The sequence below is a fragment of the Canis aureus genome, chromosome 13, assembly GCF_053574225.1.
Source record: "Canis aureus isolate CA01 chromosome 13, VMU_Caureus_v.1.0, whole genome shotgun sequence".
In the NCBI taxonomy this organism is placed as follows: domain Eukaryota; kingdom Metazoa; phylum Chordata; class Mammalia; order Carnivora; family Canidae; genus Canis; species Canis aureus.
This window is the reverse complement of record NC_135623.1, coordinates 59,328,052-59,472,230: the sequence shown is the minus strand read 5'-3', so window position 1 is coordinate 59,472,230 and position 144,179 is coordinate 59,328,052. Positions and strand designations below refer to the sequence as shown.

Genomic DNA, 144,179 nt, shown 5'->3' with positions numbered 1-144,179 from the left:
AGGTCTCCTGAGAGTGAGTTCCTCAGTTACAAGGTCTACCAAAGAACAGAGTCATATGAGAACTGAAAGGGTTAATACTCATCCCCACTGGCTCTTTGAAGCTATAGGTGGCTTAAACAGTGAGGAAATCTGAACATTTGAATTATAACTGTGCAAACAGATTTTATTAGTACGAGTATTAAAAGTTCAGTGGAGGGTCCTCTTGGTGGCTCATTTGGTTAAGCATCTGACTCTTGATTTCAGCTTAGGTCACGATCTTAGAGTCCTGGTATTGAACCTGGCTTTGGCCTCCATGTTCAGTGGACAGTCTGCTTGAAGAACTCTCTCTTTCCTTTTCCTTTGCCCCTCCCCTTGCTCTCTCTCAAATAAATAACTCAATCTTTAAAAAAGGAAGTTCAGTGGATCCTTACTTATCTGAAGATAATATTTTACCTTGGCTTTCTCATTGCCACCAAGAATTCAGGGCAGGGACTAGTGGTCAGCCTGGCATGGGGTTTCAGAAATCCTTCCAGGAATATGTCTCATATCTTTGATGAAATATCGTATTTTCTATAAATCATAGTGCCTCCCTTTCAAATTTGAGGCAATGGCTTGTCAGCAAAATCTCAAATTTATGAGTATGCATGCAAAACAAAAAGGGGAGACTCGGTGTACTCCTTTTGAGTGGGAAATAAGTCAATGGGCATTTATGAAATGACTGTAGAAGAGCAATTAACCATTTGGGAAATGTGGATTGAGGTTACTTAGCCAAGACTTATCATTACAGCTAATGCAATATCCCTGTGGCTTTGTTCACCCAAAAATATATCTAATACAGCCCAATGTGGTCAAGGGTTTACTTACTGCGCTTCCCTTAATAATGAATTTCAAATGACTTGCAGGCCCTGTACCTCTCAATCCTGATATGCACCCCTAATGGGAATTCACACAGCTTAATCACTATTCACCTTACTGAAAATGCAATGCCATGGATCCTAGTGGTGAAACCAGCCTCAGTCACAAATAATCTGACTGCTGCTGCCTGAGGTAAGTAGAGGTTGCAACAGGTGACCCTGTAATGTTTCTATGTACAAGAAAAGGAGCGTCTGCTCACAGTAGCATTCTGTGGGTAGTACACAGTTCTCTGAATGACTTGGAGTTTACTTACCTCTTAGTCTTTAAAAATGTACTAAAATTGATATTTTCCAAGTAAAGTGACCTGGGAGGAATTTGTTGTTTTGTTAAGCTTAAAATTACGAATATACATTATTGAGTGAATACTTTATGTTCTCTTGCTTTACATAGTTGACAGAGTGAGGGCTGAAAAATCTCCTCATTGAAAATAAACCAATATTGTAAAACTATATTAGAGATGAAACATAGTATTTTTTTCTGGTGATATATAACTTTACTATTCATTCATCTATAATATAAAACTAAACTTTTCTACTTTTTTCCACCTTATATAGGGATAATGAATAAAATCTATTAACACTAATGGTTTTCTGGATTTTATTTCATTTATAGTCTAAATATTCTATCATAGAAATAGATGTACAGAATAAAGATATATTCTAACACAAACAAAACTCAGAACATTTATTTTTGCCAAGAAGGATGTATGCATCTTTTGAAAATAGTATGTCCCTCAAACATGTACCTATAAAGCAAATTATTTTGAGTTAATTTGGTGTACCTCACAAGTGGAAGTCTTTTCAAAATAAACATAAATCTACCTAGGCTGAAGGGAGAAACAAAAGCAGTAAATAAGCAAGTTGGTAAAAATCACAATTCAGAGCAGTTAAGAGCATGTGCTTTAGAGTTGGATCTGTCTGGCTTACATAACAGCTGTGTAACTTTGGAGAATTTACTTAACATCTTGAAGACGCAGTGACTTCGGGACGCGTGGGTGGTTCGGCGGTTGAACGTCTGCCTTTGGCTCAGGGCCTGATCCTGGAGTCCCAGGATGGAGTCCCTCATTGGGCTTCCTGCAGGGAGCCTGCTTCTCCCTCTGCCTGTGTCTCTGCTTCTCTGTGTGTGTGTGTGTGTGTGTCTAATAAATTAATATAATATATATATTATATAAATTAATATATATAAATTAATATATAATATATAATGTCTTCACGTGCATAGACATTTTCCCAAAGACATACAAATGGCCAACAGACACATGAAAAGATGCTCAACATCCCTGTATCGAGGGATGTATCGAGGAAATACAAATTTGTATCGAGGAAAATACAAATTTGTATCGAGGAAATACAAATCAAAACTACAGTGAGATATCACCCCACAACTGTCAGAGTGGCTAAAATTAAAAAAAAAAAGAAAAGAAAAGAAAAGAAAACACAAGGATCAACATGTGTTGGTGAAGATGTGGAGAAAGGGGAATCCCTCTTACATTATTGGTGGGAATGCAAACTGGTACAGCTACTCTGGAAATCAGTATAAAGGTTCCTCGAAAAGTTGAAAATAGAACTACCCAGCAATTGCACTACTAGGTATTTATCCAAAGAATACAAAAATACTAATTCAAAGGGATACATACACCCTGATGTTTATTGCATTATTATCTACAATAGCCCAATTGTAGATAATAGCATTATCTACAATTTGGAAACAGCCCAAGTGCCCATCAACTGACGAATGGATAAAGAAGATGTGAGATATATATATATATATATATATATATATATATATATATATATATATATATATAATGAACTATTATTAAGCCATAAAAAAGAATGAAATCTTTCCATTTACAATGACATGGATGGAGCTAGAAAGTATTATTCTAAGTGAAATAAGTCAGTCAGAGAAAGACAAATACCATATGATTTCACTCATATCTGGAATTTAGGAAACAAAACAAACAAGCAAAGGGAGGAAAAAACAGAAAAAGAGGCAAACCAAGAAACAGATTTTTAACTATAGAGAATAAACTAATGGTTACCAGAGAAGAGATGGGTAGGGGGATGGATGAAATAGGTGATGGGGATTAAAAAGTGCACTTATGATGACCACTGGGTGTTCTCTGAAGTGTTGAATCACTGAAACTAATATCACACTGCCTTTGGCTCAGGTCGTGATCCTGGGGTCCTGAGATCAAGTCTCACATTGGGCTCCCTGCATAGAGCTTGCTTCTCCTTATGCCTGTGTCTCTGCCTCTCTCTCTCTCTGTCTCTCATAAATAAATAAATAAAATATTTTAAAAAAAGAATTTTACATAGTATATTTTTAATAATTAGAACTCATTACATTTACTCAGTCAAAATTCATTTGACATCTACTTTTTGAAGTGTATTGTGCACTAGACAATATGCACTAACTATTTAAACTGATGAGCAAAAGCAAGCATGTATTAAAAAAAAGAAGGTTGGGGTGCCTGGGTGGTTCACTTAGTTAAGCATCTGCCTTCAGCCTAGGTCATGACCTCAGGGTCCTGGGATGCAGTCTGCATTGGGCTCCCAGAAGCCTGCTTCTCCCTCTCTCTCTGCCTGCTGCCCCCCATGCTCATGTGTGCAGGTTCTCTCTCTCTCTCTCAAATAAATAAAGCCTATTTTTTTAAAAGGCAAATTTAGTGTTAACCCTCTTAGAGTTTAACAGCTTAACAGCAGGTATAATCAATCAAATAATCCCACAAATAAATTTGGAATTATGACTGTGAAAACTACAGGGCACTGTAGAAGCATATAACAGGGAAGATTAATTAGTTAAAGAACAGGGACACTTTCCTGGAAAAAGTGATGATTCAATTGAAATATAAAGAAAAAGGTAGGAACACAATAAGGAAAGCAAGAGGAGGATTTTCTAGGCAGCATTTGTGATGCCCAGCTGGATGAAGGCACACTGTTCCTTAAAAGAACTGAGAAAAGCCATTGTTCTAGAACTGCTAAGAGGAGGCAGGAACAAGGAGCTGAGGTGGCGCTGCCCTAGGAAGGGTTGTTCCTACCCCCAAATGTCTTGGAGAGTTTTAAACGGAGCAGTAACATGAACAAACCTGCATTTAAAAAGATGATGCTGGCTGCAACGCTAAGAATGCCTTGGTGAGGAGCAAGAGTGGGTGTGTATGAGCCAATTAGGAAGCCGACATAGTAGTTTAGGCAAGAGGCAGTGGTGGTTTGGACTGGGGCCGTAGTGGAATGGAGAGAAATGGATGTGGATGGACTTGGGAATGATTTATTAGTTAAACTTGTCAGGACTGGGAATTGAAATGGATATCAATTTTATTGCTGAAGGCCTATAATATTATAAATCACCTCTCATCCATTTGGTCTTCTTTTCTAGATGTCTATCTCTAAATTTTCCTTTATTTTCACCCCCACCATAACTACTCTACCATCCCCATTCTCAACTCACATCCTTGTTCCTGAGACACTAAGGAAATGGAAACAATTAGAAGATAAGCTCTGCAGTCCCCACACTGTACTTCCCTACCCACCTACCAGCATCGGCACCCATATATTCTGTCCCCCTGCCGTTAGCCTCGTTATACCATCCAAGCTCTGCCTCAGGCTGGTCCATCCACATATGTACCTGATTCCATCTGCTCTCAACTTCTTCAGTTACTCTCCTCTGTTTCCCATTATCTCTCTCTTGTTTGGGATCATTCTCATTAGTGTGCAAAGATACTCTTCTCTCACGTTTAGAAAAAAATCTCTTGACTCTGTTTTGCCCCATAGCTACTACTCAATTTTTCTTTCTTTTCTTTTCTTTCTTTCTTTCTTTCTTTCTTTTTCTTTCTTCTTTCTTTCTTTTTCTTTCTTTCTTTCTTTCTTTCTTTCTTTCTTTCTTTCTTTCTTTCTTCTCTTCTTCTTTTTTGCTTAAACAAAATTCCTCAAAAGAGTTATTCGTATTTTTTTCCTCCAATTTCTCTACTATTGTCTTTTTAAACTCTATCCAATTAGACCTGCACCATCTCTCCAAAACTATAAGTTACCATAACCAACAAGGTTTTGTCACACACAGTTCTGTATGGTAGGCCTAGGAAACACAAGAGCGGTTTAGAAGAAATGTAAACCTTTAGTCACAAAAGCATCATCTCATTACATAGATGTTATTAAAACTAGTTACCTAAACCTTTCATGCAAATTAATCTTGATTGAATTTCTATCTGAGATATTTGTGGATATATGTATTATGAACCAGAACTAGTATACACATTTATAATCCATGCCCCTTCTCTGTTGGCTTACTTTGGGTCTTTCTATGATTCACAGCTATCTCAAAAAATTTAATTGATTGATTTTTTCAATTGTATTTCATTTGTGAAATAACCATACATGTTATTGTTTTTATTGGATCATTGCAAATATGAAAAGTAGAAAATATGTCATTATTGACTACCAGAACAGCAGAATTTAGAGCACATCATAGGGTTCAGTGGGCCGGGTGGCGTGGGGAAGAGAGAGAGAGAAACTTCAAAATTATTTCCTGAAACTTTTTTTCTCAATCAGTTTCTCTCATACTGAAACAGATGAAGGCAGAAAACAGTACAGTACATGAAGCAAAATGAACAAAAATGTATTAAAATGGGTAGGTTTTAAGATCAGAGTGACAAAATGTCACATAAGTAAATAGGTTGAAAAATGTACTTTGTCTGGAAAATAATGAATTTAATAAAATAAACTGTAAGACATCTTACATTTCTGCCATTATAGACTCACTCAGCATTTTCATTTAGCTTTTACATTAGGCATTTGAATTCTTATTTATACATCTGGAACAAATCAAAACTGATGCATTTGTAAAAGAGTTTTTGATTGCTGTTGCTTTTTGAGCAGATGAGTTGACTCATAATATCTTACAACTTGCTTCTGATGGACAACAACCAATATTGTTATTTTGGTATTGAATGGTAATAAGGATCTCAACATGGAGAAACTGAAGATGTTTATGTATTATTCAAAAAAATATTTTAACAGAGCAACTAAGATAGACTTAAAGGAAGTACCAAAATATATGTGCTTGAAAATGTTCTATTGATCAAATTTTTATCTCAACTATGTACTGTGAACATTCCAAATTTAGAATTGGAATTCTAATTCTAGAATTTAGAATACTGTGACTTTTGGGTTATTTCTATGCTCTGATCAAATGCACACTTAGAAAATACTAAGAATAATAATAAAAAGTCTGAAAGATACAAGCTTTTCACTGCTTGTAAGATGAAGTCCAGTAACATTAATGTTAAAATATACATATCATAATTATTATGTGCGAGATAGTCAAAACTTGAGGAGTTTTTTAAGATCTTATTTATGTATTTGACAAAGAGAGAGAGAGAGAGCACAAAAAGAGACAGCGGCAGGCAGAGGGAGAGGGAGAAGCAGTCTCTGCCCTGAGCAAGGAGCCTGATGTGGGACTTGATCCCAGAAACCTGGGATCATGACCCGAGCCGAAGGCAGAAGCTTAACCCACTGAGCCACTCGGGTGCCCCAAGACCTATAATTTAAAAAAAAAAAAAAAAAGAATAAAAAATACTTCACTGAGGATTTCTAGTACTCTTCTTAGAATGAAGAGAGCAGGAAAGAACATCACTCCCATCTTTATTTAAAAATTACCTAGAATAACTTCAAATTCATGACTCTTTTATAATATATTGTAGAATTGAGGTTCCAGAGCAACCACCTGTCCAAACACTAAGGACTGACTAGCATCTTCAAGGAGAGATGAGACACAAACATGTACTTACCAGATTACTAGACACTTCACAGCTTGGTGAAGGCCCAGGGCAGACTTGCAGAGAGTATAGGACCCATGGAATATTAGAAATTAAAGGAGTACACACTCTCTTATAAGATTTTCTCCATGCATCCCAACATTTGATCACAAAAAGATCAGAGAGCCCAAAAACATATTGGGTTTGGTGCAGACCCCTGGAGAAGGGAAGAACACCTCTATAGGAAGGCCAGGGAGCTCCACTGATCCTTTCCCCCATCTTCTCAGAAGAAACATAGCTCTGCAGGAGGAAGAGAAACAAACGCTTTCACCCTTAAAATACTGGTGAGTGAAGGGGACAGAAAAACCAAACTCCTAGAAAGAAGCAGGGGCCCCCATAGCCAGACAGAACTGAGAAGGCCACACCTCTGACACCCAGGGATTAGGTTCCTGCCTAAGGCTGAGGCTTAGTTAGAACAGAGAAGAGCCACCACCATTCATCACCAGCAAGTAAACTAACTTCAAGTGCCAATAGTGTGCAAGATACCTTTTCTTGAGATGCAGTGACAAGGGATACCTCAAGCTTAAAGCCACATGGATATGAGTGTAATGAATCGATTATCATTCTAAACACAAGGTATCACTATAGCAATTCAAAATGTGATTTGAATTTAAGTGGAGCAACAGAAAGCCTCCAATCTAACCCAATGTCTAACTCAAACCCATATATTAGAGACCTGGCAGATGGAAATGTATATCCATTTCAAGGCCAAATAAATATATATGAAAAAAAATTCATGCTCAAGAAACAAAGAAATCATCAGAACCAAACTCAGATATAACAGATGTTGGAACTATGTGACAGGGAATTTAGAATAATTATGATTAACTTTTATGGCTTTAATGAAAATGGTAGACAAAATACAAAAGCAAGTAGTTAATTTCGGCAGAGAGATAGAACATTAAGAAATGATTAAATGGAAATATTATAAATGAGAAAAATAGCAATAAAGATAAAGAATACCTTTCATGTGCTTATGAATACACTCAACACATCCAAGGAAGACATTAGCAAACTTGAAGATAGGGAAATAGAAATTACCCAAACAAAGAGAAAAATGAGCAAAATAAAAATAGAACAGAGCATCCATGCACTAGGACAACATCAAACAGTGTAATATACGCATAGTTAGAATCCCAGAAGGAAAAAAGAGAACTTGGCAGGAGAAATATTTTTTAAAATAAGGGCCAAAATTTTCTATAATTGACATCTGCCAAACAGCAGATCCAAAGTCTCAGAGAACTACAAGCAGGAAAATACCAAAAGACAAAAAACAAACAAAACAAAATATAACCACATACATACACATATCATATTCAAACAAGTGAAAACAAAAGTCTGAGTGAAAATTTTGGTGACAGAGATAAAAGCCACATCAGATACAAGGAACAAAGTTGAAAATTGCAGCTGAATTTTTATGAGAAACCATGAAACAGTACAATGATATCTTTTGTGTTACTGAAGAATAAAACAAGACTATCAAACCAAGATTCTACAGTCAGTAAAAATACCTTTCAAAAAGAAAGGAGATTTTATATATATAAATTATATATATATGTAAAATTAAAATATTATATATATATATATATATATGTAAAACTTAGAGAATTCATTGCCAGCAGACATACACTATAAGAAATGTTTAACAAAGTCTTCCAAGGAGAAGGAACATGCTGAGACAGGAAGTCAGACCTACAAGAGAAATGTAGAGGACTGGTCTAGAATAAAGGTAAATTACACTTTTATTTGTTAGGTTAAACAAATCTACAAAATAACAGATGGTATAAAGCAGAAATAATAGCAATGTAGTTTGTACTTGCAGCACATATTAAAGTAAAATAAATTATCTTAACATTGCAAAGAATGGCAGAGAAGATTCAGAAATATACTGTTTTGAGATCTTCATGCTATATGCAAAGTGGTATAATATTGTAATTTCTCTGATTATTTAAGGAATAATATTGTAAATTCTAGGACAAATAATAAATCAATGCTAAAGATAAAATGAAATCATAAAATAATTTCAATGAACAAAAGTAAGACAAAGGGACTAGAATAAGGGAATAAAGGATGAAAGGACAAGTAGGAAGATGGCTCTCAGCAATTCCAGGCACCAGTCCTTGCGTCAACACAACTAAAGGCCCAGACATTACAGAACAGAGACCGAACACACTCTTTGTGTGTCTTGTTCAAACTTCTCACCAAAAGAATTATGAGATGCAATAATACCATATTGTTATTTTATGCCATTATGTTTTGGAGTGGGTTATTACATAGTAGTAAATAGTACAAACAGTTGGGAATTATAAAATTAGAAGAGATGAAAATCTATCCAAATTAACCCAAATAAAAGTATATTTATGATTAGGATGTAAGGGTATCTCAAACACTTAATTTTAAGGAACATTTCTGTCTTGCACATCCCCCAAAGTGTTCAGTAGGCAACCGGCCTTGTACCTCTGTCTGGACCACAGGGACCCTCCATACACTTGGTTGGGGTCAATTGACTGGCCTGTCAGCCACATTGCCATTGCCACTGACTGCTTTGTGGATAGTAAGTATGAAAAGATAGTAAATCTATTGATCTCTGTGAGGAACAGGGAAGAGTGACTCAAGGATATTAGTTCAGCATGGCCATTATATGACCAGAGGCTTAGGGATAAGCCAAAGTGATTCAAATTGCAGCCTGTGAAGCAAATTTCTTAACATGGCCAATCTTACTCTTCATATAATTATTTGGAAGAAGAGCAATTTATAGATATACTTTAAGGTTCAAATAAAATGATATTAATAATGCCCTGGTCCACATATAAGCTATATGAGATATAATAGGTAAAAGTTGTCAATGGAATTCAGAGATGGATCCAACTTCTAGGGAGTTGGTTCACTGGATGCATAAGGAAACACAATAATAAGAAAAAGGCAAAATATACAATCCCTTGATTATTGCTATCTGTAATAGTTAAAACAAAAGTGAAAGAGAGTGCTGGATTGGGCCTTCATGCTAAATAAAGTAAGATTTGGGTCATTCTGAGCTTTGGCCATCAACCTCAAAGCTTCCTAGAAAGGTCAAATTGTACGGGGGCCTCTAAGACCCCTGGTCACCAAGAAGATAATAAATGTGGGGGAAGGGCAAAATCAAGAAACTGTTGAAATCAGGGGATATAGTATAAATTAGTTGCTTCATTTTGTGGATCAGTATCACCAGGTTCCCGAGAAACCTTTACTGAGATCAACTATCAGAGTGACTAATTTGGGAGGGGTGTCTTATTTTGAATGCTACAGAGTAAGAGCATATTTGGGTTGATGGAGAACATACAGCTCACTATGAAATGATCATAAATGACTATATGTGCTCCTGAGGGAACAGTTAGCCTGATGGACTGGATAAAAGCCACTATAGGGTCTGTTTAGCTCGAGAAGGGGAACTACACTTCATGAATGTCAAATGGAACACTCCAAGTGAAATAACTGATATGCTTTGTATGCAAGCCTTATGGGACTGGCTCTATAATGATCAGGATATTCACCCTCAGATTATGGCTCATCACCCAGGCCGTGGTAAATGCTATGGTTAAGGAAGCTCCTTTTACAAGGAAACCCCATATAACTTTATTATTGCAAAGCCAGAAAATAGTTCTGGGAACTTCATGGAATTTGCTGTCTCAGTGTCCTCTCATGGGTTTTACGAATGCTAACATAAACATCCAATTAATTAATAAGAGAATGGGAAGAGTCAGAGGGGAGAGTTAAGGGACTTGTCCAAAAAAGGTGGAAATTTTTAAAGGGTTATTAAGAAATAAAGAAAGAGGAAACAAAGAAAGAAGAGTCATGGGACTCTTCCCAGCAAGGCAGAAATCTTTAGATGTTTATTAAGAAGTGGAATGAATAAAATGAACATTGATGGGATTAAAACAAAGGCATTAATATAGCACAACCTAAAGTTGGGTAGGCCAAAGGGATCCCTTTTATTCCCCCAATATTAAATAGCCTTAGCAGATCCACTTGCCTACTCCTGTTTGGAGAAACTTAAAAAGTCAGAAAGTAGACATTTAAATGAAAAACTTGACCAACAATATCTTTGTGGCAGCAGTTAGGCAGATTAACCAAAGATTGACAAAAGAGCCAGCATCTCTTGGTTCCATCCTTTACTGGGGACCCAAAGCCTTTTGCACAAATGTGGGTAAAATGGTCACTGGGTGGAGAAGTTTCCTTGATGCTTTGATATGGGAATCCCATGAAGTGGTACCAAAATCCATTGGTGAAGTCCTAACTTGGGCTTCAATTAAATTGAAAGAAAAAAAAAAAGTAATGGTTGATAGCATTATAAAGTGAAATGTTTAAGCAGGTATTATGTAAAGAGGTTGTGTCTCCTTAACCTAAATGTTTTATGAGAATGGGTATTTTCTGGCCCCAGGGAACACTTCCCCTTACCTAGTATTATAAAACCAAAACCTGTTGATGAAGTTCAAAGAAAGCTACAGTTAGGAATGTAATGGCTAATAAAATCAAAGTTAAATTAAGATTTGTTTGAACAGATTTTATGTGAAATGGTTGCTTTTTTTTTTAACCTAATTGTATTTGGGGGATAGACATTGTGTCTGACTGGAGAACGTTTCCCCTATCTAGTATTGTAAAACAGAAGGCATGTAAATCTGCCTTTCATGCAATACTAATGGAACATGTTAAATGGGAATCAGTAAGATTTTCTGAGCCCACATGATCTAAAATAGAATCTAGAATTCTGGTAGAAAAAAAAAAAAAATAGAATTCTGGTAGAGACAAATTCTCTGTGCAATAGCCCTAAATGGAGTATTTACTGGAACTTATAGCAAGAGTTATATCTTTTATAATAAACCAGTAATCTAGTAAGTAAAATGTTTCCCTGAGCTCTGTGAGCCACTCTAGCAAATTAATGGAACTCAAGGGGGGGGTCATGGGAACCTTTAATTTATAGCCAGCAGTCCAGAAGTGCAGGGAATAACCTGGGCTTGCGACTGGCATCTGAAAGGGGTTGTCGGGGCAATCTTATAAAAATGAGCCTTCAACCTGTGGAATCTGAAGCTATATCCAGGTAAATAATCAGAATTGAGTTGAATTATAGGATACCCAGCTGGTGTCAAAGAATGCTTCTTGGTGTGGGTAACCTACCACTACACCACCGCTTGCTTTGCAATTGGTACTAAAACCTATTTTGTATTGTCAAACATTTGTAAAAATTATTATTCAGGAGATGTGTGGAGATGGATCTCATTTGTAATCTGGCACTGGAGTTCAGCAAATTAGGGCAATGAAGTGGTAAAAGCATCCTGATGATTATGCAAATCACCGGTACACTGTGCTTCACCCCCCTTCCCCAGGGTGGTCACCTCCAAAGTCTAACCGGCTTATCTCAAGTGCCTTTCAGTGTCGGGAGGGGAGTGCTGCTTATCATTGGTATTCGTATTCGGAAGGTGATTCACAGTAATGCTCGGCACAATTGACAATTTGTAGCCAGACAAAACATACATAGGTCACCTTGCTAATGCCTTCTTATAAGTCTTGCAATGATTTGCTGAGATAACAAGCAGGGAAAGGCCTGCAACAGACAGATGGTTGTCCTACTGCATAATATCTGAATAAGGATGACAAACCAGACTTAGAAACTTCCTAATACCATTATTTTTAAAAAGGAAAGTAAAGTATATAGAGCAGACTTCTATTATGAGCAAGAAGGAATTGGTAAAGCTAAGAATTTTGGAGCTGCCAATACAGTGGTACAACATTACCTTCTTGGATCTTATATACACAGTAGCTAGCGATAGAGGGGACAGTCTCTTTCTCTTGACCCCATATCTCCAGAAGTCGAATACCAGGACAAAACTGACACTCTGCTGTTGAGAAGTGGAGTTGAGAGTATAGTTGTTGGAATAGAACAAACCATGTATGCCTAAATTATGAAGCAAGATGGCATATATAAAAAGCACTTCTAACTTGGAATGGTTGGGGGGATTGTGAAGAAATGGATTGAAAAAGATGTTTAAAAGATTCGATAGTGATGAGATCATATAGAGCTATGTATGTCATATTAAGTAATTTGCTTTTGTTGCCTATACTTTTGTGTCATATTCAAGAATTTATTGCCTAGGTCAGTCTTATAAAGCTTTTCCTGCATGTTTTCTTCTAGGAGCTTTATAGTTTCAGGTCTTATAGTTAAGTCTTTAATTCATACAGAGTTTGGGACACCTGGGTGGCTCAGTAGTTGAGCGTCTGCCTTCAGCTCAGGACATGAGCCTGGGGCCCTGGGATCGAGTCCTACGTCGAGGTCCCAGCAAGGAGCCTGCTTCTCCCTCTACCTGTGTCTCTGCCTCTCTCTGTGTGTCTCCAATGAATAAATAAATAAATCTTAAAAAAAAAAAAAAAAAGAGGTGAGATCTATGTCTCCTCCAGTTGAATCTGGGAGAGCATACAACTACTTTAAACAACATAGTGTGTAAGAATAACAATTTGTGACTTCCATGCCCGTGTCATAAAAGATTTCCTGGTACATGCTCTAGAAGCCCTGAGCTGCCTTGTAAGAAATCCTACTACTCTGACACCACCATGTTAGAAAGAAAGAGCAGAAAGGTCACATAACCGTGACTCTGGCTGACAGCCCCCAGCCGAGCATAGGCTTGGAGTCATGCCAACCACCCAGGCCCAGGTACACAAGTGAAGTAGCCTCCAGATAATTCCAGCCTCCAGCTGTTTGGTCTTCCCAAATGAGGTCCCAGCGTCATGGAGCCATTCAGACGGAGTCCTGTTGAAGTCCTGAAATACAGAACCCACTAATATAATAAAATTGTTGTTTTACACTACTAAGTCTTGGGGGGAGTTTGTTATACACAGTGGCTAATCAGAATAGCTCCTTACCACCTTCTGAAGGTGACCAACGAAATTTTAAAATATCATTATGAATTCACGGATTTAAAAATATTTTCTGATTTTAATCAGTGGCAATTATTATGCTTTTTGATACCCAAATTTCCCCGTTTGGTCAAAGGTGCCTCTTCATGGTTGGTTTCTGAGTCTTTCTGAGAATACTCTAGTAGTTTTCAATAGTTTACTCTTATTTGATATGACAAGGTGGTCTAGACTCAAACTGTATCAGGATTCCACCATTCCTCTAAGAAACCTTGTTTTCTTTTAGTGATAAATGGTATTTCAAGCCACAATCTAAGAAATGTTCATTGCTGGGGCACCTGTGGGTAGCTCAGTGGTGGAGCATCTGCCTTCAGCTCAGGGCTTGATCCCAGGGTCCTGGGATTGAGTCACGCATCAGGCTTTCCTCAGGGAGCCCGCTTCTCCCTCTGCCTATGTCTCTGCCTCTGTGTGTGTGTGTGTGTCTCATGAATAAATAAATAAAATCTATTTAAAAAATTCATACAGGGTTTATTTTTGTGTATGATGTAAGAAAACAGTCCAATTCTTTTCTTTTTTTTCCATGTAGATATCCAGTTTTCTCAGCACCATTTGTTGAGGATACCACCTTTTCCCCCTATATTCTTGGCACCCTTGGGAAGGTCAGTTCATTGTACATGCAGGGGTTTATTTCTGGGTCTCTATTCTGTTCTTTTGGTCTATATGTTTGTCTTTATGCCAATAGCATACAGTTTTAATTACTGTACTTTATAATGTATTTTTTTTTAATTTTTATTTATTTATGATAGTCACACACACACAGAGAGAGAGAGAGAGAGAGGCAGAGACACAGGCAGAGGGAGAAGCAGGCTCCATGCACCGGGAACCTGATGTGGGATTCGATCCCGGGTCTCCAGGATCGCGCCCTGGGCCAAAGGCAGGCGCCAAACCGCTGCGCCACCCAGGGATCCCTATAATGTATTTTAAAACCAGAATGTGTGATGCCTCTTTGTTCTTCTTTTTTAAGATTGTTTTCACCAAAGGCACATTTGTCCTTTGTGGTTCCAAGTAAAATTTAGAAATGCTTTTCCTATTTCTGTAAAAAATGCTATTGTTACTTAGATAGGAATTGCATCTGTAGAGTGATTGAATCTGTAGATTGATCACGCTAGTATTATGGATATTTTAGCAACAGTAAGTCTTTCAATTCATGAGCATGAAATATTCTTCTATTCCTTTGTGTCTTTAATTTCATTCATCAATGATTTATAGTTTTCAGTGTACACGTGTTTCAGTTCTTTAGTCAAGTTTATTCCTAAATATTTTATTCTTTTGTGATGTTATTGTAAGTGGGATAGTTTTAAGTTTCTTTTTCAAATAATTAATTGTTAGTGTATAGAAGCACAACTGATTTTTTTGTATGTTGATTTTGTATCTTACAATTTTACTGAATACATTTATCTAACCTAACAGTTTTCTGTGGAGTCTCTAGTATCCAGCAATACCATTCCCGAATATTTATTCAAAAGAATTTAAATCAGGATCTTGAAGAGATATCTGCACTCCTGTATTCATTACAGCAGTGTTCACAGTAGCCAAGATGTGGAAACAACCTAAATGCCCATTGATGGATGAACAGATAAGGAAAACGTGGCACATACAATGAGATACTATTCAGCTTTTAAAAAGAAGGAAATCCTACAATATGTAACATGGATCAAATTAGAAGACATTATGCTAAGTAAAATAAGATGGTAAATAACAAATTCTGTATGATTCTACCTATATGAGGTATCTAAAATAGTCAAACTCATAGAAGAAGAGTGTGGAACTGTAGGGAAAGGGGAATTGGGGAGTTGCTACTCAATGAGTATACAGTTTCAGTTACACAAGGTGAGCAAGTTCTAGAGATCTGATGTACAACATCGTGCCTATAGTTACCAATATTATACTATGCCCTTAAAATTTTGTTAAAAGAACATGTTAAATGTTCTTTCTACAATTGGAAAAAAAGTAGGGCAGAAAAAAATAGGAATATAATTTCATCCTGAAAACAACAGGGAGCAATTGAAAGATTTTAACAGATGGGATGTTCAAAATCGAATTTTATAAGCTATTGTTTAACGGAGTAAATTGTAAAGATCTTACTGGCTTTAATCAGAGACTTGTGAATCAGACAGTATCCAATCTGGCAGGTAGAAAGGAGCTCCAAAGAGCTGTACAAGGCAAGAGATTTTACAGATGGAAAAGAGCAGTAGTAAGGAGGTTACACTATGCTTTTGCCAATTGGTTAAAGCGGTTATTTCCCTTATATGGAGCTAAAGGAAGTCTTGGAGTTGGCTCAGACAACTTGTGTTGAGTGAGCATGTGCTGATCAGTTGACCTAGGTCCTCCTTTTCTGGAAAAGCTGAGCATAGAAACGTAGTTAAGCTTTAGTTTGCTGAATAGGGTTAAATTTGAGTGACTCCATCTTGGTCCTGTTCCTGTCACTTTAACACTATCTTGGCAAAGTATGGAAGATGCATTGGGGTGGGGCAAGGCTGGAAGCAAAGATCCACGTAGGAAGGAGTTTCAGTGCTCCTCACTAAAACCAAAACTGAAGCAGAGATGGTAGTGATGAAGATAGTTGGACTCTAGGAAGGATTTTATTGTAGAGGATGGGAGAAGCCAAGATAACTCCATAGTCTGGGCTAGGGGTTGAATGCCAGTTATTAAACACCATAGTAAATACAACCAAGAGGAAAAGATCTGTGAAGGAAGATAGAGTTTTGAATTTTCTGAGATCAATAACAAAAGGCTGACAAAATTTGGAAATTCTCTCTGCCACCTCGGGGTGTCTTGTACCACTTTGTATCTTTGGTGCCTATTGTAGGCCATTACATGGACCTGATTAGTTATTTCATAATGACGTCTGACAAAAGTGGTTATTTGAAGCTGAATTGTCATTAGTCAGAACCTGATAGAAAAGGTTGACTTTGAAGGCACAATTTCTAGCCATTTCATGTGAGAAAATTTCTTTATATGGTCTAAAAAAAATTATGGATCCAGCTGGAATAAAATTGTGCTTTGGGGAGGTGCTGATAAAATGCCTAATGACAAAATGTTACCCTGAATCTTTAATCAAAACAGAATCTGATGCATTTACAATAGAAGACTGCATTTGTGTATGTAATGCATTTATTATTTCTTCAATCAACAATGATTAGTGTACATACGGAGTCACAGACCTCTTGAAATAACTCCAAGGACCCAAGAGGCCTCAGCACACCATGTGGTCCTTGATTATTTTGGTTTAATTATCACATCATAGAAATTAAAGCAGGAAAATCTTAGGAAGTCAGATAGAAAGTCTGAACCATCTAACTTCTGATGATCGAAATGCTCTATAGATTTCAAAATCCAGTTTCTTTTAAAATTTTTTAATCAATATAATTTTGACATTTTATTGGGAAGGAGGCTGCTCCTTACAAAAATCCATACAAGAAATCCTGATAATCCAGAGTTTTCTTGGCTCCAGGCTAAATCTGTTACAGTGGTTTGCTCTTTGCCCCATATCAGCACTTTATTAATCTCTGACTTTACTTGTTTTCAATGCCTAGCATGGTAAAATGATCTGAATTCAACACCATGCTCAATCTGGGGTGCATATATTTCCATATAATTTTAATTTTCTCTCATTACTATAAGCATAAAGTTTTTAAATAATTGAACTATTTGTGGAAGATTCACTTTCTCATTGGCAAATCTTTATTAATTCTATAAATGAGTGCTGATACCTATTTAGTATGTAAAGTATTCATTCTCTAACTTAACAATTAATGGGAGCTGCCCAAAATGTGTTTCTAGATAATGTCAGAGAAACATTTGGGTCAATAGCAGAATTGAGAATAACCGTGATTTCTAACTCAGCTACTAGGTACACATATTAACTTACCCCTCCCAATGCTATTTAATGTTTGAATTCACTACTGTATAACAAATTCTGAATAAAATCCTTTTTAAAAACTCACCTTATTTGATGGTCTACAGTTCAGGTATCTTTTCCACATGTAGAAGCAAAGCATACATGATTAATGAAGCCAATGGAATTATATAAACAAATTTTTTCTAATGGCTATAATTAGATTAATTTCATCAAAGTAACTAATTTATGTTGCCTCATATACTCTCTAAAAGGAGTCTGATATTTGTAAACATTTCCTCAAATACAAACACTTGCTTTACTAATAGAATTTCTTACAGAATGAAAGTTGCTATAATCTGGATTAGAAAGGTCAATGATATTGTAAGGCTTGAGTTTTTCAGATCATCAAGATACTGTCTTGTTTGAACAGTATTACCAGCAACCTCTTGCCCATGTTAGGATTCTGCTCACCCAGGGAAGCTCTACTGCATCTGCTCCTGCCTTGTTGTGTATTTGGCTAAATAAACTAAATAAACTTATGTAGTATCTATGTATATATGTTTCCTTCCCAAAAATCTATAACCGACTGAAAGCCAAATTATTCCTATACTATTTGTTATAAATTTCATTCCTATCTCTGATTTGAAATCCCATATTTATCAAATGTTAAATGCAATGAGTTCTTTTACTGGACCCTCTACCAGTTCCACTGATCTATCAGGCTATTAATTTGTTAATATTATAATAGTTTTAAATGATACAGCTTCATACAATATTTAATATCTGATGGGAAAAGGTTTTTGTCATTCTTTTTTACAAAATTTCAGGTTATTAATGTTTTGTTTTCCAAATGAATTTAAAATTGTGGTTATTAAGATCCTTCAATCTAACTGGAATTTAAGGGGAATTAATGCCTTTATAGTTTTGAGTATTTTTCCCCAAAATATATCTTTATTTACAAATGCATTCCATTTTGGAATTTAAGAAACAGAATCATAGGGGAAGGGAGGGCAAAATAAAATAATATGAAATCAGAGAGAGAGAGATAAACCATAAGAGACTCTTAACTCTAGGAAACAAACTGAAGGTTGCTAGAAGAAAGATGGGCGGGGATAACTGGGAGACGGGCATTAAGGAGGGCACATGATGTGATGAGCACTGGGTATTATATGCAACTGATGAATCACTGAACTCTTACCTCTGAAACTAATAATACACTATATGTTAATTAATGGAATTAAATAAAATAAAATTTTAAAAAATTTACTCAATTCCTCCTGTAGAATTTTAAAATGATCTTCATACATTTCCTGTATATTTGTCACTTAACAGATTAACAGATTACTTATTTTTTATGCCTTTTTTCTCTTTTCTCTTTTAATTATATACTAGTTACATTATATTTAACAAAACTACTGATTTTTTGTATTAAATCTGTACCAAGTAATTGTCTCTTCTTTTTTTTTAATGTCAAATCTCTGGAGTTTATGAATAGATTGTCTACAAATAAAATTATTTTTGCTCTTCTTTTTCATTGTCTACTTGGTTTTAAATTTTCTTGGTTAATTTCATAGCTAGTACATTTGTTAAAATTAATGTGCTTCCATGTCTTATTCCTAACCATAATGAAAATATTTCTAGCATCATATGGTTAGTCATGATCTTAGAATTTTATTTCAAATAAATATTTTTAATTTTTTTAATGTAAGCATTATAAATCCTGAAATCCATTCAAATCCCACAGTACATTAAAATAATAATGCACCATGACCAAAATACAGTTTTCCAGACATGTTTCCAAATTAGAAAACTTTAATATTAACATTGTAGAACACTAATATCCAAGGAGAATAGCTATGATAATATAGCAGATGCTAGAAAGGTATTAACAAAATTGCACAAATATTCTTCATTTTTAAAAATTTCAAATACTTGTAACCAATATTGTGCTAGCTTTGAAAAAAAGAAAAAATGAAGACTCTTCTTTCATGCTTTGTATCCTAAAGCCTTGTTTGAATTCACTTGTGAAACTATCTGGGGCCTGGGCAGGAATGGGATTCACAAGGAGTAGAGCAAGGGCACTGGTAAATCAGAATAGACACAGGCCTGTCGTCTATGGCTATGGGGATGCCACTGGATAAAAGCTTTTCTTGGTTGGTAGAGGGTAAAGAATGGCTCTCTGTTAACTTCCTCAGATTTTTTTCCCCTTTGGCCTATTGTGTTTAGATCTTCTATCATTATTGAGGTAAATGTTGGCAATGAATATTTGCTAGAGTACAATACAATTCATTTTTTCAAGGTTATTTTCATGTAAAGTATTGCATGAAAAGTATTCTTGGAAAGTTATTTTAAAATTGTATGTGGTTATTTGTCCAACTATTGTTATAATTTTGCTTAGTTGAACTTTACTTTTTTTCTTGATTAGGATATCTATTATGCTTTCTAATTGAGATTTCAGCCAAAGATCCTTTCTTGATACTATCTGTTGTTTTGCTTTTTTTCTATTAATTTAATTCTGTTGTTGTTATTATTACTATTATTATTATTATTATCATCTCCTTCATTCTGGTAACTTAGGGTTTTTTTTCTAATTTCTTGGGTTGAATTCTTAGATTACTTATCTTCATTTGTTCTTTCCTTTTTATTTTCTGTTCCTATGTATATATTTAGAATTTTTAATTTTAGTTAATTCAGAAAAATCTAGAAAGTACACATGACCTAAAAGACTAAACATTCATCAGTTATAGATAGCTTTCTTTAATATCTTGAGGTATACTACCCAGATAATCTTTTTACACTCATCTAAACTTATAAGTAGGTGTGATCATATTATAATACTGTTTTGTAACCAGAAATTTTCCTTAACAATAAAAAAATAAACACTTTATATTCAGACAGGCAACACACACACACACACACACATACAATCATCATTATAATTATTTTTAGTGACTCCAGATAATTGTATTTAACCTACTCTCCTTATGTAAACAAAGAATTACTTTCAAGGTTTTACCTTCATTTAAAAAACTACATGGATCTTTATCATCAAATCATTTTCCTATCTCCTTACTATCTTTTTCTTTTCCCACTCTACTCCCATTAGCTAAGCAATGTTAATAATCTAGTTATATCTTGAATTTGAATGTATTTGTATACATTTGCTTTAGACATCTCTCAATAACACATCATAGAAATTCTTATATTTCATTAGTTATGTATAAAAAACATTATTATTGGGACGCCTGGGTGCTCAGCAGTTGAGCATCTGCCTTCAGCTCAGAGCATGATCCTGGAATCCCGGGATTGAGTCTTACATCAGGCTCCCTGCAGGGAGCCTGTTTCTCCCTCTGCCTATGTCTCTGTCTCTAGATCTCTCTGTGTCTCTCATGAATAAATTAATAAATCTTTAAAAAAGTTTTAATTTAATGGCTGCATAATATACCACGGCTAACTGTATTATTATCCATTTGACCATTTTCCTAATTATGGATACTAGAACTATTTCTAGTTTGGGGCCATTTCAAATATATTTTCATGTAGCCTTCTATAATGCTGCTTTTTTTCCACAGAACAAATTCTCAAAAGCGGGTTGCTGGTTCAAATGTTGTATTTATATTAAATTTTAATAGCAATTGCTAGGCTGCTGTCCAAAATGATTGTAGCAATTGGTATTTCCTTTATCAATGTAACTAGTTTCATCAGTGTGACTAGTTTTCCTAATTTCCCCAACACTGAATGTTGGCAGTTGTAAAACATTTTTACTGTTTGGTGAAGTTTAACCATGTGCACATCCAATCAAGTAACAAAACATTAAAGGCGTTCCAGAAGTCCTCTTGCCTCCTTCCAGTAAACTACCTCACCACCAAGATCACCATTATCTTGACTTCTAACAATATGGATTCATTTTGACTATTTATTAGCTTTGTGTAAAAGTACTTATATGGTATGTAATCCATTGTGTTTGGCTTCTTATGCTACTGTGATGTTTATGAAATTCATTCCTGTTGTTACATGTAGCAAGAATAGGTTCCTTCTGACAGAAGGAAACTTTTAGAAGTGATGGATATGTCTATTACCTTGTAGCATGGTATGTAGCAAGGTATACCTTGCTATGATGGTAGCATAGATGTATGCATATGTCCAAATTAATCAAATTGTATACATTAAATATAAGCAGTTTGTATATCAATAATACCTCAGGAAGCTGAAAAGCTACTCTCTTGTACTTCACTAAATGAATATATAACTATTTAATCCACTGTCAGTGTACACTTAGGTTACATCTCAACTTTCAGCTATTATAAACTGTATATGAATGTTCATGTGTGTGGTGAACATTTACATGCATTTCTTTTGGTATATAAGTAGAAATGGAATTGCTTGCTAATAGAGTAGGACTAGTAAACTATGGTTGACATTGCCAAACAGATTTTTTGAGTGGCTTGACCAATTTACAACCCCAGTGATGCTAGTTGCTCTAAATCCTCCAATTAACATTGGTATCTTCTTTCTTTCACTTTAGCTATTTGGTGATATATGGTGATATGTAGCACATTGTTTAAATTGTATTTCCTTTATCTTTCATGGTGGGGAGTCAACAGATATGCTCTAAAATTGGTTATTCAAGACATAGTGGTATGAAAACACTAGAAGTCTTAAAAACAGAATATAAATCTTAGAAATATAGCACAGGTATTACCACCACTGTCACCATCACTACAACCTCAACCACCATATCAAGGGAAGCTTGGATGATACAGTTATAGTTAAAAAGCAAGTGCATTTTTCCATATAGAAAAATGTATAACATAGCAGAATGAATGAGTTAGCATATCTGCAAATCAATTGATATAAAAGCAATAAACTCAATTAAAAAATGAGACTTATATGGGATTAAAATAAAAACCTAATCATATGCTATACAAAATAAACATGTTTCAAAGAGCAAAATAGAGATATTAAAAGTAAAAAAAAGAGATGAGCAAAGATATAACAAGAAAATACAAATTAAAGGAAAACAAACTTTATAATATTATGACCAATAAAGCAAATTCAAGACAAAAACAGAGATTCAACTGTCATAATGGGGAGAGTTGCACAAAGTAAAGCAATATCAAAATTATTTTGAAAAACCTATAAAATATTCAAGTGATCTAGATAAAAATTAGTCATAAAATATTCACAGGAAAATTTTAATTATCTCAGTGAGATATAAAGTAGGTAAAATAATAAGTCGAAGATGAAAATTAAATATTTCATATTGATTTTTTAAAAAGATTTTTATTAATTATTCATAAGGCAGTGACATAGGCAGAGGGAGAAGCAGCCTCCTGGCAGGGAGCCTAGTGCGAGACTTGATCCCAATACCCCGGGACACAACCAGAGCCGAAGGCAGACACTCAACCACTGAGCCACCTAGGTAATCCATATATTACTTTCTTTTAAATCAGAAATTAGTATTTTGTTTTGTCACATGTTTTATATGTGTCTGTTAAGATGATTTTTTTTAGTTTGTTAATATAGTAAATAACATTTATTGATTATTTAATGTGAAATCAAACAAACTCTGGTAGATCATGATGTATTTTCTTTTAAAATAAATTATTGGGCTCTATTGCTAAAGTTTTGTTTAGAACATTTTCATTTATCCTCATGAGGGATATTAATTTACAGTTTATTTTAAAGGGCTTATCCTTATTCCCACTCTCCATCTTTCCCTCCTACTACCACATTTTGCTTAGCTTATCAAACCTGAATATTATTTTTTAGTGTGACACAAAGACATCACCTACATCCCAATTATACCAAAGATAATTGTTTAAAAGGCATATTCCTGAGCCCAGACCAAAAACCTGAATTAGAATCTTTTCAAATAAGACCTGAGAATAAACATTTTAAAAAGTACCAGAGGGGGATCCCGGGGTGGCTCAGCAGTTTAGCACCTGCCTTCAGCCCAGGGTGTGATCCTGGGGTCCTGAGATCAAGTCCCACATCGGGATCTTCATATAAAGCCTGTTTCTGCCTCTGCCTGTGTCTCTGTCTCTGTCTCTGTCTCTCTCTCTGTGTGTCTCTCATGAATAAATAAATAAAATCTTTTAAAAATAAATAAATAAATATCAATCAGAGACATACACACTAAAATTTGGTCATTTCTATACTATTTTTATTTATATATTTAATTATTATATTTGAAGTTTTATAGGTTTATTTAGCAGTTTTTGAAGGCATCAATTGAAGTACCATTATAATAAAATTAATTAGTGCACTTCCAGTTTCCTCTACCTTACCTTCATATCCTCTCCCAGTTTTTGTATCATAGAATTATTTCTATATTAATAAGAGTTATAACATTTACATTCTGTGTTTTAATCATAACTTTAATATTTTATAGAATTGCTTCTGTATTTAGAATAGTTTGATATCATACAATTAAGTCTTGCTTTTATATCCAATCTGACAATCTCTGCCTTTTAAATTGGAGTGCTTAGGCTGTTTACATTTAACATGATTACTGATGAGGTTGGATCAAAGTTATTCTGCTATTTGTTTTCTATTTTTCCCATATGGTATTGTTTCTGTTTTCTATCTTTGTTTGTAATCTTTTGGATTCTCGAGTATTTTTGAGAGTTGATATTATCTCTTATTGGATTGTTATCTATAACTTTTGAAAAATTTTCAGCCATTACATCAAATATGTCTTCTCTCCTCCATTTCTTTGCTGACACTACTACACATATATCAGGCCACTTTAAGTTGTCCTACTGATTACAGATCTTTGACTCCCTTTACATGTTATAATTTCTTTTCTCTTTTGGGTTTCCTTTTGGGTAATTTATATGGCAATGGCTTCGAGTTCACTCATCTTTTTGTGAACTTTCAATAATGGCATATATCAGTGAAATAGAAACATGAAAACAACCAAAACAATTATCAAAGCCAAAGGTTAGAGTTTTGAAAAGATTAATAAAATTGGTAAACCTTTAACAGAAATAATCAAGGAGTAGAAAGAAAGAAACTTAATCAAGAATTAAAGAAAAGATGTCAATATACATCTAGCAGAAATTAGAAGGTTTAGGGAATATTAAAACTAATTTAATGTAAAATAAAATTCAACAGCTTAGATGAAAGGAACAAATTCCTTGAAAGATATGATATACCAAAATCAATCTAAGAAAAAATTAGTACAGTTCAATATTTACTATAGATATTGAATTTGAAATTTAAAGAAAACTTTCCCATAAGAAAAACTCTAAGCTCAGATGATTCCATTGATGAATTCTATCAAACACTTAAGAAAGAAATATTAATCCCATAGGAATTAGAAGAGAAGAAAACAGTATCCAAAATATCTGATGAGACCACCTTAATACTGATATGCAAACTTGACTGAATTTACAAGAAAATAATTATATATACCAATATTGTTTATAAACATAGATGTAAAAATCTTCAACAAAGTATTAACAAAGTGTTTTAAAGAATACATTAAAAAAAGATAATACATCAAACTCATGTGAGAGTTATACTAAGAATGTAAGGTTGATTTTACATTTAAAACTCAATCAGTGTAACTCATAATAATAACATACAAAGGCAATTCATTGATGCAGAAAAATTATCTGAGAAAATTCAAAACTCATAGATAATTTAAAAAAAAGAATTTTAACAAACAACGAATAGAAGATAATTTCCTTAACCTGATAAAAGTTATCCATAAAAAAACCCTAGGGTTATCATACTTAATTGGCAAATATCAAATGCTCCAAACCCAATCATCCCTACAAGTTGAAAACAAATCAGAGATATTCACTATCAACACATCTATTCACCATTTTATTAGAAGTCCTACCCAGTGCAATAATGGAAGAAAATGAAATAAATAGCAGTAAGATTTAGCAAAAAGAATAAAAACTATCTTCATTCACAAAAGATATAGCTATTTACACAGAAAGCCTTAAGGAATTTGGAAACATTGTTATAATTAGTAAGTGAAGTTTTAAAGTCAAAAAAACAAAAATTATTTGTATACTAGCAATGCCTAGCTGGGACATGACATTAAAAAACGATTCCAATTTTAATGGCATCTAAAAGCATAAAATACTTGATTAATTTAACAAAAGATATGTTAGAAAACTAGGCTGAAAAGAATAAAATACTAAGAGAAATTAAAGTACATAAATAAATGAAGATCAGGGGATCCCTGGGTGGCGCAGTGGTTTAGCGCCTGCTTTTGGCCCAGGGCGCGATCCTGGAGACCTGGGATTGAATCCCACGCAGGCTCCCGGTGCATGGAGCCTGCTTCTCCCTCTGCCTATGTCTCTGCCTCTCTCTCTCTCTCTTTCTCTCTGTGACTATCATAAATAAATTAAAAAATTTAAAAAAATAAATGAAGATCAGGTATTGAAAGACAATGTTGTTAGGTCAGTTCTCCTTAAATTGATCTATATAGTTACTATAATCTCAATCATGCCAGAGTATTTTTCTATAGAAGTCAACAAGCTAGTTCTAAATTTCACATGAAAATACAAAGACCTGAGAATAACCAAACTAATATTGCAAAAAGAACAAATTTGGCAGACATAATTATCAGATTCTTAAGATATCCAGTGATATCCTTATATAAAGAAATTCATATAAGGATAAACAAATAGAGCAAAAGAATAAAATAGCCAGAAATAGTTTCAAACGTAAACAGTCACGGATTTTTAGCAAAAATGCTAGGGTAATTCCCTGTAGCAAAATAAAACCTTTTAAATGACTAGTGTCAGGGGAACTGAATAAATATATTAAAAGTAAATAAATGCAAATTCAACGCAAATTCAAACATTAATTGAGACAAATCATAGATATGAAAATTAAAACTATAGAGTTTCTAGGAAAGCACAGAATATCTTTCTGGCCTAAAGGTAGACAAAGATCTCTCAGGGAGAACACACACACAAAAAAACAACCTTAAAAGAAAAAAATGATAAATTGCACTTAATTAAAATTAAACTTTTTCCCAGCCTGGGAAAAAATATTTGTAATACATGTATCTGGGAGAATATATACAGATTATATTCTATATATATATATATATATATATATATATATATATATATACACAAAATTTATAAAGCCACATTACAACTCAATAAAAAAACAACAGCAGACTATTAAATCCAATTTTACATAATGGGCAATTGATGTAAACAAATACTTCTCTAAAGAAGATCTATGAATGACGAATAAGCATATCAAGAAGCGATCAACATCATTAGTCATCAGAGAAATGCAAATCAAAAGCACAATTGGATTTCCACTGCAATGGAAAAAATTAAAAACAATAACATCATCGAATGTTACAAAGTGTGGAACAACTTGGATCTCTCAAACATTTCAAGTGGGAGAGTAATCATTTGGGAAATGCATTAGCTATTTCTCATAACATTCACTATATATCTACTCTATGACCTAATGATTCAGCTACTTTTTTAGAATTTTTTAAGGAACATAAAAATATATCTCTACAAAAGGACTTAGTAAATAATATTCATAGCAGATATATCCTTAAAGGCTAAGAACTTCAAATAATCCAAACATATATAAAGAGAATGGATAAATAATTTGTAGCAGACTCACACAAATGAATGTGACCCAGCAATAAAATAAGAATGAATTAAAGATACACACACACAAACATAGGTGAATTGCCAAATCATTGTATTATGTAAAGATGCCAGATACAAAACAATGCATAGTTTATGGCTCCAAGTGTACGAAGTTGAAGGAGACAAATTAATCTATGGTGACACAAATCAGCACAATAGTTGCTATCAGGGTGGGGTGGAGATTGGTTGGAAGTGGACATGAAGTGATGAAATGTCTATCTCTTGACGAGGTAAATGATCACATATGTGTATATCTTGTCACAACTCAGAATTATATACCTAAATCTGTGCATATAACTGTACATTTTATTTTAATTAAAATAGAAAATAGTAGGGGTTTAATTCTGAGTGTTAGGGCTGGTTAGGATTTCAGCAATGCTGCAGAAATTCAGGGAATCTTCCAGTGAGTTGGTATCCATTTGATCTACTCAACGCATACAAACAGGAGAATACTAGGGGTCTTTTGCATGACAACAGCAAACACTCACTACAGCGCTCCCTCACATACAACTAATCTCTACCTGGTAAAAAGCAGGAAACAATTATCATAAGAATTTACTATTCAGAGGCTCAATAAACTTATTATGTAATTATTTATTGAATGAACAAACTCCCAGCTATTAAAACAATCAATAATTAAATTAAAATGTTTCCTTCTAGAGAGTTATGAGAGCTTGCAGGTGATTTTAATTAAAAAGAGTCGGTAGACACATAGATCCATGAAGCAGAATAGAGAACTCAGAAATGGACCCTCAACCCTATGATCAATAATATTCTACAAAGCAAGAAAGAATATCCACTGGAAAAAGGACAGTCTCTTCAATAAATGGTGTTGGGAGAATTGGACTCCACGTGCAGAAGAATGAAACTGGACCATTCTCTTACACCATACACAAAGATAAACTCAAAATCATTGAAAGATCTAAATGTGAGACAAGATTCCATCAAAATCATAGAGGAGAACACAGGCAACTTTTTTGAACTTGGCCACAGCAACTTCTTGCAAGATACATCCATGAAGGCAAGAGAAACAAAACAAAAATGAACTATTGAGACTTCATCAGGATAAAAAGCTTCTGCACAGCAAAAGAAACAGTCAACAAAACTAAAAGACAACCTACTAACTAAAAGAATGGGAGAAAATATTTGCAAATGACATATCAGATAAAGGGCTAGTATCCAAGATCTATAAAGAACTCATCAAACTCAACACCCAAGAAACAAAAAAAAATCCAATCATGAAATGAGCAGAAGATATGAACAGACATTTCTCCAAAGAAGACATACTCATGGCCAACAAGCACATGACAAAATGCTCCGCATCACATGCCATCAGGGAAATACAAATCAAAACCACAATGAGATAACACCTCACACCAGTGAGAATGGGGCAAATTAACAAGGCAGGAAACCACAAAAGTTGGAGAGATTGCAGAGAAAAGGGAACCGTCTTACACTGTTGGTGGGAATGTGAACTGGTGCAGCCACTCTGGAAAACTGTGTGGAGGTTCCTCAAAGAGTTAAAAATAGACCTGCCCTACGACCCAGCAATTGCACTGTTGGGGATTTACCCCAAAGATACAGATGCAATGAAACGCCGGGACACCTGCACCCCGATGTTTATAGCAGCAATGTCCACAAGAGTCAAACTGTGGAAGGAGCCACGATGTCCTTTGACAGACGAATGGATAAAGAAGATGTGGTCCATATATACAATGGATACTCAGCCATCAGAAAGGACAAATACCCACCATTTGCTTCAACGTGGATGGAACTGGAGGGTATTATGCTGAGTGAAGTAAGTCAATTGGGGAAGGACAAAAATATGGTTTCACTCATACATGGAATATAAGAAATAGTGAAAGGGATTATAGGGGAAAGGAAGGGAACTGAGTGGGAAAAAATTAGAGAGGTAGACAAACCATGAGAAACTCTGAACTCTGGGAAACAAAGGGTTGTGGAAGGGGATTGGGGGATAGGATAACTGGGTGACAGGCACTGAGGAGGGCACTTGATGGGATGAGCACTGGGTGTTATGCTCTATGTTGGCAAATTGAACTTAAATAGAAAAAAAGGTAAAAAATAAATAAAAGAGTTAGTATTGATCTCCTAAGTATACACAATCCATGTAAAGAGATGCTTATCTAAGATTTTCCACCTTGCTCCAGGACCAGATCCTGCAGCGTTACAGATCCAGTGGTACAGCCATTACTTTGTTCCTGCTTCCCTCTTGTTTCAGCATTCCTGGTTCCTGCTTGATCCAATCCCTGCCCAGATGCTGTCACTTAGTTCTATGACTTCTATGACTCCTTTAAGACACCGCTCCCTTGGACTTGGGTGTTGCTCTGACCTTTCTAGCTTCAGCTCCAAGCCTTGTCTGATGTAGATTCATCTATGGGCCTCTTGTACATTATGGAATATATTACCCATTCCTTGGAACCCACTGGCCTCACTGGTCCTTCCAGCCAGTCTCTGGCAGTGGAAAACAGAAATGGGGAGGAGAATTCTAGGATTATAGGAGAAAGAAACTATGTGAGGGACAAAATAGGACAGAACCTACTATAAGAAATGATATTAATTTGTTTAATACCATGAGTTCTCTGCAAGGATGACATAAATGCACAGTCACGCATCTTTAAGAATGTGTTGGTGGGCAAAGTGTATTTTTTAAAGATACGGTGAATATATCAGTACAAATGATTACCGCTAGTAGCAAAACTGCTCAATGTATATGCTCAACTATGTTTTGCATAAAAGTAGCACCACATCATAATATTGACAGTTCCAAAATTCCATCCATACTCTCTAATTACATCCACTTGGAAAATAGCTGTTGGAACTTGTTTTTTTAAAGTATAATACTCTAGACTCTAATCATCTGTTTCATGCTTAGAATATAATGACAAAAAATACTCATTATTTTTTCCCTTTTCTTGCAAGGATAAAGCAGCATTTTTAAACTTTAATGTGACTCCACATGCCTGTATCATGATCAGCTATGTGATGTTTGGCAAGTGATCTGTTAAAGTGGCAAAACTTGGCAATGATTTAAAAAGGAGACTAGATTCAGCGTTAATCATTTTCATTGACTTCTATTCAGTTACATATTCATGAACTAACAAGAAAGCTGGAGTTACAAATAACATGTGAATTATTTAATCCACAGTCCACCTCTCCTATGGCCTCACCCATATCCTGGACAGGCTGTGAAGTCTGTGAACATCCGACTAGTGTACCACTGCAGAAAACAGGTCAATGACCTAACAGGTATCTTTTATAAATCCTCACAAATCAATCTTTAGTAAGCATTTGTTGAAAAAAATTCCTACCTTTGTTTGATGTCATTAGACATGATCACGAAGATGTTTGCATTCTCTTTATCTTTGTGTTGTTTCTTTAGGGCTCTGTGTTTTCCTACAGAGAAGTGAATCCTTCGTCTTTTGTTGCCATATACATTCATATTTCATCCCTTATTAACTTGAATATGTTAAAGATTATTTTCTCCCTGAGGCATCATTTCCTTTGCTCATCCAAGGAAGTTAATCCATAATTTATATTCTCCTGTGGTTTTTAAATCATTAAGTCTTGATATAATTCTTTCTTCCTCCATTCCAATCAACCTACCATAGGGGGAAGAAAAAGGTCTTTCCTTATATTTTGCTTGTCAGTTCATTTGTGCTAATGGAACAGTTTTAAAGAGTATCTTTAACACATTGGCTTTGAAAACAGAAAATGAAAAAAAAAAAAGATACAGTCAACCTGCATCACCGAAAAACTCTGAAAGACCCAAAAAAGCATTAAGAAGGAGAGAATGAGGTTGAAACTAGAAATTACACCATTTGGGCAATTCTCAAGATTGCCAGATTGTCTGACAGCAATTAGACAACATATTCTCCCCTCCATGCTCTCCCTGTATCTCAGGGGATAGAAACCTAAGAACTACATTCCCCCAAAATCCCTACCAGCAAGGCTAGAGTTATATTCCACAAATGAGAGATACTCACATGAATTTTGGAAAGCAAAAGAGAAGCAAAAGGAATTATTGAGTCTATGGTAGGGGTGGGCAGGATTATGGGCTTAGCAGGAGGCAGTAAGATTTTTTGAACTGAAATATAGTTGACACATACTACATTAGTTTCAGGTGTACAACACAGTGCTTGGACAAGTCTATATGTTATGCTGTGCTCACCATAAGTGTATCTACCATCTGTCACAAAAGAAAAAAATTACAAAATGATGGACCATTGAGCACCTGGGTGGCTCAGTTGGTTAAGTATCTGCCCTTGTCTCAGGTTATGATCCCAGAGTCCTGGGATTGAGTCCCACATTGGGCTTCCTGCTGGTCAGGGAGTCTGCTTCTTCCTCTACCCTTCCCCCATGTTTGTGCTCTCTCTCTCCTGCTATCTCTCATGCTCTCTCTCTCAAATAAATAAATAATCTTAAAAAAAAAAAAAACATTGACCATATTCCCTATACTATACTTTTTAGCCCCTTGACTTATTCCACTCCATAACTGGAAGCCTGCACCTCCCATCCCCTTCACCCATTTTGCCCATCTCCACCACCCTCCCCTCTGGCAACCGTCTGTTCTCTGTATTTCTGGGTCTGCTCTTGCTTTTTATTTGTTTGTTTTATTTGCTAGAGTCCATATAAAAGTAAAATCATATGATATTTGTCTTTCTCTGACATCATAATACCCATCCATGTTGGGTCCATCCATATCGTCACAAATGGCAAAATTTCATTATTTTTTATGGCTGAGTAATATTCCATTGTGTGTGTGTGTGTCCATTAATATATCAATAGACATTAGGAGGTAATAACATTTTAATATATAAATCTGTACTCTTTCCTGTGCATTGTCCACTCTCTGTTGTAGGCATTAGTAGTGGTTTCATTTAATTTTGCACTTCCCAGTTTCTTCAATGTCAGCTTCTTCAATTTCCTCACCTTCACTTCTCTAGCTCTTCAAGTGGTTTTGCAAAATTTTAATTTTTTGTATTAAATGACTTTTTGCTGGAAATACCTAGCATGGCTTCTTTTTAGCTATCTGAATCATAACTCTTTTTAGTATAGTTCACTGACCCTTCCATGCTTCCTTTATGCAAGGTTCTAGATAATTTTGAGGAAACCTTAAATGGAGCATATGTACAGAGCCCTTTCCAATTATGCAAGTGTCTATACTTAATGGCCTTCAAAAAAAAAAAAAAAAACCTAATCCTGAAAACATATGCATCTTCACTCCATCCTGCATGGCTAAAACCTTTGTTTCCTACAAATTGTATAACAAAACTGGTAAAAGCTTATGATTTACAGTCTTACAGATCTATCTTCAAATACTGGCTTTAAGATATATTTGACTCATCGACTCAGGTTCTTTGAGGGATATTTACTGATCACTGATTGGTGCTAGAACCTGCAAGTACCTGCGGTACCACAATGATTAAACGGTCCCTGTCCCCTGCCCTCATATGCTTAAAACCTAGCAGCAAAGATTATAGAAAAATAATTTGCAGGGGATAAAACATATAAATAGAATCAGGTACTAAACAGCTTTCCAAGTCATAAAAAGATTTTGACTTCATCATTAAAATGATGAAGACATAGAAGAGTTTTCATCAAAAGTTGATTTGATAAAATTTGGGTTTTTAAAAATCACTCTGGCTAGTGGGTAAAAATTGGATAGGAAGATCACCGGATATAGAGAGACCAATTAGGAAGCTGCAACATTAAACCAGATGAGAGATAATACCACTCTGGGAAGATAATCACAACCTGAACTATGGTGGGGAGCACAGGGATGAAGAAAAATGAATTGATTCAAGCAACATCTAGGAATTACAACAAAATGTGGGAATTGATTGGACCTGTGTGATAAAGAAACCTAAGAGTCAAGGGTGACTCCAAAATGTAAGGCTTTGGGGAACTAGATGGATAGCAGCATTATGATTAGGAAAGAAATACCAGTGGAGAGGAAGTGAGGTGCGGATCAAAATAGCAGGTTCTGTTATAGACATGCTGGATTTAACCCTCTGATGAGACACCCATGTGGATATGTCAAGTCAGCTGATTGAAGGGTTTGAAGTCTGGAAGAAAGTCTGGTCTTAGATTCAAACACTGTCAAAATAGGGACTATAATTGCAGCCGTAAGAGTGAACCCATTGACTCACGTTCATGCACAGGAAGAAAAGAGAGCTAAATTGTCTAGGACTCACCACTATTTTCCTTTTGTTGGTTGTGTCAAAAGCTTACTATTTCATCTTGTACAGAAACTCTGATATAAAATATCACACATGGGGTGTCTGTGTGGCTCAGTTTGTTAAGCTTCTTCCTTCGGCTCCAGTCATGATCCCAAGGTTTGGGAATCGAGCCTTCCATCAGGGTCCCTGCTCAGCAGAGAGCCTGCTTCTCCATCTCCCTCTGCTGCTCCCCCCTTTTGTGTCTCTCTCTGTCAAATAAGTAAGTACAGTCTTTTTAAAAATACAAATAAAATAAAAATCATACAATTTCTCTAATTTCCCAAAGTCTTTTATTTCAACAGATGAAAATCACTACATAAAAAGATATTTTGTTAATGAGTTAACAGAATTAATTAGATCACATATATTAATTGGATCATTAATTAGATTCTAATAATTTACTACTACAACTAGTGATACAATACATACACATTACCTACAAGGTAAGAATTCTCCCAGAGGGGGAAAAAAAAACCTTTAACCACAGTTATCTATTAGCATCTTAAGCAAAGTAACTCCTATTTAGAGGACAAAAAGCTTCTTCTTGAACAGTTATGTCAAGTCCAACAGAAAAATCAATTCCTCCATTCACGATATTTACGTGTATATTATTTTTTGTTTTCTTCTTAATTAGTCTTCCACTGTTTCCATTCTTTTTCAGTATTCCAAGAGGGCATTGGAAATAATTCAGCAAGAGCCATGGTATGAATTTTAAATATATCCATAAAATGAAACTCTCCAGTTCATAAAGTTAGTGTTTGTAACTAAATGTAATATTTATATTGAAGCTTTTTTAAAATTTAAGAAATTTTTCACAAAATCAGCCATACTGACAAAATATGATTATAATGAAACTTCTTTAACAGCCTCCAAACGAGTACAAATATTTTAACATCTCAATGAGTTTTCATAAATGTACTAGGGTTTTAACATCTGTGGCTGGGTACTATTGAAATAAAAATAATAGTCACAAAAATCATTCAATGAAAAACACTGTAGCATCTACACGCCACTATTTATCAGTAAAAATTTATTATGTATATATTCATAAGTTAACCAAAATACATAACTAATTATTTTGAGAGGAGGATAATTTATGTTGAAATTGGTTCTCAATAGAACGTTTGCAAAGTGGAACGAATACAACGTTTTTAATATTTCTTACCTGATGGGTTGCATTTTGATGAAATTATATTGTTTTACTAATTCTGAATGGGTCCATGGAAGATGAATTTCAAAAAACAACACTACACTGTTCTGTAAACACATTAGAGCTATGTATGTATCTATACAAAAACCATTTACAAATAACCACAAAATGTTGCAAAATGCCACAAAAATATTATCTCCCAATCTGTATTAATTTTTAGTGAAGACAGATTGAGTCCCAACACAGGAAAGCACATGTTCAAAGAAAAAAAAAAAAGAACAATTAGCAGTGATTAAAGGTTTTGAGTATACAACTCTTCTGCTATGTAAATAGTATATAGTATCTATAGAAAGCAGTCACAACTTGAAATGAGAAACTAAGTGACAGTTTGCATTTCTACAATTCTGAGAATTTCCACCTTCAATTCTAAATTGAAGCAAGTTTTCACTAAACGTGCACTTGGTTTCAAGAACAACTGGCTAGCGGAGTGTTAAAGATTTCCCCCATCACTGGTCAAAACACTGATTATCTAGCAAATTTCAGCTTATTTCCTGAAAGTCATTCAAATAATTGGTAATGCTCTCTGAAGGATTAGTCCATAGGAAGAATAATTTTATTAAAAAATACAACAAACAGCCCTCAGTTTCCTAGGGAAATTGATCTTGGGTAGTCCTTTCATCAGATGAGGGGGGCAGTGAACAGCACATCACCCCCGGTCGAAGCCCTGATAAGATTTGAAGGGCAACCTATCTAGCCACCGCTTTTTAGCAATGCTGATAATGCCAATTCCTCATTCAGGCTTCCTTCATTCTGGAAAATAGCCAAAGTGTTTCTCTCTGCTTTTACTCTTACTTTGACCTACCAACCAAGCAACTGGAGGCAAACTGTTCACTGTATCTTTGAATATGAGTATTTTTACCTAGCCTCTGCCAACCAGTTTTCCACAGATTACACTGCAGATGCTTCCACTTCGATCTTCTGTTTCTTCCTTTAAATGGGAAATCAGGATGCCCCTGGGAGCCCTCCTCAACCAGATTGACGGCTCTGGTCAGAATTCATCTACCAAGCTTCACACCAGAGTTTCCTTAGACGTTGGTAGCTTCTGAGAAAGAGTCATTGGGGCCATGGTTCTTTTTGACTTCCAGGTTCTTTTTAGACTTGAATGTCACAGACACCTCGGAGTGAATGGCATCCAACCTCTGCTCACAGCGGAAGGCTGCGAGGAAGGCCTTTCTATAGTTGCTGTTCATCCAGCCATAGAGGAGGGGGTTGGCAAAGGTGGAGCACATGGCGATAATGTGGAACACGGTGAAGATGAGTTTGTATTCCTTCAGGTCTAGGACTTGGTTGTCAATGTCGACAGCAAGCTGGAAGGCATGGAGAGGCAACCAGCTGACCGCAAACACCACCACCACACACACCAGCATTTTGGTGGTTTTCTGCCTTCGCTGATGGTAGTGATCACTGGCAGCTCCAGGGCTCACGTGGTTCTTAAGTTTACTCCAGATACGAGTGTAGGAAAAAGATATGATGCCCAGAGGCAAAACATACAGGATTAACAAGGAAGAAAGACTGTAGATGGTGCCATAGATGTTCTTCTCCTCACCAGGCCACTTCTCTGTACAGACCACTATCTCAAAGTCAGGAATAATCTCAATGAGAGAATACTCGCGGAAGATGGCCAGGGGGCTTGCTAGCAGAGCACTGATGCCCCAGGCCAAGCCAATAATCAGGAAGCTGATTCTCTTGGAGATCTTGCTCTCCAGGTGGTAGACGATACAACGGTGCCGGTCCAGGGCAATTACTGTCAAGGTGATGGTGGACACTTGTACTGCCAGGCCCTGGGCATAGGGTACCAGGTGGCATAGGACAAGACCCATTTTCCACTCCCCCATTAAGGTGTAGGTAAGAGTGAATGGCAAGCACAGGGTGTTCACCAGAAGATCTGCCACAGCCAGATTGGCAATGAAAAAGTTGGTTACTGTGCGCATGCTCTTGAATTTGATCACCACATGAATCACCAAAGAGTTTCCAATTACCCCAAGCAAGATGATGGAGCAATAGGCTAAAATGAGGATAATTCGTACCTCAATCAGCATGGTGCTGTCTATAAGCTCTGGCTCAGGGTCAGGGGCCAGCTCACCTCTAGGAGTGGTTTGCCGTGGATGATACTTCTCCACCTTCATTTCTTCCACTGTCTGGTTCTCATCAGCTTTTGCACCTACTGGACCCATTTTCAGCAACTAGAACAAGAACCTATAATTAAAAAAAGAAGAATAAGAAATATGGAACAAGGAAAACACAAGAGTGACACAAAGGAATGTCACAAATGGAATGGTTTCATTTTGATTAGGACTCAAAATATCTATCCCCTGATCCCTAAAATTGCACGTAGTTTAACATTTTAATAAAGCGGGCTCATTAATAAGTCTATTCACAAATATAGATGAATTAAACCAGGTCCCTGAAATGTATATTATGATGGTAAAATGTAATACCTGTAGTACGGTGAGAATGCTACCCAATTGAGCCAATCTATTTTTAAGTGGAATGAATGTTAGAAACTTTGCCAGTTAATCTTAGAACTCCTATAAACTCTTCAAATTAATTTTAAGGTAGATAAAAAATCATCTGCAATATCTTGACTGCTTTCAGTTTATAAATATAGCAACAAAATTGCACAAAAAAAGAGAAAAATATTAAAACCCTTTGCATGGTGTCTGGACCTTGGAAGTATAACCCTTTGCGTGGTGTTGGGACCTTGGAAGTATAACATATTTAAGATAAACTGAGTAGATTCCATTCCAGAGCCATTTCTTCTAGTGTTTGGGTTAGTGTTAAAAATAGGCAGCCTGTGTAAAACCGTTGCTTTTTTTTATTTATTTATTTATTTTTTTTTTTTTTATGATCTGAAATCAACTTCCTACTGACATGCAGCAGAATCCCACACAGGATCTATACGAAAAATATGTCTGAATCTGAAGTATATTTCTCTCTGACCTCTAAATATAAAAGTTCTGACCCTTTTCTTCCCCAGTTGCACTCACCAAGACTTTTCCTTCTGCATGCCCTACCTCAGTCAATGCTATCCCTATGGATTACGCCATGTACAGTTAAAAAGTAGGTAACCACCCTAGGCTTTGTCAACTCCTTTAGCTCCCACACCTAAGAGAACCCTCGGCCTGACCTTACAGACCTCTCTCGATGGTCCCCATCATTTCTACCATGTTGATTTTGTCCTTCTTGATTTCTTACCACAGTTACTCTACTGGTCTTCTGACTTATTTCACTTCCTCATCTCTTGCTTTCATTCATTCATTCACTTAACAATAATAAATGAGCACCTGCAAAATGCCAGATGGCTCCGCCCTTGTGATGCTTACACTTATTCTAACATGCATTCAGCAAGCATTCACAAACCTATGTCAGGAATCAGGGTTTGTGCCGAAGAGAATGACAACAGGATAGTGCCTTCACTCGCAGGCTCTTACCTTTGACTAGAGAGAGCCTACTGTGACATCAAAATTGTCTTTCTGAAACTCAGATGGGGTCATATCACTTCACCCATGTCTCCAGATGGCTTAAAACAATGTAGCCTACTGGTTTCAAATAGGAAATTCTCTTTTTCAAGCTTGTAAAAACATCCAGAGCCCAACATCATAGAAGTTCTGAATGCAGTCATAATGACAAAAGGCTGCTACCATTCATCAGAACCTCTTTTAAATAAATTTGGTTTTTATTAATCATAATAGCATCTACCTACATTGGTAGGTGAGTCATATTTATTCAGCCCACAGAACAACGCCTGGTTGGGCCCCCAGCTCCATCCCTTACCCTTCCTCTTGGAGGGCTAACTCTCACAGACTATATTTCCAGGCCCCCAAGTCATCCGGAGGCTGCCTGAGTTTGGTCATAGGAGGCATTGGCAGGAACTTACAAGCCAGAGAAAGGGAGAAGCCCCTGTATTCTTCTCCCTCCCTCTCTCCTCTGGACAATGACTCAGCAGCTGTTCTGTGGCTCTGGATCCCACAGGACTAGTCCATAGTGATTCTATTTCCAGTGGATGGCCCTGGTCTCTGGGCTTTGGTCACACCACCTCCTTACTCCCTGTGTCCCCCTTGCTGGAGGTACTATCGACTCTCTGCTCTTGCTAATCCTTGAGTGGCCTCAGCATCCCCTGTTTGGCTTCCATCACTTGTGTAGTCATGTCTCTGCATGACTTACATTTTCAAATAGGTTCTGTTTTGCATGATCTGCTGATAGATACCATGCATACATGCTTTCATCAATTTGTTCTCCCACTGATGGTTCTGCACATGTAGGTTGATACCACTGGCCTAGAGAAGATAATCTCAACTCCATTATATGACATACAAAACTTTTCTTGAACTCATCCCTGCCCATCCTCTGGCTTCATCTCTCCTGACATGTCAATACATATGTTATCTCCTGTCATACTAAACTACTTCCTATTCCAGCAATGCATCAGCTTTTCTCATGCCTCTCTGCTTTCCCTGCTCTGAACTGGGAGTCTCTCAGTTATCCCAACAATCTGTGTTCACTTCTACTATTGCAAGAAACACAAGCCACAGTGCAATTATCTCCCCACCACAGCAATCCCTTTCAGGACAGAAACTGGATCTGTTCCATCCATTGTTTAATTCTTAGCACACTATCTAACACATTAATTGTACTTAATAATTTGGCAAAACAAATGTGAAGCTAAAGGAAAGCATAATTTTACTGAATACTCGAAGTCAGCAAAATACAAACAATTCCTTTCCTTAAGCTGATTGTCTTTACAGAAATCCTTGCACTGATAATGACGTCCTTGTGCTTATTTTCTGGTTCTTAGGTAACTGCCTCTGCAAGAAAGCTGTTCCAAGGTCTCTCTTAAATCAATCTCTGATTAAAGCATTAAAAACTTCCAGTCAGTATATACCATAAGGAAAGCTCACACACACACACACACACACACACACACACACACACTTATAAGAGCCTTATTGCAGAGAGATTTCCATATACTCATATATTTGTTTTACTGATATAGTCTGGTTCTGTCTGCATAAATTTCAAATAGCTTGTTGCAAGGAGCCTAGACCCTCTCTTTTATTTGCCTCTATTCTCTAGAAATTAGAAAAAAAAAAGTGAAACTAATCATCTAAATCTTGGAGTGTATTATTTGATAGGCAATACCATTTCCCTAACCTAAAAGAGACTTTAAAGAACCCAATTAGTCAATCCTGACAACTCATTAGCAGGATTAACAAGACTCCACGAGGTCTGGGTTTGAGGTTTGCCACAAGCTAAACTGAGAGTAAGCCTGAGATAGAAGGATATTAGTTTATGTATTAACTTATTCGGGTTTTTCTTTTCAGTTCTATTTTCTCTATTTCAGAGCCCCTTTATTTAAACTTCTCTGCAGGAATGGTTATTGATCCACAGCCAATTTGCATATGGGCACTAATCACTGTTCTCAAGCACACTGCTGCTGGCTTTCAGCCAGGTCAGAGCTCTCCCTGGAGAATGTATCATTTTATGATTTTATGATTGGGCTTCTGGAAAGGTGGAAGAGGAAAAGGGAGTGCATGGAGGAAACTGACTGATTAAAACCCCAAAAGCACAAAAAAAAATAAAAGATAAGTAACCCTTTTTTTGAAACAAGGCAATAGGAAGCATCATCATCAGTCAAGTCAGTTAAGAACTGTGAATAGTATAGTTTTCTTGAACAAGGGAACCCTCAGAGTTTCTGTTACAGAAATATTTGTTTGTAGAGCAGGAAAAGGACTTCAAGTTTCCTTTTTCAGAAGTACAGAACTTCAAATTGCCTGAGTGGGAAACCAATTTCTGCTCTATTTACATTTGCGGGGCTTTTTGCAACAGGACTCTTATTGCCGCAGGTTGGCCTTAGTGAGACTTAACCCCCTGACAATCTCAAAAATCTTCCAGGAGTGTTTCCCGGGGGCGGGGGGGGGGACCCAGAAATCACACCACACACCTTACACTTAGTCCTAGGGAGAGGGGAGTGGACTCTTAGAATGCCACATGCAAGACATGACTGCTTCCTAAGCCGAAAGTTGAAAATATTCACCTAAGGGTCTGGTAAGGGATCACTTTTCCCTGTGTCTGAGCTTCTGGCTCCCCCTTGCCAACAGCATCGTCCGTGTCATCTCACCGAGTTCGACCGATGTGCCCCCCACTGCGCAACGTTTTAAAGCTTTTACTTTTGCCTCCTTCTCGTGCACCAGATGCTCCGACCCAGTGGGTGAGCCCTTCGGGTGCAAAACCAGCCAATGCTTAAAACAAATGTACAACAAACAAACTAACAAACAAACGATGTACTTATTCTTGAACAGCCCTGGAGAATCCAATAGGACCTCCTTTTGATTAAATTAAAAAATTAAATTAAAAAGAGAGAGAGACAGACAGACAGAAATGGTAACAACCTGCTGCTCCGGAAAAGATGATGCCCTGTCTCTAAAGGTCAAGGAAAGAAGAAGAACCCTCGGCAGCAAAGGAACATTCGAGCTAAAGTAGAAAATGGTGATGGTTTCCCCGCAACCCCCACCTTCACTCTAAATGAGAGGGAAAAAAAAAAAAAGTCACTCATGGAAGACCTCGGCCATACCCTCTTGTCAGAACCAGAGCTCTTCGTCCCGGCGGGTCCTCGTTCCCAGGACGTGCCCCGGGTTGGGGCTCAGCCCGGCGGGGGCTGGTCCCCGGACAGGAGCAGGTGCGGCAGGTGCGGCAGGTGCAGCAGGTGCGGGGCGACGGCGCACACCCGCGGTCCGAGCCCGCGCCCCCTCGCGGACCCCGCCCGCGCCTGCAACGGCGGCCTCGGCGCCTCCCCGGGGACCGCGGGGACCGAGCTCCGGGCGTCTGCGCCCCCGGTCCCCGCCCCGGCCCCCGCCCCGGCCCCGGTCCCGGCCCCCGCCCAGCGCGAAGGCGACGCCCGAGGGGGCCGACGTGGAGGCCGGTCCCGCGCGGTGGGGTCCGAGGAAGCCCCCGACCTGCCTGCGGAGGGGTGTCCCCGCCTTCTGTGGGTCTCCTCCCGGGGCGGCGGGGCGGGCGCTGCTGCAGCCGGGGGGGGGGGGGCGGGGGCGCCTGCGGACCCCGGCGAGGCCCCCGCGGGTCCCCTCCAACGCGGGCGGGCGCTTGGCGAGTCGTGCGCTCGGGCTCCGGGCGAAGCTCCGTAGGACGGGAACGCAGCGGCGACAGGCGACACGCTGTGCCTTTCTCGGGAATCTGACTCCCGGTCCCTCGCTCCGCTCCTCGGCTGCGACCCAAGCCGCCCGCGCCCCGTGAGCCCCCCCCGCCCCCCCCGGGGATGCCCGAGCCCGGCTGGCTCAGGGAGCGGGGGCGTTGCCAGAAACCCTATTTAGAGCCCCTCCTCGTAGAAGTTTGCAAGCGGTCGGTCTCTCTTCCCCTTGTTCATCTCTGGAGGGGGCCGCAGAGCCTGCCGGGCTGGGCTAGGGGAGCACAGGCCTGACACTGGAAACCAAAGTCTCTCCGAGGACCCTGTGCTGAGGTTTGCGCACATCGCGTTCCCTCTGTGCACCTGTCTTCGTTTCGGAAGTGAGGGTGGCCACACTAGTTCTCTTGGAATTTCTCTGACATAAAAAGAAAGAGGAAGGAGGAGGAGGAGGAGGAAAGAGGGAAGAAGGAGAAGGAAGAAGGAGGAGGAGGAGGGACTAGGGAAGAGGGAAGAAGGAGAAGGAGGAGGAGGAGGAGGGACTAGGGAAGAGGGAAGAAGGAGAAGGAAGAAGGAGGAGGAGGGACTAGGGAAGAGGGAAGAAGGAGAAGGAAGAAGGAGGAGGAGGAGGAGGGACTAGGGAAGAGGGAAGAAGGAGAAGGAAGAAGAAGGAGGAGGAGGAGGAGGGAAGAGGGAAGAAGGAAGAGAATGAGAAGGAGAAGGAAGAAGAGGAGGAAGGAGGAGGAAGAGGGAAGAAGGAAGAAGGAGAAGGAAGAAGAGGAGGAAGAAGGAGGAGGGAAGAGGGAAGAAGGAAGAGAAGGAGAAGGAGAAGGAAGAAGAAGAGGAGGAAGAAGGAGGAAGAGGAGGAGGAGGGAAGAAGGAAGAAGAAGGAGAAGGAAGAAGAGGAGGAAGAAGGAGGAGGAGGAGGAGGAGAAGGAGGAGGACTCGTTAAACAACTCAAAATAACATTCCCTTCAAAAATGTTAGTATGGCAACCCCTGAAGAATATTGGCTTCTCAGTCTTACCTGGGCTCGCCCACACTGATGATATTGCACATGTAAGCGTCTTTACACAGCCTAATCTGACGTTGATCTTCTGGTTAATGTAGAATTATGCCTACAGGAGCGTAGAAATGATTTATAAGACAAAGCAGTCTGGGCTTTTCAATTACCAAGAAATGAAAGTGAACAGAACTGGAACTACCCACGATGTTCTACGCAGTCCTACTTACAATATTTTTGTAGATATCACTTACCTTGGGCAAATATTCCTTGCTCACGTTCCATGCTCACACATGTAATCTTATGCAACAAGTTCAAGGCTTCCTAATACGTTTGCACCTGGGAAGAGTGAACTCTGAACCAAGGAGCTGCAAGTTTAGGAGCGCAGGAATGGCTTGAAATAACAAGCACAAAAACACAGGAGCACAGATGAGCGCGCAGATTAATAGCTTTGGAGGCCTCGGCTGACTTCACTGACTGATTCTGCAGACATTTTTGCGTCCATTACAACTGGCTTTCAAAGGCAGCCTAGCAGGCTTACACAAATATTTATCTTATTCCCATACAGACATGTGCGCGTCTTAGAAAACACAGACGTCTCGCCAGCAACTCCGAGACTAGATGACCTCTTTGACCCTGTTCCAATAAAGTACGGAACTGAATGAAAGGCTGATCTGTTGAAATCAAAGTTATGTTCTCATGCGTCATATTATCTAGGATAGTTTTGGCAGTTAACTCGTGACCTTTTTGTGCATTGGGGTCCACCCGAGGCCTTTTGATTGCATGTGCTGTGTGCTACGGTAACACCGCACCACTCCGATGAATGCTATTAAGCCCTATCAAGATGCTGATGGAAGTTTGTGGAAGCAGTGGTGAAATCTGGATGAATCCAAACTGAGACAGGACAGGATTATTGCTCCCTGATTTCCCTCGTGTCCGTCAAATCATTTAGCTCCCCAGGCAATTCCACAGGTAAGAAGAATATAAGCTGACTCTTCCTCAAAGAAGGAGCAGACTCAAACTCAGATGCCTACCTGGCTGGGGCCAATGACATAAATGCATACGCCAGCTAATCTGTTAGGGAGTGGGGGCGTTACAACACCCCTGAAATCACCAAAGTACATGCCTTTTCTGAAGGAGGAGGCTGCTGATTCCGCTGAGCTGCCCTGCAAAAATCTAAATTCCGGGTTGTCAGATCTGACATTGTAAGAGAACAAAAATCCATATTCTTAAAAAAATCTTCCAAATTTTAAATGAAGGAAATTAATTCTTAAAAAGTCAAGCCCCCCAGGTGGGCCAGATCTGTGCAGGCCAAAAAAAAAAAAAATCAAGATGGATAGAGAGATGGATCCATGCAGGCTGACCTGTGGGCCTCAATAGCGTAGCCTCTGAAATTAGTATATAATGTTTGACGGGCCTCCTCAAGCACATAAAACATGCCACGACCACCATTCCCCCTACCCCACAGACTTCCTCAGGGCACATAAATATAAAAGAAGTAAACCAAACATTAATTGCCAAATAAGTACCTTTTCTTTCCACTTTGGGTCAAGTAGGTATTCTCAATGAGACTCCGAAGTAAAAGACATGGTGAATAACTGAACAATCAGTATTTTCTACAGTTACGAGGAAGAAATTTCAGATAAGTTCTTTGTTTAAAAAGACAAAGTTAGATAACATCAGTATAGAAGACCATTTATGATGCATTTTTTTTTAGATACAGTGCATCATGATATGGATTTCTTTCAGTCTAAATTTATTTTGAAAGCAAGGAAGCTTCCCTCACATTGTAAATAATTTCATTGTTTAACTTATAACCATTATAAAAAGATAAAGCAGAAAAAAAAAAGCCAGAAAGGAAATACATGTGATCTAAAACATTGCTCTCCAAGAGTACTTTCTGCAATAATGGTAATGTTCTATATCTTCACTGTCCAATAAAGTCCAATAAAATAGCCATCTAGATGCATATGGCTTTTGGACACTTGAAATGTGGCTAGTGAAACTGAGAGACTGAATTTTAAATTTAACTTTTTTTTAAAAGCACCAAAAAGAAAACGTATATTTTGATTCCTAGTGGAAAGTCCTCCTGGGGTCATTCTTTTTTTTTTTTTTTAATAAATTTATTTTTTATTGGTATTCAATTCGCCAACATATAGAATAACACCCAGTGCTCATCCCATCAAGTGCCCCTCTCAGTGCCCGTCACCCAGTCACCCCCACCCCCTGCCCACCTCCCCTTCCACCACCCCTAGTTCGTTACCCAGAGTTAGGAGTCTCTCATGTTCTGTCTCTCCGATATTTCCCACTCATTTTTTCTCCTTTCCCCTCTATTCCCTTTCACTATTTTTTATATTCCCTGGGGTCATTCCTGTCAGAAAGCTAGTTTTTTTTCTCACTTTAATGTCAAGGTTTCCTTTTTTTTATATATTATTTAAAGATTTTTATTTATTTATTTTGAGAGAGAGAGAGAGAGAGAGAGAGAGTAGGGACAGGAGGAGGGCCAGAGGGAAAAGGAGAGAGAGAATCTCAAGCAGACTCTCTGTTGATTGCGGAGCCCAATGTGGGGCTTGATTCCAAGACCCTGAGGTCCTGACCTGATCTGAAACCAAGAGTCGGATCCTCAACCGACTGAGCCACCCAGGCGCCCCCTGCCCCCCTGAAAGACCACTAAATAACTCTCAAGTCATACCAAACTGAATTAAATCCTGAACAGATCAAAACAGTATAGCGCAGCTGGAATGTGGAAGCTAATTCCAGAAGGAGAAAGAAGTAAGGTCCATAAATCAGGACAGCAGCCTCGGAAGAGAAGATTATAGCATCAAAAGACAGAGAACAACAAACACAAACAAGGAATTCCCTTAAACTCCGGTACTGTTAGAAAAGCTCAAAGACACTAATAAAATAACTCAGACTAAACAAACAAGCTTAATAGCTTAATAAGCCTAATAACAAGTTCCTACTTAGGAAATATTAATAATCAAATTAGCTTAACAGTTACAGTGTTTAGTATATTTGAAACTAATTCCATCTGGCTTTATTTAAGTGTTCAGTTAATTCAGTTATTTATTTTTTCTCAGGTTTATTAAGTGCTTCTTATAGGAATGCTTTTTAAAGGTTCAATAATACCCCTTTATAGTAAAAGTTATGGAACTTAGATATCCTAATGGTCATTTGGTTACAATATTGAATTTTAATTGGTTGTAAATAGATTTCTGATTGGCTGTGTCTACCTCTCAGTTCAGGCAGGAAAAGGCACAGTGGGAGTTATGTTAATATCTGAACAGATATGATAGAAGTTGCATCACGTAGACATAGAAAAGAGAGACCAGTTTATATGAATGGAGCTAGAAGTGTTTGAATTTTTTAAATAAGTCTTTAAAATCACTCAGTTTTTAAAAACTCACCAGGCTAATCACACTCATGATGAAAAGGTAATACTTCCTTCGACATCCTTATAGACTTGGCTCATTTGTAACAAGTGGACCAGTAAATGTGTGAATAGGCAAGAAATGGTCAGCAAATAGTCCATTTCATGAAGCTGATAGGCTAGACTTTCTTTAAAATTTTGTAGACAGCAGTATGTTATGAAGGCAGGTGTCTCACTCAAGAAAAGCAACTAGTGGGATCCCTGGGTGGCGCAGCGGTTTGGCGCCTGCCTTTGGCCCAGGGCACGATCCTGGAGACCCAGGATCGAATCCCACGTCAGGCTCCCGGTGCATGGAGCCTGCTTCTCCGTCTCTCTCTCTCTCTCACTGTGTGCCTATCATAAAAAAAAAAAAAAAAAAAAAAGAAAAGCAACTAGTCGTTCAAAGTGAAGTGTACGCTAAATCCTAAATTGAGCATAAATATCATTTTCTCTGATTTTTATTTCTATGGATTTTGAGTTTTTTATTTTTGTTTTGAAGTTTTAATTGCAAATTTGAGTGATTTAGCAGGATTGTAAGCACTATATGCAATATTTTCCTGAGATTTTTATCTCCCAGTGATCATCCAAATGGATATTGATGCAGGTAAGGAACCAAATCTAAAAGGACATTTAAATGCAAATGATTCACAGTTCAAATTTTAACATAGAACAAAGGAAGGGACATTTTTATGTGGAATTCAGAATTTAATCAATGCAAATTTTCATTTGATTATCTGAAACATGCACAGAAGGTCCATGGCTAAAGAGGAAACATGCACCCTTTTAGAAATTGCAATTTTATTTAATAAGTGTTTATTCTTGTAGCATATAGAGACATAATTTGATATATATTTTTTTAATTTTTTTTAATTTATTTATGATAGTCACAGAGAGAGAAAGAGAGAGAGGCAGAGACATAGGCAGAGGGAGAAGCAGGCTCCATGCACCGGGAGCCCGATGTGGGATTCGATCCCAGGTCTCCAGGATCGCGCCCTGGGCCAAAGGCAGGCACCAAACCGCTGTGCCACCCAGGGATCCCGATATATATTTTTTGAATTATACACTCAAAACAAATTTAATTTTTAATTTTTCTCAAAAAGAATGCAAGCAAAATCAAAGCTCTCATGAAATTACTATTGGTATCTCTTGAGAGATGAGAAGTCAAAGATTTATATATAATCTTTAAATATCACTTTGGAGATGGTAGAAATGGCTTATTAAAGTAAAAACTTTAAGACATTAATTGAATAATGCTAGTAAGATTTAATTCAGACCTACAGTTCTTTGTTATAAAAAAAGAGTTATATGGGGCACATGGGTGGCTCAGTCAGTTAAGCTCAGGTCATGATTCCTGAGTCTCAGGATCAAACCCGGAATGGGATTCCCTGTTCAGCGGGGAGCCTGCTTCTCCCTTGCCTTCTACCCCTCCCCCATTCCTGCTCACTGTTTCTCACTCTCTCTCTCAAATAAAATCTTAAAAAAAAAGAATTGCATGAAATCCATATGAATGTTTTACTACTCACAACTCCTATCAACAAATCTTTATTATCTAATTTGTTACAGGTGCCATGCCAGACAGTGTCCATATAACCATGAATTACACACAGACCTGCCACTGACTAGCTCTAACCCATTAAAGTTATATAGACTTTAAAATAAGGAAGTACCATAAATGGATTAAGATTCTCTAATAGACTCTGACGTAGTAGCTTTGGGGCCACATGGAAGGAATGGTCAATTTTTTGTTTGTCTGTTTTTTGTGAGTGGTGTGTGTTGGGAGAATCAGGGAAATGTTTTGTTGGGGAGGTAATAACACAGGTCAGTGTAAATCTAGATAGAAAACGTTTTTTTGGCTTTACCCAGCACCGGGATACCATTTTCTTCACCATTACGTTAACTGGGATGTGTGATACTGTGACAATGAGAATCCTCTGGGGAAGAACGATCATTTATATACGTCAAAGTAAAGTATTCCAAGTCAAAAACATTATTTGCAAACAAAATATATAGTGAGTACATATGAAATATTTAATTGATTACTATGGGCACCGGCGCAGTAGTGAAGCTGGTTTAAAGTAGGATGCCCAAGGTAGAGACCTATAGCTAGTCAGTTTAAGAAAGAGTCTTGCATAGAATCGCGACCTTACGTATAAAACTGTTTGATAGCATGTTGTGCAAAAAAGCCATAACTTAGGAACTTATGCATTGCACCAGATAGAATGTCTCCTGGACAATAATCAAACTTAATTTTCTATAGGCTTGCATCACAGAGCCTGGGCTCTAATCAGTGATAAATAATAAGCCAAATTAAGTACGTTACAGTCCCTTGGCAAGTCACCTGATCTTTAGGCTCATGAGGCAATGCTCCAATCTGATACTGAAAAAGCATATGATCACCCCACTCTGTTTTTTTCCGTTGCTGCCTGACAAAGCACCCCAAAACCTAGGAGCATAAAACGGTTATTTCATGCTACTCATTGTGGGTCAGAAATTTGGGAAATGCTCCAATTGGGTGATTCATCTCTGATCCATGTGGCCTTAACTGGACAGGTGGGGCTGTAGGATTCTCTTCCAAGATGGTACCTTCACTCACATGTCTGGATCTGGGCTGGCTTTGCTATGTGGTACCTGGAGGATGCACATGTATCTCTCTTCACACGTGGCAATCTCGGAGTAGTCAGACTTATTACATGGTTTTTGGCTTCCCCTAGAGACAACTCTCTAAAAAAAAGTACTCTAAGAGACCCAGGCAGAAATTGCAAGGCTTCTTATGATCAAATCTCTCAAGACCCAGAACATTTCTTTGGCTACATTGTTTTGGTGAAGCAAGACTCTCAGGTCAGATTATAAAATAAGAGAAGAAGGATATACTCCACCTCTGCAGAGGGGGAGGGTATGTGTGCACAGGGAGGAAAGGAATTGAGAACGACGTGAGAGAAATGTCATCACACAGCCCTTCGCCTTATATGTATTTTGGATGTATTTGGTGTGTGTGTGTGTGTGTGTGTGTGTGTGTGTGTGTGTGTAATACATCCATTAAAGAGGGACTATCTGGGAAAAGAACAGCAGCCTCAGAAATTCCACAGTGAATATTTCCCCTTTGGCTTGTAATTCATAAAATTATCAGGGCCAGAGATTGCAAAAGCTAAGATCTTCGCTGCCAGGGGAAGCCCTGGGGCAAGAGTACACTATGAAAATAGAAGGGGGGCTTCCAACATCTGCACTTAGGTGAACACAGTGATTGGGGGGCAAATACATAACTTTAGGTAGATTTCCCCCCTGATGAAGTACTTAAGGTGAATAGTACTTAAATTTGTTCTTAGAAACCCCAGGCAATCTGACAGCATAAATCTCCTGATAGCCAATTCCAATATTTAACTAGTTCATTCTTGACCCTGCTTTCACTAGCCCAGGAGGAGCTGTAGAGATCTCTGCTCTGTGCATGGCTTTATTGCACAGAGGTTGGTCTCCGAAAATCTGGGGCACTTTATTGAATCTGGTTCGCTCACTGTGTGACTTGGAAATGTCATTTAATCTTTCCGAGACTCAGTTTCACCAACGATAAAATAAGAGGCACATTCTTAATACTCTTAGAATAAGAGCACATTCTTAGCTCTCAAAATTACATAGGTTGGCTTTGGCAATCGTCAAAATATTCCTTGTATCTCATTACTTGGGATATAGTAGCTTGTCCTTAACTTATTATCCAAGTTCCGTTTTCTTATGGTCCCCAAAAATAGAACCATATTTAATGATCTCATGTATTTTGAACAGCATAGTAATATTTTTAGATTATTCTTGAAAACCCTTTAAGAAAAAATGTGGGGTGGGGAGGACGCCTGGGTGGCCCAGTGGTTTGAGCGCTGCCTTCAGCCCAGAGCATGATCCTGGAGTCCCAGGATCAAGTCCCACATTGGGCTCCCCATATGGAGCCTGCTTCTCTCTCTGCCTATGTCTCTGCCTCTTTCTGTCTCTCATGAATAAATAAAATCTTTAAAAAAGAAAAGAAAAGAAAAATAGGGGAGAAAGTATGTAGTAAAATTGCTAAGAGGATCTGACAGTGAAAGTCAATGAAATTCCTTAGCTTTTCCCCAACCAAAAACAAACAAATAAATAAGTAAAATATCAGGGGCACCTGGGGGGCTCAGTCAGTTGAGCATCTGATTTTGGCTCAGGTCATGATCTCAGGATTCTGGGATCGAGCCCCACATCTGGCTTTCTGCTAGGCATGGAGTCTGCTTCTCCCTCTGCCTCTGTCCCTTCTCCAGCTTGTGCTCTCTCTATGTCTCTAATTAATTAATCAATTAATTAATTAAATCTTGTAAAAAATCACATATGTGGGCAGCCCGGGTAGCTCAGTGCTTTAGTGCTGCCTTCAGCCCAGGGCCTGATCCTGGAGACCTGGGATTGAGTCCTACATCGGGCTCCCTGCATGGAGCCTGCTCCTCCCTCAGCCTGTGTCTCTGCCTCTCTCTCTCTCTGTGCCTCTCATGAATAAATAAATAAGATCTTTTTTAAAAAATCACATATGTACTTTATATCAAAGGATATTATGTTATTTTAAAATAAATTTTGTTATAAAAATTTAATGATAACATTTAATAATTTGGTGCTTGACTTGACCTCTCTGTAAGAAGAGTTATTGGCACATGAGTTCATACTATGTAATGTTTTCATTAGGTATATGCTACGAAACATATAGGAGAAGTGAAAATTTTCAGATGACTCTAAGTCCATTGTTCCCAAACTACACCAAGGCAGCCCTGGCTACCACAACAAATTCACATAGGAGCTCGCGTAATATTTTAAATTTTTAGAAGAAATCACAACCATATGTAATGTGTCTTGGCTACTGATACTTGACATCTATTAGATGCCTCACAAAGTGTAGCTTGAATTTAGTTCACAATTTCAACATTAAATTATACTACATACTTTCCAGTGACATCATGTTTTGGGGAAGCTGGGTTTTTAGTGGCTGCCATGATAAGAAACAATCACTGTGGGAAAAGTCAGTGAATAAAGGAAATGAAAGTGGCAGTTTCCAAATTGATTTCAAAATGTGCAAGGTTGTGCAGGGCCCAATAAACACACATATGTCCCATTAGTAAACAGCACTGGATTTAGTTAAGAATGAAAACATATTACATTCTTTCAATTTTTGTGCATTTGTTTTTTTCAAATGGCTATTAAACATTGAGGACCTAAATGCTTATAAAGTTATTTGTACCTAACTCCTTGATAGATGGCACTGCTTGTTAGGTTTGCTTTGGTCTAGAAGGCTTCATGAAGTATCTGCCCTCGGGCCATGTCAATCTGGGAGTAACATTTTGTTCACGTAGGAACAGTTCTTTTCATTCAGTTAATTGTGTTAGTTTTTTTTTAATATTTAACTTGAAAGATTTAATTTGAAAGATATTTTTCAGTGAAAGATACTACTGGGAAACTATTTGCTCACTTTTAGAAAGAGAAATTTTTTAATTTTAATTTAATTTAATTTTATTTTTTTATTGGAGTTCAATTTGCCAACATATAGCATAACACCCAGTGCTCATCCCATCAAGTGCCCCCCTCAGTGCCCGTCACCCAGTCACCCCCACCCCCCACCCACCTCCCTGTCCATCACCCCTAGTTCATTTCCCAGAGTAAGGAGTCTCTCATGTTCTGTCTCCTTCTCTGATATTGCCACTCAATTTTTCTCCTAGAAAGAGAATTTAAAATACATGCAAGTGCCTGTACTTTGAATAGTTCTGCTTCATCCCACCCTCGCATGGGAAACAGAGAGCTTCTCCTAAACAGGAAGGTAGGAAGAAGGGCAGAAAGGGGCATATAGGCTAAAAGAAAAGAAAGTAGTGGGGGGGGGCACTCAATAGCATAAGTCAGAAGTATGTATGTATTTTATTTTATTATAGTCACAACATTTAACATTTAACATCTGTTATAGATTTTTTTCTCCTAGATTTTTAAATGTGCAATAGATGGTTGGTTGTTGACTACAGATACAATGTTGTACAGTAGAGTTAGAGAGTTTGTTCATCTAGATTGACTGAAACTTTGTTGATTACTAAATCATACACTAGTATTTAAAGTCTCGTATGTGACTTTAGGTTTATCCAGAAATATGATATCTATACATAATATAATATTAATTCAAGTGTTACAGAACTACTAAAATCAAAACTAAGAAAACTAATAACATGGAAAATGTTGGTGCAATAGAATATTCATTTTTTTTTAAGATTTTATTTATTTATTCATGAGAGACACACAGAGAGAGAGGCAGAGACACAGGCAGAGGGAGAAGCAGGCTCCATGCAGGGAGCCCAATGTGGGACTTGATCCCAAGACCCCGGGATCACGCCCTGGGCTGAAGATAGGCGCTAAACCGCTGAGCCACCCAGGCATCCCTAGAATATTCATTTTTAAATACAAAAAAGCTATATGTTTAATATAATCACATTTTAAAATATGATTGTGAAAAGCGAGTGGAAGGAAAATAAACCCCAAAGCTAACTATATTTATGCCATGCAAACTGGTTTTGTTCCTTCATCTTTCTTCTCAAATTTTCTTAAATTAAAATTTTGACTAATGAAAATAATATGCATCATATAAAAGTATACTGAATTCACTATTCAGATACTCATGAAATCCATTAAAATGAATAGGAGATTTACTATCCTATCCACATAGTTTTTTCCTTGAATTCCACAGCCCAGGGGAGCTTTTCCAAACTGGGAGTTGTGTTAGACTCACACACGGCACTTTATAAATACACAGATGACAGGGTCTGCTTCAGTGGCACCGGATGGGGCTCCAGTGCTCACATGTGGTTCTTGCATGTCCCCATTCTCAGCAGCATCTAGACCCCTTCCCTATGCCCGTACTAGTGTGCTTTCTGGTTACCTTTGTCTCTTCCCTAATTCAAACTCTACTCCAAATTCAAATCTAGACACAAGTAAAATCACACGCTCAAAGGACATAGACCACTTTCTCTCAGAATCCTGTTCATTTTCAGTCACTCTGGCCATTCCGAATGCCCCTGAATTCAATCTATAAACTTGCTCAATTTCATGCTCCTTGAGGCCATGTTGATGCCACTCCTGTTCAAGATTGTTATATTAGCATACACCCATTCTCTTCATCATCTTTCTTTCCTCCTTCCATGACCCCTTAAAAGTCTAAAAGGTAAAGTATGTGAATTTTCTTTTTGGTGCTTTTTTTCTTTTCTTTCCTTCCATCATAACCTCTTCTCAGGACAGCCTTAGAGATAAATCCTGTTGAGTTGCCAGCCATGGGAAGAATCTTACCAGGAAAGTGAAGATGAGAGAAAGGTGCTCTAACTGTGGAATGATAAGCACCAGCCAATACATAAAAGGGATGTGCTTCTGGTTTTGTTTCTATCTGGGGATTTTAGGACCAGAGCCTCCTAAACTTCAGAAAACCCTATTGTCATGCATGGGTGATACGTTCAGGATTTTTTGTTGACTCTTAGAAATAATTACTGAGATGTTCAGTTTAAGCCTTTAACATCTAGACCGCACTTGAATGAGAATTCCATTTCCTGGGATTTAGTCTACATTTTCTTAATCATCACTGACTTATTCCCTCAATACTATTAAGTAAGAGCAAATATTATAGAGTACTGGATTCTTCTAGTCATTCTGTCCTCTGGCACTTTAAAAAATTTTCTTCTCTTTTGTGGCAGTATAAAAAGCAGCTCTAATAAGGGTTTTGACTGATTCATTCATCTTGCTCTTGGTTTGCTAGCACATCAAATCTGATAAAGAAATTGTTTTGTTTGGAGATGCCAATTACTTAATTAAGTTTACCTGTTGCCGGGAAAGCATACAGAAAATGTAAATATTGCCTTCTGTTGAGTGGATTAGATATTGTAACCTCGGTATAATACTAAAATTACATCCAGATAAGCATAACAGAGAAAATATAAATGTGGAATACGGTCACAGAAACTAGGGCCATGTTTGTCAAACCATGGTGCTAGGCTTCCTTTCATCAAAGTCATTTGAGGTCCCTCACAGCAACGCAGGCTTCAAGACCCCACCCCCACCCCCACTCCCACCCCCCCAGGTCCTGCAGCCAAGGAATCTCTTGGGAGTGAGGAATGCAATTGGTAGTTAGCAAGCCTCCCAGGTCATGTGAGTGTAGATCTAGTTTTGACCATTACTATTCTAGGGGAGCGTCCTGCTAATATGCCAATAAATAAGGGAACAAATAAATGAATAGGTGATAGCAGCAGAGAGGGAGAGAATAGATGAATTATTCAGACATTTTCTGTTCTTCAGAAATTGCTGGGCAATTCTTCACTTCCCATCGCTCCTACAGACTTAATGTTACGGTACACCCTGTTTCCATAAATAAAATCATTTGTAGGTATAAATTATCCAGTGTAAATTCTTGGGGATACATCTCTTTGCTTAATTAATTTTTTAGTTAGAAGTCAGTAAGTAGAAGTTATTTCCTAAAGGAAATAGTCCCTTGCCAAGCCTAGCAGGTCAAATATCTCTGTCAGAGAGCAATTAGCCCCCCCCCCCCCCACCGCCGTGTCTCTCTTCAGCACTTATAATACTTTCGTTTCACATTTTATATGATTATTTTACTACCTGATGAATACCTCTCTCCCCAACTGGAGACCCTGAGGGAAACAAAATCAAACAATAATCACTTTTTAACGTTCTTTGTGTACAAACAAGAGAATTAAATTGGAAAAAAAAATACCAATTTGCTTCATTTCCCCCTTGATAAGAGGGATATTGAAACATCTGCTTGTTTAATTTGATCGATGTAGATATAACCTTGATTCTTCTCCCTCTTCTTCTTCTTCTTCTTCTTCTTCTTCTTCTTCTTCTTCTTCTTCTTCTTCTTCTTTTTTTATAACCTTGATTCTTAAAGTTCTGAATGAACACTCAGGTAAATTCCAGGTAAATTGCTGTTGATATTTAGCAATCCTGATTTAGGTCATTTAAATTAATTTCTGGGGTAATTATGCATGGAATGTTTAGTTACATTTTCCCAACTCCTAAACTGTATTTATTCTTTTGTTCAGATAGCGCAAGTTTTAGTTGTTTAGTTTAAAAATTACTGAAATGGGGATCCCTGGGTGGCTCAGCAGTTTGGCGCCTGCCTTTGGCCCAGGGCACGATCCTGGAGACCCGGGATCGAATCCCACGTCGGGCTCCCGGTGCATGGAGCCTGCTTCTCCCTCTGCCTATGTCTCTGCCTCTGTCTCTCTCTCTCTCTCTGTGTGACTATCATAAATAAATAAAAATTAAAAAAAATAAATAAATAAAAATAAAAATAAAAATTACTGAAATGTATCTAAGTAAGGAACAGGAGCATATGACAAACATCCTCATTTGATTTAGCTTGATCTGAAACAAGAAACAGGAGCAGGGTAAAGCCAAAAATAACAGGAGAATGGCAATGAAATTGTTGCCTATTTGTGTTCTTGAGTATTCTCTCACTTATTTCATCTATTTTATGATTTAAAAATTTGTCTTCAATATCTTGCCTTTCTTAAACCTTCAAAACTCTAAAAAGCCATGCTATTGACCCTTTCACTTAAAGGAAATAATACTTGACAATGGGCATCTAAGCCACCCTCCAGGAGTGGCATCGTTCTATAATCATCTATGTGTGTTTCCTCTTAGGAGCACTAAAAAGCTGGTTTTTTCTATAACTTAAAATATGGATCTTTAAGGTGTTGATTTGAATTCAAATGTTACCTGTGAAATTCTTGTATTGTCCTTGCATCATTTTCAAAAAAACATTTAGAATCAGTTTCTGTATAGACTTCAACAGCATCTTCTCCTCTGGGGATTTAAAAACCTTAGTCCTGATGTGTATTCAGAGAAAACAGAGAAGGGAAAAAGTATTTGTTCAAATATACAATTGAAAGACAAGATTCTGGGGAGCTCTGCTCTACAGAAAACTCAGTATAATTTAAGAGCAAGAAAGACTTAAGTAAATAGATAATAACTTCATGCTCTCAAAAGGATTCTTTGCTTAACAAAATATGTACTAAAGAATTAGTGCAAGTCAACCATATTATTTGATTTATAAAAAATTGAATTAACAGGAAAAATGCATATGTTAAGGATAAGGGCAACAGCAAGATGGTGTGTGTGGTAGTTTATGAACAGCTAACGTGTTGGGGCTGAACACATATTTTTAATTCATTCTGTATTTTATTGGGCAACAACTTTGTGGCGTGAATTTACTGTGTGCATGTGATGGCTATCTAATCTTTAACAATGCTGCTGTAAACAGAGATTAATGAGATTGGGCCCAGGCCATGCAAAAGCCCACAATCTGGTACACGATAGACACATTATTAAAGTTAATTATATCACAAGGTGGTAAATCCTATGACAGATATGTGATTCATAGAGGAGATGAAATTTTATTTGTACCCTGTGGATGAATAGTTTACTATTTGATGGAGGCTGGGATGGAGGATGGAAATTCTAAGCAGTTGAAACAGTAGCAAACCTTTGGAGATATGAAAGGATCTGACAGGAGGAACCAGCTGCATGGTTTAGGATGCTTTCTGCAGGAGTGGCTGCGAAATTATACTGGGGGATACATAGTAGCCAGATATGGTTTAAAGCACACAAAAAGTGATGTGGGTTTTTTTTTTTTTTTTTTTTGAGTTTTGGTAAGAATATTCTGGTAGAGATGAGAGTGTTTTTTGGGAGGGTGGAATATGTCTTAGAGCAGTGAGTGGTTTACAATCAAGATAGACTGTAATAAAATAATTACGTGGAGAGATTCAAAATACTTTGATTCCCACCCCAAACTTAAAGAATCACATAGGACTAGGTCCTATACTTTTTAAAAGACCCCTTATTAGTTACATATTGCTACCTAACAAATTATCACAAGCTTTTTTTTTTTAATTTTTATTTATTTATTTATGATAGTCACACAGAGAGAAAGAGAGAGGCAGAGACACAGGCAGAGGGAGAAGCAGGCTCCATGCACCGGGAGCCCGACATGGGATTCGATCCTGGATCTCCAGGTTCACGCCCTGGGCCAAAGGCAGGCACTAAACTGCTGCGCCACCCAGGGATCCCTATCACAAACTTTTATGCTACAATAGTTAGTTACTATCTCAGAGTTTCTGTGAGTCATGAACTGAAGAACTGAATGGGGGTTTAGCCAGGTTTTCTACTTTTGGGTCTCTCAGAGGTTGCAATCAAGGTGTTGGCCAATGCTGGGGTCTCCTCTGAGGCTGTCTTGGTGAAGGATCTGCTTCTAAGCTCAGATGGCTGTTAGCAGGATTCGGTTCCTTGTGGGTTATTGGACTGAGAGCTCAGCTTCTTGCTAGCTGTTGCTAGCTCCTCTCTTCCTCTCCCTATATGGGCCTCTCTACATGGAGGCTTACTTCATTAAAGCCAGCAAGGGTCAGAGTCTACCAGCAAGAGGGAAGTTACAACTTTATGTAACATAATCATGAAGAAGGGGACATCCCATCACTTTTGCCTTCTTTTAGTGGTAAGAAATAATCCACATGGTACCCATGGTACTCACACCCAAGAGTAGGATTACAGAAGGGTTTGAATACCAGGATTCAGGGAAAATTAGGGAACACTGTAGAGTCTGTCTGTGACACATTCCATGTGATTCTGATAATCATTCAAGTTTGAAAACACTGACTTTGGGGAATACAAACAAAAAATGGCAAGGATGAAATTTAGAGGACAGACCTCAAAAACTATGGAATAGTAGTATCTATTAAAGTAGCTGATTATTTGTAGGGACTTGGCCATTGTTAGGGATGGGATAGCTTGATTATCAAGCCTTGATCTTGGTGATTGAGTGTTTAAGTGATGGCTCTAACCAAATTAAGAAGTCGCAAAAAAGAAACCTATTTTGAAAGAATGACAATGGAATTAGTTTTAGATCTGTTGAATTTGGTGTGCCTATGGGGTATGTTATGAAATGTATTTACAACTGTGAAATATGGCAAAAAAAATGAGGAACATGTGTTTTCAATGATATATAGTGGTATTGTTTACCAGGGCCTCCAAAGGTTTATTTTATTATCTTGGAAAATATTCTTTGTTCAACTCACTATTTGCAACTGATGAAAGTTCTCAGACTTGGTGAGGTTACACATTAACTTCTATATTTTTGACCAATAGAGCCACAAATGACTTCTTTCTGGTAGACAAGATAACCCAAAGTTTGTAACTTATTTTGTTGTAGTACAATAAGCACTTTTATAACTAAATTAGCAAACATATTAATATTTCTTTATCAAATTGACTGTAAATAAGTAAATCCTCAAATACTTTTTGAATCAAACCTATCATCCCACTATTTCTGTCATCTTTTAATAAGTTGAATAAAATATTAAATAATATGTGTTGTTTATGCTTGAGAGGCATATTTTTTTAAATTTTAGTTTAACTTTACACTTTAGTGATTGTGGAGGTACCACAAGATGCCCAACTGAATTCACTTAATGGAGCCAATTACACTATACTAACCAACCAGGAGGTCTCTCTCTCTCTCTCTCTCTCTCCCCCCCTCCCTTTCTCTCCTGAAATTATTTTAATTTGCAATTAATTAGATTTTGAAGTTCCTCTGATTAAAGGAACTTCGTTGTAACTGGTTTGTAGAGACTAATAAGACTAATATAAATCTCATATTTCCCCATGTTTGTACAAAATAAAGAAGCTGAACTATTCATATTTCCATGTGCGGGACTCTAAAGAAAAACTTTCCTTTTCATTAAATTTTGTTTCCTTTATAAGAATCCAAGTTCATGTAATCAAGGTAAATCCTGATATAAATTACATTACTTACTTTAAAAAATCACATTACTGGGATCCCTGGGTGGCACAGCGGTTTAGCGCCTGCCTTTGGCCCAGGGTGCGATCCTGGAGACCCAGGATCGAATCCCACATCGGGCTCCCGGTGCATGGAGCCTGCTTCTCCCTCTGCCTATGTCTCTGCCTCTCTCTCTCTCTCTCTCTCTCTCTCTGTGACTATCATAAATAAATTTAAAAAAATAAAATAAATAAAAATTAAAAATAAATAAATAAATAATCACATTACTTAAATAAGTTTGATTTAAAAGCAGAGTTATATGGCTTTTTCCTGATGTGATTATCAGATCTGTGTTTATTTTGATACCAATTGATACTAGCTCATCTAAACTGCCTAGATTTCTTATAGAGTTTTAGTGCTCAAATAACAATATATTTATAATTATGGGTAATGTAAAATTGTATTACTCTAAACTAGATCATAGGGCTGACAAATTGCTTTACATCAGCAATAATCATGTTTGTAAGGTGTCAGGTTAAAACATGATATCCAAGATCCTTAGTTAACTTTACAATCTTGGACTAATATTAAACCTAGTTAATAAATAATCTTTGGATCCCTGGATAACTTTTTAAGTAAGAAACAACACTGATACCTTGATCATAAGGCATAGCTTTTAATATAGATCACTTTTATTCTTATTTTAGTATATTATAGAATGGCTATCACTTTGGATATTGTTAATAAATGTATACTGTTATTTTTGTCACTTTTCAGACATATAAAGCGATGTTGGGACTCGCAGGTGAATTTTGCTTGTCTGCTGAATCACCTGTATGTGATAAAAAAAAACAAAACAAAACAAAACAGTCCTTGATTATGTACTTCCGAGCTAAATAGAAGTTAGCTAGTTTGGCTAAATGTTGTAATTCTTAGGTGATTTGAACCTATGACAGAAGCAAATGTGTTTATGAAATAGAATAGTGTACGGAATATGAGGTTTTCTCTTGTTTTAAAAGGAAGATAAAAGTTTACTCTAAAATAAAGTGCAAGATTTTCCTAAACTATGAAAGAACATAGTGAAGGGCAAAAGTTGATTTTATACAGCAAGCTGAAGAAGATTTGAGAGAAGTGAAATTTATTTGCTTTGGTTTATATTACCTGAGATATAGAAGAATTATGTTAAACTCTTGGCAAAGTTCACCCAGACTGATGGGCTTATTCAGATGGTATTTTTTTAAGAAGCTTCTAATCTTTTTATTCCCAGATATTGCATGAATGCATCTAGAACATGTTTTTCTTTCCAGTAGGATAACTTTGTTTAGAGTCTTTTTTTCTGTCCATAACACGGTATAGTAAATTGTTTATTTTACCTCCTATGCAATCTGCCTGGATGATAGATAATCTGGAATAATTTCTTTGTGCTCCAGATTGACTGTCTCATGCCCTTAATTACTTAAGAAAACAACAGGAGATGAGATTTATTCATTCACATTATTAAAAGAAAAGAGATCTAGAAATAATTCAGTCTTTTTAAAAAAGATTTTATTTATTTATTCATGACAGACAGAGAGAGAGAGAGGCAGAGGCAGAGACACAGGCAGAGGGAGAAGCAGGCTCCATGCAGGGAGCCCGATGTGGGACTCCATCCGGAGACTCGGGGATCACACCCTGAGTCTAAGGCAGATGTTCAACAGCCGAGCCACCCAGGCATCCCGAAATAATTCAATCTTTTGGTTATGTTCCATGTTTCTTAATTAGCTCCAACAGTAGTTGTAAGATTTCCCTGAACAGAATTGTTGAAGAATAATTTTGTGCAGGTAAAATACTACTAATATACATTTTTCAGAGATAAAACATGGATTAGAAGACCTTGTAGGTGTTTATTAATAATGTCTCTGACCACATGTCCTTAGGCTCTACAGAAACATTAAAGAAATTCTTATAAAAATTGTATGTTGTCCCTAGTAGCAGATTTTGCTGCCTCCTATTCTGATATTGTTGGTTATGGCAATAAATTAACTATTGTCATTACGTCTCTTCCATAGCTCTAAGATTTACTTTGAGGTTTGCTATAAAGTCAGATTAGAATCTTTGTCTTTAGCTAAGAACACTTTCCAAGCCTCAAGGAGAGGACCATAAGAGATACTCAACAATTGATACTTCAAAGAATATGCTCTTGCACACAGATTTCCAGGCTGACTTGCCTAGTTTGTCTTTGAGATTGTTCCAGGGGACTGAGTTAGGATTTCCAGAGCGTTTTTTTGTTTGTTTGTTTGTTTGTTTTTGTTTTTTTTTTTAATGCAGAGGCATATAACTTCATGAAAGCAGAGGGCTGACTCAAGATCTGATGGGTCAAAAATTAATTGCATAGAACTAAAAAACCCTGATGAATGATATTTCACGTTGATTATTTATTTAGAATATTGCTGATACCATGTTCAATGTTTTTGTCTCCTAAGAAATACACTCAGAGGCCCTCTTACTTTCTCCTTAAGCCATCTCTAGCCCTCAGTTTAGAAGACTATGTATTCGTAAACTGAATTTTAAACTAACTGATTTCACGGACTCCTCAGAATTCAGAAACAAATATTTTGACTAAGTCTCCTTACTTTTCAAGGCAATACAATTATTTGCATAGGCTTAACCATAATTTGTCCCGTGTTTTAATGGGCACAATTGAGCAAATTGTTTATTCAATAAAGGCCATCATACAGTACAATATTTGAGAATGAATCTCATTTATTCAGACATGGCAGGCCCAACAGTAAGAAATAAGAATTGCACATTATATGTGGAGCCAGTACCTGCAAAAGCCAACTGGATAATACAGATCTGGTACCTCTTTTGTGGCTTGGGGACCCTAAGCTTCACAGTTTAATGAAAATCATTCCTGGAAGGACACATTGTAGGATCTCTAACAAGAAGAAATTCACTCAAATTTATTCATAGGTTGATAAATTTTCCTGGGCTTTGTTTCTTATCTTTGAAATGAAAGCAAATGGCACGGGCTTTTCAAAGTCCAACGTGAAATACTCTAAGACATTTCCAAGTAGAAATTATCCCTCTGGCATCAGTCGTTACTCAATATTACATGGCTCTAATCCAGTAAGACTAAGTTCAAAGAATGACCTTTGGATTTGCAGGATAAGGGAGACTTGAGAAAGTGGGGACAGCCAGGTTAGGCCCTCTCTCATGGGACTTAGCTGGGTATGGGAGGAGAAATATCAATTGGTGTCTAGAAATGGAGCGCAGTGTCAAGAGAAGATTCTTTGTAAAGATAGTTGGAACTTGATTGTGATTGAGAAGAACCTGAAGAGAGGGTTAAAGGAATAATAGATGGAGCCAGGCTCTAAGATATGGTAAAGTGCAAAGGGGAGATATTATCCCTAAGCTACAGAGACAGCTCTTAATCTGAGACTGGAGGGAAGGACAGAAGGAAGAAGGTTAACATAGACACATTTGTAGTAAGGGAGAGGGTGGGATTTATTAAGGATACACCTCATAGTCATTTTGATTATGATGTAGATGGCCTATTGGCTTGTTTAGAGTGTAGATTTGGATTCAGTTAGGAGCTTTGGGGGTACAGTGGTTTGCGAAGGCAGTCCATGTTGTTGAGTTTCTGTGTAATTTCCATCTCATCACTGCGGGAGTTTTACTCATGCACCCGGAAAGAATTCACTCTGCAGAACAGGCTATCTTAGCACTGAGTGCTTTCAGCTTTTTTTTTTTTTTTTTAAGATTTTATCTATTTATTCATGAGAAGCAGAGAGAGAGAGAGAAAGAAAGGGACAGAGAGACAGAGAGAGAGAGGCAGAGACACAGGCAGAGGAAGAAGCAGGCTCCAAGCAGGGATCCTGATGTGGGACTCCATCCCGGGTCTCCAGGATCACGCCCTGGCCCAAAGGTGGCGCTAAACCGTGGAGCCACCCAGGCTGCCCTACTTTCAACTTTTAAGGAAGCACTCACGTGGTTCACAAGTATCCTCTCTCTAGGCCCTTCTCAGATATCCACCAATCCCCTCCTCCTGCAAGCCTCCTTCTCGCCTTCTCATTCTTCTATTCACTTCAAAAGGTCATTGCAAATTTCCTAAAAATGTATGTAGATCCATGTTTCTGGCCATCTCATTTTCCAGAAAAGTTTGTGAAAACCAGAAGTTCCATTTTAAATTATGCCCAACCTAAAGTAATTCTTTCTAGACTATCTCTCAGGGCTATCTCTTAGCTGGTGACTACAATAGTTTTTCACTCCTGACTGGAGCTAGCTTAATATGCAGAAGAATTTGGAAATTAAAGTTACATTTTTCATCATTTTGTCCTAGAGAACTCTCCCGGAGGCCATAAATATGTACTGAAAGAGAGACATCCATTAGCAAAGTAGGCACAACACATAAAGAATGTGAGCCAATTGCTTCTTTTTTTTTTTTTTTCCACTTCTACAAAATTTATTTATTTATTTATTTTTTATTTTTTTTTATTGGTGTTCAATTTACTAACATACAGAATAACCCCCAGTGCCCGTCACCCATTCACTCCCACCCCCCGCCCTCCTCCCCTTCTACCACCCCTAGTTCGTTTCCCAGAGTTAGCAGTCTTTACGTTCTGTCTCCCTTTCTGATATTTCCCACACATTTCTTCTCCCTTCCCTTATTTTCCCTTTCACTATTATTTATATTCCCCAAATGAATGAGAACATATAATGTTTGTCCTTCTCCGACTGACTTACTTCACTCAGCATAATACCCTCCAGTTCCATCCACGTTGAAGCAAATGGTGGGTATTTGTCATTTCTAATAGCTGAGTAATATTCCATTGTATACATAAACCACATCTTCTTTATCCATTCATCTTTCGTTGGACACCGAGGCTCCTTCCACAGTTTGGCTATAGTGGCCATTGCTGCTAGAAACATCGGGGTGCAGGTGTCCCGGCGTTTCATTGCATTTGTATCTTTGGGGTAAATCCCCAACAGTGCAATTGCTGGGTCGTAGGGCAGGTCTATTTTTAACTGTTTGAGGAACCTCCACACAGTTTTCCAGAGTGGCTGCACCAGTTCACATTCCCACCAACAGTGTAAGAGGGTTCCCTTTTCTCCGCATCCTCTCCAACATTTGTTGTTTCCTGCCTTGTTAATTTTCCCCATTCTCACTGGTGTGAGGTGGTATCTCATTGTAGTTTTGATTTGTATTTCCCTGATGGCAAGTGATGCAGAGCATTTTCTCATATGCATGTTGGCCATGTCTATGTCTTCCTCTGTGAGATTTCTGTTCATGTCTTTTGCCCATTTCATGATTGGATTGTTTGTTTCTTTGGTGTTGAGTTTAATAAGTTCTTTATAGATCTTGGAAACTAGCCCTTTATCTGATATGTCATTTGCAAATATCTTCTCCCATTCTGTAGGTTGTCTTTGAGTTTTGTTGACTGTATCCTTTGCTGTGCAAAAGCTTCTTATCTTGATGAAGTCCCAATAGTTCATTTTTGCTTTTGTTTCTTTTGCCTTCAGGATACAAAATCAATGCCCAGAAGTCAGTGGCATTTCTATACACTAACAATGAGACTGAAGAAAGAGAAATTAAGGAGTCAATCCCATTTACAATTGCACCCAAAAGCATAAGATACCTAGGAATAAACCTCACCAAAGATGTAAAGGATCTATACCCTCAAAACTATAGAACACTTCTGAAAGAAATTGAGGAAGACACAAAGAGATGGAAAAATATTCCATGCTCATGGATTGGCAGAATTAATATTGTGAAAATGTCAATGTTACCCAGGGCAATATACATGTTTAATGCAATCCCTATCAAAATACCATGGACTTTCTTCAGAGAGTTAGAACAAATTATTTTAAGATTTGTGTGGAATCAGAAAAGACCCCGAATAGCCAGGGGAATTTTAAAAAAGAAAACCATATCTGGGGGCATCACAATGCCAGATTTCAGGTTGTACTACAAAGCTGTGGTCATCAAGACAGTGTGGTACTGGCACAAAAACAGACACATAGATCAGTGGAACAGAATAGAGAATCCAGAAGTGGACCCTGAACTTTATGGGCAACTAATATTCGATAAAGGAGGAAAGACTATGCATTGGAAGAAAGACAGTCTCTTCAATAAATGGTGCTGGAAAATTGGACATCCACATGCAGAAGAATGAAACTAGACCACTCTCTTTCACCATACACAAAGATAAACTCAAAATGGATGAAAGATCTAAATGTGAGACAAGATTCCATCAAAATCCTAGAGAAGAACACAGGCAACACCCTTTTTGAACTCGGCCATAGTAACTTCTTGCAAGATACATCCACGAAGGCAAGAGCCAATTGCTTCTGCAACTTGTAGATTCATTATTTGTTCAGGACACAGAATTGCTTTTAACACATTTATTTGATGATGAGGTACCACTAGGAACTAGATGAGTTACCCCTAGGTTTTTTTTGTTTTGTTTTGTTTTGTTTTGAGAACCTTTGCCCTTTAATTTACATTTAAAATCAGTTTCTTTAAATATTTTAGTTACAAGTTCTGAATAGTGAAGACCGAGTAGATGGTGCAGGCACTCAGTATCAGCTTCCACCCCCCCCCCCCCCCCCCCGCCCCTCACCCCCAGGCCTTGCTTCTCTGCTCCAGATCCAAAGGGGCATTAAGTGGCTCCTGGTGTCAAGTGGCCACCGCCTCAGGCTTGGATGCAGCTAGGATACAAAGTGATGAAGCCCAGCAGCTTTCGTGACAAGTATTTAAACTTGCTCCAGGCAATTCCAATGATTGTATCCAGACCAAACCCAGGTTTAGGGTTTAGTGGATTAATAAAAACCAAACAGTGCATGATGGGAAGCTCAGTTGGCATGTTCTCATGGTGTCCTGTGGTCACGTGGTCCCTCTCTTCATAGTTCCTATTAAAAACCAAAAGCAGTTTCTCAAAATAATACTTTTGACCAAGACGACTTTGCTTTAAAGCCTAAGAGGCTGTCATTGTGATTCTCCTGTTGGGGCCTGGGGGAGGCTTTACAGAACATCGACATATAAAGGCATCATTAGATCAGTTGGATCAAAAGAGCCAAGTGATATCAGCTTCCACATCTGTCATCTAGTCACAAATGCTTCTCTTTTTCTGGGCTCTATTCAAATTTAACAGTTTCTAGATTGTTGGTAAATTGTTTGGGGAAATATGACCAAATGTAGTTTTCTGTTACCCCTAAAATCTGAAAACATCCACCAAGTGACTGATGTATATCACTTTTAGGAGCAGTTAATGCAACTAATCTTACATGATAAAGAGGTAGTAATTCTGCATAACTAAGACCACTGGACCCCAAAACATAACTAAAGTAACAGACCCTGAATTTTCATGAGATTTATTTCTCATTCTTAGTAGAGCATTTAGAGTACTGGACATTTCTTCTCAGCAGGTCCTATCAGTGTGACGTGAGCACATGCATAATCCTGTGGTATGCTGAAATAATCAGTTTCCATTGATTTACAGTGGTGCAGAGTCAGGGACCTGACACAGTTCTGAGGGGCAGGAGACTGATGGGGTATGGCTATAGCTGCCAGGCAAAAGCAAACTTCTTCTGATGTTCTCTACTTGCTGCAATTAAATTATAAAATATGTGATATCCAAAGCTGAATTCCAGGTGCCGGAAGCTGTTCTGGTTTACTCTAGAAAACCAAATAATAAATGGAATATGCCGTGATCACCTGTAATGGGAGTTATTGCCTTATTCAATTTCTGAACAGACTAAATAGGGGACTAAGTGGGGAAATAGAAGAATCCCTGCTTCTGAATTTTTCTGTGTTTGATGGTGGCACTAATATCTGTGATATCCTAAGACTTCCTTGTCTTCGTTTTTGGCAAGGAAGGAGGGCCCCACAAACTGCTACTTGGCACTTCACAGTATCTCTCATTTCACAGAAGGGACAAGCAATGTGGCGGCCATGAGAGTTGCCAAGTAGATCAACACCAACCATACCTTCAGAAATTGGGATGATTAGTACACTCTGGAGTCAGAGGCTGTGACCCAACCTCCTTAAACCAAATCACTCTAATTAACCTTGACTGTGATTAATGGAGCACAATGGCTTCTGGCTGCTGAGCCCCATGGATTACAAACTTTCTTCTCACTGAAGAGTTAGGAACTGACTCAGGCCCAAGAGTTGAGTTAGAGTCCATGGCTTCCCCTCATGGGAACTCAAATAAGTTCCAGTTTTATTTTTCTGTTTCTTTTCTTTTTATGGTGGAGGGTAGGGAGCAGAGCAATGTGGCAGAGATTAAGAAGTTATATAATTTAACTTAGGTAATAAATTAGAGGAATGACACTTCTTTTGGTCTCAGGAATCCCACGGCTGATTAGCCACTAGTTATAGTAAGGTTGAAATGTTCAGCTTACTCTTCTAGGACAAATGCCTGTTACGGAAAGGACACTCACCTTTCCTCTAACAGTTAAGTTCTATTGCTTGGCTTCTTACATTGAGGATCCCATCATCTCCTACTGGAATCAGGAAGCCTATTTGATGGCAGCCTCTCCGTATTGATCCCTGCTCTACAAAGAATAGTCCCCACCACGTTTCTCAAGGAATTTTGTGCTGTTCTCACCAATGTCTTTCTCAATATCCTGGTGAAAAGAATGTTCTCTATTCTCTTTTAGGAAAGATACTTAAAGGGACGAATGAATGGTTTGATGCATTATAAATACATGCCAACATTTATTTCTCCCTAACTCTTGAATAATATTTCACACTGCTGGTGATACCATCCTAAAGGACACTTCTAAAAAAAAAAATTGTGATGATTTTTTGAAGGACACAAGAATGGGGATTGGGAGGGCACTATTTCCATTTAGTAGGCAAGATTAAGGGATTCTAGGCATCCTGAACTATCACAACAAATCCTTACTATAAATATCCTGTGTACCAATAATTTTGTACTACAGTGTACCACAGATAATTGTGCATGGGAAAACTTAGTTGAGCCTGGGAATTACTTCTTTATCATATAAAAAGTACAAAGTATTTTTTGCACAGTTTTAAAACATTCTGACTTTTCTAAGGAATACAGAAACATATAAATTGAGGAGATACTATAATTTGTTTATGTCCTTAACTTTACTAAGAGTCTTTCACCATTTTGGTAAATCTCATCACTATTAGGCTACTTATTTTATTTAAATTATCATAAAATAATTTCATTAGTTCAAATTTATAGGTGTTATGTCATAAGAATCTATTCATCTATGCATGCTTCTATCTATATCACATAATTTAAATATTCAATGTGCCAATATTCAAGTCAATACTTAATATTGGGTTTTCTAATTTTTTTTTAAAGATTTTATTTCTTTATTCATGAGAGACACAGAGAGAGAGAGAGAGAGAGAGAGAATGAGGCAGAGACACAGGCAGAGGGAGAAGCAGGCTCCATGCAGGAAGCCCGAGGTGGGACTCGATCCGGGACTCCAGGATCACGCCCTGGGCTGAAGGCATCGCTAAACCACTGAGCCACCTGGGCTGCCCTGTTTTCTAATTTTGAATAAAAATGGATAGTTACTAACATTCCTACTCTAATACAGGAACTCTGAAAACAAAAAAAGCTTAACTTAGCATTTTGCAAAAAGAAAATACAAAAGATCAAATATATGTATTCAGGTTCCCAGATTTATTTATTTTTTTTTTATTTTTTTTTTTTTAGGTTCCCAGATTTAAAGGAGACTGTTTCCCTAGAATATTAAAAATAATCTAGGCATAAGAACAAAGATTTCATTGATTCAAAATAAAAGAATCACAAACATTATAAGACACACAAATTGCTGAAAAATTAATCTTGCCAGCTGTATAAGAAATACAACAATGAAAAAAATCCAAATAAAATCATTCTGTCTATTCCACTGAGGAATTATATTGTTTCAAGATGAAGAAAAATTTAGAAAATCATCTGTGTAATGAACTGCATTCAAGCAAATTTTTATGACAAGTGGATGTGAGCACCTTTTGTGTTAAAAGAAAAGACACTTCCTTAATTGCATATGCGAGGCTTATAAAGAATAAAAGAAAAATCATAGAGGACATGTTATTTTTAAGATTACTGATAGCAGCATTTCCACTTCTGTGCGGAAGTAAAATTTGGAAGTACCCTCCTGCTGTAAACAACTAGAAAATTGAACAAAACATAGAAAACAACTGTACTTACAGATTAGAAAGTAGTGCAGTACAGTTGTCCCTGGTAGAAAATAAGTAAATGAGATGAGCTTTATAGTTCTACCAGCTTTTTTCCTAGACAAAACTTCAAGACTATAGGAGAAGAGTGTAAAATTCTAAACATGGTCCATTAGTCTCACTGAGCTGAGAAGACAATGCTCAGATTTTGGGGAGGTGATGGGATCAAGAATTTATAGGATAGGGGGATCCCTGGGTCACTCAGTGGTTTAGCGCCTGCCTTTGGCCCAGGGCGTGATCCTGGAGTCCCAGGATGGAGTCCCACGTCGGGCTCCCTGCATGGAGCCTGCTTCTCCCTCTGCCTGTGGCTCTGCTGCTCTTTCCCTCTGTGTCTCTCATGAATGAATAAGTAAAAATCTATAAAAAAAAAAGAATCTATAGGATAGAATGTCAAAAAAGAGGGAATTTTTTAAGTGAAAGAGTTACAAAATCTGTCTTTTGAGGCTTTGAACAGTAACCTGTACATACATAGGATGAGACTTCATGAGACTAGAAAAGGAAAAGCATTGGAAAGAAGAATTACTAGAAAAACGTAAGACAAAAACTCTTCAGAGCTCATACAGGGGCTGAGAATCATTTGTGTTCTCGCTATCTAGAGTTTAGAGGACTCACTTGATATACAGGGCAGTCAATTGAGATTCAAAAAATGGTCATGACTAAGAAGTGGGGCTAAATAAACAAAGGACACAGGATACTAGAAAAGCTAGAAAAGCCACCCTGGAAAAAGCTAAAAAACAAGCCTCGAATGTATCAAACTGTCTCACAAGTTACTCATCTACCTACGAAAACAAATTCCAACACTAATCAAAGGAATACAATAAAATTAGGCACTCAATAATGTAAAAATTGTAATATCTGGCATCCAGTCAAAAATAGGTAAACAAAGAGGTAGGAAAATGTGGCTCATAATAGCAGAAAGTTCATATAATAGAAACAGATACAGAAATGGCAAATATGATAGAATTAGCAGGCAAAAACCTTAATACAGTTATCTTAAGTGTTCTGAATATTCCCAGGGATGTAAATGGACACTTTCACATTCATAATTAAGAGGGAAATGGAATATATGAGAAAGGAAGCTTCTAGATATGAAAAATATAGTATTTGAAAAAAATTTTGCAAGATGAAATTACCAGGAAATTAGACCCTGCAAAGGTAGGCAGGAGGAACAGTGAATCTGAAGTTAAAGCAAGCAAAACTAATCAAAAGGAAGAAAAATGTGTATGTATACACACACACACACACACACACACACATTTGAAAAAATGATGTCTGAAAGTTTCCAAAGCTAATGAAAACTAAGAACAAGGGCAGCCCGGGTGGCTCAGCAGTTTAGCGCCGCCTTCAGCCCAGGGCCTGATCCTCAAGACCTGGGATCTAGTCCCATGTCAGGCTCCCTGCATGGAGCCTGTTTCTCCCTCTGCCTGTGTCTCTGCCTCTCTCTGTCTCTAATAAATAAATAAAATCTTTAAAAAAAAAAAGAAAGAAAGAAAAATAAGAACAAGCATAATTAAGAACACAGAATACTAGCATAGACAAAGAGGGACTTCTAAAATAAAGATGAAGTGTTTTGTTTATCAAAAGTTATAATAATCCTAAATGCATAATATGCTAATATGCTTCTATAGGCTTCAAAAGATGTGAAGCAAAAACTGAATGGACTAAAGTGAAAAGGAAAAATCCACAAGTATAGTTGTCTATTTCAACCTCGTTCTCAGTACTTAAGAGACCAAGTAGAGAGAGAATCAATAAGTTCATCGAAGATTCAAACAACAATATCAATCAACTTGTCTTTATTGACATTTATAGAACAATTTATCCTAAACATCAAATATATATTTGTTTAAAGTTTACATGTAACATACATCAAGATAGCCCATATGCTGGTCAATAAAGTCTCAATTAGTTTAAAAGAATCTCTGAAAATATAGAATTATATTTGAAAACAATTAAGAGAAACAAATAGCTACTGCCATTTTTTTGCTTCCTCAAAGTCCATGCTTCCGCACACTGCCTCGTCTAGTAGAGCTGTTACACATACAGATCCATCTCCTCCATCAGAGAAGTGGGATTATGACCAAGACTGAACCATTAAACTACCCTCTCTCTATGGGGACGTGTCCCAAACAAGATCAAAGAAAATTATTATTTGCACATTAGAGGAAAGAGAATTGTGTTTTTTCTAGGATCATTAAAGTAATAAAATGTTTAACTGGAATTTCCAGAGATAATAAGACACAAGAAATGTGAAAATCCCAAGCCAGCTTATTATATAAAGGAAATGGTCAAGGAAAACTTCAACAACACTTTGACCCCTTCACCAGACAAATTCTGTAAAAGTTTTCAAAGTTTTAAAAAAAAAAAAGGTAGGATGTTGTAATTTCCTCGGAGATCTTTGTTGCCATCCTGTGAGTCCTTAACTCTACCCAAAAGGGAGAAGTCCTTAACTCTACCTAACTCCTTCACTTAGGCCTATGGAGGAGGCTTCCATGGGACCTCTCAAAGAGTTGCCCCAATTGGGAGGCACAGGACTAGTGCTAGATTCACATCTAAGAGCTACATTAGCCTGTGCTAAAAGATAGAGGGAGTTACATTGGGACCACCTGGAACTCTAAGGGTGTAACAAGGTATAAGACACATTGAGTGTCTCTTGTGAACCAAAATGGATCACAGAGAAGAGAGTGGAGGTAGTTCAGAGTTATTCAGGGTCCAGCTCAACATGGTTGCCTGAAAAGGTGAAGAGAGCATAGCAGCAAGAAGTGGGATATGAATACTGGACCTCTAAGGACAGTCAAAGAATTTACTAGCAATGAGCTAAAATCTAGACACATCAACCAGGTTAAAAGAAATTTCAGTGAGCCCCAGTCAAATAAATTAGAAGCACGTGAAGGACAAAAGATTCGGTTTAACCAGCTGCCATATGTGAAGCATGTGAAGACACCCAGCCTTCTAAGAGCTACCCTCACCCCGCTCATCTCTTCTATTCCCTTATATTCATCTTGGAGTGTTTGAAAAAGTAGTTAACCCATGAGGAAAGATGTGAATGAGGAGAAAAGCAGATGACCGCACTTTTTTTCCAAGGTGGGCAGTTGCCAACCTCTTGGTAGAAGGGGAAGAGAGGTGGAACGTTTGCAGAAAGATTAAAGAGAGAAACTAAACTCTTGAATAGACACATTCTTATAACCAAATTGAGGCTCTCATGTCACCACACATGACCACAGAACTGCCTATCACTCAGAGTGAGCAGGAAAGTCATCATAGGAGCTAAGTATCCAACCAGAGTAGGAGAAAGTACTGTCACTGAGTAAATTTTAAAGGGAGTCTGCATGACAAAACTGACGTTGTGCTGCACTTAGGTCACAAGCCTTGGGGTTACACTGGCTATAAGGTGGGGTGGCCAAATTCTCTATTACCCAAGCAGGACACTTCTGCGAGTGAAAGGGGAGACCATTCATAGTGCAAGACAATAGTTACAACCTCAGACTGTCCTAAGTGAACCGGGATATGTGATCACTATGGGAACCCTGGACTCCTTGAACTCCCAGCAGACATTCATGGTGTAGAGTCTCCCTGAGAATGAAGCCACCCAGCTGGAGGCAGCACTGGGAAATGGAGGGGCAGAGGTACCACCCTCTGTCCTTCTCATGTGACCAGTTAAATGCTCTTCTGGGCCTTAAACTGGTTTGAGTTCAATGCATATCTCTTTCAACAAATAGAAAACTAATATGTATCACGCTTAGAAACGTTACCCAGAAGTAACTGGTAGTTTACTGTCTTGTTGCTTTCAGTAGCAACTACACTTTAGACCAGGCCTTTAACAAAAATTATGTGTAAACACTGACAAGTCACTAGCATCTAGATAGTGCAATTAACTGTCTTAACCAACGTTAAAACCCCTTATAATATGAAGCAAAATGATCGCTCCACTTTCTCAGCAATACTGAGAAAAACAGACTGAAGACAAGGTTTTTAAGATTTGGATATTAAAAGGCATGATTAGATGGTAGAGCTGAGGTTGGTTTTAATACAGATAGAATTATTTTCTTTATTGAGGTTTAATTCATGTTCATCTAGAGTAATCTTATTTTCTTTCAGCTCTTAAAAACTCTAATTCTTTATGTAAATTCAATTTAGTTAACATATACTGTATTATTAGTTTCAGGGATAGAATTTAGTGATTTATCGGTTGTGTATAACACTCAGTGCTCATCACATCAAGTGCCCTCCTTAATGCCCATCCCCCATTTAGCCCACTCCCCCATCCACCTACCCTCCAGCAACCCTCAGTGTGTTTCCTAGGGCTCAGCATCTCGTATGGTTTGCTTTCCTCTCTACGTAATGCAGTTTGCACTGATTGCATTTCCCTTGTATATTAACAAATACTTGGGCAGATTTTACCAAACTTTGCATCATTTCTTTTTTTTTCTTCATCTCTCTTTAATCTGTAATGTGGAAACCACAATTTGCTTATCTGCAAATGGTACTTGGTCCTGGGATGGGGTCCTGCATCAGGCTCCCTGCAGGAAGTCTGCTTCTCCCTCTGCCTATATCTCTGTCTCTGTGTGTGTGTGTGTCTCATGAATAAATAAGTAAAATCTTTTCAAAAAAATAAATATTTTAAAATTTTCTGCCTACTAGAGAACAGTTTCAGAATAATTCAGTTCTATTCTGTGCAATTTCATATTTTTGAAATTAATTAGTCATAATGAACAAAAATCAGTCATGGCTAGATTTAGTATTGTGGGATGATTTTTATGTTATTCTAAGTAATTATTTAAAATTGGCAATGACTGAATATCAGAAAGTTCTCATTGTATCCTCACATCTCTTGAACTTCTCAAATTGTACACCCTCAAACAGACTCTTCCAGACTCTTGCTGTTGTTCTTAAAATCCTTTTCTATATGACTATGTCTCAGAGTTTTTAAGGCTGAAGGAGAACTTTTTTTAGAATGGGTTAATATAGTTTCAATTTCCAAATTGAAATTTCCTTAATCCACAGTCTTTTGTTGCTTTACATGATAAAAATATTCTTCTTAGACTGTGTACTTAATGAAACATACCTTGATTCAAAGATTTAAAACAAATGTATTTATTTTTTAAGATTTACTTACTTTTGAGAGAGAAAAAGAGAGAGAGCACGAGTGGAGGAAGGGACAGAGGGAGAGGGAGAGACAGAAACCCAAGCCAACTCCCTGCTGAGCACAGAGCCCAGTGCAGGCTCCATCTCAGGACCCTGAGATCATGACCTGAGCCAAAATCAAGAGTCAGCCTTTTAATCGACTGAGCCACCCAGGTTCCCCAAGACAAATTTAAATGTAGGGATTTGAAAAAATATACATATTTTAAGTGTTATGTATGATATCCCAAATATCCCTGTCCATATAGATCTGAGCTCTGTTACTCACCGGCTTGGGGACCTAGGTTTTCTCACCCATAAAGAGGAAACAATAGCCTTTGAAAAATAAGAATAAGATATTTGTGAGGAATAAAAGAGACAATAAGTTAAAAGTATTCAGCAGAGTGCCTAGTAATATATCTTAGTTAATTTGTATCTAGAGTTAATTAAGGCAAACTTTGGTTCTTGGTTTCTTCAACACCACTGACAGTTAGAAATTCACTGTTTCCATGTTCTAAGCCTTATTTTTTTTTAATAAGTTCAATGTGAAACTCTTATCAAAAGACCAGGAAAACTCTTTTATCTAATGCTCAGAAAGGAGGTAAATGAACCACCTAAAGTTGCCCTAAAATTGCAGTTTGTGCTGACATTTGAACAAATGATTAACTTGGACTTAATCCCAAAATGATTTGGGCAGTTTAAATCCCTGTTTTGTGAAGCTTTAAAACATTTATTAAAGGACATGAGCACTGGGGTTAGAAAAATATCCACTTACTGGCATGAATTCAGAACCCAGGAGAAATGAAATCTTTCCCTTAAGTAACGCAAAGGAGGTAAAACCAAATAAGTAGAAACTAAGATGACATTGCTATTTAAAAAAAAAAAAAAGCACATTTTGTTACCCCTTTTATGGTTGATAGGTTTCCATGAGAATTTGCATCTGTGGCTTAATCTGAATGAATATGGTTCCCAAAATACATAATGTGTATGTCCTCTTAACTATGAAATTCACTTTTTATTTTTTTAACTATGAAATTTAAAAAGCAAACAATAAAAACAAGAGCATAAAACATAAAAATAAGAGCAAAGGAGCCGTAGTCGAGGAACTTGACGCGGTGCTAAAATTTAGTGATATGGGCAAGACAGTAATATAGGATAAAACCATGCTTTTCAACCCTTGTTACTCATTAGAAATTCCCAGAAGTACTTTTTAAAACTATTTAAGTGCTTTAATCCCTAGCCTATGGTTTATCCATAGACTATGATTTAATTAGTCTCCTTTGTGGCCAAAATATTTATAATTTTTGAAAGCTGTGCAGGTGATTCTTATGAGCACCAGATTGAGAAGCACTGGATAAAGGTTTTTCGGGTCTAATTGCCCAGCTGTCGAGATCCTGGCTCTGTTTTGTACCTGCTGCCATACACCTGAGCAAATCGCTTCACCAATCCCAGATTTACTTTCAATGATACCTAAGTTATTGCTCACTGTTGGGCATGATGCTGATTTTTTCCAATGCTATTTATTTATGAAATATTTCCCTGAAGATATTTAAATAGACAATCCTTCACTGTGACCTGTCAATATCTACGTTCCCCAGGCTCCGAGTGCGGGTGGACACTCTCCATCTGTGAAAGCTAGTATTAGAGGTAGTGGTTACCGCTATCTGCTTTGAGCTTTTGGGCAAAATACTACCAACTGTCCACTAATGAACGTGGTACTTTGGTAAGTCGAGTGTTTTGCAACACATGTTATTTACTGTACAAAGGCCTCACTTTCAGCCATTTATTTTATATTTCATAGAACTCAAATGATGACATAAAAATTCACTCCTCATGATTGCAATGACCTATATGTGCCATGGCATCACTTTAGAGTAACCTATAGCTAATTACAAACTAAATGCTAAGGATCAGGTCATTTCTGTCTTTCCCTGCCTCATTTTCCTTTTAGAGATGTGGTAAAAATTATTCGAAGTCTGCTGAAACAAGGTTAATGAAAATTTTAATTAAGTTTAATCTCTGGGTTTAAATATATCTTTTATGTGTAAAACTGTATCAGTAACATACACCGTCTTGTAGACAATATGAATATGTGAATAAAATACTAGAAATCTGTATTTTTCACTAAAATAGAACAAATACTCCAACAAAAGATCATTTCAGTCTCAAACTTGCTTTAACCTTGAGAGATTTGCTACTTGTGTGAATAGATAATAATAATATGTAGTAAATAAATTAATAATCTATTAAAACATTATTTCTAGCATAGGTGAAAAGATGTTTTGCAATATATTTTATTATGATTTTTACTAATTATTAAGTAATAAGCTAACCCAATAAAGGCCTCAATTTCTATATAAATAAACCTTAATTTCTAAATGCCTCAAGTTGAATCAAAACTCCAGTGCATATACATGGACAAATTGTTTTATCTTCCTAGGACCAGAATTTCCTTATCTGTAAAATAGAGGCACTTATGGTGCTTCCATCATAGAGCTATTGTGATGAATAAATGAGACACCCCATGGAAATATGTATGTACGTGTGGAGGAAAGACTCTAAGGTAGCCCCAGCTTCATGATCCCCACCAAGGCATTCATGGCCTCCAATGGCACCCTCCCCTCTACTGTGGGTGGGAATTGTGACTTGTTTCTGGCTCATTGAGTATAGCAAGGGTAATGAGAATATGTGATTACATGTGTATGATTACATTATATCAGATTGTAACATCCATCTTGAGAGGAGACTCTTCTTTGATGGCTTTGAGGAAGCAAACAGCCAGGCTGGGAAGGTTCACATCTCAAGGAATTGAAAGTATCCTCTGGCCAAGGTATTAGGTATGTACAAATTAGAATTGTTATAGATACTTGATAGGTTGAACTATTTATTAATTGAGATGGAAACCCTTCCCAGAGCCACAGAGATAGCAGACTCCAACTCCTGCAGCACCCTTCCTCCTCCCCTTGTCACCTTCTTCCTGCCACCCTCGGAAAAAAGAATTCAAAGAAAGAAAACATTTTTTTCTACATGGTAGTGGGAGCAGCATTGCTAATCTCCTCGATGTGAGTTGTTATTTTTTGCTTTGTTTTGTTCTGCTTCCCAGGGAAAAAAATGAAAGGACATCTCTCCTTGGGAGAATCGACACATTGAGAGTAGTATAAGGGTAGACTATCAAAAAGAACCAATGTCCATCTTTGCACATTAGACTGAACAAATCCCCTTCCCACAATCATCTCCTGATCAATGATCTCCACCTCTGTTTTCTGCAGAGCTGAGACACTGCTGGCTAATGTCCTGTGCTGCTCCTGAATCTTCTGGAGTCCTGGGGCATGGTGACAGAGTGGGTGGTGTGGGTCAACTCTTATGGATAAAGTGGAATTTTGCAGTGCAAAGGAACTTGAGTTAAGAGCAGAGAGACATGAAAAGGGAAGAATTGGTGGACAAAACATGAACTTAAGGCTGGATGTAAAGACAGGAGTAAAGAAAGTGGTCATGGGGCACATGCCCTCCTTTGAAAGAACAAAAGTCTTTAAGTGTTTTCTTTCTTGAGATTCAAGGGAAAGTGCAAAATAGAATTTTAATCTCTTTCTTCTTAATTTGTATTTCTCTTTTAAATTTACTCTAAACTTTCCAGTAAGACATTCATCTCTCTCTGTAGAGACTGTGTGTTGCTTTTCAGGCTGAAAGGAATAGTATTGGGAAGAAGGAGGATGAGAACAAGTGAGAACCTCAGTCATGGACAGCTATTTTCTGGGTTTTGGGAGAGATACCCTGCTCCATTAGAGTCATCACAATTAGATTTAGACAAATGATGACAATTAGTCATCACAATTTAGAAATATTAGATTACTACCCCAAATCACAGAATTGGTGACTAAAGAACCTGGACCTAAGCCCTTCTAAATCTAAGTCCAGCCTCATACTTAACCTAAAAATGTTTTTCACTTCAACATATCATTAGAGTTGAATTGTGTCCTCCCAAAATTCCTATGTTGAAGTACCCCCAGTACCTGAGAATCTGTGTTTGTAAACCAGTCCTTTAAAAAAGTAACTCGGTAAAGTGAGGTCATATGGGTGGGTCCTAATCCAATGACCGGCATCCCTATAAGAAGAGATTAGGATACAGACACACACAGAGGAAAGACCATATGAAGACACAGGGGGGAAATGGAAGCCAAAGGGAGAGGTCTCAGAAGAAAACAACCCTCCCAACACCTTGATCACCGACTTCTAGCCTCCAGAACTGTGAGGAAAATATTTCTGTTGTTTAAGTCACCTGGTGTGTGGTATTTTGTTGTGACAGCCCTAGCAGACTAGTACACATTTTATTTGGGCTTGCCACTTTCCTGAGACAGAATGAAGACAACAAAGCAATATTCACCCTGCGGAGTATTTTTCTAGGTGATTTAGTTTTAGAAATATGTGGGAATCAACATCATAAGGGAAATACTAATCTGATCTTTGACTATGGCAACTAACAATTGATTTCTTTTCTCCTTTTTCTTTTCTGTGATTAATTTATTTTTCCTCAGCAAAAAAAAAAAGTAATTTAGCACAAAGTGCATTTTAAACACACAGCAACAGCATTATAAATCTTGCCAGTGCCCAGCCAGTGCTCCAAATCCTACTTTTACTGAAGCAAGCAGCGTATCATAGCAATGTCACACAATACAAAATCGATTCTCAGAATGTGTGTCCAAAGTATTAGTTTTATGGCTTTCACACAAACTTGGGGTGAGAATCAGTTTTTCAAAAACTGTTAGGTCATCAAATGAGAAAGGTTTGATTCAAATATATTTCCATGAAACACCTTTAGTTAGATGGAGAGAACATGTGCTTTATTCTAGGAATATAATCATTTCTGCTGCAATGCTTATTTTAAAAACGTGAGTGTTCCAACATGACTGACATGTTAGGGAACAAGTGGGACACAACATTAATTTCAAGTTTGCTTATGCACAGTCTAGTCCATAAGAAAAACTAGACGAACACAGAAAACTGTATCTTGCTGAAGAAAACTGTGGAAATACACACACACTTGCACATACTCAGATCTCTGAACATCAACCAGTTAGCATCATTCACTGCATGTTATGAGCCACATCCATCCACATCTGGTGTTGGAATCTTCTGTCCAATTTGAGATAACCCTCTTCCACCACTTCACAATAACGCACACGCCTTTCAACGCCCACTTGTATACAAGCATACTTTGGGTCTTTTTCAGGGTAAAGTGATGAATTTACCATAATATCTATGAATTTCTTAACCATTTAGTACATATAAAACTGTGCTGCCATTTTATCAGGTCCTTATCTTTTGATTCATATATGTCACTAACAAAGTTTTTGAGGGGTGTGGCCCTAGCCTCATTTTCTTGATAATCTCTGTTATCAAGCATGATTTTATAGCATGATTTTGCATAGTGCTGTGAATTTTAGGAATATATATGTTATATTAGAGCAATAATAACTGGCCCTTGAATAGACACAAATCCTGCCCTCTGGAAGTCTTTATCCATTGTTTTTCATGCTGGATAGCCCAACCTTCTGGGAGTTTGTTCTATGTCCATAATCCTCCTCAGCCAAATCTCAAGTAGATACAAGTAGTCTATGCCCTCCTTAGAGACCAACAGCTAATAGCTGTTTCCTGCCCAGGGGGATGATGCTGCATTAAAAAGAAACAATCTAGTGTACCAGAGTAGGGAAATATGACATTTCCAGCCTATGTTATAGATGCACCCCTGAACAGCGAGGCATGTTCAATTAGAAGGTGAGAAAAGCGTATCAGGCAGACATAAACATTAATTACCATAGTCACTAAAGCTGGGTGTGTGTCTTGACCCAACATCAGAGCCAAGTCTCACTATTTTATCCTGAGCTTCTTTAAATCCTTGTGATTCTCCAAGAATGTATGAGAACAAGTGATCTCATTCATGGATAATGCCTCTTCCCCTCACCTTATGCCAACTCAGCTGGTTCTGTGCTAGACTTGTCTACCTTTGTTTAAGAGGCCAGTGGAAGTCAAGACATCTTTTCTTCTAAACCATCCTGCTCCTGTAACTGGAGGTCCAGGTGTTTTTCTTTACAAACTCTACCTGTAATAACATGACTTTATTTGCCACAACACCTTCCTATTGTGCTCATAATTTAATATCCCAACCAATAACTACGTTTCTCTTATTAATCCACAAACATCTCAAAATGCAAATTGCAAATCAAGTAAAGGTGTTAAATATTAATGGAAATGAGAATGTCACAGAGCCTTGTAGAATCTTCCTTAATACAGGGAAGATCATAAAGTCCTACAACTGACAATTTGGAAACACGCACACACACAAAAATCCTTATTTTTTCATAACATTCAAAGGCCAGTGGTTCAAATTACACTGAGAAATATAACAACTTTGGAGAAGAAGAATTTATGTATTATATAAGCATATCATATGGAAAGACTTTATAATCAGAGTGCAGCATGAAATAACACTAGAAAGGAGTAAATTAAATAATTCTAATATTTAATATTATCAAACAGTGATGATTAGATCAATTCATTTCCATAGATGGCTCCACAGAGATCAGAAAGTAATGTCTTTGGGTCAGAGTATCATATTGGGGAGTTCTTATGTGGTAAGGAAACTGACAGGTTCAGAGAAAATAAGTGACTTCTCAAAATAACCCAAATAGTATTAGTCTTCAAACCTTCTTTGAGTGCTCTTTCCAATATACTATGCTGTCTCATTGGGTGGAAACTTCAGATATTGTTTCATATAGGAAGAAGCAAACTTATAGCATTGGGATCCCCAAAAGAGCATCACTACCTAGATGCTAGGCTTGAATTGTGAATTGTGAATTTTTCTTTCCAGAAATATATGCTGAAGTCCTGACTCAGGTACCTATGAATATGACCTTATTTGGAAATAGAATCTTTATAGATGCCATTAAGATGAAATGATTAAGGTGGGCCCTAATCTAATATGACTGGTGTTCTTTAAAGAAGGAAAAGGGAAAAAAATTGCCACGTAATAATGCAAGCAGAGATTGGAGAGATGTATCTACAAACCGAGGAAACTAAGGCAAACACCTGAAGGTAAGAAAACACCTGGAAGGACTCCCCTGCAGGTTTCAGAGACAGCATGGCCCTGTCAACACATGATTTCAGACTTCAGCTTCCAGAAATGTGAGACAATAAAGTTCTGCTGCTTTCAACCTCCCTACAAGCTTCCCTGTGGTACTTTGTTAAGGCAGCCCTAAGAACCCAGCTATTTTCATGTTAGAGCAGACATTGAAACCTGGCACGAGAGGATTGTAGCAGACATTGTTAGGTACCTACCTGAGATCCAACTGTGCCCCATCACTTTTCTTCCCTGCTGAGAGAACTGTGAATCTGCTCAAACCTAAATATGCATTTACCCACTAAGTACCCAGCCACTCCCGGCGAGTCCATTTCCTTTACCTGGAATTTTTTCTTCTTGCCATGAGCACATTTGCAGTACTATCCAGTGAGTTGTCTGCTGTTAAGTAAATCTGCTGTGGGGCTTCTGGGATAGTTTACTCCATCTTAAGAGGCAACATAAGATATTTCTTTGCCTTTAGACATTATAATATGTGAACAATATCTAATATCTATGCAGTTGCTTCATCCAGCTTACACGATTATTCGTGTTATTCAGCCAGGTTGTAGCTATGAAGGAAAAGCCAAAAAGAATCAGAGAGTTAAAAAAAAAAAAAAAAGAATGAGAGAGTTCAACCTGGATTCCAGACAGCATTAGCCATTGAATCCACCAAACCTGTAACTGCCTTCTTCTGGGCTTCTTGCTGTGCAACAGAGTAAGTATCTTTATGGCTTAGCTGGATTTCTGTTACTTGTTCCTGAAAGCATACCACTAGACATAAATACAAAGGCAACAGAAAGTGCTAGATGTTCCATGTCCTCATTCTTCTCTCCAAGGAAGGCAGTACCTGGGGACCCTCTTTTGGTGGGGCTCTGAAGTTCCAGAGACGGGCTGTAGTTTCTGTCAGAGGTTGCCAGTTGAATACATCAAAAGAGTATTTCTGGTTTTCAGATTATTTATTTTGTGTAAAATGTATTTGGCAAGATTTTTACATTATTTGGTAGAAGTAGCACAGGAAATGCAATAATATGTTTTGGTTTACAACAAGTGAGACCATGAAGATACTTAAGTTTTTTCAACTATTTTCATTTCAGAAACTGCCTTTGTAACATATAATGATTTCTGACATCCTCTCTCTATTCTTCAAATCCTTGTCTGATTCCCTGCATGATTCAAAACCTAAATACTATAAAAATATCAATTTGGGGAAAGATCATAGATTCATTTGGCCCCACCATCCACCTGATATTTGAATTCTCTCTGCAGTGTCCTGACTAAAAACCATTTGGTCTTTTTATTCTCCTGCTAGTGGCAGTAAACTCCCTTCAATTAGGGGAAACCTTTTCTATCTGCAGAGAGCTTTAATGTATAAAAAGTTCTTTTTTCATAGTTAAAACACCTCTTCTTAGGTATTTCATAAGTGGCCTTAATTCTATCCAGTGACACCAAAGAAAAGTTTAATTCCTCTTCAAAGTGATAGCCCTTAGTGTTCCAGGACAGCCACCTGATGAGTCAATAGTTTCACAGAGCACTGTCTTACCTACAGAAAAAAACAAATCTCCTTTCTTCCCATTGTTTTATGTAAAACTTGCAAATCACTAAGACAACAGTTGTTAATAGACTGTCCTGAACTAATTAGATATATGGCATATGGTCATATTATTCATAGACTATAGGACCTCATTATTATTATTATTATTTTGCATTTTCGGTACATTTCTCTGAACTCAAACCAATTTAGAGCAAAAGCACGTTACAAATAGCTGCCATCAAAATCAAAACGAAAAAAGACAAAAACATAATCACCACTGAGGGACTCTGCCTACACACAGCCTCCAGGATTAGATTATCTTTCCAATGTAGGCGATTAGGGCCATCCTTTTCTTTAGTCATTATAATTTAATTAATGAATTGTAAGGTTCATTGAAGCTCTTCACTATTTACACTCTCTGCAGCTAAGCTCTCAGATTCTACTTGAATATTTATATTATGCTTACATTATCTCTATATTATCTTGATAGCTTTGGCCCATAGTTCCAAGTATTTGTTAATTTTGGGGTCATGGGCCAAACACCTACATATTTACTGTCTCACACAGTTTCATTACTTTCTTAAATTTCATATACATCTATAGAGCAAATATGAGCCTCTTTATTGTTTTATTGCCCAATTTAAGTTAACCTTTTCCCCCAAGTGAAGAAATTTAATCTTTGAAAATTTAAGACCCTCAGCTGACATTACCTAAAATCTCCTTTAAGTTCTGGGAAGGTTTGAACGATGTCAGTAGATATGAGGAAGATGGTGGGGGGCTGGCGGGGAGGAACGCATCTGCTCAGGTTGTCATCTGACCATGTGGAAATCTGTTGAGCCATCTTCACGCTCATGACAACTTAGGTCTTATTGTATGCAGGTCCTGAAGTACTATACTTTGTTCCCTTCCAGAAGTCCCCTTCAGATACACTTCTCTTTCTGTGACATGCTCAACTCTTCGAGCACACAGTTCAGATTGCTGCTCCGTTGCCAATATGGAGCTCATGGACTCTGAGATAGGAGTTCATGGAATTTCTATCTGCCTGGATATAACAGGCAGCCAGAGCTATTCTATTGACATACACTTCAATCAGGAAAGGGCACACAGTTTCCCACTGGCACAACTCCCTCCACTCATCTTGGTGGGGCATGAACTCAGGGCCCAGGCACCATTTATGAAGAAGCTACCATCATCAAAACTCACATCACTATTCTTCACCCATGCCTCCTTCTCCAACCAGGAGAAGCTGTTGGAATTTGTGTTCTTCTGTGTATTTATACAAAGGCATTATCTTGTTTGAATACTTCTCTTTTTTGCAAGGTATAAACTTTAAACTCAGGAGCCAATAAAGAATACCTTTTCTCTGTTATACATTCCTTCCATATGGCAACAAACACAGGATTACCTAGCTGATTGGATGAGGGAGGTAGCATCAATAGAAGAATGGAGATATCAGATAAAAATAGTCTAGCATTTCCAAATGTTATAATAATGCTTATCATTTATGACTGATAAATAATGCTATAGAGAACAGAATTGAGAACAGAGATCTCTGGAGTATAACCAGAAACCAGAAACCTCCCTTAAAGTCAAAATAACTCCTGAATTTTTACCTATTTAAACAATTTTGACGTTCAAGAAGTTATTTTTTCAAAGATAAAAATCTCTTTTTGTATATTAAACAAATAGCTCTAATTATTTTTAGGGGACTATCAAAATTTATTCTTTCATATAATAGCTTTTATGTGAACATTACTTTGCTCACCAAGTAAGCTCACCAAGTTTTTTTTTTTAATATTTATTTTATATATTTATTTATTCATGATAGACAGAGAGAGAGAGAAAGAGAGAGAGAGAGGCAGACACAGGCAGAGGGAGAAGCAGACTCCATGCCGGGAGCCCGACAGGGGACTCGATCCTGGGACTCCAGAAACGCTCCCTGGGCCAAAGGCAGGCGCCAAACCGCTGAGCCACCCAGGGATCCCCAGCTCACCAACTTTTAATAATCCTCTTATATTTTCTAAGATTTCTAATAATAATAGTAAAAAGGTATGTATTCATAGTAATTTTAAATACATAAGTATGTATTCATAGTAATTTTTAAGTATTTAAATTTACTATATATAATAATAGTAAATGTTCCACTAATTTATTTTTCTATATCTCTGTTAGAAGACAGTCTTAGTTTAGAGTATCTAGATGGTGTTGGATAGCCTCTTCATCAACCTTTGGCTGAACTTCCTTCTTAACCAAGATTATGCTTTACAAAAGTGTAATCCTCAAGGCACCTGCATCAGAATAATCTAGCATGATCAGTAAAAATGTAGATTTCTGGGAACCACCTGAAAACTACTGAGTCAACATAAGGAGCAGGCAATGGATTCCAGATATTTACATTTGTAGGCTGCATCCTAAGTAATTTTTGTAAATGATATAGTTCCATGGAAATGTTCATTCGATTTTTTTCCATTGAAAATAATTCCCTTCAGCATAAAAGGCAAAAGTAATATGCCATTTAAGAAATATTTCAATGTTAAAAGCAGAAGAAACTATAAACATGGTTGTTCAGTTCCCAAATTTCAAAAATTGAGTTGATTTGTCCAATTAAAAAGAAAGGAGAAAAAAAAAAAAAAGAACAAGGATTAGAACACATGTATCTTAATTAGAATTCCAGTATCTGTTTAATCTTTGTAATCAATACCCACTGGTTCCAATTAGTATGAGTTTTATTTCCTTTCTCTGGAGATCAGAAATCTTTGTGTAGCTTTCACACTTTTATAAGAATCATCTTACTAGTGTTTGAGCATTCCTCTAACAACTCACTATTCATTCTTGGTTACACTCCTATAGTTTCTTCTTATAAAAGGTTTCTTTGAGGGATGCCTTCATTCATCCAAAAAGCATATTGAGAGTTTTCCCTTGGCCAAACACAGCCCTGCTTAAAGAGGATATAACCTCTGAATAAAACCTACAAAAATTCCTACATTATGAAAGGGTATAATTTATAGGTCTGTTCTCCTTTAATTAATTATGCATGTGAATTACTAATATTTAACCATATTTATACTATTCACTTTGATTTTTTACTTTTAATATACTTAGTTTTCCCAAACTTAAGACATACACCTCCCCAAAGTTTTCGGAACTTATTTATGTTTTCTACCTAGTGTCCTTCTATCCATTTTAATAGCACCTTATCTAAAAAATTCCAAAGAAATGATCATTCATTTGCTGAAATTTCAAGAGTGAAGAATAACTAACCATCAATGGTGTTATGCTACTTTATGAGAACAGAATGCTGATTAGGAGAGCACATTTTAGGGCAGCCCGGGTGGCTCAGCAGTTTAGCGCCTGATCCTGGAGACCTGGGATCCTGTCCCACGTTGGGCTCCCTGCATGGGGCCTGCCTCTCCCTCTGCCCGTGTCTCTGCCTCTCTCTCTCTCTCTCTCTCTGTCTCTCATGAATAAATAAGTAATTTTTTTTTAAAAGGAGAGCACGTTTTAGAATCAAAGACTAATAAGTTGAAAAGAAAAGGTGGAAAAATATTTACCATGAAAACATTAACCATAAAAGAAACAGAGTGATACATTAATATAAAACAAGACTTTAAAACAAGAAATATGACAAGATAAGAGAGTTATTTCATAATAATAAAAGAGCAATATGTCAGATAGATATAGTCATTATAAGTGCCTATATATGTGAAAACAGAGACCTAAAATATATGAAGTGAAAAATGACATTTAAAAGGGGAATATATAACTCAACTTTACAACTAGAAATTTAATATTCTGTTCTCAGGAAATGGTATGATGACTAGAAAGAAAATCAGTAAGGATATAGAACTCTTGAACAGTATTATCAACCAACTTGACCAAATTTTCATATATGGAACAAAAATGGGACATTCTACCCCACAGAAAACAGAACACTTTTGTTTTGTGCACATAGAACATTCTCCATTATAGATGATATATGAGGACATAAAACAAGCTTAAATACATTTGAAAAGACTGAAATCATACAATGTATGTTCTCTGTCTACAACTGAATCAAATTAAAAGTTAGCAACAGAAAGAAAATTGTAAATACATAAAATATTTAGAAATTAAACAACCCTTCTAAATAACTTAGAGGCTAAAGAGGAAATCAAAAGGAGAGATAAAATAAAATGTAATTACCTGAAAAAATATAATATAAAACTATATTGGATGAAGCTAGAGTAGTGATTAGAGGGAAAACTATATCATTGAATGTTTATATAGAAAGGATGAAAGATGTAAATCCATAATCCTGGTTCCATTCTAAGAACCGAAAAAAAGGAAAGTAAATCTGACCCAAAGTATCAGAAAGGAAATAAATATCAGGCCAGAAATCAATGAAGCTGAAAATATAAAAGCTAGGAAAAAGTAAAAAATAGGAATAAAACAGAAAGGTAATTTTTTTTAAATCTACAAAATCAATAAACTGCTGGTGGGATAGATTAATCATTAATATAAATATGAATACCCTTCATTGAGCTTCAACTATATTACATATCCAATCTCTTAATTTGGAGGAATTAGTCAGATATTACAGGTGCCACTGAAGAATTCTACATATGGTTCTTAAATTTCAATAAAATGATCTAAATAAGCAGAACTGATTAGATCGAGGGAATCTATAAAGCTCTATAGGAACTTTGGGAGTTGTGTTCTAGAGGCTTCTGGCTACCATAATAAAACTTCACTGACTCCTTCCCCTTCAGAAGTGTAAGCAGTGTATACTACAGAATTAGAAAAATAAATCCATAGTATTTGTCTGAAGAACAATTCAGCTCCCTGTGAACCCAAACCTATGAATACGCTTATAATAATGCAATAAGTTCAAATGAAAACTTTACTGTAATATATTTCCAGTTCTTTGACAACTACATGACTTACATTTTAATCCAAACTCTTACTAAGACTAAAATATTTTAAGCTCTTTCTTGATTTTACCAAACTGAGTAACAAAGAAAGAAATAAATGAAACTTATTTCAAATTGATTTGAGTTCACAGTACATTAAAGTCCCATTAAAGGAGCCATAAATGGAAAGTAATTTATTCAGTATATGATTGACTTGACATGATCACTTGCCTTTAATTTTTCACATTATCCTTGCTACAAATAGGAGGACTATCACAATTTTAAAGTCTTAGGCAAATATAAGATTGATTTTAGTATAAGATAGTAATGATACATAGGTAAAATTTACTAAACACTATGTGACCTTAGCATTACATGCCTATTATTTCATATAATATTCACCAAAAACCTATGAGATAGGTATTCTTATTATCCCTTTTAAAAATAAGAGAACTGAGGCACAGAAAGATTAAATTGCCCAAGATCAGCAAGTAGAAGTGATAAAGAATGGAACTGAGTATAACCTCGAGGGAAATTCTGTAACGTAGGGTGGCCTAGAGTTCATTAATATACCAAGAGAAACACAGTGTACTCTAAATTAAAACATGAAATAAACACAATATATCATTTAGTGGTAGTCTCACATTGCCAATTCTGTGGTAAGCCCCTCAACAAAGCCACAAATGCCCTTATGACCCCACAAACAAGCTGACTTATGAATGACAGAGAAAGTATTTACCTGTCCTATCCTGTGCTCCATTTTGCCCAGGCTTCTCTGGAAGCTAGCTGCTTGATCAAAAAAAAAAAAAAAAAAAAAAGTATTTTAGTTCAGATATAATGGTCATTACTAAATCCATTGCAGGTTACACAAGGGTTTTCTAAGTCTCAAGATAAAGTACTCAATATGCATTACACAGATCTCAGGCACTTGATGGCAGGGCAATAGTGTTCCAATTTGCCACCATTTACTTGAATTAAAATTAAAACTGAATTGAATTATTCAGTTTTTCCTGAGTGAATAAATGAAATGAGTTTTAAGACTGAACTCCAGTGTGATATAATGAAGTGAGCATGGACTTCAAATTACAAAATCTAAATTTATTCTTTTGCTCTGATAAACACTGTTGTCACCTTGCAGAAATCACCTTTCTGAGCCCAAGTTACTCACCTACAATTGTAAAACCTATGTCTGCCTAATAGGGTTCATAGGGTTGAAATGAGATGGCCATCATGATGCTTAGCAGAGAGCCTGACGTAGCAGGTTTCTAAATAAGTAACCTGTAGTAGTCTTTTTTTTTTAATGATTTTATTTATTTATTCATGAGAGGCAGAGATGTAGACAGAGGGAGAAGCAGACTCCTCAAAGGGAGCCTGATATGGAACTTGATCCCTGCACCCGAGATCATGCTCTGAACTGAAGGCAGATGCTCAACTGCTCAGCCACCCAAGTGTCCCTGTAGGAGTCTTATTAATCACGTTTCTATCAAAGAACAGATTGTGCTCAAATAAATTAGGATGCATTTATTTTTAATATTTAACTTACTTTTTTCTGAAACAAAGTTATATATGCACTTTTAAAGTGACAATTATAGGGTATACAGTGACAAATAAGTGACTCTATTCTTTTTCCTTTACCTGAAAATTCCCCTCATGGGGACCAACAGTATAAACTTTCAGAGACATTAAATGAATATGAAAGAATATATGCAAATCCTCCTGTTTAGTGCAAATGATACCCACTGCTTGATCTATACCTTATTTTTTTCACTTAATTTTATATCTTGAGGATCACTGAATATGCATGCTTTTGGGTTTTGGAAGGATCTAATAAAGAGCATGTCTCTTTCTCCCCATATTCCTAAACCGATTGAGATATGACAAGAATCACCAGATAGAGACTACAAGAACCAATTTTAATACTGATGAAGAACAAGAAGACTTAGCTTCATGCGAGAGGCAAAAGGGCTTGCTAATAACCTCTTCCCCAATAGGGACCTAGGAACAGTTGACCCAAGGGAATGTTGAATTCCAAGAGCAGACACAGACCACAAAGTGCCCCTCCCACTCCGAGTGGAGGTAAAAGGACTAAACTAGTTGCCTTTTTTTTTTTTTTTTCAGTTTAGGTGAGTCTATTTTATTTCCTTCTATTGACTATGGCTATAATGAATATCCTCGACTATAGATATATTCTGAGATATGAAAATAAAGAGTATTTGCTTGTTACATTTTGGTAGATATTACTCAGGATGAGAAAAATATTAAAATGCATGTACAAAAAGACACTCATTTCATCTTCATTAAGTCACCAAAATGTGGTGTTAGTGTCCTGCAGTCACAAGACGGGATTGGAAACCATGTGCCTCTACAATCTATCCAATACTTCCTGTTACACATGGAAACATGCTTTCAGGACAGGAACGTGACAGTACTCCTTGGCACTCCCACATCAATAGCCAGAGGGACATCATAAGGTCTAAGAGATAAGCTCCCAGGCCTGTCAACTTTCAGACAACTCATTTACCCAAAACCCAAAAATCTTTTGCTTAAAAGCAGCATCTTGTTTATAGACACAAATAGCAGGATCCTAAATCTGGCAAACATAACCAAAAGGGGAATGAAGTCTCTAAGAACAGCAGTGGCTTGTGAGTAAAAACACACTAATTATTCCTCTGTAGCAACAATTGTAGAAATTCTGGTTTGTGCCATTCAGGCACCCCGCAAAGGAGGCTGTTGGGAACAGATTAATCACAGTAGCTCAGGACAATTAGACCCTTAGTTTAAAATGGAGAGCTGCAACCACAGATGGAAAGAACGGCACATACCTGAGAGATATTTTGAGGTAAAATTGATAGGACTTGTTAAATGACTAGCTGTGTGGGCTGAGAACATCAAGGCTGCCTGGGTGTGAAACTGGATGATGGTACTTAGAAAACATAGGCAAAGAAGAGGTTGAGAGTTTTGGTATTGGGCTCATCACCTTGAAGTGCTCTTTAGACATTTTTCTGATGTGTATGATTTCCTTAATTTTGATCTTTATTTAAGAGACAGTCCAGTAATTCCTTTGAGTTAAGATGTCAAGAGGTTCTAGATCCATCACGTAATTTTTGAGTGCTCTTGAGCAGGATTGTATGGCATACAATGTCAAAAGCCCATGGGGAAGGAAGACCTCTAAAGCCAAGTATCTATAGATTCTTGGCAACAGCAGTAGTAATAGGACTCCTCCACTGATAATACCCGGTAATTTGAGAGAAAAGAGACAGAACTGAATAAGGATTGCAACAAGAGAATGATTTGACCTAAATTATATAAGTCTAGATCAAAATGTAACACCTTGGTCAAATGTACATTTTGACACAAACTTTAAAGTTATGCCTGTGGTACCACAACTTTTACATTATCACAGCAACATTTTGTGGGGCATCTGGGTGGCTCAGTGGTTGAACATCTGCCTTTGGCTCAGGGCATGATCCCAGGATCGTGGGATTGAGTCCTACATCAGGCTTCCCACAGGGACCCTGCTTCTCCCTCTGTCTATGTCTCTGATTTTCTGTGTGTGTCTCTCATGAATAAATAAATAAAATCTTTTTTAAAAAAGAAAGTAAGAGTGTTTCTGTTGGTTATGTCATGATCCTGAATCACTTAGTGTTTAAAAGCATCAAAATAGATATACATTCACTTTTACAACATACCTCTAGAAGCCATCTGCACTTTAATAATTTAATATTTTCAATTAATGCCTAAAGACTTTTAAAAACTTCCTGGCTATCACCAAGTTAAATAGATCAATGATATAACAGGATAATGCAATTTGTTTTCTATTGGAAATGCATTTTAGGGATCCCTGGGTGGCGCAGCGGTTTGGCGCCTGCCTTTGGCCCAGGGCACGATCCTGGAGACCTGGGATCGAGTCCCACGTCGGGCTCCCAGTGCATGGAGCCTGCTTCTCCCTCTGCCTATGTCTCTGCCTCTCTCTCTCTCTGTGACTATCATAAATAATAAATAAAAATTAAAAAAAAAAAAAGGAAATGCATTTTATTCTAAGAGTCCAAAATGTAAAAATATTTTCTCTTGCTCGCCTTTTTCAATGCAAAAACTGACTACTCTTAAAGGGGGGAAAGAGTACTTCATATAAATAAAAAATCAGGCAATTAAAATAAGAAGTAAACTTATTAAATTTTCCAAGGGCAAGTTTAATGAAAAGGTTGCTAATTATAATTCAAATAAGAATTTAAACTGTAGAATGGTATATCCAAAGGTAAAAATAGCTGGCTGACACAACAGAAAAACACCAAAATCTCAGTACCATAATAACGTAAAGGCTTAATTCTTGCTTCTGCAAAGTCTATGACAAGTCAGGAAACCCTCTTCAATATAAATCCTATGCCACATAGAGTACGTGGTCTCCCAGGTCCCAGGGCCATGGGGAGGTAGAAGCAGCTCAGTAACTCATAAACACTTTGGCTCAGAAAAGATCTGTGTCATTGCATTTCCATTTTGTTTTTCAGAATTAGTTAAATAAACCTCATATAAATGAAAAGGGGGCTGAGAAATGTATAGAATTCATAGATATTTGATGATTATTAGTTATCTGATCTTTGACATGGTGATTTTTTCCCCAGTGTATCCAGACATCTTCAAATTTCTGTCTGGAAGTTTTTATTTTGCATTCATTCCACCTACAGAAGCACTTCCTATATTATTGCAAAATATTTATGATTCTCCACCCCCAATCTGTTTATCTGAAGTGACAGCTTGGCCAAAGTCCCATCAGTTTTCAAGAGTATCCATAATGGTGACTATAGGAACCTGAAATTTATAGCTCTACTACAGTATCTGACAAAAAAATATTTGCCAAGAAATTACAAGGTGCCTGGCTGGCTCAGCTGGTAGAGCGTGTGACTGTTGATCTCAGAGCTGTGAATTCAAGTCCTGTATTGGGTGTAGAAATTACTTAAAAATAAAATCTTAAAAAAAAAAAGACATTTAGGTAATTGTTAAATACTTCCTAACACACTTGTTCTGGGGACAGACTTCTTTTTCTTTCTAAAGAAAATGTAATTTGTTCTAGGATATTAATTCTATGCATTTCACCTCTAATAACGGTCAAGTAAGCTCTTGATGACTGATCCTCCTGGACAACAACTATACATACTAGAATAATGATAAAAACAACTATGGAAGTTCTCTAGAAAGCAAAGAAGAAGAGGAGCAAGAAGAAGAGGAGGAGGAAGGGAAAGGCAGCAGCAAATTTTAGAGGGGAATTACAACTTGGAGGAAGGGAGCAGAGCTGGGTACATTTTCCATTTTTCTTTTAGGGCTTCTGCTCTGAAGGGCCTTCAGAATCTGTGCCAGGAAGGATGGTTAAAGATGTAATAGAAAATCCACTATATTTCTTGGTTGAAGAGCCAGAAGGCAAAATTTGGGGCAACCGCAATTACTGGAAAATGAGAGGCAAATTCCCAAAAGAAGACAGGCAGAGAGAGGGAGCCTAAAATTCTGAATATAAACTGCCAAGTCCCTGGCTGATGCCTACACTGTGTTTGTGTCAGTGTCCAATTGCTACGGCCAAGACTATAAGAAGTGAACTGAGATATATGCTGCTGCCCAGGAGTCAGTTTGTCATTTGAAACAAACCAAATTAATTGTTTAGACAAACAAAAAACTGCACTCATTTGGAGAGATACAACATAACCCAAAATATTCACAATATAACATTTACAAGTTGAAGTTAATCAATGTATCAAGAAGTAGGAAAACACAACTCATCCTCAAGGAAAAAAAACAATCAACTGACACTGATTCTAGGTGGTCCAAATGTTAGAATGAGGAGACAGAAAGTTAAAGGCAGATATTAAAACTATGCCCAAGGATGTAAAAGAAATTATGTTTCAGAGAACTAAAGGTTAGAAATGTAAACAGTAAAACAGAAAACCTTAAAGAAACTAATAACATTTCTAGAACTGAAAAATACAATGTCAAAAATAAAAAGTATTCAGATAATGAATGTAATAGCAGAATGGAGATGACAGACTCTGTAAACCTGAAAATCTATCAATAGAAAGTATACAATCTGATAGAGAAAATATTTTAAAAATAGACTCTCAGTAATTCGTAGGACAATATCAAAATGTCTAACATAGGTGCAATTGGAGTCTCCAATGGAGAGGGGTGAAAGAACAAGGCAAAAAATATCTCTGAAGAAGTTCGAGCCCAAAATTCCCCAAAACTAGTGAATAATAGGAATTTACATATTTGAAAATTTCAGTAAATGTCCATACAAAGAATAATATTCCTAATTATGTGATAAACTTTTGAAAAGCAATAATAAAGAGAATATCTTGAAAGCTCTCTGAGAAAAATCACATGTAAATATGGAGGAACAGTTATTATTCTAATGGTTGTAAAACTGTCACGAAAACAATACACACCAAAAGAGAATGAATCAACACCTTTAAAGTGATGAAAAAAAAGTTACCAACCCAAAATTCTATACCCTTGTGAAGAGAGCCTTCAAAAATGAAGAGGGAAAATTTTTCAGTTAAAAGAAAACTTTTTTTTTTTGTCTCCAGCACATAATCTATGTAATAAAACATATATTGAAAAATAGATGGGAAAAATTATACTATACAAACAGTAAGATTAAGGAGATCAGAATGTGTATATTAAAATTAGATAAACTGGGATCCCTGGGTGGCGCAGTGGTTTGGCGCCTGCCTTTGGCCCAGGGCGCGATCCTGGAGACCCGGGATCGAATCCCACGTCGGGCTCCCAGTGCATGGAGCCTGCTTCTCCCTCTGCCTGTGTCTCTGCCTCTCTCTCTCTCTGTGTGACTGTCATAAATAAATTAAAAAATATATATTAAAAAAAATAAAATAAATAAAATAAAATTAGATAAACTGAAAAAATATCAAGACAGAGATAATTATCAGAGATAAGGAGAAATAATTCATAAAAGAGTTAATTTATAAGAAAGACATAAGTATAAATAGATTTATAGCTAATAACATAAACTAAAAGTTCATGAAGCTAAAATTGACAGAAATTAAAGAAAAAAATAGATAAGTCTCTATTAATGATTATAAATTTTAGTGGCCCTCTCAAAAATTGGAGGAAGGACCATGCAAAAAAGAAAAACAAAACAAAACAGTAAGGATATAGATCTGAACACTATCAACAACATTGATCTAATTGATATTTATGGAACTCTACTGAATAAAAACAGAATGCTTATTATTTGCAAGTGCTTATAGTATTTTCACTAAGATAGGTCACATGTTGGGCTAAAGAAAAGTCTCCAGAGACTGAAAAAGGACGAAAATCCTGCAGAATATATGCACTGGTCATAAAGGAATAAAATTAGAAATCAAGAACAGTAAAATCTCTAGAAAACTTAAAATATTTATAAATTAAGCTTCTACATAATTCATGGATAAAAAACTCATAAGTGATATTTAAAAATTTTTAAGCAAATGAAAATTAAAGTACAACATACAAAAAAGATTTTGTTCTTGTTAGTGTTTAGAGAGAAATCTACCGCTTTAAATTATTAGAAAAAAAAGACTAAGGTATATTAATGACCAACGTAAATAGAAGGAAATAATAAAATGTAGAAACTAGTCAAATAGAAAACAAACAATAGAGAAAATTAACAAAGCCCCAAATTGATTCTCTGAAAAGATCAATTTAATTAACTTTTAACTAGATGGATTAAGAAAAAAAAGAGAGAGAAGCAGCACAAATTACCAATAACAGAAAAGAAAATGGAGTCACCACTGCAAATCCTATATACATTAAAAGGGATTTAAGAAAATGTCATGAACAACTTTAAGCCATCAATTTTGATGACTTAGACAAAATGTACAAATTCCTTGAAAAGTATAATTTATCAAAATTGATGCAAAATAAATAAGTAAATCTGAATAGCTTTACAACCAGTAAAGGTAATTAATTTATTTTTATCACAAATCTTCCCATAAGAAAGCTTTAAAGCCCATTTGCTTTTGTTGGTGATTTCCATTAAAATGTTTATGAAAGAAATCACACCCTTCCTATTCCTCCAGAAAATAGAGGAGGTAAGAATTCTCATCTCATTTTATGAATCCTGCATAACCTTATTACCAGAACTTGATAAAGAAAATAATAGTGGGACACCTGGGTGGCTCAGCGGTTGAGCATCTGCCTTCAGCTCAGGGTGTGATCCCGGAATCGCAGGATCAAGTCCCACATCAGGCTCCCTGCATGGAGTCTGCTTCTCTCTCTGCCTGTGTCTCTGCCTCTCTCTGTGTGTCTCATGAAAAAATAAAATCTTTTTTAAAAAAGAAAATGATTATTAGTATAATAATTGATGAAAATAGGTGCAAAAATCCTTAACAGTATATTAGAAAATTAAATCCAGCATTTATATAAAATAAAAATTATTATTAATAATCTGCAGCCTTTGCCATTTATTTATTCAGCAAATATTTACTAAAAACAGTAATTGCAACAAAAAGCTTGCTATAACAGAGGAACACCTGGAGTTCATTCAGTTACAGGTTTGAAGTGTCAGGAGCACCATTTTCTCCTTAACCTGACTCGTTTACATTTAAAAAACACGACCAGCAGTTTTTAGGTGTATGTTGTGATCTGACAGGTGCTTTCATTTTCTTCTTCTGCCCCGAGGCACAAGCATATTGCTCATAACAGGGCTTCATTTTGATGGAGGTCTTCCTTCTTTAGGAAGAGGTTAAATAGTCATGTGACATGTGTCACCACCAGGGCTTTTTAGAGGTGAATTCAAAGTTCTGTTATCCTCAAGGACTTTAAAATTGAGCCTCTTTCTCATAAAAATACTTTACACCATCTGATGTATTTTCTGGATAAACTAATTAGAGACATCCTCACCCATATTTCATGTACTAACTGTCAAATATCTTGCCACATAAGAATAATCGGTAACTTTTGTGTTCTATCATATATGTAAATTGAATTAAAAACTACATGATATAAAAAAACTAGATGATAGCCCAAAATACTTCCTTTTTATTAATATTTTCCTATTTAAAAGCCAGGCCAATGTAAACAAAGACATGATAATCGTGATCATAATGGACAGCACAGTTTATTTTTCCAACTTGAAACTATTATTGATGAAGGATTCCAAAGGTGATGATAATTGTGCCCTACATGACTGGAATAGTCCATCCCATGATGCTCTATAATATTTTTAAAATAAAAACCATACCTGAATGACATAATTTATGTTAAACTATTATACTTCTTATTTTGCTTTTTCCTGCAGCTCTTTTACCTTGTTCTGTTATAGATGTGCACATTACCTTGTTTGTTCCCACAAAGGCAGTTTTCATCAAAGCAGGAAGTGGCCTGAAAGGAAAAATCCCCACTCTCTCTGCTTCCCGGATATTTAAAAACCATCCATTATTCATGGGCCCCGGATTAATAAAATCGGGTCTAAAAACATTTCTGACTTGATACAGGGACTGTAACTAAATTGATGGTGCAGTGACCAAAAAGGTCATGGATCATGCAACTGATCCAGTGAAGGGAATTTAGGACTCTGAGATCTGAATTTTCCAGAAGTTGTACCAGTCTTAAACGTGTTGCTTCACTATTGTATTCTGGCATTGTTCTCAGAATAGTAGGTATGATAGTTGGTATAGGATATAAAAACATTTCTTGTTTATTTTGCCTCAGTGCCCAATTAAACCAGGGAGAATTATATTTCCTTTGGACTACCTCTAGGATTCAACCCCAGGACTTCTCTCCTTAGTGATCCCCGTTTTTATCTCACCAGGCTTCACCCTTCTCCCAGCAGGTCCCATCTCTGGTCATATAGACATTTTCTCCCTTGTTCATTGAAAATTGCTCTACCTTCTCCTTTCCTGGATTCCTCAGTATTGGTAGGAGATTCATGGATAGTTAGTAAGCATAAGGATGTACCCACGATGGTGGCATTTTACCTGAGAGAGGTCAGTTTTATACTGTGTTATCTGTCCTGTGTAACAACACTTCAGACAATGTGATTCAGCACATGTGAACTTGACTTTCTTAGATGGAAGGAGAAAAAAAAAAAAGAAAAGCGACTTTCCCTATAAAGAAAGAGTGGCATCTGAGGATATGTTTAGCAGGGTGTCTATTGCAAAACATAACTAATGGCTAGGCATTCCTATTCATTAGGATAACATTTGCAGTGCTCTTTTTGAAATCTGCTCCCTTTGTGTTGCGTGTGGTCATTAGTCACACTTGAGAAGGCAAGTGCTCTCTTTATCTTGCTGTGGCGATAGAGACCGTATACCATCCGATCCAACCTCTGTTTTATTTTTTTTATTTTATTATTTTTTTTTTTTAATTTTTATTTATTTATGATAGTCACAGAGAGAGAGAGAGAGAGGCAGAGACACAGGCAGAGGGAGAAGCAGGCTCCATGCACCAGGAGCCTGATGTGGGATTCGATCCTGGGTCTCCAGGATCGCGCCCTGGGCCAAAGGCAGGCGCCAAACCGCTGCGCCACCCAGGGATCCCCAACCTCTGTTTTATTAAACTACCGATTTCACTCAGCACATTTAAGGTTGAATTTTTAAAGGAGAAAAAGATACAAAGTGGAAGAGAGTAAAGACCAGGTTTAAACAAAATGAGCAGAGTACAAACACAAAGCACAATAAATTCCTTCAAGTATGAGCTCTGGAAATAACCTTTAAGAGAGTCACAGATCATGTTCCCTTTAAGTGCAGTTCAAATTGTGGAAGAATTTTCTATCACAACTGCAATCTAAACACTCTCCATGCCTGGAGAGTAAGCAGAAAAACACGGTGCATTTCAATTATAAATTTACCGAATGTTTACTTCATGAGTATCAACAAATTTGAATTAAGTCATTGAGTGCACACCATAGCATTAATCATTTGACAAGGATAATTCATCAGCTAAATTATCTTCCCTTCTCCCAGAGAACTTCGATTCATTCCACTAAGAACAATGCCAAGTTGATGTGCATGCTTAAAAAGTTTTATCTTTGGGGTTTTTTTTTTCAAGATTTTATTTATTTATTCATGAGAGACACACACAGAGAGAGCGAGAGAGAGAGGCAGAGACACAGGCAGAGGGGGAAGCAGGCTTCCCGCAGGGAGCCTGAGGCTGGACTCCATCCCCGACCCTGGGATCATGCCCTGAGCCAAAGGCAGATGCTCAATCGCTGAGCCACCCAGGAATCCCGTAATCTTTGTTTCTTATTCAGAAAAGGGAACAAAATCTCTGATCCTTTCATTTATTCTAACGTTTACATCTGGATGGATGGGAAAAAATAGGACCTATATCATGTTTTACTACTTTGCGACTATTTAGTCTAACACAAACATTCTATCATGGCGCACCTCTGCTTCTTCCCCTCCAAGTAAACCCACTAGAGTGTTCCCAAGCCCTGTGTATCAGGAGCAGTTTGTTGTAACCTGTCTTTGCCTCACCTCTGTAGGTGAGAATTGCACTTGACCCTCTCACCCCTACAATGCAACCAAAATGCTTTGTACCCCTGTGTTCCTTACAATTTCCGGCCCCTTGGGATCTATCCATGCTTCTTCTGCCAAGACTGCATCTCTTCTCACTTTTTCTTCCCAACCAGTATGGCCTCATAATGCAACGTTGAGTACAGCTGAAGTGTTTCCTTGTGCTCCCTCCCAGGTAAGACGTGCTCTTTTATGCTGGTCTGTGAATTCAACATATATGCTCATTATTGCATTAGTAATACCTATTTTTATATTTGTGTTTGCATTTGATTTAAATCCTGTTTTCCTTGTTAGAATGTTAGCACATCAAATGCCAGATATATATGAGCTGTTAATAATTTTTCATGAATTCAGTAAGCATCTTAGAGCTAGGAAATGCGGAGGTGAAGAATCATTAATTTTGTCAACAAAAAGGCATTTTAATAGCTTAACTTGGGATCCCTGGGTGGCTCAGCGGTTTAGCGCCTGCCTTCGGCCCAGGGCATGATCCTCGGGTCCCAGGATCGAGTCCCGCATCGAGCTCCCTGTGTGGAGCCTGCTTCTCCCTCTGCCCGTGTTTCTGCCTCTCTCTCTCTCATTCTCTCTCTCTGTGTGTCTCAAATAAATAAATAAATAAATAAATAAATAAATAAATAAATAAAATCTTAAAAATAAAAGCTTAACTTGTGTTTTTAAAAGTATTTATTGAATATCTTGTGTGTATGCACAAAGAGCTTAGAATTTTAATTAGAGAAGTAACATAATCAGTTTTATATTTTTCAAGGGCAATCACATTTCCCTTCCTAATTATCTCCCAGACACTATGCCAGTTGCTTGGGAAAAAAAAGTGACTAAGACATGATATGCTCTATTAAAGCACGGTGATGATAGTACAGTAGTGGTTATAGACCTCTAAGCAGTTAATTAAAATATAATATGATGTGGAATAAGTCAAAAGAATGAAAGGCACAGCATAGGGAATATAGTCAATGATATTATAATAGTGCTGTATGGTGACAGGGCAGCTACACTAGTGATGATCATAACATAACATATAAACTTGTTGAATTGCAATTGTACACCTGAAATCACAGTTGTACGCCTGAAACTAAGGTAACATTGTGCATCAACTATTCTTTGGTTTAAAAAAAGAAATATAATATGATAAATGTCTTAGACAAGGTGTGCATCACTTAGCTTATTCTGTGCAACAAACTACCCCAAAATTTAGTGGTTCAAACAATAACCATTTATTAGCTCATGATTTTGTAGATTGCCTGGTTGGTACTAGCTTACTTCCTCAGATATGTCCCACATGTTAGTTAGGAGGGTAGCTGACCATGACTCAATATTTTAACAGAAGCTCACTCAGAGGTCTAGTGGTTGGCAGGGACATGCAGAGGGACAAGGGTGATTGACCAAGTTTCACTCATTTAATAGGCTGGCCACACTTCTTTACCCAGAGGAAGCAGAGATCCAAGATCGGGAAAAGGTCATGTTCCAATGAGCAAGTACTCTCAAGCCTCTACTAAGATCAAATTTGCTAATGTCACATCCACTAATGGAAGTCACATGACAAGCCCAAGACAGTGTGGGAGGACACTACCAAGAAGCACGGGGAAGAATAGGAATTTTACCAGCCATTTTGCAAATAATCTCTTTTCCATAACTCTTAGCTCTGCCTGCTGGGCTTTTGGCTCCTCCCTCTGAGACATTTTCCTTTTCTGTATAAAGTAAATGGCCCAAGTTGGTGGTTGAGTAGTTTTCTAAGTCTGCTTCCAACAGAGATTTAGGAGTCCAGAGACCTCTTTTCCATTTGAAGTGACTGAGTTTCTTTTTCAGTCTAAATTAGCAGTCTTCTTGTTGATATCACTTCTTTCAAAAATTCGTGTGCTTTTATACATCTTTTAACAACAAGTCATTTCTACAATTATTTTCATGATAGGTCTTTCTTTTTTTGGATCTTCTTTACTTTGGGCTGCTTCTTGAGGCCATGTTATTTAGAATCTTCAAAGCCCTTTTGTCTGAGTGAGAATGTTCACTAGACATCACTTCAACTTTCTTTTAGAATCCGAACAAAGATCGGACTCTAAAATATGAACAGTCATATCCTTGATTTGATCTTGATACAGAGGCCATGTTTTACTGGAAGTGTCTTGTATTTTTAACACGTCTTAGGTTTTAATTTACATTGGGACTCTTACTGGCTGGATGGACTACAACTGAGAAACAGTTAATCAAGCACATCCTGGCTCCTCTATATTCTACATAAATTCTTCTTGCAAGCTGATCAGCTCTTTCTTTAGCTCATCTTTCTTTTCCTATAAATTATCATAGACAACCAAAAGAAGCCAGTGAAATTTTAAAGTCTTTCTGAAAATTATCTTGCCAATGTCCACATTTTTTATCTTCCAAATTATGCCAAGCAATAGTTTTGTGAGTTGTTTCATAAGATAAAATAACACATGTCACAATCTTTCCATCCTCCACTAGCAGTGTGCTTGCCAATCTTCCAGACTTCACGAAATGTCTTGTGGTTTCCGCCCCCTGAATGCTCTCCAAAGCCACTGTCATGTATTTGTTGTTGTTGTTGTTATAGAAACTTCGCAAGTCTAGATATCACTAGATATCACTTTTTATCAGTTAGCTTTGGTTGAAAAAAAAATCAGCCTTGACACAGTCACTCAAAACAACAACCATTTCTTTAGTTCACTATTTTGTAGTCTGTAGGTCACTCTAGTGGTTCTTTGATCTGGCCTGGCAATCTATGACACACAGAAAATAAGCTGATCTCTACTGAGTTCTCTCAAGCATTGCAATCAGCTGGCAAGGTGGCCGGCGGGGAGAGTATTACCTAGGATGGCCTTTCACACTGGCATTTAACTGGAGCATAGTTTTCCACACATAGCAGCAGAGTTCCAAGAGCAGGAAGAGGGTGAGCCCCAGTGTGCAAGTACTTTCAACATGTGTTTCTTTCAAGTTAGCTAATGTTCTGTTGGCCAATAGGTCACATGGACAAGCTCAGGGTCAGTGTGAAAAGGCACAAGCAAAGGGTATGGACATAGGATAATAAATTATGGTAGCTATTTGCAAAACTCTACTATAAACTATAAGAAGACTACAAATGAAAAGAGAGGAAAAATCGACTCATTATTAGAGTAAGGCCAAATCCAAGTCACATAGGATTTTAGAGCACAAATTCTAAGATTTAAATTCAGCAAAATAGAGAGCAGAGAGAGACAAAGAGAGAGACCATGAGCACGAGTGAGAGAAAAGGCAAAAGTAGAGAATCTTTCAAGCAGACTTCCCACTGAGCCAGGAGCCCGACTCAGGGCTTGATCCCACAACACTGGAGATCACGGCCTGAGCCCAAACTCAAGAGTCAGATGCTCAACCAACTAAGCCACCCAGGTACCCCAAGAGTAATGACTTTTCAATCAATTATTCAATTTAGGATTTAGGGATCATTTAACTTCCATGGTGTATGTTTTTGTCCACTAAACTGAATTCTGAAGTCCTCCACCCCATTTAGCTCCCAGTTTACACTGCAAAAAATAAATTAGGAAACCAGGACTATGCCATGGCTAGTGCTCCATCCAGAGAAATAAAGTCTACTCTAACTATTGCAGTTTTGTGGACAATGTGAGCCAGGAGAAGCAGCAGTCTCAGATTGGTACAGCTTTCCTTGGAAAGAGTCTATGAAGTCAACTTAACAATAGAGCTTGAGCATATCAACCCTGGCACTGTAGTTGTCAACCTAATATATCTAGTGTGACAGCCCAGTATACACAGTCTACATAGTGATTAGATGGCTTCTGCTAGATAAACTGAAGATTTCAGGGACTTATAAAGAATAGGGTAAAGTTTGGTGAGGAGGGTGGGGAGTGTTGCAGAATATTTGAATGTAATAATAATAATTATTATTATTTTTGTAATAATTATTTTTATTTGAATCAACTACCATGTCTCTGACACTGCTTCAGATTCTGGATGTGCAAAGATGAATAAACTGTCTTCATATAGTTTATATTCCAAGAAGGGGAGACATTCGCCTAAGCCAATAATTACATCACAAGTAATAGTTCCTAGAATAAATAATAAGCTGAGTGGTGCAAGAGAATTGAGGAGGAAATGATCCACTCTACTCACATTGGAGAGTTGGGGGAAATTCCATATATGAGATAAAATTTGAGATGGTTCTTAAAATTATGAATGTGTTCTTTAGTTATGGTCAGCAGTAAAAAAATTACATGCAAAAATAAATGATATTAGCAAAATAAAATTTAAAAACTGAGGTGAAAGAGGAGATACTGGCGAATATGGCTAGAGTCAACATAAATTTTAAGGGTCAATTGGTCTAAATATTTTTTGTTACTTTTATTATTTTTTTATTAAACTTTTAATTTTAATTCTAGTATAGTTAACATAGTGTTATATTAGCTTTAGGTACTATATATATGATTCAACAATTCTATACGTTAGTCAGTGTTCATCACCGTAAGTGTGCTCTTTTATCCCCTTCCCTCATTTCATCCATCCTCCTACCTGCTTCCCCTCTAGTAACCATCAGTTTGCTCTCTATAGTTAAGAGTCTGTTTCTTGATTTCCCTCTCTCTTTTTTTCCTTTGCTCATTTGTTTTGTTTCTTAAATTTCACATATGTGTGAAATCATATATTTGTCTTTTTCTGATTGCCTTATTTTGCTTAACATTATGCGCTCTAGCTCCATCCATGTTATTTCATCTGGCAAGATTTCATTTTTATGGCTGAATAATATTCCATTGTGTATATATACCACCTCTTCTTTATCCATTTGTTTATCAGTAGACACCTGCACTGCTTCCATAATTTGGCTATTGTAAATAAAACTGCAGTAAACATAGGAATGTATGTATGCCCCTGAATTAGAGTTTTTGTGTTTGGGGGCTAAACACCAAGTTGTGTGATTACTGGATCATGGGGTAGCTATATTTTTAACTTTTTGAGGAATCTCTATACTTTTTACACAGTGGCTGCACCAGTTTTCATTCTCACCAACAAGGCACAGGGAAACAAGTTAACATGATCAGTAGACTTCTTCAGATGATAATTTGTGTGGTTTTGTCCTGCTGTCTCCTTGAAAGTTTAATTATTGATAGATCATTATTTCTAATCACAAGACATTTTTTATAACAACATATATGGCATTTTCTTCTAACTTCTAAGATTTTGTTTGTTCAAACTTAGCAAATTTTACTGGAAATGCATCTGAATATTTATCTGAGGTACAGCAGAGCTAAGAAAATAAAAAAATGCATCTGCACTAAAATTAATTACTTCCAAAAAATTAACAAGCATAGAAAATAAATAAAAATTTTGCTCTTTGAAATTTGTATTTTGCATAATAAAACATCTAGAGTTCACAATTCTCACTGAAGATGGCATATTACTTAGTGTGCTGTCAAATGTATTAAAATGTAAATCTTAGTTGAGAAAGTCTAAGAATGGTGCAGCAATCAACATAGCTAATGATGAGCTGGGTTGTTTTGATTTTTTTTTTTTTTCAGTTTAGAACTGAAAGCATTAGAAGTACTGTGAGCTCTTCAATTCAGAATCTCCAACATGAAGGATAATTCTTAATACATAATCATAAATGTTAAATTAAAGCATACAAATAAGTGAATGAATAATAAGTGTTTCTGGGGTAGCTCTTATAATAAATACCATGAATGGAGAGACTTCAAAAAAGACCAATATGACAAGTGATAAATTCTAGGCAACATTGCAGAGGGGAGAGAACAATGAGAAGAGCTGGTGTTTTTCTTCACATAAGTATAGATAATTTTTAATCAACTTTTTCACCCAGAACACACATTTGATTACTTATTCTAGTTTCCTTAAGATTTTTCTATTGCTTTAAAAACAAAAATTGTTAGGGGCACCTGGGTGGCTCAGTTGGTTACTCATATGCCTTTGGCTTAGGTCATGATCCCAGATCCTGGAACTGAGCCCCAGTTGGGCTCCCTGCTCAGCACAAAATCTGCTTGTCCCTCTCCCTCTGCTCCACCTCACCCACTTATGCTCTCTCTTGCACTCACACTCTCTTTGTCAAATAAATAAAGTCTTTTTAAAAAAAATTGTTCAAAATAATTATTATTTTTAAATTTCACATAAGTTAGACTGTTTTAAAATTTAAAACTACAGAATGAGAGAAAAATTAAAATTCATCAATGTACAAATGTAAGTCTTATAGGTGTTGTCTCTACTTGGCACAATAAATTTGCCAAAAAAGAAAAAAACCTGACAACAAAGTCATTAATTCAACAAATATTTGTTTTGTAAGTGCAGAGACTGCAAAGATGAATAATGTGGTCTCAAGTCTTCTAGAAGTTCATGTTCTATTTGGAAAATTAGACTTAAAAATAAATTATAAGAGGTGATCAATGTCATACAGTAGAAGCAATCACAATACATAAAGGGAAGGAGCATCTGAGCACATCATCAGAATTTTCTGAGGATTTCAGAACAAATGCCAAGATCAGACCTCACCCTATAGAATTAAATCACATTTCTTTTTGGCATAGGCATTTTTTAAAAATCCTTAAGAGAATATTTGATGATCCTAACATACAGCCAGAGCTGAGGACCTCTCACAGAGATCACCTGATATTGAGCAGGGTAGGGGAGAAGTTAGATATTTTAGTAATTGGTAATAGCACATGCAAAACTCTGGAAGCCTAAAAATTTTTTTAAAAATATATATGGCCTATTTAGTAACCCCAAGTAGTTAAGATCTACTGTGGAGTAGATTTTGGATGAGAACTGATGGGTGAAAAGTGATAAGAAATAAAATGCATGTTTGAACAAGTGTTTTGTGAAGTATGGATCACAGGGAGACAAAACTATAGGACACCCACAAAGAATCTATTGTAGAAAGTCATGTGAGAAAAAGGAAGTTCTGAAATAGGCCAATGGAAATAGGAAAGGAGAAAAAGGAAAATGGCAAGAGATAGTAAGAGATTTTTACAAGGGGCAATGTGGCTTTGTGGCATGAGCAGTCTTTGGAGGCTTTGTGAACCACTACTTCTGCATTCATAAACAGAAGAACTATTGAAAAGATTAAATGTGATATGGAGCTAAAATAAGTATAATAGTGCCTACTAAGGAAGGGGTACACAGGAAGCAGTCATTATTTTCATTTGCAGGTAAATTAGGTAGATCTTTGTGACTCAATGATATGGGAGAGGTGGGGAGTGGGAGGAAAGGTCAGGGAGAAGCCCAGGAGGTCACCATGTCTGTGAGTGGGTGAGCAGATTCATGGCATTGTGGGGATGCCAAGCACCAAGATAAGAATGCAGTCAGGAGCACAGGTTTGGGAAGGGGGAGATGATGGGTGAGTAGATAACATGGGTGAAAAGGAAGGAGGAATAGAAGTTTATAACTTGTTTGAAGTAAATTTGAATCTTAGATACCAATGGAGTATCCACTTGGAGATATCTGGAAAGCTGGATATCTGAAACTAAGAGCATGGAATGCTAATTATATGAAGAACTAGCATGGGTACCAGAGCTTTGAATTTGACTTTCTCATCACCATCATCAGTATTAGTAATATTTACTCAAGCAATTAATTGAGACACCCATGTACATTATCTAATTTAGTCATCCAACAACCCTATAATGTAAAATTTTGGAGAGGAAAGTAGCTGAAGCTTAGAGATATTAGAAGTTTTTCAAGTATTCATACTATTAACAACAACAATTCCATATATCAGCATCTCATGTAATAGCTAAGAATAAAATGTATATAACCTTTTAACTGAAGTCAATCTATGGGTATTTGGATCTCACCTACTGATCCTGGATGGTCTAGAAGGTCTGGCATGTGATTATCTTTGTTTTAGAAGAATTCCTAAGGTTATACACTGAATCCATGAACCAATTTGTAAACCCAGCAGGTCTCAGACATAAGCTGCATAAAACCACTTGAGAATTAGATAGTTCTTTCCAAATTGCCTCCCTCTCCTGCTGCTTACTAAATCATGAAATTCCTTATCCCTTGTGAACATGCTTTGTGTGGAGTTTGGAAATCTATCTTTGGAAATCTACATATAAGAATTATGTTTCTTTGCTAAAAATGTCAAAAGATTTTTATGGAACAAAAATCCATGAATATCTAGTTAACATCGGATTGGGTACTTTTTGCATTGCTACCTCATAGTATTATAAATAAGAGCAGAAAACCCTCAAGTAAATCTGTATCAGGGAATGAAATGAGTGAATAAAAAACAAAAAAATAAAAATAAGAGGAAAAATTAAAAGGAGAATTGAAGAAGTAAGGGAAATCCAAAGAGAAAGAAAGAGAGAAGGACATTTGTGGGCTATTATAGAGCAGGAAAAGAGGATGGAGTGTGGAAAGGGGGAAGGAGAGGAGATAAAGGATGAATAGATACATAGATACAGAGATGGATAATAGATGCAGTTTTATTTATACATACAGATGCATATGTTATAAAATATTTTTTAAAGCCCCAAATATGTTTAATTTGTTCATAATCAAAATTCTATTAGAGCCCAATGTCATAAGTTTCAACTAACAGCTAATGAGAAAAATTTACTAAGACATCATGATAAAAATGTGATTTGTACTAGCACTTAGAAAAGATAAGCTTTAGATTAACCATTATATTTGTCCAGAATTAAGAAGATTGGAGTGTTTACAAACCAATTTCCATAGCATTTAAATTAAAGTTTTACTTATTTGCTATTTTATCATCATAAAGCTGAGTTTCTAACTCTGTTCACTAAAGAAATATAAGGAATTCCCCATGATACTGAATGCGATGATCAAAATGTTTCCATAAAATGATTTGTGATGCTGAAATTCACAAATTTTTTTTTCAGAAAGTGTATTTGTTAGCATTTCTTCTTTGCAGAAAGAAAGAACTGTTTTAGCTCAATTTTTCAAAGTACATTTATCATAGCAAATTTGTTTTTCTCACCAACCTTGTGATAATTAACCCACTGGCTCTCACTCACAGATCTAGTTCTAATATATCCAATAAGTAAAAACACAGGGAGATCTGTCTGTTACTGGAGGACTGAGGATTTACTAAGGAGAAGAAATTTTTCTTTATAGCATTTCTCTGAGATCTGACACTTTTATATGTTTGTAATAAGCTCATACGCTATGATGTGCAGAGTTTGGTTTATGGACAAACTGTTGAATTTCGATCCCAGATCTGCCACATAGTGTGTAACTTCGAATAAGTTAATTATTTCTCAGACTTTCAATTTCTGAAAGATAAAGCAAGCCATATTTGAACAGTGACTAGCACATGAGATAAAACATGAATGATGGGATCCCTGGGTGGCGCAGCGGTTTGGCGCCTGCCTTTGGCCCAGGGCGCGATCCTGGAGACCCAGGATCGAATCCCACATCAGACTCCCGGTGCATGGAGCCTGCTTCTCCCTCTGCCTATGTCTCTGCCTCTCTCTCTCTCTCTCTGTGACTATCATAAATAAATAAAAATTAAAAAAAATTTAAAAAAAAAAAAATGAATGAAATGAATGAGTGAAGGAACAGAACTAACAGTATGCTCCCAATTCAAAGGTGCTCAATAAATATTATGTTCTTTTAAAAAAATTTTTTTAAGTGTTTTTTAAATATTTATTTATTTATTTATTTATTTATTTATGATAGACAGAGAGAGAGAGAGAGAGGCAGAGACACAGGAGGAGGGAGAAGCAGGCTCCACGCTGGGAGCCTGACGTGGGACTCGATTCTGGGACTCCAGGATCGTGCCCTGAGCCAAAGGCAGGCGCCAAACCGCTGAGCCACCCAGGGATCCCCTTTTTTAAAGTTTTTATTTATTTATTTAAGAGAGAGAGAGAGAGAGAGAGGAGAAAGCACAGCAAGGGGAGCTGCGAGGCTGAGGGAGAAGCAGACTCTGGGCTGAGCGGGAAGCCCGACATGGGGCTCAATCCCAGGACTCCAGGATCATGACCTGAGCTGAAGGCAGATCCTTAACCCACTAACACCCCAGTGTGCTTGATGTTTTGTTCTTCCATTGTTAAGAGTCACCTTATTCTCATCTTAAGGCTATAGTTAAGATATTTCTTATTCATAACTATGAATTAGGTGGAACATGTAGGCAAAGGACTAATATCCAAAAGCCCATGTTTATCACCTGTTTCATTTTCGACTCAAACCAGTCTTTCTAGGACTCTCTCAAACTCAGAGCTCCATTGTTTGCTTTTCATACTTAGGTTTCTCTTGGAACACAGTGCTTTGCTTTTGTTGACTTTTGTCATTGTCTTCAGGTCGTTTGCAGTGTCTTTGTTTTTCCTTTTTAACCAAATTCCCTCTTTAAAGACAGAAATTTAAAGACTACCAAAATTCTGTCTGTCTGGACACAGAGCAGGCAGGCAGAAACCAAATGTATGTTATCTAACTCTAGGGGACACACACAGCTTTGCCATCACTTCCCACCTTGCAGAGACCAGATGTGGAAAACTGGCTTCAGTGGCACTGAACAAACAGTTTTGAGTAATGATGCCAATGTTTCTCTGCTGTGATATAGACTAAGAGAAGACTTTAATGTTTATTTAATCTACAACATAAGGTCATTTGAGAAAAATTGAAAACAGTGGTTGTACCAAACCAAAAAGAAGAAGAGAAAATCCCCAAATCAGACCTACTGGTATACTAAAATGGATCAAATCAATAGTCTATGGCAACAATTATCAATTATTTTGTGTTTAATATGCACTTGCCATGATAGAGTGTTTTCAAACATTATATAGTTGAACATTCCTCATCATAACCCAAAGAACTGGATGACTACTATTCTTATTTTACAAATGAGGAAAATAAGATTACATTTTCAAATTCAACCCCGAGTAATTGCCAAAGCAAGGATACAGTGGTGTTTCTAACTCCAAAGCCTACTTTGTTTTTTCCATTATGCTTTGTTGCCTTTCAAAGTTTATAAGCAGGATCCCAGGGTGGCGCAGCAGTTTAGTGCCTGCCTTTGGCCCAGGGCGTGATCCTGGAGACCCAGGATCGAATCCCACGTCGGGCTCCTGGTGCATGGAGCCTGCTTCTCCCTCTGCCTGTGTCTCTGCCTCTCTCTCTCTCTCTGTGACTATCATAAAAAAAAAAAAGTTTATAAGCATTTATTTACTTAGAAGAATATGGAATCTTTGTAAATACCTGGCTGCATAGACAATACCCTAAAATGAATAGAGGAAGATCAGTAAACTTTCAGATTCATCTCTAAAAACAAAGGCCTCAAAAAAATAAAAAATTAAAAAAAGGTTTCTAAGTTAAAGCTAACAGAAGCTCAAGGTAAAAACTGAATCATGGTTTGCAATACCTGGAATATTTAATGGTTGTGATTGTCGTGTTTCTACTCAGCTGTTCTCAAGTCCTGGAGGAATGGTGACCTTGACTTATATGAGTTCAGTCTAATACAATTGTACAAATTTCCCATATTCAAACATAGTCACTCTGATGCTCTAAATGGAGCTGCTCTCTACCAATTTGTTGGGGTTCATCAAGGAGTCCTTTGTAAGGCTTTATAGTGTATATAATATCACATTGAGGAGAGTGAGGGACAGCATACAGATTTATCTGGTATATCATAAATATGTTGTACCTACACAGTCCAACAGAAACAGTATTCTTCACCCAAAGTTCTTGTCAGGTCAAACCAACTTCAGTGTGGAGGCTATGCTGCCTACAATCATTCAGACCACAAACCTAGTGTAAGACAATTGTTTTCAGTGTCATTAAGACACAACTGATGTGGGACGCCTGGGTGGCTCAGTGGTTGAGTGTCTGCCTTTGGCCCAGGGAGTGATCCTGGAGTCCTGGGATCGCGTCCCAGGTCAGACTCCCTGCATGGACTCTGCTTCTCCCTCTGCCTGTGTCTCTGCCTCTCTGTGTGTGTCTCTCTTGAGTAAATAAGTAAATAAATAATCTTTAAAAAAAAAAAAAAGAGCTGGCTTAAAACTCAATGAGGAATATTTCATTGCTTGAGTTTCATTCTGTTCATCCATTACTGAAGGGTGAGATGTGGAGAGCTGCTTCTTCTCATGTCCCATCTTGTAATGTTGGTGACAGCAAAGAGAATATGGTTTCAAGCCACTAACTAGATTAATAATAATTTTACCCCTTACTTTCAAATATCAAGCTCAAAATGCTTGAACGCTCCACTTCAAAATAAGGTTGAGAACACCAGGTCATGACAATTCAGCGTCCTTTGATGTTAAAGAGCCACTTCCTTCATCTGGCGAGTTTGGTGTCTATTTCCTCTTCTCTCATGGTTCCAACAGTCATACCTCTGTTCAGGATAATATTCCCCTGAGAAGAGCACAATTCTTCAGGCAAATTGGTTCATGTTGGACTCCAATTACTTAAGAAGTTGTTTTTTAATGGAACACAAGTTAAACACCAGTCTCAAGATTGTAACTTCACAAAGAGTTCAGCAATTTCCCATTTTACTTCCTGGTTGAAAACTATGGCTTCAGTATATTTACCCAAAGGCTGAAAGGCCCATCTTGAGAATTTTCTGCAATTGTCCTGACTCTGAGTAGTATTGCATGTAACTTCAGTTTTCACGCTGTTTTCATCTTTGCTCCTCTGCTTCACCAGATCCAAACATTTTATGACTTCAAGAACTTTGTAAAATTTGTAAAGTCAGGTTTAGGGTAAGAGTTTTGGAGGGAGGGCCTATCACAGAATATGCAACAATTTGCTAACTTAATTGGCCCCCCATATTGGTTTGCTAGGGCTGCCCTAACAAAGTAACATAGACAGGGTGGCTTATACAACAGAAATGTATTTCCTCACAAGTTTTGGAGACTAGAAGTCCAAGATTAGCGTGTTGGCAGGATTGGTTTCTTTTGAGAAATAATTGCTTATAGATGTCTGTCTTCTATCGTTACCTGGTCATTGTTCTGTGTCTGTGTCCTAATCTCCCTCTTAAAAGGATACCAGTCATTGAATTAGGTCCCACTCCAGTGCCCTCACTTACCCTTACTTACCTCTTTAAAGACCCTGTCTGCAAATACACTCACCATCTGAGATAGGAAGAGTTAGGATTTCAACATATGAATTTTGAGAAGGGAGGCAGAAAGAGACAAAGGTCATCCCATCACAGTCCCATCTCATTTTTGCTCTCCCCCATATGTGCCTGAATTATATTCTTCTGTCTTCTGAAAACTTCACTCTTTATGTAACTCCTCTCTTCCATAGACAAGCCAATGATGAGTATGATCCAGGCCCCTATCCTCAACTTGCTTCATCTACCATCTTTTCATAAGTATCTTTATTATACTTTCAAGGTCTCCTCAAACTCAACCTGAGCTAGAAGTGCCAAAAAAAAAAAAAAAAAAAAAAAAATCACCATGAGAATCACCATGAGTCTCTCTCCTTTCTTACTTTCCAATATCCTGAACACTGGGATAAAGATGCAATAAGCAAGAAAGGCAAAAAACAAGAGACCCTTTTGCCCTTAAACCAGCTCCAGTGAAGATTTGGAGTGGAAGTAATTGTATTTGTGTTCATGCTTACTATGAAACAGTTTGTAAATGAAACAGAAATGAAGTCGTATGTTTTAAAAAATGAAATGAGCTTTGCCTTTACTCTGCTTTCATACTTTTTAAAACCACAAACCTATTTCTGTGTAAAAATAGGACTAAATCAAAATAAAATTGTTAGCAATCCTTTTCCCTGATTAGTGACTTCATTTCTAAGGAAAACATTTTATTTCAGTAATTAGTAAAGTAAATGATTAGGATTTAATTGAATTTTTAGGCTGCTTCCGACTCCTGAAGCTTAGATCACTTAAATATCTATAATTTAGCATTTGGCATTTAAATAATCAAGGCCAATATGAAAAGCATACTCTTTATTAGTGCTACTTTTGCTCAGGCAAGCAAAAGGTATCCATGGGAACATATTGTATGTTGTAGTACAGAAAAAAAAATACTTGTGAATCTGTCATAGCAATATTAATATTGCTAATTTTTCCCACTGGTTAATCATTTTAATGATGGCACACTTTATGATTAATAATGCTTTTTTCCTCTGAAGAACCTCAAGGGTTTTTTCACAGTATCTCTATCCAGATTCTTTAGTAGGTATTTAAATGATTCGTATTTTCCTACTGATACTTGCATCACCCCTGGGTAAATTGTTTGGAGTAAAAGTAAGGAAAGTTTAAGCTCTAGGTAAATAATGAGGCTCTTGTGAGCATGTAATAATGTTCACCTCACACCTCATCTGCATGAGCCTTTGTCATGCTATGGTTGAGATGTTTTTAATTTTTATTACAGTCAGTGTATAGTGGGATACAAGGGACATTAAATAGATCCTGCTCCTTATTTTCTAAAATGTCTCTAGGGTTTTTTTTTTTGTAATTATACTTTTGAATTATGTTACTCTAACAGTAAGCATGCATGAGAGAAGACGAAAGAATTTTAATAGAAGAGACTGAGCAAGCATAAAGGAAGAGGATTTGCAAGATGAGAGAAGATGCCTAGTGAGCGATGGTGGAAGAATTGGCCAATCTGGTAGTGTCTCTACTTTTGACCCTGTCCCCAGGCAAAAATCTCATCCGATTTCTGAAGGCTCCCATCTTTGAAGTCAAGAAGCAGACAGGTGAAACATGGAAGCATCTGTGCCAAAGGGCCGGGGTGTCTCCTGACCTTTCCATCATCACTGGATAAGAACTGCTCTTGCTCTTCCACACCACCTCTTCTTTGAGTGCGTGAGACAATACTCTTACCTTTTATTATCTAAAACCCGTGTATTTATAAAAATGGAAGAGGGGTCTATAAACTGCTTATTTGTGCACCCCCAAATTCTTATGTTAAATCCTAACACCCCCAAATTCTTATGTTAAATCCTAACATAATCTGATGGTATCTGGAGGTGGGAGCCTACGGGAGGTGATTGTTAGTCATGAAAGTAAAGCCCTCATGAATGGAATTAATCCCCTTATAAAAGAAATCCCTGAGAACTCCCTCTTCCTTTCTGCTGTGTAAGGACTCACCCAGAAGATATGTGTCTATGAACAGGAAACAGATTCTCACTAGACACTCAGACACTGAATCTGCCAGCACCTTGATTTTCAACTTCGCAGTTTCTAGAACTTTAAGAAATACACTTCTGTTTTTCATAAGCCAGCCAGTCTATTGAATTTTTGTTGTCACATCCCAAATAGACTAAGACAGGGTGAGAACTAGAAGGCCTGCATGCTTTTTGCCTATTTACTAAGTCCTTCATAAGAATTGTCTCTCCAAATTCGATGAGATCATCACTGTTGCTATTCTCATGTTAAGAATAAAGAAATGGAGGCTCTAGCATCATAAGTAAGTTTCCCTGGGCCATTTGATTAATAAGTTATACAAAGTAGTTTTGACTCACATCTGTATGACTTCAAAGTACATGTTCACCCCATTCACCCTCTTTCTCTAGCTCACGAGAGTAATGTATACCAAGAAAAACAGAGGGTCATGAAAGACCTGGAATCTGGGGACCTAGAAAATAGAGTGCATTAAGGACATAGACTATAATTTCAAAGTAGTAGCCCTCACAAAGGACGTTCTGGAACCCTTGAACTGAGACCAAAAGAATGAACTAGCCACAAAAATCCCTGTGACAGTGTTGTTAGCTTTTAGTCACAGCATTTCATTGTGTGTGCGCATGTGTGTATGCGCATGTTATACGTATATATCATACACCTTTATTTATTTTGATGAAAAATCAGAAATTTAAGATTAAATTTAATCAGATTAATTTAAGATCAGGACAGCAAATAGGCATTTTGACTTATTTCAGACTTAAATCATTTTGACTTGAAACTGATTTATATTCTGTTTGAATGAACAAAATCCAATGTATCTTTAGAGTGTGCCATGTGGAGAATAGATCACCTCCAGGGGAAACCACCCTATCTTCGTAAGCTCCTGGTTCAGCAGTGAGCATAGCAAACTCATCCTTTAAAGAAATAGCCTTTTGGGATTAGGTGAAAGGAAAATAATTTTGTTGATGGAGATTAAAAAAAACAGGTAGAAAATTTTCTTTTGAAATAATTATAGTGAAGAGCAACAAATTGATAAATGCATGGACTTATATTGAGAAGTGGCATGTTTTATACTCTTTATTATTTTTTCCTTAATTAATAAATCAAGCCATAATCACAGTGAAACCCGAGGAAAGGATATCTAAAAACTCCTCATTGTTTTCATTTAATAATGTTGGATCATATGGAATGAGAGACACAGCATCACAAACAGCAGTTTTGATAACATAGGTTACTACTTGTGACTGGCCTTTTGGGCTGAATCTAAATGCAGAAAATTTATTTTTAAGGGTAACACTCATAATTCGGAGTATATATTTTTTTAGTTAAAAAAGTCATATCCATTTTTTTAAAGATTTATTTATTTATTTATTTATTTATTTATTTATTTATGATAGACAGAGAGAGAGAGAGAGGCAGAGACACAGGAGGAGGGAGAAACAGGCCCCATGCCGGGAGCCCAACTTGGGACTCCATCCCAGGACCCCAGGATCACGCCTTTGGCCAAAGGCAGGTGCCAAACCACTGAGCCACCCAGGGATCCCCTCATATCCATTGGTTAAAAAAGAAAATTATTAAGAAATAGAAAAAATTATCTGCAATCCCAATTCCGACAGGTGATTTTATCACTACTAACATTTCAGGATATTTCATTTCAAAATTCACTTTTGAGTGACTCAGCTAGTTGGGCGTCTGACTCTTGTTATCAACTCAGGTCATGATCTCAGGGTCTGGGACTAACCCCGAGGATGGGGGTTTGGGATTCTCTCTCCTTCTCCCTCTGCCTCTCCCGGCTCATGCATACACACATATACTTTCTCTCTCTCAAGAAAATAAAATAAAATAAAATATAAAATAAAATAAATAAAATAAAATAAGATAAAATAAGATAAAATAAGATAAAATAAAATAAAAACAACTCCTTTCCAAAAACATAGTTTGCTAGTCAAAATTTACTCTTATAACAATTTGATTAATAGTATTTTCTAAGTTTCTTGGATGACAAGCAGCGACACGCTTCTGCACCAGCCCAGCTGAGTTGACAGGCAGCAAAACATTTCTGCACCAGCCCAGCAGGCTTCAGTGGCTAAAGGAGAGTGATCTTTTTTTTTTTTTCCCCCAAAGGTTTTATTTACTTATTCATGAGAGACACACAGAGAGAGAGGGAGAAGGAGAAGCAGGCTCCATGCTAGGAGCCTAAAGCAGGACTCGATCCCGGGATCACCACCTGAGCCAAAGGCAGATGCTCAACCACTGAGCCACCCAGGTGCCCCTGCAGGAGAATGATCTTAACTGTAGTCTCCAGTAGCGACATCAGCAGCATTAGGGCTGCTTCTAGATCCATGGTCCTCAGTACTGGCTACATGCCCTGCCCCTACCCTGAAACTGTTAATTCACCCAGTCATCAGTGTTTTATAAATGTCGCCACCCCCACCCCAAGTGATTCTAATGCATAGTCTGAGTTGAAAATCAATGCTCTAAAAAAATAAAAAGAAAAAAAAATCAATGCTCTAGAGTTTGAAGCCTTCAAAGATTTTAGTCTTAAACACTCTAATAGAATTTTGCAAGTGTTACCTGACCCATCTGAAAGTTGACCTCAAAATTTTTATTGTGAATGTAAATATTTATAAAAGATGTAATCTCTGGCACACTGTAAATATCAATATTTTAAAATGACTTTATTGTACTATTCTTCTCAATGTATCTAGAGGAATCTAAAGAACACAGTAGTGTGATATTTACATTTTCTAATAATCCATTAAGGCTGTTTTAGCAGTCAGAAATTTTATATCATTCCTTTTAATCCTTGACCTTGCATTTACATTCCTTTAAACTCTAGATAATTTTATCTCAAGATAACACATTATTATGATTCAAAGTGCTTTGTTGACCACCCTAATAACAAAATGTGTACGTAAGTTGAAATTTCATTTTTCTCCCTGGCCATGTGACCTCAAGGCTAATAGATTTTCTTCCAGATTGAGAAACCCAAAGGAAGGAAGGAGGTACTCTGCTTGAAGGAGGCATAGTTTCAAATTCAGCAGATGATATGAAAATTTCTGTGGTGCTTGTGTAACCTCCTGTCTCTGCTGCTTGGCCAAAAACCAACTGTCCTCTATTGGGAGCTTTCTGACTCTGAACAAATAAGATTAAACACAGCGGGCTGACCACTGTATCAGGAAGCACCGTTCACCTGAGCGAGTGTGCCCCTGAGCACTCAAGCAGGCACACACTGAAGGGACTCACAGAGGTCATCGTTGACTGTCAGAGACGAACCACTGATGCAGAGAAAAACCTACTCGAAGATTAAGATGCAGAGTACATGAGGACAACTCAGCAGTCAAAACTTCCTCTAGAACCAAAGGATTTCAAGCTGGGTTAAGCAAAAATGTTTCATACCACCCCATAGTGACAGAGATAGATTGTAAACAATTTGAAAATAACATAGGTGCCTGATTTTCAGGGTACTGCTGAGGCTGTCTTTAATATGTGTCCTACTTGGCAATGACATGATCCTTGAGAAACTATAAAAGTGGACACAAAAAAGAAGTAAAGCCTTGAAGCCCCTTTGAAGACCCCCAAATGGACTTTATACTAATGGCCAAAGCAACGAGCTATGACTATGTTTGGTTATTGTTTACTGAATCTTAGGGTGAATTGAGGGTTTTCCTTGCCAGAGAGCTATGGTCCTAATGGTGATGATGATGATTATGATGATGATGATAATGATAATAATAATAATAATAGTGGTAGTAATAATAATAATAATTATTATTATTGCTGCTTGATTTTTTTACTGATCTGGCATTTGGTGGGGATCAGGGGACTCATTTATCTCTCCAGTGACAGGGGCACACATTAGATTAGATATCTATCTAACGAAGGTCTGAGAACCAGGGGAGTCAATTAGATAACTGTAAATTTTTACCTTTTATTTTGAAACTCCACTGTCCCTCTCATCCAAAATAAACAAGAAAATTAGAGAGAAAAATTAGAGAATTCTAAAACTATTATGAGAAAAGCTCTCAGAAACCCCTGAAATTTAGAGCATTTAGGCTCAGCAGCAGCAAAACCAACTCCCTCTAAGGATTCCCAAGTCAATAACAAGCCATCCCATGTGTGGGGAAATCTCAATATGATTAAACACTACAAAGGGCTCATACAATACCTCTAGCTTTATCACCAACAGATTCAAGCTCTATTATCAGAACAGCTGCCTATGCAGCCCCTGCATAATCTGAATCCTGAATAGTTGGTCTCCAGGGCAGAGATCAAAGAACTCTGCCCTTAAACCATGATGAAAAGAACATCATGTACTATTAGCAATTGATATGGCATCAAGATTCCAGGATGATCCTTAGATTCAGGCTTCTTAATAAAGAATACACACATACACCATGTTCTCTAGATCACTCGATGCTTATTCCATCAGCAGGGTTCTCAAAAATTGCCAGAAACAGAAGCTACAGAGAGTAAAGAGTGTCTTCCCAAGACTCTGATCAAGCTGATTACTGCAGATATATATTGCTTCTGTCCGAGACAACAGAACAAGATTTTCTGATTCTTTGATATGCTTTTTCTTTGCTTACTTCTAATCTTGCTTATTATTATACTTTGATGCTCTCTGTTAACTGAATAAAGGTTTTTCAACATACTCTCCATTATTTTTGTTCTATTATTGTTTACCCCCCCAAGGTCTTCTCTCATGTCACTTAAGGAAAAACAAACTCACTTGCTTATTTTTTCTTAGCTACTGTGATAGTTACTTCTATGTGTCAACTTGATCAGATCAGGGAATGCCTAGGTATCTGGTGAAATATTATTTCTGAGTGTCTGTGGTATTTTTGGGTGAGATTAGTAATTGGATTGGTGGGCTCATTAATTAGATCGCCCTCTCCAGTGTGAGTGTGCATCATTTAGTCTGCTAAGGGCCTGATAGAAAGGTGGAGGAAGGAGGCATTTGCCCCTTTTTTCTGCCTCATTGCTTGAGCTGGGACATCTCATCTCATCTTTTCTTGCCCTCAGACTGGGAGTTACATCATTGACTCCCTGGTTCTCAGACCTTCAGACTTAGACTGAATTACACCACTGGTTCTCTGAGATCTCCAGCTTACAGATCATGGGATTTCTCTGTCTCCAGAACTGCATACCCAATTCCTCATAATAAATCGCCTTTTATATCCTATTGGTTCCATTTCTGTGGAGAACCTCGACTAATACAGCTACAGTTCTGAAGTTAGTTCATTTCCTGGGTCTGTCCCCTTCTACCTGATTCTGCCTAAAATAATGTAATAGTTGCTCCTTTCACCATTTCAGAAGGTAGATTTCATCTTACAGGCTCCTCTGGTCCTTAAATCTCTGTCACATAATGCATGCTAAACTTCAACCTATAAAAAGTGAATCTTGACTCCACATCAACAAAATCCTTCTTCTCAGCTCATCACAACCCTAGCAACAAAAACTAGTGTGCCAGGTATAGGAACTGATGTTGGCACTGCTGTAGCTACAATATTTAGTCTGTTCTCTTTGGGGAACCACCAGCCAAAAAAAGAAAAAAAAAATCTGCTTCTTTTAAACGAACAATGTTTGGTTCATTACTGTTGATATAAACACTATATATGTCCTGAGGTATCTTTGTCTTTTTAGAGGTACTTTTTTTTTTAGAGGTACTTTTTTTTAAAGTTTTTATTTGTTTATTTATTACTGAGGCAGGCACACACACACACACACACACACACACACACACACAGACAGGCAGAGGGAGAAGCAGGCTCCATGCAGGGAGCCCAAGGATCACACCCTGGGCTGAAGGTGGCGCTAAACTGCTGAGCCACCCGGGCTGCCCTAGAGGTACTTTTAATGAGGATGTATACTGCTCTGGAAACTGCACAAACTCCATTAAATTTATTATTCAGTGTTGTCACAAATAATCACATAGTTGTTGACTTCCTCCCAGCCAGTCAAGGGAAAACTCATGCTATGGCCAGCACTTCTAACCTGATTACCCCTCTGTAAATACTACAGATAAATGAATACATCATTTGGGACCATCACTCTCACCCCAACCTCTCAAACAGGTCATGATAATTTACTAGGTCACTACCACCTTGATCCTCACCCCCTTAATATTTGCCTCTAGAACAGCTTTCAATACTGGACCAAAAGATTTGATTGGGGACTTCAGTGGAGAGGTGAGGGAAGACTAGGAAACTTCTGACTTAACCTGACAGCCAGAAAGATAGCTATCTTCGGAACAGGCAGTTTTTCTCAATCTTTTTGTTTGTTATCCTAAGTTTTCAAAAATCTTTTCTCTAACTCAAACAATCCAAAGGAAATGGTTTTGAGAAGAGCAGATCTACTTTTACTTGTAAATATTCCTTCACTGGTAATGCAATATCTCAGTTTATATCAGGCAGGGAATGGAAATATAATCCCGAGGGTTTTTGGAGTGGAGGTGAATTAGCAACAGTCAGACCTCTCAGCCACCTCTGCTCCGGCTCCTTTTCTCCACTTCCAACCACATCTCACAGTTACAGGGCTGCATGGATACACTATTGTACTAATTAATGGCCCTTAACAGCTGTAAGAACACCTTGGGAACCAATATTTCCTCCTGTTACCATTGTAGGTTATTTTTGTTAGAGAACTATTGCATTACCCTCAACACGTCCAAATATTCCAGGCCTTAAAGCCCTCCATCTATATTCTGATCACTAGCCAACCAGTTTTTAGTTTTAAAATATTATTCTTAAAATATTATCCTTAAACATATAAATCTATTTCATATATAATATTTAATATTTTGGATTTTTTAATAAACAAAATGAATATTTTACCTATTGATTTATAAATCACTTTTTTATTGTTGATTCCTTGATTGTTGTCCTAAAGGTGTGATCTAATAACAACCTTGATTGATTCATACCTAAATTAAAAGTATGAAACCTACTTGTTTATTTGTGTTTGTACCCACAGAGAAGTCTTATACAGCAATGAGAAGAGCTTGGACTCTGGATTCCAAATACATAGTTTCAAATCCCAGGAAAGCCATTTGCTGTGGCCTTGGGCTAGTTAATGAAATGCTCTGCACCTGATTTAAAAAGAAACACTGAATATGATCCAAAACAATCAAAGGTGAGGCATTTTGATCCTATTGATAAAACTGACAGGAAGGAAATGTAGTCCAGAACACTTTACAGAGAGATTCAGGCACAAAATATCCTTTCCAAGACAGTAGTCTGCATGTGGTGAATTTGTCATGACCTTGGATAGTGAGAACTGGGGGTGAAGACCCAGGAGTCTTAAAATCAGTCCTTCCTTCCACCTCACTTGAGAACTCTAACACAGGGAGAGGAGAAGATTTTAATCTGAGGACAGATTGAAACTTAAGTAGTCATTAGGTTTTTAATACTTGAAAATGAGATTTGAGTAACCTCAAAGCTGTGGTACATACTCAAGTTTAACTTTCAGAGACAAGAAAACCAACAGAGCTAATTTTCAGGGCAGTAGCAGAACAGTAATAAAGCTACTTCGTCATTTTCCACCATTGAGTCTAGCTAACCCAGCAAACAGTCCCGCTGTAAAGCGCCCGGCACATGGTCTGAGTTCAGGGTAGACTAGTTCCTTCCCTGTCCCGTTTCCACCTCTGTGGATTTCTGGGAGCTTCAGTAAGGGTCCTCAACTACAAAATGCAGGGAGTCATTGTGAGATCTCCATGAGACCAGGGGTTCACATGCCACCTCATGCACACACTTTCCAGTTCCCTGGGCTCCTTTACTCCCCTATGTCCCTTCTTAATGTACAGCTTCAAAAACAAGGAAGCAGGGCCCAGAAAGAATATGAAGAAAAGAGAGCTGAATTTTAAGTCGGCCATATTCTGAACCTCACACAATTGGGTCAAACATATTTTTAACACTGCTCAAGTACTACAGGTTTTCAATGGAGTGTAGAAAAAATATATATTTTTGGCAGTTATACCAAATTGAGGCTTTAATTCCTATGGATTTTCTATGGCATCTGTTTCTATAAACTCACAAATGTATAAATATTTGCATGATTAACATTTTGAACTATTTCAGTAAGTCTTGCTAATTCTAAGTGAAGAGAAACAGCATGATGTTTGAGAAGAATCAATAAAACATATCTGTTCACAATTTTAAAAGACATACAATCTTGTTAACCAGTAAATTAAGTGAAACTCACTTGAAAAGTATTCCTTAGAAGGAATGCTTTGTTGAGTACATGGGATTCCTAAATAAGATATTAGTATTTCATACAAATAGGCGAAAAGGGCTTAAATGTCTGTGGAAAGTTCATTCTCTCATGAAATTTCTGCCTAATGCCTTCGCATTTTGTTTAGCACATTTCTGTCTTCATTAATATGATATTAAGGTTAAACTTTAACCTCTGTTAACTAGCCTCTATTCTTATTATCCCGAATTCTAAATCTGTAGAATTGAATGCAAAACCAAAGAATGAATATTATTTGCTTTCAGTGATAATCTCCATCAATGTCAGGAGATACCAGGTAAACTGAAAGGCAGTGTGGGATGCGGAAGCCCCCAGGAGAATGCAGAAACCCAAAGCACAGCTGAGTGGAAGTCAGGGCCTGAATACTGGGCTCAGAGCTCTAAAACCACTGCTCTGGTGGGTTTGGGTCAAAAACAGAGGCTTTGGACCAACCAGGCAATCGTTGGGGCCCACAGCATCCACAGACACAGCAGCATGCCTCCCTAAAGAGCAGAACCACGGTGGCAAGAGGTCCAGCATCAGGAAGCTGGATATCCAAACACTCACCTGGGATTCAAGGCAAGAATTCCACTCCATCCTTGGGAGAAACTAAAAATGGCAGAGCAGTTGACTGAAGGTTTGGGGAGGCTCAGTCCAGAAATGTTATCAGAGTTAGTGACTAAAGGAGCACCAGATTAGCTCCAAGTGTGCTTATCCCAGATCATAACATTAAATGAATCCCTCTGGCCTGGAGTCAGAAATGGTTCTAGCAGTTGGAGGGTTGCTAGAACTGCAAGTGGGTTCAAGAAAGCAGAAACTTAGTGGGGTGTTTTGGTGCATACTTTCAGAAATTTGTATTAGATCCTTGAAAAAATTATTCATCATTCTGACTCAATTTTTCCAGCTCCAAGATGAGGTTATTTTTGTGAACATGTCTTAGGGGAAAGTTGAGGGAATTTAGTGTGATTATGGCACTGGCGTATTTTGTATTTATTTTTTAGATTGGAAAGTCTCGAAATCAAAGGTTGGTTTAGACAAGGCTTAAATGGAATCAATATATGTGTATATGTGTTGTTGTGAAATATGCCATCCTTAGAAAGTGTCATATTAAACTTTACTGAATGAAAGAACCTATTCTTATCATCACCAGCGCCCCCAGATTTTATATTCATACACACATAAACCCACAGGGACATGCTCTGTACAATTGTGCTCTCCTTTCTCTGTACCTAAAAATGTATGTTTGTTTGAATAGAATCTATATACGGACATATACCGTGCAAGCTGATTCTTCATGCAATAGGAAAAAAGCAACTAGATTCCAAAATTAAATAAACGGAAAGAGAAGTGTTTACTTTGTCCAAAGCTCAATGCAATCACTTCTTAGCCTTTTACAGGAAAGAGGCCAGAATTCAATAGCAAGTTTTCTACACAGTTTATTAAAATAGAAGATAAAACATTTCCTCCAATCAGAAAGAAAAATTGAGAGCAAAAAAAAAATATAAACTATGAAAAGAGCTGCCTGGGATCCTTAATGGAGCATAAGTGTTCCTAACATCTGAGGCAGAAATAAAAGTCATTTCTACAGCATGAAAAAGGGAAACAGACTCATTTCATTGAAATTCCTCTTCCTTTTCTACATGCCTTATTGGGAGACCTGAATATCCACTCTTGTCTCTCCCTGAGTTCACCTTTTCATTTCTGTCATGCTCTACGAAACAAACTGCAGTTGTTATAAATTTCTGATATGCCAATTACGCTTTGACTCTTCTTTCATTTATTCTTTTTTAGTTGCATCCAGTCATATTTGCCAGTTTTATTTCCCTCATTTCTGTTGTTCTTAACTTGTGTTGTATAGTGGAATATCATTCTGTTATTTTTCTCATCTATCCTCCCTCCTCTGTCTCTGTCTCTTTCTCCTTCCTTCTCATCAGTTGGAAAAAATGTTATATTAGCTAGTCACACTTTCTTTTGGATCATCACATTTTCATAGAAGCAGTGTAATGCATTTACTTTCCTTTGGGGAGGCCTCCGCTTGTACCAGACTTTTTAGAATTCTTCACCAGCCTCTTATGAAATTTGATCTTTATTGTCTAGATATTCCTTTTAGAATCTTCACTTGAGATTGAGACTCTTTTAGTTGGTTTCTCAGAATAAGATCCAATAATCTTTTTTTTTTTTTTTAAGATCCAATAATCTAATACACTTAAGAACTAGTACACCTCCAGGCCCCTGATTTCCCTTAATTTCCAGCCTTGGATTCTGCTCCTTCTCCCACTCCATATCCTCAAAAGCTCCCTAAAACACCTGTTACCCTAGGAAAACTCATTCACTCTCAATTTCGATTATGAGAGCTCTTTTCAAATCTACCCACTAGTCTCCAAATTACCAACAGAACCTTCCGATCCCACTTTCACAGTTTTGGAAAAGTTGTTTTCAACTGTGTTCCACTAAAATTTCAGACTTAATTATGTTCTGAACCAGTAGTTTCAAATTTTTCTAAAACAGATCCTTTCTACAATATATCTTAAATAGAAACCCAATATTTTATCAGATTGAGGTTAATGCAATAGCAAATACTTATTGTGAAATCCTTAAATATGATACACACACACACACATACACACACACACACACACACACACATAAAATGGATAACACTTGAGCTGTATTTCTATAGCTTGACCTAAATTCAGAAAAGGACATTGAAAAACAGCAGCCTCTCAGCAATACTTTTGTAAGAAACCCGAATTTGAGCACATAGAGGAAACATGCATTTTTTATTCTGAAGTTTGTATAATGAATGAGGTAGCATGAAGGCTCCTATTCATGCCATCAGCATCTACCAATAAGTTAAAATTTATCTATTGTGCATTTAAGTGTGTTGTTTTATATTAAAATTTGTTAATAGTTAATTTTTAAATTATCTTCTCTGACTTTCAGAAACCCTGAAATGCTTCTTAGGAACTATAATAATTCATAAATCACACTTTAAAAGCCATTCTTCTGTTTTATAGCGTGTTCATCATTTCTCATCAAAAACCATTTTCTCATTCTAATCTTTATATCCTTTTGGTAAAATGATTGCTGCTCCTTATTTTTTCATCACATATAATCATAAATCATCTTATTGCTAATGTCAGTGCATTTGAATTTCATAATGTTCTTTCTTTTCTACTACATTGCTAGTGCCCTTGTCTACATTCATATTACCTCACATCTGGATTGTCAGAATGACTCCTTACAGGACCTTACTATTCTCTACCATCTTTTCTTCCAATTTATCCTGTACTCTGCAACCTGACGAAAACACTGCTATTCTCACATTGGTCCCCAACTCACAAAATTTCAACAGCCTTCTGCTGTCCAGAAAATAAATGACAAATACTTCTGCTTAATTTCTACAGTTAATCATTATTTAAATCCTTTACTCTTTATGTCTCCAACAACAGATACACAAATAAACACACACCTGCACACACGCACCCCTAACTGAAACACCCCCGCCCACACACACACACACACTCCCTGTCTGTCATATCTCATCTGGCATCTTCCTTTATGGCTTCTCTAACTACTCAGAATAACTTTATTTTCTCCCATTTCTGATTTGTCTTGCCCTTGAGGTCAACACTATTTTCTTGGCAGATAATTACACACTATTGGCTTGTTCTCATTATTTTATACACACACATCTCCTCCAAACTAGATGGCATGTCTTTTGAGACAAAGAACCTTTATTTTTTTCATCTCTCCTCTCCTTCCACCCCCCACACACTCAGTGACTACAATAGACTGGGCTTGAAGAGCAACCCCTCAAAATCACATGACTGTTGTCATCCTTCAGCCTTCTTGTTATATACCTACTTCTTTTATCTTGACCTCTCGAACATTTTTGTTTCTCCTTACCTCTGTGACTTTTTCAGGAACTGTATAAGTAATATACGGTATAACTAGTATACAGTATAACTAGTATAACTATCATAACAGTTATACAGGAACTGTATAACTCTGTATAACTAACTTGGCTATATTAAATTTAAAGCAAGTTATGCTTCTTGGGGATGAATGCCGAGAAGAGGGTGGTATATGGAGAACATGTGCACTTAATTTGACTAACTGTTCCCACATTGTTCCTACAACACATCCCCATGTCCCACCAACACTTAACATTATCAAGCTTTTAAAATTTTGACAGTTCAATAGCTTTAAAGTAATTTATTATTATTATTATTATTTCATATATTTAATTATTAATAATTTTGAACATGTCAGTCATTTAATTTTGGCCCTATTTGGGTCTTCATGTGTCTATATTAAGATTCAGGAGAGATGATGAAACATCAAATAGAACAGATTGAAAATAGTTTTTCTTCAAAGAAAAAGGAAATTCACAGAACCAGGCCCAGCAGAAATTATGGGATGGTGTGGGTTCCTCTGTGCTTCCACAGAGAAAGAATATGCCAATCTTGGGTCCTGCTAGACCCTGCTTCCAGAGGAAGACATGCCCCCTTCTTATAGTGCCAACCTGAGAGCAATCTTGTCAGTAAGGAACAGTGATCTAGACAGTTGTCTGGATTGAGATGGTTAACTTTCCACAGTTGTTTGGGAACAACAGCTATCTAATACTTGGAGACCTTGGACAAATCCATGGACTCGTACAGCAACACAACTTGATCAGGGGCTTAAATAAGAAACTTTATGAGCATCATTCTGCTGATTCATTTCCTAGGCAGTGTTCTCAGCACTCTGTCCAATGAGTGGCTTTTCCTTGACCAGTGTCATTAACATGAACTCGGAGAAGTTACTTAGCCAGTAGCCTTTGTACTTGGGCCTGAAATGCTGAAGAAGCGCTTGTTCACCAGTTGTATTTGTGAGAGTCCCATTGGGAAAACAAACCAATCACATATTTTAAATGAAGGGAATGTGATACAGAAAATTTGTGAAAGAACAAAAAGGGAGTGGAGAGGTGACCCATACATTAGTAATGTAGGAAAAGAGCTAAAGACCTATCAGGCTGTAAAAACAAAAGAGAGGACATGATGTTTCCCAAATCTAGGAGTCTGAGAGCTACCTGTACCATTTAGTGCTGGAACCACAGAAGGGGTCCGTGGCCGAAGCTGGATTTAACCCTTGCTAGAAACAGAGACAGAAGAAGAAATAAGAACTTCTCTCTTCTCCCCTGTCATCTTCTATTAGGGACTTTTGTTGGTAAAAGGTAACTAGATGAGGGAAACTGCATAATGTAATTTGTAGAATCCCGATCCCAAAATTGCAAAGTAGAGAAGAGGTATGATGCCAGGAGATAGCACCTAATGATGGAAAAAATGGTCATGGAGTTTTGGCCATGCCATAGAATCCAGCTCTAGCTACAGAGCACTTGAGCTGAACTTCTGTTCTTACCACTCCACCAATACTGCTCACACCAAAGGGGCAGATAAACTGTCCTGACCCTTGCCAGGTCCAAGGGTCCCATTGAAGCTCTGCTTATACTCATCCATTCACCAGCATTCACCACAACTGATCACTGACTACCTCAATCACTTCCTTTTTGTTTCTTCATTGTCTCTACTTTTCTTGTTTCCCTCCAACCGGCCTATTCCTTTTCAATTTCCTACGTTAGTTTTTCATCCTCTGTTCAACCTCTAATTTTGCCACATCCCAGATCAGTCAGTATCCTTGTCCCTTTCTTGCACATTTAAGTACTCATACAGGCCAGGGGCTTCAAATATTTCTTGTATGATGATGACTTCAAATTTTATCTATCGTTGATATTTCCATGAATTTCTTATGCATGTATACAATTGCCTACTCAAAATATCTGCACATATTTTTTCCAAGATATTTCAAATATAAGGTGTCTAAATTGAATTATTTATTCTTCATATTTCCAAACCACTCCTTCCCAGACTCCCAGTCTCAGTTGATAGCACACTATCTACCCAGTTGTTCATTCCCTAACCCTAGGAATCACCTTTTTCCCTTTGTCACATAAATATATACACAAGTTTTATCACTCTACCTTAAACTAATCCCAAATCCTCCTTCTTCCATCTTTCTCCAGTATTACCATCTTAATGTAAGACTCAGTCATCACTTACTTGAACAACTGCAGTAATCTCCCTTGCTTCCACTGTTCCTGCATCCCTAGCTAACCACAACAAGAACCAAAGTGATCTTTCAAACTATGTACCAGAGCAGGATACTCCAGCTTATAATTCTCCAATTATGTCACATCAAACTTAAAAAAGAATCAATGACCTCACTCTGGTATTTAAGACCCTACCTGAAGAAGAACTTCACCTTGTACCTTTCTTTCTCCCAAAATTCCCCCCTTCTTTTACTATGCTCTTGCTTCATTGACCTTATTTCTGTTTCTGAAATATTACAAATAATTCTCACCTAAGAATTTGTATATTTGCTAGTTCTTGCTAGATCTTATGACTCAGATCTTAATAAAACAACATCATTCTAGAACTTTCCCTTGACCAAGCATATAGTGTCATCCATAAAACATTATTACATATCCAGTCTTATTTTCTTACAGTGTTTGTCAATTAATAATATTACTGATATTTTTGTTTATTTATTTGTTCATTTAATTACCTCTTTGTTCTCCCATTAGAATGTGAACTCAAAAGTGCCACATTAGAAGTTGCAGTTCACGGTGTGCACATTATTAATGTTTTCAGGTTAAAATATTTTTATTATTTTTTAACTCTAAAAATTATAATAGCAACAAAATGTTTTTTTCTAACAAATCATTATTTTGACAATTATCAGGCAGAAAGAAATGAAGTGTCTTGTTCTAATATTATATATGTATATATTCTAATAATATATATACACATTTGATAAACAAAAGACATTTTTTGATCTAACATCTCAAATAATCTATGCTTCCAAACAAAGAAACTGTATTTTAAATTAATATAGTCATCATTGTACCTTAAAAAAATTTTAGAGGCCGCATTGTTCTTAGTACTGTGGCCAAATTTGATATTTAATATTATAGCTCATATATACTCTTAGTCTGTATTATAATTACATTGCTGAGTTTTAAATTAAACATATAAGTACTTTTATAATACAAGTCACTATTTAATAACTAAGGTATATTTTTAAAGTTTTATATGTATATGCATTAGAGATTACTCTGTAATGGTTTGGTTAGTATAGCATAACATTATTTGTTTGTTGCTATGATTATTTCACTTTGTAATATAGAATTGTTTTCAAATTTAAATAACCTTTAGATGCATATTATTTTAAAGTGCTATAAAATTTAAGATAAAATACTATGTTGTTAAATATTCTTTCACCACAGATGTAGGATTAAATTAAAGCAGATCTGTTAGAATAGAACTATAAGAATATTATTCCTATATTTGGAGAAATGTGATGGAATGCCAGGAAAAAGAAAAACAATTCAGAGCTATTACTTTCAGCAAATTGTAGCACAGATATGCCACTAATAGAGTAAGACACAAGTTTATATCAGTCATATCTAATGAATTTCAAGAAAAACTGATAGGAAAAGAAATGGATGATCTATTTACTCCAAATGTACTTTCTCCTATCTCAGATACATAACCATGTAACTAGAATATACAACTAGAAGACATTCTTGTTTAAAGTTATCGATCACAAGTTGTAAATAACATCTCAAAAGGCATTGCAGGTAGAAATCGGTAACTTATTATACATGAATTATTCTAAATGTTGAAAAAAAGTCAACATTTTTTAATTCTCAGGGGTTTTGTATTTGTGTCTATATTGAAGACCCTTTGGGGATAGGGAAAGAGTGACCTGAATAATGAGAATGGATGCAAAGATTGGCAGCAATTATCACAAATTCTCAGTAGACATGAAGAAAATGAAATATATAATAATGATCTCAAGTCTTCAAAATGAAACTCTGACTTAACTGCTATAACTCTGGATTCTGCAGAGTAGACTACATGAAAATGTGGCACCATATTGACACTGCTATGGGATGTCTGATATTTAAGATTCAATTTTGTGAAACAGTGTCTAACATTAGTGAATCATCTATAAAATTTTGATTATACCAATAAGGATATTCTTAAAATGGCATGTGGTAGACTAGATTATTGTTCAAAGATATTTTCTCCTTCTCCCCCTACCTCCCTTGGTGGAGTATATTTCCCTGTCCCTTGAATTTAAACAGGGCCATGAACTTCCTTCAACCAATGAAATGTTAATGGACTCAACAAGACTCGAGGCTTGAAAAGCACTTGGTGATTAGACATGCTATTTTGCTCCTCTGCCTTCACAGGGAAAAGAATTCTCAGATTAGACCATTGGCCTCAAGAGTAAGGATAAGAGGATATGGTACAGCGTCAATTCATTCAACCTAGCCGAAGCAAGCCCATCCTATGTAATTCAACTACAGCCAACCTGAAGATGTATGAGCAAGCCACACGGATGGCTGAGCTAGCCTGCTGAGCCTTGCTAGATCAAATACCCTATGAATCCAGTCACTAGAGCAAAATAAATGCTTACCTTTGTGAAACACTTAAATCATGTGGTTGTTTATTACAAAGAAATGCTTAACCGATACTGAACAAAAACCATACCAAAATTTGGTGATGTTATAGGAAAATGTTTGTACAGAATATGAACATCAACAACAAATATAACTTATTTGCAGGCAATAAATTACAAAAATAATTTTTTAAGATTTTATTTATTTATTTATTTATTTTAAAGATTTTTATTTATTTATTCATGAGAGACACAGAGAAAGAGATAGAGGCACAGGCAGAAGGAGAAGCAGGCTCTATGCAGGGAGCCCGATGTGGGACTGGATACCTGGACCCCAGGATCACGCCCTGAGCTGAAGGCAGGTGCTCAACCACTGAGCCACCCAGGTGCCCCTATTATTTATTTAGAGAGCACAAGTGGGCAGAGGTGCAGAGGGAAAGGGAGAGAAAGAATCTCAAGCAGAAGCATGCTAATTACTGAGGACGGAGCCTGGCTTGGGGCTTGATGCCATGACACTGAGATCATGACCTGAGCCAAAATCAAGAGTCAGATGTTTAACCAACTGAGCCACCCAAACACCCACAAAAATGAATAATTTAAATAATAGCGGGTATGATATATTAAATTTATTCTGAAAATGTGAAAGATTCTAAATATTACTCAATTTTGTGGATATGACTTCTGAGCAAAGTAATGTGAAAGAGACAGGAGAGTTAGACTTCTAACTTCCAAAATGCAACTGGTTTGGGATGCCTGGGTGGCTCAGCGGTTGAGCGGTTGGCTCAGGGCATGATCCCAAGGTCCCAGTACCGAGTCCCACATCGGGCTCCCTGCATGGAGCCTGCTTCTTCCTCTGCCTGTGTCTTTGCCTCTGTGTGTGTGTCTCTCATGAATAAATAAGTAAAACCTTTAAAAGAACAAAAACAAAAAAACACAATGCAAGTGGTTCGATCTGAGAATAATTTTGCCTAATAACACAACAGAAGCAGGATTGCATATATTTCTGTAAAGTACTTACAAAGACTTACCTAGATAAAAATGTAGGAAAAAATTCAGGAACTAGTAATATGATGATGCTGTTAACATACTGTAAAAAAAGTAATAGAAAGAAAATTTATTGTAAAAACTGTTATGACATTTTCTATTTCTTGGTAAGTGTATTCTTTAAGTGATTTTTATAAACACAACAGGAAAAAAATATCTCTTTTTGTTTTCAGCTTTATTAAGATGTAACTGACAAATAAAACTATTTATTTTATGACTTGATGTTTTGTTATACTTATCTGTCAATGCAAGTTCATTAATTATAACAAATGTGGTACTCTGGTAGGGGATGTTGATAATGGCAGAAGCAGTGCATGTTGGGAGCAGAGAGTATATAGGAAATCTCTATACTTTCCTCTCAATTTTGCTGTGAACCTAAAACTTCTCTAATAACTACATATTATATCCATGATATGTATATTTTGCATATTATCTATATAAAGTCTTAAGTAAGATCATACAGTATTTACCTTTCTGTGCCTGGCTTATTTCACTTAGCATAATGTTCTCCAACTCCATCCATAGTTTTCCAAAAGGTAGAATTTCATTTTTTTTAAAGGCTGAATATTCCATGTTTATGTCTTGGCTATTGTGAATAATGTATCAATAAACATGAGAGTGCAGATATCCCTTCAAGATACTGATTTCAATTTCTTTGGATATATACCCAGAGGCAAGATTGCCAGATCATTAAGTAGCTCTATTTTTATTTTTATTTCTTTTCAGAAAACTCCCTACTGTTTTCCCTAAGGACTGAACCCGTTTACATTCCCACCAACAGTAATACAATGGTTCCTTTTTCCCCAAATCTTCATCAATACATGTTATCTTTTGTCTTTTTGATACTAGTCATTCTAACAAGTGTGAAGTGATACCTCATTGTGGCTTTGATTTCATTTTCCTAATGATTAGTGATGTTGAGCACCTTTTCATGTACCTGTTGGCCATTTATATCTCTTCTTTAAAGAAATGTCTATTTAGATCCTTAACCCAAATTTTTAATGGGGTCATTTGTATGCTTTTTGCTATTGAGCTATAGTAGTTCCTTATATATTTTGGATATTAACCTCTTGTTAGATATGTGGGTTGCAAATATTTTCTCCCATCTTATAGGTTGCCTTTTCACTCTGTTGGTTGTTTCCTTTGCAGTGCAAAATATTTTTAGTTTGATATAGTTCTACTTGTCTATTTTTGTTTCTGCTGCTTTTGTTGACTGTTTTTGGTATCATATCTCAAAAAAACCACCCAGACCAATGCCAAGAAGCTTTCTAAGTTTTCTTTTAGTAGTTTTGCAATTCTAGATCTTATGTTTAAAATTTTAATCCATTTTGAGTTGACTTTTGTATATGGTTTAACACAAAGTTCTGATGTAATTCTTATTCATGTGGATAGTTTCCCAAAGCCGTTTATTAAAGATATTATCCTTTCTCCATTGTGCGTTCTTGTCACTTTGTTCAAGTTAGTTGACTGTAGGTGTGTGGATTTATTTCTGGGTTCTCTGTTCTGTTCCATTGGTGTACATGCCTATTTTCATGCCAGTATCTTACTCTTTTGATTACCGTAACTTTATAATGTATTTTTAAATCAGGAAGTATGATTTCTTCAGCTTTGTTCTTCTTACTCAAGACTGTTTTGGCTATTCAGGGTCTTTTGTAGTTACAAATGAATTTCAGGATTGTTTTTTATATTTCTATAAAGAATGCCTTTAGGTTTTAATAAGGATTTCATTGAATCTACAGATCACTTTGAGTAGTTTGGACAATTTAATAATATTAATTATTCTAACCCATGAATACAGGATGTCTTTCCATTTGATCTGTGCTTTTTAAAAATCTTCCTTATTCATGATTTACAATTTCTAGTATAAAATGTGTTATTTAGTTTTCACTTATTTGTGAATTTTTCTGTTTTTTTTTTTTTGTTGTTGTTGCTGTTGTTGTTGTTATTGTTCCTGATTTCAGTTTTCATTCCATTCTGGTTGGATTAATTTTGATCATTTTAAATTTCATTTTATAATGATTATATCTTCCTATTGAATTGAGCTTTTGTCATTGTATAATTACCTTCTTTGTCTCCAGAGACAGTTTTTGACTTAAAGTCTTTCCTGTCTAATCTAAGTATAGTCACTCCTTTTGCAGCCCTTAATGGTGAAGGTTGCTGGGATCCTCCTCTTCTCCTTATCCACCAGGGGATGTAGGAGAATCTCATTTCAGGGGATTCCTTTTAACATTGAGCTATGCTAGCCTATGACATTAGATGACTTACATAATAATGCTTCCTATGCTTTTCTACCTGGCCATTCTTAGTTTTTGTGCTCTTCTCAGTTACATTCCAGAGCTCTCCCACAATTCTTTTCACCCATGAATAGTTATAAAATCATTGTTTTTGTAAGGGTACAAGGGCTGAGACCTCTAATCCACCATCTTGCTGAGTCATTCTCCAAACTTTCAGCAAAAAATACCCTTGACTTCATTGATATCCCTTATTGCTATCCAATGGAACACTGGGTATTTGTTGAAAGGCATTTCTGACAATGTGAACTCACCATAGAATGTATGATGGAAAAGTCAAGATGATATCATCAAGTCCTTAAAAGTTACTTAGTAGAATACTTAGGCCTGTTATTTTAAAGAAGTTGTTGATAGTAAGATATCGATTCTAGGATGCAAACAAGATATCTTTAGAAAATGTCCACTTATAACTTTCTTGGCTTAGTACCAATTTGATATGATATTTTAAGTAAAATTAATATTTTAAGCAAATTTATGCTAAAAAATTTCCTATATATGCTGTCCTTGGAAACATTGAGAGTAATAAATTATTTCAAGTGATATTATTTGCGAAAATATATTATTGATGCTAAAATAAATTAGTACCAAGTATTTCGCTAGCTTTCAAAGAGAAAATACTATGGAAAAAAAAAGAAGAAAATTCACTTCACTTATATATCCCAAGACCAGTTTATCATTAATTCAAAACTAAATTTAAAAATCAATTTATTTTTCTGTATTGGATAAAATTATATCATTTTTAAGGTTGCATTTATGATCTGAAAAAGTATCATGGTCTTTTCATTGTTTAGAGGACACAAGTAAATAATAGAATTATAATGAATGTAAAGCTAGTGCAATAATATAAGAACTAACAATAAAAATTATTGAACACAGTAAAGAATTTATGTTATTGCTATATGTCAAAGTATAAGGAACTAAAAAATTCAGATTATTTTGATTTTTAGTAAGGATCACATTGAAGTATTTTACATACTTACTGCAATAGTTCACTAAACTAGTGAATATTTCTGAAGCTTTCATTTGTACCTAACTTTGCAAAATTGTTCCCCAGTTGAGAACATAGCTTCTCAAAATTATTATTGAGAAGGTACAGAAGACTTCAATGTCATAAGAAAGACTTATATTTAACATTCACTTACATAGAAATCCAATAATGGAGCAGTTAAGCATTGGCACTACCAAAAGGAATTTTCTATCTACAAAAGCAGATGAATAACTCTTTTATGGTGAAGATTATTATATCTAGACACATTGACTTTCTAATCACTGTGATTAATTTTTTATGTTCAAAAATGTATTTTCGGAATTATTTTCCATTTGTAACTGTTGTATGACAATTACACAATTGCTATAATTATACACTATATATAATTATTATATAAAGAATATACTGACTTAAGATATATTTTATTTGAGGAACAAGTGCTTTTTAAAAAATCACTCAAAGATAGCATGTGGGTTAAGAGCATCCCTATTCATATCAAATTTTGTCTTCATCAAGAATTATTTGCTTCTCAAAAAACAAAACATACTCAACTAATTTAAATTTAAAAAGAAAGTTTTGAGGAAACCCCATACTGTTTTCCAGAGTGGCTGCACCAGTTTTCAGCATAATTCTACGAGAGGTTTCAGGTAATGCTGAAGATGTTGCACTACGGTGGATTCAGGGCCTGGGGAAATATTGATGTAACTTTGTTAGTACTCTTATCTGGCAAGGATTTTGTAAATAATCATTATCTACTTGACTTTTTTTTTACTTTGAAGACAAAAAAAAAAAAACTGGTTGACACAGTCTTTTTATATCAGTAATTTCAAATTTAATATTTGCAGACTTGGTAAATGTGTATACTCTTAAAAATGTGAAATAGGGGCACCTGAGTGGCCCAGGTGATTAAGTGCCTGACTCTTGGTTTCAGTTCAGGTCCTAATCTCAGAGTCATGAGATCCCATGAGCCCCACATCAGGCCACAATCTGGGGAGTCTGTTTGAGATTGCCCCTCCTGCTCTGCTCTCTCTCTTTCTCTCTCTAAAGTAAATAAATAAATCTTTTTTTAAAAAAGGAAATGATTGTAATGCCATGCTCTTCCATTTTCTAAGCGGTAACTAACAAGATTATGGTTTCTTCCACTAAACAGAAAACAAAGCAGAAAATGGGCCACCACTTACTACTTGGTTTATTTTTCCTGGAATTAGTTCCTATAATGAACCTTGAATTGTCCTTTTCTGGCAGAAGTCATGTGGGTTTCCACAGTATTTTCAAGTTTAGCTTATGAGACTTCAGCAGGAAAGCCCCTGTGATCTTATAGAATGCAGTAAGTGTAAATGAAATGCTTAACTAATGGCTAACTTAGGTTCATAGGAGAGGTCTTTCCCTACGAGGGAGAAAAATGCTTATTTCTTGTCCTTGGCTTTAGTTATCTGCATTGCTAAAACAACCCAAATTGTTTCTACTCAAAAACAATTTTCAAAGGCACGAGAGAATATGGGTTGCCAAGGAGACTGCTGACATGCAGAGGAAGGAAGGATTTGTGGTTATCTCTGACCATGCAGCTCTGAGTTCTCCTGCCTCCAGCTCTTGACCTGCAGGAACTTACAAAAGCTTCTCAAGAGACTGTGGTCACAAAAAAAACTTTGGTAAATCCCTCATGGTCTTCAGAAAATATTTCATGCCTGTTCATCTCAGTCCATCAACGTTAACGTATGTATTGAAAAACTTTCTTAGTGACAACATGAAATCTCCCAGAATTAGCAAACAGAGGGCACAGTTTTACAATCTTACTTCATATGTGTAAGACCATTTACTCACAGCTATAATGTAGTTGGGAAAGAATGTGGAAGCAGTGGGTTGATTTATACTGGAGTTATCTAAGAACTTCAAGAGACAAACTTCAGTGCCACTGCATCCTGAAAAATTATGGCAATCTTCCATTTTTATCAAGTATTTTTTAACAGAGTTCAAAGTTATAAGTACATTAGTACTTTTCCTTTTTAAAAGTAATTTAGATATCACTTAATTAACTCAACTTTTATTATATCCATGATTAGAAAACCTAAAATTCCTAAAGCAATTGAAAACACCAAATATTCTACACATTGGCAATGTCTACACCCTGCAGAGAGGAAGCAATTTGCCCAGGGTCTGCTCACCAGGTGGCAAATGTGTGAAACAGGTAAAAAGAAGTTCTCTCAGATGTAGAGAAGTTCAGGTGGAATGTTTACCTGAGATGGCCAAAAGTAGCACATTCGTAGGCAAATCTAAAAATCACAAACTGGAGAAACCAAAGAGCATGGTCAAATAAGCTGTCTGCAGTTTTTTGACCAAAAACGAAAGCAAAATTAAACAGAGAGACATTAGTTGAGAGCAAAAATGCCTAAAGCTTACAATGCTTGACTGAAATTATGTGCAATGAATGACAACTGACGAACGTGTCCACGTGTTGCTGGATGTGTCCTGAGAAGTAGGAGGGCGCGGGTTACTGCTGTGCAAAATCAAACAAGAGTGAAGAGTGAGCTGCTCTAACATTTAGTTTGAGACACAGATGAGATCTTTTTGTATCATTTTTATTTAAATTTTCTGACTCAATGAAGGAAATGTCACTATACATTATGCAATTGTGCTCCGGTTTGGTTAAAGGTGTATCAAATACCAAAGTCAACTAAAATTTTGGGATTCTATAATGAACCTAATTCAGAGTAGAAAACAAGTCTTGCAGTATTTGGTATATCTGCATAGCCAGGTGTGCTTCTCTTTACCTGATTTCAGGAGTAATACAAGTGTCTGCCTCAATCAACTCATTCAATTTATTAATAATAAATTTAAGGAACACTTTGAAATTATAAAACAATTTGCTCTGAGTTTAGGTTTACAATATACGAGTATGTAGCATTACTATATATATTCCATAGAACTTTTCTTTTTTTTTTTTTCTTGAAAAAAATGTCTCTACCGAAATCCAAAATTTTCTAGACCAAGTTAGTCATTAATTTCCAAGCTACTCAGGGTGCACTCTCCTTCCTGGAAGCTTTTCATCCTAGAGGAACTCTGTGCATTATTTTCTCTGAGAAAGACAATGAAATGCCTTCCACACTATTCCCCATATGGTCATAGATACATTCTAACTAAAAAAAAAAAAAAAAAAAATGTAATTACCAACTCTATGTGTCCATAAGTGTCTCAAAGGCATTACACTGAACCTTCTTTAAGGACTACTTCCTATGTTTAAAACAAACAACCAAACAAAAACCTGATAAAGTGCTAAACAGAAAAAAAAAAAAAAAAGAAAAGAGGCCTGTCTAGAATTTGAAAAGCTAATTAAATGAATAAACTAACAAATGAAGAGCATGCATTCAAAAAATACTTACAGGTTGGCTGATGGTTTATTCTAAAAGTACTTCAGTCATTGGGATTGTGTTTAACAGATATGCAAGCTTCATAATGAATTTTTCCTAATACAAGGACTGAGGTCACTATTTAAGTGTGACTCAACTAAATCAGGGTAAGACTCCACCACAGGAAACCAGTACACAGGCTGAGGTGTTCTTACTATGAAAAACTGCATGTACTTAATTTGAGGATTCTATGAGAAAGCTATAAATTCTAGAAAATCCCAGTTATCACTCAAAGTGCTGGAACTCATTTATTCACTTCATTTTACTCACTTATAGCCAATGTAGCACAAATGGGCAAGGGCAGGTTACCCTCCCAGAGACATAATTCTGCGAAGCTGCTGTCTGCCCACTGGGTGGAATTTCATTATTTACCCTTAAAGAAACAGTGCTCCCAGGAGAATACCCTTGTGTCTTGGCTTTGTAATTACTATTGCTGCTACTCCCTCCTTCATGCTGTGACCACCACATTCCTTCTCTCCCCTACTGCACCCCCAGGCAGTCAGTGTGCTTCCCCTGCAAACCTTGGGCACCAAAAAGTGACCCGTACTACCTCTGCCACTCCACCATGAATCTTCTCACCAGATCCAGATTTGCAGGCTTGTGCCACATGTCGACAAAAAGAAGAGATTGTGATAGTTTTAAGGAGGACCTTTAAAAAAAATTTCTTAAGGGCAACAAAATGTAAAATAGTTTCCAGTTGACTCAAAAACAGCAATTTGGAAGTGATCTTACCCAGGAGCAGGGCTTTGATGGCCTCTCTTTCAGACTTGAAATGCTAGGTCTACAGGCCTCTAGTTTATATCACACTTTTAGCCCTCTAGATTATTCCCAGTTTTGTGCTCTATATTGAATGCTTTTCACCTGAAAAATTATAACTTGTCATTGAAGACCCAAATAAAATGCCATCTGTTGGGCAGCCCGGGTAGCTCAGCAGTTTAGCACTGCCTTCAGCCCAGGGCCTGATCCTGGAGACCCGGGATCGAGTCCCACATCGGGCTCCCTGCATGGAGCCTGCTTCTCCCTCCGCCTGTGTCTCTGCCTCTCTGTGTTTCTCTCATGAATAAATAAATAAATATATATATTTTTAAATGCCAACTGCTTTCTTCTAAGTTAATTGATCCATGCTTGTGCTTCCTTAGCTCTTACCATGTACCTCCATGTACCTCCATGACATGTGTGAACATGATTGATGTTAGTTTGTACCCCTACACATGTGGATTAATGTGTATGTCCATAACGCATGTTCATGTAGACCTCTATGTTTTAGTCCATTGCGGCTGTCATAACGAAAGTACTATAGACCAGATGGTTTATAAACACCATACATTTATTTCTTACAGTCTAAATGCTGGGAAGTCCAAGATCATGTGCCGGCAGATTTGGTGTCTGGTGAGGGCTCACTTCCTGGGTCATAGGTGACTATCTTCTTGCTGTGTCTTCACATGGCAAAAAGAATGGGAGATCTCTGGGGTTTCTTTTAGAAAGGCATTCATCCCATTAATGAGGGTTCCACCCTCATAAACTAAGCATCTCCCAAAGGATTAGGTTTCAACATATAATGGGAAGGAAGGGACACAAATAACATGCGCTAAAATATATTTTTGGTGCCTGGGTGGCTCAATCGGTTAATCATCTGCCTTCAGCTCAGGTCATGATCCCAGGGTGCTGAGATTCAGCCCTGCATTGGGCTCCATGTTCAGCAGAGTCTGCTTGTCCCTTTCCCTCTGCCCCTCTGTACCTCCCTACACTCTCACTCTCTTTCTCTCAAATAAATAACAAAATCTTTAAAAATATATAAAATATATCTCTATAATATTTATGTATATGAATTCTTGCAGCTGGATGGGTCTACATTATTTTTTCTTATAGACTGGCTGGTTGTTTACCATAAGCCACCAAGTCATGCTACCTCAACTAATACACTTCTTTTTCATTCATCTTGTTTATTGGGCATCTAATATATTTTAGGTACTGAAGATACTGCTATGGACAAGATATGTCTGCAGCTTGCCTTCATAAAGCTTACATTGCAGAGAACAGAGATCCAATATACAAGTAGACAAATTAACAAGTGATAATAAATCCTACAAAGAAATCATACAAGCACTGACATAGCAATTACTGAGAAACCTAATTTATATTGGAAGTCGGGGTAGCCTGTGAGGGAACATTTGGACAGAAAGCTGAAGGTCAAGAATGGGCTAGTCCCTTCCTTCCTTCCTTTGTCTGCACTGCTCTGTAACAGCTGCCACTGGCACGGTGCCTGGTACATGATGGGTGCTCATAGATTGATCAAAGAAAACTTAAAACATTGATCTCATGCAAAAAAAAAAATAAGTCTTTGCATAATAAATGGATGAGTGAATAAATGAGTAGTGAAATTTGTATTTGGTGAAAGCTCCTAAGCTTGAAATAATTACATTTAAATTTGTCTAAATTAAACATGCTACACTTCATTTTAGTCAAATTTGTATTTAATTAGGTAATTAACATGTTCTGATCATTTCACAACACTTTTATATACTGCTGATTATAGTTGATAAATGAGCATTGTACTATGAATATTTAATATTTTGCTCATAACAAAAAGAATTTTACTTTCTAAATAATTTATAGTCACAAGATGCTTCCAATCATTTTCCTGCTATGTTTTGACACTCTATCTTTATAACCTTTTTTTAAACATTAACAATGCCTAAAATCTCCCACATATAACTACCAGTCAGTTCTCAGTTTTGAGCCAATTATCTATGAAGAGATGTTCCTAAATTAGTAAATTCCATTTGCTTTAGGATTTTAAAAGATAAGGTAATTAAGAATAGCAATACTTATATTCTGATAAGCCAAATATGATCTGAAAACTGAATTGCTAGTTAATGTGTGTCTATTTAGAGAATTACCATTACATAAATGATCATTAACACTATAGAATTGCATTCAGAATTCATTATTAAAAAATTCCAAATTTTTGTCTTGTCTTGAACACCCTACCTAGCAAGAAGCAGATGACATTAATATAAAATGCATAGAACAAACATACTTTTTGTTTGAGGTTGAAGTGAAGAATACAATAAATCTGAGCTGCTTTTTTCTCCACTTCTTTGAAGGGTTAGACTTCCCAAAGGAATTTAGGTTTTTTTTTTTTTTTTCAACATAGAACACACAGAGAAATTAATTCTGGCTAAAATAATAATAATAATAATAATAATAATAATAATAAATAGTAGTAGTACTAGTAGTAAAATGTCAGGTCTCTGAATAAGTTTCTTAGTAATACCACTGGTCAATTAATAGCATATTGGTAATGCCAGTCTCTCTTCAGCATAAACCACATAGTGGCTAATGGGAGCAGAAAAAGGGCCAACCTTACAACTTGGCCTTAAAATGGCTGTAATATCTCTAACATTGTCCACCCAAATAGACAAAACATATTCATAATGAGTGCATAAGCCAAGATGTCTGGGAATAAAGTGTTTTGGCCTTTGTATGGCCAATGTATGAACAAACTCAGAAAAGCAATGGAATGAGTAAAATCCAATTTAGTCGATATACCTTAAGAAATCACATATACTCTGCTTTTCTTCTAATCATTTTGTTGTGGTTTTTTAATCTTTATGCTTAATCCTAAAATATGAAGATATTTCCTAGAGGAAGAATCATTGTCTTTTATTCAAGAAGTCAGGAAAAGGAAATTTGGAAGGACTTTGGAAGGAATTGGTAGAAATTTGGAAGGAAGAGAAGAAGCTAGAAGGAATAGCCAAGGGAAATGTCAATCAAAAATTTTGTAAGCAGGGGCAGCCCTGGTGGCCCAGCGGTTTAGTGTCGCCTTCAGCCCAGGCTGTGGTCCTAGGGACTCGGGATCGAGTCCCACATCAGGATCCCTTCATGGAGCTTGCTTCTCTCTCTCTCTCTCTCTCTCTCTCTGTGTGTCTGTCATGAATAAATAAATAAAATCTTTTTTTTAAATAAAATCTTTATAAAAAATTTTAAGCATCATTATTTTAAAAAAGTAATTTGCATAATTGAACCTTAAACTCCTATTGAAAGCAACTTTATTGGCAGCTATTAAAATCAACCTGGAACAACAGGTGTTGGTAAAGATGTAGAGAAAGGGGAGCCCTCTTACACTGTTAGTGGGAATGCAAGCTGCTGCATCCACTCTGGAAAACAGTGTGGAGGTTCCTCAGAAAGTTAAAAATAGAGCTACCCTATGATCCAGCAATTGCACTACAAGGTATTTGCCTAAAGGATACAAAAATAGGAATACATGAACCCTGATGTTTATAGTAACATTTTCTACAATAACCAAATTATGGAAAGAGCTCAAATGTCCATCAACTGATGAATGGATAAAGAAGTGATATATATAATAGATAAGAAGTGATATATATATATATATATGAATTATATAATGTAATATTACTCAACTATCAAAAAGAATGAAATCTGACTATTTACAAAGATGTGGATGGAGCTAGAGAGTATTATGCTAAGCAAAATAAGTCAGAGAAAGACAAATAAATGATTTCTCTCATATGTGGAATTTAAGAAAAAAAAAACAATCGAATATGGGTAGAAGTGGGAAAGAAAGAGATAAACCAAGAAACAGACTCTTAACTATAAAAACAAACTGATGGTTACTGGAGGGGAAGAGGAAGGACAGGCTGTGTGAAATAGGTGATAGGGATTAAGGAGGGCACTTGTGATGAGCACGGAATATTGTATGTAAGTGATGAATCACTAAATTTTACCCCTGAAACTAATAACACTCTGTTAACTAACTGGAATTTATATTAAAACCTAGAAAGAAAAAAATTAAAAATAAAAATAAAAATAAAAATAAAAATAAAAATAAAAATAAAAATAAAAATAAAAATAAATCAATCTGAACCTTGAGTAAAGATTCTTAAAAACCAAAACCCCAATTTTCCTTATTAATTGTTATTGTTAATACTATCAATTACATTGAGAAGGAGAACACATTATCCTGTGTTCAAAACATTATGTTTTGTTTTATGAAGATATTTATAACATTGCTTTTCTTTTATTTTTCCGAATCCAGAGAAAGTTTTGGATACTCAAAAAGGTAGTGACTTTGAAAAATTTTCCCTCTTAATAAGTATATTAAATCTTTGGGGTTCATTACAAAATTGCCTCTTAAGAATGCAATATGGCAAGGGTAGCAAATGGAATGTAACATTTGGCAAGGTTTTGAAATTTATTGCTGTCAGGAAGGTGGTTTAGAAGTTAGATATACAGGTTTTGTAATAAAAATGATAAGACAAAGCTTTTAAAAGTCTAAACTGTTCATTAAAATTTTAACGAAACACAACTATAGTGTGCTCATTGCTTACATAAGGATGACTCTTTCAG

The 144,179-nt window shown here is 36.8% G+C and overlaps 1 protein-coding gene and 1 long non-coding RNA gene across 5 annotated transcripts; both read right to left on the bottom strand.

Annotated features, from left to right (window-relative positions):
• Positions 1-33,648: 33,648 nt before the first annotated feature.
• NPY2R (neuropeptide Y receptor Y2) lies at positions 33,649-41,366 on the bottom strand. 3 transcript variants are annotated; one of them, XM_077846471.1, is made up of 3 exons: positions 41,163-41,364; positions 36,675-36,787; positions 33,649-36,335 (listed from the first exon to the last, which is right to left on the bottom strand). In XM_077846471.1, exons 2-3 carry the CDS (start codon positions 36,763-36,765, stop codon positions 35,617-35,619), a joined length of 810 nt encoding a protein of 269 aa, XP_077702597.1. In that variant the 5' UTR covers positions 36,766-36,787; positions 41,163-41,364; the 3' UTR covers positions 33,649-35,616. The 3 variants fall into 3 exon arrangements, with proteins under 3 accessions (XP_077702597.1, XP_077702595.1, XP_077702596.1); XM_077846469.1 differs by having other exon boundaries at positions 33,649-36,787; positions 41,163-41,366; XM_077846470.1 differs by lacking the exon at positions 41,163-41,364 and adding an exon at positions 37,876-38,971 and having other exon boundaries at positions 33,649-36,787.
• A 24,129-nt stretch (positions 41,367-65,495) lies between these two features.
• On the bottom strand, positions 65,496-140,265 carry LOC144281678 (uncharacterized). Of its 2 annotated transcripts, XR_013350106.1 has the most exons (8): positions 140,145-140,265; positions 135,996-136,087; positions 134,669-134,781; positions 132,108-132,166; positions 88,532-88,578; positions 81,714-81,941; positions 74,548-74,594; positions 65,496-65,824 (listed from the first exon to the last, which is right to left on the bottom strand). It is a non-coding gene; the product is annotated as an uncharacterized LOC144281678 (long non-coding RNA). The 2 variants fall into 2 exon arrangements; XR_013350107.1 differs by lacking the exon at positions 74,548-74,594 and having other exon boundaries at positions 65,499-65,824.
• Positions 140,266-144,179: the final 3,914 nt, after the last annotated feature.

What these genes read in the sequence shown, in the direction of transcription:
- NPY2R (XM_077846469.1), bottom strand. Translation starts at nt 36,765, where the DNA reads ATGGGTCCAGTAGGTGCAAAAGCTGATGAGAACCAGACAGTGGAAGAA.